This window comes from Rhinopithecus roxellana, chromosome 2 (assembly GCF_007565055.1).
Source record: "Rhinopithecus roxellana isolate Shanxi Qingling chromosome 2, ASM756505v1, whole genome shotgun sequence".
Taxonomy (NCBI): Eukaryota; Metazoa; Chordata; class Mammalia; order Primates; family Cercopithecidae; genus Rhinopithecus; species Rhinopithecus roxellana.
The window spans coordinates 40,661,965-40,806,143 of record NC_044550.1 but is presented as its reverse complement, the minus strand read 5'-3'; the positions used below and the strand labels follow the sequence as shown (position 1 = coordinate 40,806,143).

General features: G+C 36.4%; 2 protein-coding genes across 4 annotated transcripts in view; one reads left to right on the top strand and one right to left on the bottom strand.

Annotated features, from left to right (window-relative positions):
* The window catches only part of STAP1 (signal transducing adaptor family member 1), a 49,536-nt gene extending 3,626 nt beyond the window's left edge, over positions 1 to 45,910 (top strand). Inside the window, exons 2-9 of one of the 2 annotated variants that reach the window (XM_010365542.2) lie at positions 8,851 to 8,922; positions 15,749 to 15,862; positions 17,540 to 17,596; positions 21,634 to 21,800; positions 23,927 to 24,055; positions 31,501 to 31,570; positions 33,888 to 33,984; positions 44,864 to 45,910. In XM_010365542.2, the coding sequence (XP_010363844.1) occupies positions 8,851 to 8,922; positions 15,749 to 15,862; positions 17,540 to 17,596; positions 21,634 to 21,800; positions 23,927 to 24,055; positions 31,501 to 31,570; positions 33,888 to 33,984; positions 44,864 to 44,925 (768 nt within the window). In that variant the 3' untranslated portion in view covers positions 44,926 to 45,910. The remainder of the gene's footprint in view (positions 1 to 8,850; positions 8,923 to 15,748; positions 15,863 to 17,539; positions 17,597 to 21,633; positions 21,801 to 23,926; positions 24,056 to 31,500; positions 31,571 to 33,887; positions 33,985 to 44,863) is intronic. The other variant, XM_010365543.2, reaches the window with a different exon arrangement.
* Positions 45,911 to 56,146: 10,236 nt separating this feature from the next.
* UBA6 (ubiquitin like modifier activating enzyme 6) lies at positions 56,147 to 139,018 on the bottom strand. Of its 2 annotated transcripts, XR_748209.2 has the most exons (34): positions 138,888 to 139,018; positions 134,514 to 134,576; positions 126,789 to 126,883; positions 126,233 to 126,261; positions 123,859 to 123,953; positions 123,182 to 123,293; positions 117,685 to 117,765; positions 107,460 to 107,582; positions 105,542 to 105,665; positions 101,799 to 101,902; positions 100,511 to 100,573; positions 99,775 to 99,851; positions 98,506 to 98,572; positions 86,395 to 86,538; positions 84,100 to 84,167; positions 83,316 to 83,394; positions 82,066 to 82,146; positions 78,663 to 78,740; positions 75,261 to 75,442; positions 73,332 to 73,437; positions 72,309 to 72,398; positions 72,123 to 72,203; positions 71,225 to 71,353; positions 69,716 to 69,767; positions 69,567 to 69,630; positions 68,316 to 68,385; positions 66,917 to 66,988; positions 66,239 to 66,356; positions 64,892 to 65,085; positions 63,421 to 63,548; positions 62,540 to 62,627; positions 62,230 to 62,324; positions 59,379 to 59,502; positions 58,400 to 58,507 (listed from the first exon to the last, which is right to left on the bottom strand). XR_748209.2 is itself a non-coding variant. In XM_010365544.2 (33 exons), the coding sequence occupies exons 1-33, from the start codon at positions 138,956 to 138,958 to the stop codon at positions 58,372 to 58,374; spliced, it is 3,159 nt and encodes a 1,052-aa protein (XP_010363846.2). In that variant the 5' UTR covers positions 138,959 to 139,018; the 3' UTR covers positions 56,147 to 58,371. The 2 variants fall into 2 exon arrangements, 1 of the variants encoding a protein (XP_010363846.2); XM_010365544.2 differs by lacking the exon at positions 59,379 to 59,502 and having other exon boundaries at positions 56,147 to 58,507.
* Between the last annotated feature and the right edge of the window lie 5,161 nt (positions 139,019 to 144,179).

Genomic DNA, 144,179 nt, shown 5'->3' with positions numbered 1-144,179 from the left:
ACACGGTGAAACCCCATCTCTACTAAACATACAAAAAAATTAGCTGGGCGTGGTGGCGGGAGCCTGTAGTCCCAGCTGCTGGGGCGGCTGAGGCAGGAGAATGGCGTGAACTTGGAAGTCGGAGCTTGCAGTGAGCCAAGATCGCGCCACTGCACTCCAGCCTGGACTACAGAGCGAGACTTCGTCTCAAAACAACAACAAAAACAGTGTGTGTAATATGTCTTATTAACCTGAACATAAGCATGGGATCATCATAACTATATCAAAATCGTATTCCTCTGACTAATATTCTACTCACCTCTAATTCATTTAGTGAAACTCCATCTCTACTAAAAACACAAAAATTAACTGGGTGTGGTGGCACACGCCTGTATCCCAGCTATTGGGAAGGCTGAGGCAGGAGAATCGCTTGAACCCGGGAGGCAGAGGTTGCAGTGAGCCAAGATCGTGCCACCGCACTCCAGCCTGGGTGACAGAGCGAAACTCCGTCTCGAAAAAAAAAAAGGAAATTTTTTAGGGCTAAGTTGTACTCACACACAGTTCTCTATGGCAGTAATCTCCTAATTTTAAAATAACACACTCCTTTCAGGGAAACATTTTGAGCACAGATCCTTAATATAAGAATATTGATTCATTTAGAAATTATAAACATATATAGTCCCATACTATTACTCCATGTAAATTAAGATATATAAAAAATGAATTAAGAAACATAAAATATAATTAAATATTCTAAAATTTTCTCTCCCAATGGATCATCTTGCACACCTTTGGAATTTATGCATCCCATTTTGGAGACCACTATACAACGTTCTTCCTTAGGGAAATGTACTTTATTTGCTCACAAAAAAAGAAACAATGAGAGCTTTTTATTGGGGAGAGGGGAAGAGAAACTTAACCGGAGCTTGCATTGTAATTCATTTTTGATAGTTAATTCATTTTTGCTAGTTATATTAATAAGAGAAGAGCACTGGGGAGTCAAGAGATAAAAGTATCAGTCCAATTCTAGAATTTGGGCTATTCCTTCACATTTTTAAATCTGTTCCCTCCTTTCTGAAAAGAATAATTACTCTCTTGCATAGCTGAATAGGTTGCTCCAATGACTAAGTGGACTATAATAATGAGTACAACCTTTTGAGGTATAACATACAATGGATACTATTCTAGGCTCTTAGTGTTCTGTCTCTCTGATCCTTACAGTAACTCTTCTGGGTAGAAATTATTTTATTCATTTCACAAATGAGTGAGTAGGTGGGGCATGCTGGCTCATGCCTGTAATCCCAGCACTTATGGAGGCCAAGGCAGGAGGATTGCTTGAGGCCAGGAGCTGGAGATCAGTCTAGGCAACATAGCGAAACCCCATTTCTACAAAATCAAAAAATTAGCTGGGCGTGGTGGCACACCCTGTATTCTCAACTACTCGGGAGGCTGAAGTGGTAGGATCACTTGAGCCCTGGAGTTCGAGGCTGCAGTGAGCTATGATTGCACCACTGCACCCCAGCCTGAGCAAGAGCGAGACCCTGTATCTCTAAATCAACCCCAAATAAACAAATGAGTGAGCTCTGGCCACAGAGTTTATTCAAGGTTCCTGTTCCATTAAGGAGGCTAGCTTGGATTTTATTGTGATGCACTTGACTATGCTGCTTCTGAAACTCAAGTTCTAATTCCATTTGATTGTAGGTTTCCTAGTTAAGCTAGTGATAAATTCAGAAGTCTTATTTTAGTCTCTTTTCTTATGTCAGTAATTTAACACAAAACGATTGTTAAAAAAGAAGTTTGTGCTTCGTTCCAAAGATATGTCATTCCAAATTAATTTTTTTTAATTTTTAAGTATTCCTCTAGATATGAATAGGTACCTAGATGTTTTTTATTGAGACTGATATTTGTAAATGACTCAGCTTATACGTGTATTTATTACATCTTATCAGAAATGAAATCAAGACTGTGACCTGTAAGTCTCTGCATACTGAATACCAGTTTGGTCTGTCCTTAGGTTTGCAGCTGTATTTGCAGCTCACAGAGTCTAATGCTATTTGTAACCTTACTTTTCCTAAAGGGCTGTCTTTGCTTTCAACTCAGTGCCTTTATACTTGTTTTCCCCCCATTTAATAAATCCTTAATCCTTTCCACAACTATGTATGTTTGCTTACCCATAAAACTCCCATTTTTCCCTATTTAACTCTACCCAAATCATATCGTTCTTTTGAGATTGAACACTTCTATAATGTTTTTCAGTAGTACAATAGAGGTCTGCATGTACATACAGAGGGAATTCAATAAACCTTTACTGGTTATCAGTAATGCTAGTTTTTATACCTTATGGCAGGGTAATACTGTACTTATGAGGCTGATTAGGAAGATGAACAGAGTGGTACGCTTTGACTTCAGGGTTTTCTCTTATATTTTTTTCCTCCAGGAATCATACAGTCCTGGAGGTGGACTCTTAGAAGCCATACTTTAGTAAAATTACACAAATGACACTTTGGGAGGCTGAGGCGGGCAGATCATGTGAGGTCAGGAGTTCGAGACCAGCCTGGCCAACATGGTGAAATTGTCTCTATTAAAAACACAAAAATTAGCCAGGCATGGTGGTATGTGCCTGTAATCCCAGCTACTTGGGAGGCTGAGGTGGGAGAATGGCTTCAACCTGGGAGGCAGAGGTTTCAGTGAGCAGAGATCGAAATCACACCACTGCATTCCACCCTGGGCGACAGAAGACAGAAGGAGACTCTATCTCAAAACAAACAAACTACACAGATGATAAAGTTCTTGGAACAATATGCATTCTCTACATTCCCATCTCCTCCTGCACTCTTCCTCACCTGCTTCCTAGCTCCAAAAAACAGGATAGCCTTGATTTACTCCTTTCATTGCAGAGGTTTACCATTAACGCAGGGTGGGGAAGCCTTAAAAAGAGTTGGTCTGATAAGCAAAGAAACAAATCAACTTGCAAGACAAATTTTAATTGTTTTGTTATGTAATTATAAGTCAGATCTGAGAAAGTTCAACTATTTTCTAATAGAGTGAAACAAACTAGTCACTCCCATATGGTTTTTACAGAACACCTGTCTGATCATAGTGCCAGTATATATTAGCAACTTCTCAAGCCAGATTTCTCAATGGATTTTTAAATCTCTTTATTTGACAAAACACGAAAGGGTGATTTTACATAGGAATGACAACAGGTTTCATTATTCTGGTTTACAAAATATTTCCTCCTTCTCATACATATTGTCATTGAAAGAGACCTATGTTAGAAATTTTTAGATACTGCTATCACACCCACACATACAAAGCACCACATGGAAGAAGTATTATGTGACCAATAAAGAATGCAAAATTCTTGCCAATAATGTGAGTGTTGAGGCAATGCTCTTCTTTTTCTTTTCTTCTCTTTTTTTAAAGTGCCTAACATTTATTAAACACTTGCTATGTCCCAGGTCTTCGGTGCTTTACATACATACATTATTAGTCCATTCAATTATTTAACAACCCTATGGAGCAATAGCAGGAGGTGGGGTTGTGTTTATGGGGTACTCCTATTTTTGGTCCCTTAAAGTGAACTCTCATATAGGAGACACAATAATTATTATTATTATTCAGTGTCTTTTGATATATTTACAAACTTATACAACCATCACCAGTATCTAATTTTGCAACATTTTCATAATTTCAAAAAGCAGCTACATAGGCAGTCACACCCACTTCTCTTCCTCCAAACCCAACTGCTTTTTTATTCTTTTTTTTTTTTTTTTTTTTTTCTTTGAGACAGAGTCTTGCTCTGTCGCCCAGGCTAGAGTGCAGTGGTGCGATCTCTGCTCACTGCAACCTCCACCTCCTGGGTTCAAGAGAGCCTCCTGTCTCAGCCTCCCGAGTAGCTAGGATTACAGGTGTCTACCACTACTCCGGCTAATTTTCATACTTTTTATAGATACAGGGTTTCACCACATTGGCAAGGCTGGCCTCGAACTCCTGACCTCAGGTGATCTGCCCGCCTCAACCTCCCAAGGTGCTGGGATGACAGGCATGAGCCACCGCGCCTGGCTCTCTTCCCTCTCTTTCCATTTTTATATACTCTTTTATTAGAATTTTTCTTCTCCCAAGTTTGAAGCCAGCCAGACACAGAAATCACACAAATGAAGATCAGTTAGTTACTTTTATTATTGACAAATTATCAATGTGTAGTTTAGATTTAAGGCCAAAGCTATGCTAATATGTTACTCCAGATTTGGGTATCCTTGAGCTACATCAAGTCACTGACTCAGATTAAGAACCACAAGCCTGAACCTCTTGGAGGCCCTTTACCACATGGCAGGGAACACAGCAGTATACTCCCTCTCTCCTGGTAGACTGAGCTGAGAGAGAACAGGAAGGGGCTGGATTGAGCTTGCTGCTTCCCAAACATACCTATTACATATTCAGTCCTACTCTCTGCAAAGGAGATAATTCACCCTGGCCGCACTGAGCAGAATAGATTAGAAAGTAGGCTGGACATGGTGGCTCATGCCTGTAATCCCAGCACTTTGGGAGTTTGAAGTGGGCAGATCACTTGAGGTCAGGCGTTAGAGACCAGCCTGCCCAACATGGTGAAACTCCATCTCTACTAAAAATATAAAAATTAGCCGGGCATGATGGCACATGCCTATAGTCCTAGCTACTGGGGAGGCTGAGGTAGGAGAATCGCTTGAACCCAGAGGGGACCAGGCTGCAGTGAGCCAAGATCATGTCACTGCACTCTAGCCTGGGCAACAGAGTAAGTGAGACTTCCATCAAAAAATAAAATGAAATAAAAATAGAGTAGATTAATAGATTAGAAAGTATAAGAAGGTGGTAGAAAGACAGGTAAAGGGATACTGTTATAGCAATAACACTTTACATCCTATATAAAAAGAAGGAAAGAAAAGACTTTGGATGGGGTTGAAATTAAGATGTGTTTTCTTGTCCTATTCAACTTCTTGACTCGGAGATGTGTCAGGTATATATTGGGCATCTCAATTTCAGACAAGAGAGAGAATCCCTTTGCCTAGTTTTATAACTGCTTCTTTGAGGACCATTTATTGGCTGATCCTCCAATCATGTGCCCTTTTGAATTGTTCTTTTCTATGGCAATTTGTTCTTGGTTCAAGAGGCATCAGAAGGTTCATTACATGTTATAACCAGTTCTCAACCTGGGGAAGGACAGAGTGAAAACACAGCAGGGCTTGAACAAAGATACATTGTCCCAAATTCCAATGTGCCCCTGAGGTTTATTGCTGCAGTCACACTACCAATTTGTTCAAGTCTTACCATATGTACTTCTCTTTGAAATATGACTTTTCTGCTCATCCTACAAAGAGGCTGAATCTATTTCTCTAATCTTTATTTTATTTTTTAAAATTGAACTTACAGCAAACAATAAATTTCTACCTTTGAATCTGGATTGGGTTATGTGACATGTGTTGGTAAATGTGACACAAGCAGAGGCTTAGAATTAGCTTGCCCATTGGGTTTGCTCTCTTTTCCCTGGGAATCCTTTTGCCAGCCTGTGTCAAGTCTAGGCTAGCTGACTGGATAAGAGAGCAGATAGAGTGAGACTCCAGTTGTCCGTCTCTTCCCCGTCATTCCTGCCTTCCCAGCTAAGACCCTAGACAAGTAAGTGAGGCCACCTTAGACCATTCAGCCATAGCCAAGTAAGCCCAGATCAGAAAGGTCATCAGCCAACCATAGAATAGTGAGAAAGAGAAATCATTTGCTTATTTTAGTCCACTAAGTTACAGGGTGACTTGTTACATGGGAGAAGCTAACTGATATACTATCTCATTAGCCATGAAGACAAAGAAAGAAAAGAGTTCTACCAAAAACATAAGAAAAAAAAGGTGATTGTAGTTCAAAATGAATTTAATTGGCCGGGCGCGGTGGCTCAAGCCTGTAATCCCAGCACTTTGGGAGGCCGAGACAGGCGGATCACGAGGTCAGGAGATCGAGACCATCCTGGCTAACACTGTGAAACCCCGTCTCTACTAAAAAATACAAAAAAACTAGCTGGGCGAGGTGGACGGGCACCTGTAGTCCCAGGTACTCGGGAGGCTGAGGCAGGAGAATGGCGTGAACCCGGGAGGCGGAGCTTGCAGTGAGCTGAGATCCGGCCACTGCCCTCCAGCCCTGGCGACAGAGTGAGACTCCGTCTCAAAAAAAAAAAAAAAAAAAAAAATGAATTTAATCTTGAGCTTCCTGGTAGCCAGGGAATTAAAAGCAAGATTGAGTTACAGAGTTGTCACTATTTGAGAAAATAAGCATATAAATTCTGAAGAGCTGACAAACATTTTACTGGCTAAAAAACATAAAGGATATGTCAATATTGAAGAGACACAAAATACCATAAAACAAAGTATCTTCACATGCACAATAAAAGAGAACCCATTATATAACTTTCTTATATTAATCACCAATATATGTCATGATGGTTCAATAAGTTGTAAAACATCAGCTTATCAAACTATAAAGGAAGGAATGATTAACATGTTTATTAAAATAACTGGAATTTTTAAAAACACACTTTTGGAAAAAGCCGCATATGAAGGTAAATCTTTAGATGTGAAAGGATTTTATTTTTAAAACTTACTTGCCATTCTTTTGTAATATAGTCACTCTTCGTATTTATTTAAATAGACTCACTTGAATGAAATGGGAGTTTGACTAGGTTATTTATGTACTTTAAACTTCAAAAGTCATATTTCTGTAGAATCCAGAGTAATATGAATGTATTAATAATTAAATATTCACCATATGAATAAGATTTGGATTTTAAAATTCAGCTTTGATGGTGTTAAATTATCAATTTCTCACATTTTCTTGATCTGTCAATAATATGTACTATTTATTGAACCCCAACTATGAGCCATGTATTCTGCTAAGTGCTTTACATGTATTAATTCACTAAATTCATTCACCATATGAATAAGATTTGGATTTTAAAATTCAGCTTTGATGGTGTGATGGTGTTAAATTATCAATTTCTCACATTTTCTTGATCTGTCAATAATATGTACTATTTATTGAACCCCAACTATTGGGGACCGTGCCGGGGGTGGTGGAGAATGAACAGACACAAGAGACAAAGACAAACAGAGAACATGGCGGCCGCGCCTAGAGCCTCCGCCTCACTTTATTTATACTCCATAAATCCCACGTCAGCAAAAATAACACAATGCAAAACAAACTTTCTGCACCCAGATGTAACCTTCTACTTAGTTCCTTGTCTCTAAGCTCTTTCTTATTTGTCTGCCTTCTTGGCGCCTACTAGAGTTCATTAAAAGTTCAACTAGAGATACTGTCCTTGACTACTGGAGTTCATTGAAAGTGCAACTAGCTAGAGATACTGTCCTTGAGCCTTATCTATTCTTAGCATATTATTTTCAGTGGCCCCTGCACCAACTATGAGCCATGTACTCTGCTAAGTGCTTTACATGTATTAATTCACTAAATTCTCCTGCCTCAGTCTCCTGAGTAGTTGGGATTACAGGTGCACATCACAATGCCTGGCTAATTTTTGTATTTTTAGATACAGACGGGGTTTTGCCATGTTGTTCAGGCTGGTCTGGAACTCCTGGCGTCAAGGGAGTCGCCCACCTCAGCCTCCCAAAGTGTTGGGATTATGGCGTGAGCCACCATGCCCAGCCCCAGTGCATGGCCTTTGGGGTAATAACATGCATGGAGCTGTCATCTCTATAACAGCAATGTCCTCTTTAGGAATACCTCCTGAAGAATGCGCTTGAGGCTGCTTCACAGTTAGTTATGTTTTTTCAAAGTAGAAGTAGTACACTCTAAAACAATGATCAAAAGTATAGTGTAGTAAGTACCTAAACCGGTAATATAGTCATTTATTAATCATTAACAAGTATTATTTACTGTACACAATTATATGTACTATATTTTTGTTTGACTGGAAATGCAGTAGGTTTGTTTGCCATCATCACCACAAACACCTGAGTCATGCATTGCACTACAATATTATGACAGTTGACAGGAACTTTTCAGTGCCGTTGTATCTTATGGGACCACTGTCATATAGGCAATTTGTCATTGACCAAAAGATCTTTTTGTGGCACATGATTGTATATCCTTATCTGAAACTTTATACTAAAATAAATTTGATAATGATTTAATCAAGTGGTGGCATGGGCCTGTAGTCCTAGCTACTCTGGAGGCTGTAGTGGGAGGATTGCTTGAGCCCAGGAGTTCAAGGCTGCAGTGAGCCATGATTGTACCACTATACTCCAGCCTGGGTGACAGAGCCAGACTCAGAAGAAAGAAATAAAAGAAAAGAAAAAAAGAAAAGAAAAAGAGAGAAAAGAAAGAAAGAAAAGAAGGAAGGAAGGAAGGAAGGAAGGAAGGAAGGAAGGAAGGAAGGAAGGAAGGAAGAAAGGAAGGAAGAAAGAGAAAGAGGAAGGAAGGAAGGGGAAAAAGAGAAAAAGAAAGAAAGAAAAGGAAAGGAAAGAAAAGAAAAGAAAAGAAAAGAAAAGAAAAGAAAAGAGGGAGGGTGGAAGGAAGGAAATTAAATGTTAAGCCTAAGCCAGGCATGGTGGCATATGCCTGTAGTTCCAGCTACTTGGAGGGGAAGCTGAGACAGAAGAATTCCTTGAGCCCAGGAGTTGGACAGTCCAGCCTGGGTGACATATTGAGACCACAGAACCTATCTCAAAAAATGAAAATAATTAAATGTAAAATTAAGCTATAAAAATTAGAATTATCCAGGATAAAGAAGTATTCTTATATCACACAAGCAATTAAGAAAGTTACAAAGAGTAATATTATTAGAAAAATAGTTGAATATACACTAATGAAATAAGGCTTATGATTTCTTTCCCACAGGAGTATGAGCATTACTGGACAGAGTTGAGAGGAACTACACTTTTCTTTTATACCGACAAAAAGAGTACAATAGTAAGTAAACACGTTCAGCTGATTCCATTGTTTCCCAATACAACCTTGTCACATAGCATATTATTCATTTTGCATTTTCTGTTATCCAAGAATAAAGATGGTCTGGTAAAATTAATTCAAAAAAGAAAGTTTAAATCTGTGAAGGCCATCAATGATGACAGGAACAATGGCAAATTTTCCTGGGGAATTCAGAAGAAGATATTGACTCATGTTTTTTACTTTTCATTCTTTTCTTTCTGATTCTGATAACTAAACTTAGTTAAAAAGTGAAAAATTTTAACAAGACATCCGCACATATATTGCTTAATACCAAGTGACAGCTTCAATTTCTCCCATTTTTTATCTTGCTGTAGCATGCATTTATAATTGGAAAGGAAGAAAACGATCTCCAGAGCATGCAAAGCCACTATTTAAGTTTTCTGAAAAGACAAAAACATATTTCACAAAGCAGGACTTCTAAGGGCTTAAACATGAGAATAACAATAAAGGGATTCTGAGATTTATTTATTCATATTAATTTCAAATTCTGATTGTATGTTTCAGTTCTTCCAGGAATAAGATACAGTATTTTAGTGGTAAATGCTTACCTACCTTGGAACACTATATTTATAAGAGATTTTCTGAGCCAATAACTTGATTAAATATAAACATTCTGGATCTGGATATAGTAGCCCACACTTCTTAGAACATCATTATTAGAAACCAACATCTAATGAAAGAGACGAAAAATAACCCGTGTAATGTAGAATGTTTTCAAATGCCATAATACATTTTATAAATTAATTCCTCTTTTGTGCATTCCAATTTCCCACTGATGTCAGTAAATATAAAAAAGCTTTCATTCTAACCTTTTCTAATGCACAGTAAGTGAGAGAGCTAACAATTGTTGCTCACTTACTACATGGCAAGAGGCAGTAAAGCTTAGTAATCGAGAGCCTGGTCTCTTCCGACAGCCTGCCTGGGTGTTTGTCCTAGCCCTGCCACTGTTAACTGCAGAATCTTGGGCCAGTTACCGACCTCTCTGTCTCAGTGTTATCAGACAGGAAACTGGTAGGAAACAGAAGACATCTCAAATTGGGCAATTTGAAGAGAATTTAATAAAGTTTTAACAAATATGCAAAGCAGTGAACAGGGTGTAGGAAAATTACAAAGATAGTACAACAAAATCCTGAGGCTAGCAACAGTGTCCATTACCACATCTAGGATTGAGAGCAAAGAGTGGGAAAGTAGTGAGAATTGTATGGAGATGACTGCCTTGAGGAGAGTATGATCTTTGATTGAGGGAGAAACTGAGCAGGGTAATAAATATCCACCCTCACTCTTCTGATCTCCTGCCACTGTTCTCCAGTGGTCCAACCCAATAGGAACTCAAAGGGTACGGAGCTCCTTGATGTTGTCCATACAGGTCTCTCTCCAGATGCAGAGTGTTGGGTGGTGAAGGAATAAAAGTGAATCTAAAAGAGCAAACAAAAGATCTCCAACACAGTCTTCAAATCTCTAAAATTAGAATAAAAATAGTAGTCTATTTTATAAGGTTCTCAAAATAACTAAATGAGATAGCACATGTAAGGACCTAAGACAGTAGCTGGCACATAGTCAGCATTCAGGCATTTTACATGCACTGTCTAATTTAATTCTCACAACTCTGCAGAATGGGTGCTATTTTAATTTTGGCTTTATAGATGAGATTAGTGAAGTTTAAAGATTAAGAAATTGTACAAGGTCATACAGGTAATATGAAAGGTATAGTCCAGGTCTTCTCCTAAGCCAGCCTTCTTCATTACCATGCCATGAAGAGATTGTTATAATGAAATGACTCAGAATTGCCCATCTACCAATTTTTGTTACGAGTATACAGACCTTTTGGGAACTTCTTAAAGTGACAGTCTCAGAAGAAAGCACTGGGATAGACAAGGTGAGAAGTGTAGATTTTTATCTTACAAAAAGGAAGAATTTAAAGCTGCCTTTAAATATTTGAAAGGCTGTCAGGAAGTCATGTGAAAGGGTCACTGAATTTGTTTCATGTTATTCCAAAAAGAAGAGATTAGGAGCAATGGATGAAAATTGGAGGAAAGCTGTGGCTTTACAAGAAAAAACTGGCTAGTAGGCAGAGGTGCTCAGGAGGCATGAGTTCCATGTTAGAGATGTTTGAACACAGACTGGATGACTAATGAAAGGATACCCTGGCAGAGATGCCATCAGATGTCATTGAGGTTAGACAGATGACCTTTAAGCCTCTTCACAAGATACAAATAACAACAAAAAGATATGACTTCCTTTCCTCTAATCAATGGATCAGACTACTGCACTCCATCTAACTGCCTCCTCTTCCTCTGTTGCTTCCTCCTTCGTTGCAGCAAAACTCACTGAGCTTGATCTAGACAATCCCTCAGAAAAAATATTTCTGCTTAATTTTAGATTCTTTCTTCCCTTGTGCCTCTCCTTCCAAATTTTTAAAATTTATTTATTTTTAAAATTGTCATATAAAATTGTTTATTATGTACAACATGATGTTTTAAAGTATATATACATTGTGGAATGGTTAAACTGAAAATAACTAGGCCAATTCAAACCTACTCTCAACCTCATCAATATAGAAATAGCTTTGGAAAAAATTACGTATCTATTTTTATGTCCTACTTTACTCAGAAAAATAAGACTTACAAATATACAGTAAAATAAGTTATATTGGGCACAGTTGAAAGAAACATAAAAAGATAAAAAGAACTCAAGAATGAGGCTAATTTAGTAAATATATATATATATATCATAAAAACCCTACTATACTTACTACAGGTGGTTCTTTCTACTACTAGAAGGCAAGCCTGTTGCATATAGAGAGTGGAAATTGACCAGTTTCTCAGAACAAATATTTTTATTATCTTGGATAGGATAGGAATTTCTTAATAGGATTGCCATAATCAGTGGTGTGTAGTAAATGTTGAATAGCTTTCTGGAAAAAAGTATGAATATATATGTACATAAACTTGTTATAAATATTACTGATATGAACAATGTATAGTACACAATTAGAAAAATACACAATAGTCTTTTTATTATTATTATTATACTTTAAGTTCTAGGGTACATGTGCATAACGTGCAGGTTTGTTACATATGTATACTTGTGCCATGTTGGTGTGCTGCACCCATCAACTCGTCAGCACCCATCAATTAGTCATTTATATCAAGTATAACTCCCAATGCAATCCCTCCCCCCTCCCCCCTCCCCATGATAGGCCCCTTCCCGAGTCCAAGTGATCTCATTGTTCAGTTCCCACCTGTGAGTGAGAACATGCGGTGTTTGGTTTTCTGTTATTGTGATAGTTTGCTAAGAATGATGGTTTCCAGCTGCATCCATGTCCTTACAAAGGATGCAAACTCATCCTTTTTTATGGCTGCATAGTATTCCATGGTGTATATGTGCCACATTTTCTTAATCCAGTCTGTCACAGATGGACATTTGGGTTGATTCCGAGTCTTTGCTATTGTGAATAGTGCCGCAATAAACATACGTGTGCATGTGTCTTTATAGCAGCATGATTTATAATCCTTTGGGTATATACCCAGTAGTGGGATGGCTGGGTCATATGGTACATCTACTTCTAGATCCTTGAGGAATTGCCATACTGTTTTTTCCATAATGGTTGAACTAGTTTACAATCCCACCAACAGTGTAAAAGTGTTCCTATTTCTCCACATCCTCTCCAGCACCTGTTGTTTCCTGACTTTTTAATGACTGCCATTCTAACTGGTGTGAGATGGTATCTCATTGTGGTTTTGATTTGCATTTCTCTGATGGCGAGTGATTATCTCAATAGATGCAGAAAAGGCTTTTGACAAAATTCAACAGCCCTTCATGCTAAAAACGCTCAATAAATTCGGTATTGATGGAATGTACCTCAAAATAATAAGAGCTATTTATGACAAACCCACAGCCAATATCATACTGAATGGGCAAAAACTGGAAAAATTTCCTTTGAAAACTGGCACAAGACAGGGATGCCCTCTCTCACCGCTCCTATTCAACATAGTGTTGGAAGTTCTGGCTAGGGCAATCAGGCAAGAGAAAGAAATCAAGGGTATCCAGTTAGGAAAAGAAGAAGTCAAATTGTCCCCGTTTGCAGATGACATGATTGTATATTTAGAAAACCCCATTGTCTCAGCCCAAAATCTCCTTAAGCGGATAAGCAACTTCAGCAAAGTCTCAGGATACAAAATTAATGTGCAAAAATCACAAGCATTCTTATACACCAGTAACAGACAAACAGAGAGCCAAATCATGAATGAACTTCCATTCACAATTGCTTCAAAGAGAATAAAATACCTAGGAATCCAACTTACAAGGGATGTAAAGGACCTCTTCAAGGAGAACTACAAACCACTGCTCAGTGAAATCAAAGAGGACACAAACAAATGGAAGAACATACCATGCTCTTGAATAGGAAGAATCAATATCGTGAAAATGGCCATACTGCCCATGGTTATTTATAGATTCAATGCCATCCCCATCAAGCTACCAATGAGTTTCTTCACAGAATTGGAAAAAAAAACTGCTTTAAAGTTCATATGGGGCCGGGCGCGGTGGCTCAAGCCTGTAATCCCAGCACTTTGGGAGGCCGAGGCGGGCGGATCACAAGGTCAGGAGGTCGAGACCATCCTGGCTAACACAGTGAAACCCCGTCTCCACTTAAAAAATACAAAAAATTAGCCGGGCGAGATGGCGGCGCCTGTAGTCCCAGCTACTCGGGAGGCTGAGGCAGGAGAATGGCGTGGACCCGGGAGGCGGAGCTTGCAGTGAGCTGAGATCCGGCCACTGCACTCCAGCCTGGGCGACAGAGCGAGACTCCGTCTCAAAAAAAAAAAAAAAAAAAAAAAAAAAAAAAAAAAAAAGTTCATATGGAACCAAAAAAGAGCCCGCATTGCCAAGACAATCCTAAGTCAAAAGAACAAAGCTGGAGGCGTCACGCTACCTGACTTCAAACTATACTACAAGGCTACAGTAACCAAAACAGCATGGTACTGGTACCAAAACAGAGAAATAGACCAATGGAACAGAACAGAGTCCTCAGAAATAATACCACACATCTACAGCCATCTAATCTTTGACAAACCTGAGAGAAACAAGAAATGGGGAAAGGATTCCCTATTTAATAAATGGTGCTGGGAAAATTGGCTCGCCATAAGTAGAAAGCTGAAACTGGATCCTTTCCTTACTCCTTATATGAAAATTAATTCAAGATGGATTAGAGACTTAAATGTTAGACCTAATACCATAAAAACCCTAGAAGAAAACCTAGGTAGTACCATTCAGGACATAGGCATGGGCAAGGACTTCATGTCTAAAACACCAAAAGCAATGGCAGCAAAAGCCAAAATTGACAAATGGGATCTAATTAAACTAAAGAGCTTCTGCACAGCAAAAGAAACTACCATCAGAGTGAACAGGCAACCTCCAGAATGGGAGAAAATTTTTGCAATCTACTCATCTGACAAAGGGCTGATATCCAGAACCTACAAAGAACTCAAACAAATTTACAAGAAAAAAACAAACAACCCCATCAAAAAGTGGGCAAAGGATATGAACAGACATTTCTCAAAAGAAGACATTCATACAGCCAACAGGCACATGAAAAAATGTTCACAATAGTCTTTATTGTAATGTCCATACAGACAATTCATTCTCACAGAATGCTTTCCTTGATTTTTGCCTAACTTTTGCATTGGTAAGCAACTGTCAATGTAATTCAATCATAATTTGACAGATGGAGATTTAAATGGTATTTAAATCTATTTCCATAATAAATTTATTATCATTAAATATGATATTTGACATGAATATTGTCTAATATTTTCATTTACATTAAAGAGTAAAAAGAAAGTAAAACAATAATGTATGTCAAAACATCATGCATTTATTAAAATCAATAAATGTGAGCAATTTCTTTGCTGAATTGGAAGAATATTTTGTAATTTTTGTTCTATTTACAGTGAAACAGATTCAGACACAACAAACCTATCTCATCTGCGTATTAACATTTTTTCTTTTACTTTTGAAAGCCTACCTCAGGGGCCAATAATCTGGATGATGGGCCAATTCTGGCCTATGGTCTGATTTTGTTCAGTGTTTGAGCTAAGAATGTCTTTATATGTTTAAAGTGCTTCTAAAGAAAAAAACAAAAACAAAGAATGTGCAACAGGCTGTATGTGTGCCTGAAGTAGGTACTGTTTGGCCTTTTGCAGAAAAAAAGTGCTGCCCCTGGACATCAACAAAATAATAAATCAAGCTTGATTTGTAAGGTTTACCAATTTCCATGGTGTAAAATACTCCTACCATGGCTGATTGCAACCTATCACTATGACCTCACTGAACATGTACTTGGGAAGAAAAGCACAGTAGTACAGTATTATATGGTATTTTCACCATACAGAAATGAAGATGTAAATAACCTTAAGAACATAGAGAACAGTAAAATATAGAAATACAATTAGAATGTAACAAATTTGTTTTAATTACTTTTGCTTTGAATGTAATTTATTTACTGGTATGTTTATATAATTCGATTTTTTAAAATAATGGCTGTGTTTAACAACCTGCTTACAAAATTCCTGAAAATTTAACAATTGCCTTTTGCAAACCTATGTGAGCCAGGTTCAGCACACCACCACATAATACATTTTCACATGTCCTCTGGGATTAGGAAAACCAGGGTATCATACAAAGTACTAATCAGTTGAAAGGAAGCTATTACTTATTTTGCTTCCTGCTAGAACTAATACGTATTACCCATGAAATAATGTAATGTGATCTTCCTTTATCTTTGCAGTATATCGACAAATTAGACATAATAGACCTCACATGCCTTACTGAGCAGAATTCAACTGAAAAGAATTGTGCGAAATTCGCCCTTGTTTTGCCGAAAGAGGAAGTACAACTGAAGGTGAGTGAGGAGAAACGGTAGTCTGTAAAGGGTTGTGGTTATAAATAACATTCTTCACATTCAGTGGCTAAAGAGAAATTGTAAGACAGGCTAAGTCTTATACTTTATTAATATTTTTCGCTTGCGTCTGGGCAAGAGCTAGTTTTCTGAATTGGAATATAAAAAGACATGGTCACTTGTTTAGCATACAAGCACCACGAAACCAGATACTCCTGCGCTCTGACAAAGTCAGGGATCCCACCTGGTGTTTGTTAAGGTTGTTCTTGAATCAGCCAATAAAAGTCAACCAGTAACTACAGTAATAACATAAAGAGAACAACATGTATTAAATAAGATATACTCAGAGACTTTTCCTGGGAGATTACTGATTGACCTTGAAAAGCACTGGTCTAAACTTTAGTGTAACAGGAATCACCTGTACTAAGGAAATAGGCCAACCATTCCCCAACCCAAAACCTGTATTTTAAGCAAGCTCCCAGATGATTTGCAGATATGATGGTGAAGAGCACAGGATTGGTGTCGGATACTTGCGTCTGAATTTGGGCTGTTTTATTCATTCATTGTGATTATAGGCAAGTTACTTACCCTTTTTGTGTCTTTGTTTCTTCACTCAGAAGTAAGTCTTTGCTCAGATGAAACCCCCTCATCAAGGCCTACCTGGACCACTTTATTACAGTGGCAACCTTTTCCCCCTCTCCTACCCTCTAGTTGCACTCCTAATCTCTCTTACCCTGCTGTACCTTTAATTTTTCTAATTTCTTTCTTTTTGACACTATAAAATTTACTATTATGTTTATTATTTATCGTTCCTTGCTAGACCCTAAACTCCATGAGTACAAGGATTTTTGTTTCGTTCCCTGATATAAACCAGTGCGTAGAATAGGGCTTAGCACTTAAAGGTACTTAGTAAATATATGTTAAATGAATAAATCTGTAAAACCATCAAACAAGCAAAAATAATAGGACCTTTGCCAAGTTGTCTTGAAGGTTAAATCAAGTAATACCTGTGAAGTGCTTAGAACAGTAGCTACCACTAAAAGTGCTCAAAACATGTTGGCTGCAGTCTTGACCTTCCAGGTTCAAGCAACTTTCCTACCTTAGCCTCTCAAGTAGCTGACACCACCACACCAGGCTAATTTTTTGTATTTTTTGTAGAGACGGGGTTTCACCATGTTGCCCAGGCTGGTCTCAAATCCCTGAGCTCAAGTGGTCCTTCCACCTCAGCCTCCCAAATCGCTGAGACTACACACATGAGCTACCAACCCTGGCCTGGTATTGTTATTGGTAATAACAAGTAATAGTATTTACAGCTAAGAATTGGAAGTTTCTACTTCCAAATTTAGTTGTCCTGAATTTAAAGCCAGTCCATTTTAACTGCTAATGGAGAGAGTCACTGTGAACTGACATACTGCAAAAGTAAGTTTTCTAACATTTAATTTTTTTGAGTAAATTTGTACATGTTCATTTGTTTTAAGTAAGCAAAGAGATTACAGCTATACGTCTTCTGACAAAAGAAAATAGTATTGAAATATTTCATAAAAAATACACATTAGTAATTCTAAGCCAAAAAAAGAAAATGAATTATTTATTTTAGGCTCAGCCATAATTATTTATTTTATGCTCAGTCACTCATGTGTTTCCTTCTTTGGCTTTATCTGTTTTTGTCTTCAACTTTAGACAGAGAACACAGAAAGTGGGGAAGAATGGAGAGGCTTCATTCTTACGGTAACAGAGGTAGGAAGCTCACTGGTTTTGATTGATTCTTTTTTTTTTTTCAACAAATATCTGCTGAACACCCTATGAACCATGCAGAGTCAAAGTGGCTGAAGATATAGCAATTGAAAAAGATAGACCTAAACTCTTGCACTTACTTATGAACGTTATATTTTCATCAGGTGGTGGAGAGGGAGAAAGTAAATAGGGAGAAAGTAAACAAGTAAACAGATGATCATTTCACATTGTGATAATTGTTATGAAGAAAATAAGGCAATTCGTTAGGGAGTAACAGGTGGTAAAGGAGCTCTACTTTTTGGTCTTATCTGTTTGACTCAGTGGTCCTTTGTATATTCTGATATTTGTAGCTAATACAGCATGTTTGAAAATACTTTCCAACTTCTTTTTTTGTTGTTTTTTTTTTTTGAGATGGGGTCTCACTATGTCACCCAGGCTAGAGTGCAGTGGTGTAATTTGGCTCACTGCAACCTCCACCTCCAGAGTTCAAGTGATTCTCCTGCTTCAGCCTCTCAAGTAGCTGGGATTATAGGCATGCACCATCATACCCAGCCAATTTCTGTATTTTTAGTAGAGACGAGGTTTCATCATGTTGGCCAGGTTGGTTAGGAACTCCTGGCCTCAAGTGATCTGCCTGCCTCGGCCTCCCAAAGTACTGGGATTACAGGTGTGAGCCACTGCGCCTGGCCTCCAATTTCTTTTTTATTTATTTAATACATATTTATAGAATACTAGACAAGATGAATTTTATAAATAACATAGACAATGTAACAGGGAGAGACCACAAAAATGAAAACTCACCTTTAAACATTTCTTTAGTGAGTCTTAAAGCAACAGGATACTTACCTGTTCAATTCTGTGGTGTTTTATCAGAGGCAAATAGTAAGATCTACTGCTTAGAGTTAACTCTTGCAGTCAGATAATGTCTGTTATTTTAAATAAAGCCACTGTAGCAATTGCCTTGGAAATATGAGGTTCTTTGATAACCAGCCTCCCAAGGAGCACCACGTTCTCTAGTAATTTAAAAGGATATAAAAACTGTGTTTGTTAGAGTCAGTTAAACACAGATTCTATCCAAAGCTAGTTTCTAAGTAAGGCATTGCAGTCATCTGAAATAAGCACTGCACTTTACCAAGCTGATGGATGGAGGTTCTTTATTTCAGCCAGTAACAGGTAAAAGTTAGAGGTTCAACTACTGTGTAGGGAAGCTATATGAGGCTAGAAAAGTGGACCAGTTAAAGATGTGAAGAACATGTTGACTTCTGAGAGGGAGAGGAAGAAATCCTGGGGAATTGCACTCTTTCCCTCTGTTGTTGAAAGTATCACTGTGTGGTATGGTGCTTCCAATACCGGGTATAACTATCCCAAGGGCGTATGTGACTAAGTGTCAATGAGTACACTAAAAACACTGGCAAAAACTTGTTGCATCTTCCTGGTACACTAAGTACGTCTAAAGCTTTGGCTAAACATTTTGTTTTTAGTTTCTTTCCTGGAGGAAGAATAAAAAGCATTATTTTTATATTAAAACACACACATAAATAAGTAACTGAATATAAGATAAAATTTATGATAATTTTTTTTTTTTTTTTTTTTGAGATGGAGTCTCACTCTATCACCCAGGCTAGAGTGCAGTAGTGAAAGCTTGGCTCACCGTAACCTTCACCTCCTGAGTTCAAGCAATTCTCCTGCCTTAGCCTCCCAGGTAGCTGGGATTACAGGTACCTACCACCATGCCCGGCTAAGTTTTTTAAAAAATGTTTTTAGTAGAGATGGGGTTTCACCATGTTGGCCATGCTGGTCTCAAACTCCTGACCTCAAGTGATCCTCCTGCCTCGGCCTCCCAAAGTGCTGGGATTACAGGTGTGAGCCACCATGCCCAGCCTATGTGAATTTTTAAGAGAAGACAAGTTGCCTCAATTTTGTACTCTGTAAATGTTGTTTTATGTTATGATTCCAGATCATGGCATATGAACAATTTACAGTATGTTGTTATTAGGATAACTTTAGTAGAGAAGTGAGAGCAGCTCAGACTGTATGTAGTTGAAAGCATGGAGACATTGCTTTTGAATCAAATAAACCCCATTTTGGGTCCTGGTTCCACAACTTACTAGCTATGTGACTCTGGATTAGTTATTTAATCTTTCTGAGCTTGATTTTTTTTTTTTTTTTTCCATTTGTATTAGGCCATTCTTGCATTGTCATAAAGAAATACCTAAGACTGGGTAATTTATAAAGAAAAGAGGTTTAATTGGCTCATAGTTCTGCAGGCTGTACAGGAAGCATGGTGCCAGCATCTGCTCAGCTTCTGGGAAGGGCCTCAAGGAGCTTTTACTCATGGCACAAGGTGAAGGGGGAGCAGACATGTCACATGGCGAGAGTAGGAAAGACAGAGAGTGGGGAGGAGGTACCACACACTTTTAAAAGACTAGATCTCACAAGAATTCACTCACTAACATAAGAAAAGCACGAAGCCATGAGAGACTCATCCCCATGACCTAAACGCCTCCCACCAGGCCCCACCTCCAACACTGGGGCTAATTCAACATGAGCTTTGGTGGGAACACATATCCAAACTATATCACCATTTGTAAACTGGGGATAACAATACCATTTTTTTTTTTTGAGATGGAGTCTTGCTCTGTCACCCAGGTTGGAGTGCAGTGACTTGATCTCGGCTCACTGCAACCTCCGCCTCCCAGGTTCAAGCAGTCCTCCTGCCTCAGCCTCCCAAGTACCTGGGATTACAGGCACATGTCACCCAAAATTTTTGTATTTTTAGTAGAGACAGATTTCACAACGTTGGCCAGCTGATCTTGAACTCTTGACCTCAAGTGATCCACCTGCCTTGCCCTCCCAAAGTGTTGGGATTACAAGCATGAGCCACTACGCCCTCCCGTGTAACAGTACTTTGCAGCATTTCTGTGAGGAGTTGCAATACAACATGTACAATGCTTGAGCTATAATAGTCAATTAATAAAGATATGTGTTTCATTAGGTATTTTTCCCCATTATTTTATTTTTTCTGGTATATATGGAAATTGTTTTACTGGTTATTAGCTTAGTTATCTAAAAATGTCTCTAAGCCTTTTTTATTGTATATCCCTATTAGTAAATGTTTATGTAAATTTTATATATACTTGTACACATATTAAAACATATATAATAATACAAATTAGTGAAATAGTAACTTAATAGAAAGTGAAGTTATAATGTTTTCTTCCCATACTCTAATGAACTTTCTTGTATACCTCCTGGAAAGCATGCACCTTTCTCTGAAGATAAAGGTGATAATCACATAAGGCTGCCTCCAAATACAGACTTGCTAGTGTCACATACAAAAAATATCCTACCATTCAAACTACACCTTTCAAGAGCACAGAGCTGGTCATAATGAGGTCAAAATTGGAGGTATGAATATAAATCAGAAGGATATATATAGGTGAGTCAATATGAAATACATCTCTAGGAAAGGTAACAACTACCACAAAACCAACAAATAAGTAGAAATATCATAATTCTAACATGTGAATGAATGTTTGAAACACACCACAGACACAAAATAGAGACCTCTGACTGCCGCTCTTCAGTCATCTAATGAACCGTTCCATCTGAATCCCATGTTGCCACATAGCTGGAGGAAATCATTTCTGATTACTTATGAGAGAGTAAGGTACCTTGAAGGTGTTCTGGAACTTCCCTGGCATTGATGAACTAGTGAGCTCAGAATGAAAAATATGAGGTTTGTTGTTACTTGAATTAGCTTTTAGTGTAAGGTGGGGTATTCTTTGCTTTGGGGCCAAACCAAAAGGAAGATTCCTTGGAAGAAGGGTAGGCATTCTGTGCAGGTTGTAGTTGGTGCAGAGGCAGTTCTGAGACACCCACCCTAGACTAAAATCCTCTGTTTCTTATTACCTTATTCCCTACTCACTCACCTCTGTCAGGTAACTGCAGTCCTGTAGGATCAGAACAGGTTCATCTTTACTAAAGTTGTAAGTTATTAAGCTGTTCTCTTGCCTGCCTACTCTTTTAATTGGTTTCAGCTGTCAGTTCCCCAAAATGTGTCACTCCTACCTGGGCAAGTAATTAAACTACATGAAGTCCTAGAGAGAGAAAAGAAAAGGAGGATTGAGACAGAGCAGAGTACATCTGTGGAAAAAGAGAAGGAACCAACTGAAGATTATGTGGATGTACTGAACCCTATGCCAGCGTAAGTGCACAATGAACTGCAGTTTGTTCATTCAATTGTTAAAACTAATTTATAATTATCAAGGAGAGTTAGCCACTTGCTCTTGCTAAACCAGGGACAATATGCAGTCTTGGGGATAAACTGTATATCTCTGAGTACATGCCACATTTCCTCTTCTATGTCATGATGAACAAAATGCAGATTTGAACTAACCATCTTACCACACAGGAAATCCCCTCCACCCACATCTTTAGAACAAATAGATACTCTTTCCAGAGCTCACACCTAAATAAAAACTCCTATGAAGAAGGCAGGAAAAGATATTTTTTCACTATGCAAACTCCATGATTGACTGATTCTCTATGATAAAATTATACCAATAAATTTTCAATATCTAGAATGTTCTATTCAACTGACCAATTAGTGAGTAGTCATCGAGCTTGTACTTTGTCAAAGGCCTTGTATAAAATGTTTAAGGTATTGGAAAAATAAAGAGGTGCAGAAAATGCTAAATTCACCAACGTCCTACATTTATTTTTTATATTATTGAAAAGATTCTGAGCTCTTTCCTCCAGGAATCTTGGTGGTGTTGTCAATAAAACTTGTCCTGGTACCCTGTTTGACATCCGGTTCTGTTGCATACTATATCTGTGCTACAATCACTGAAACCTGACAACCATCATTTTTACCTGAAACCACCAGCAACTGATGGATTGATTAAAAGTCACATGGACTGCTAATTTTTCTCTTTTCTCAATAAAACAAGTAATATACGTTTATTACATATAAAAGATTAAAATTATTCCTTGTTCCACCACTCAGAGATATTTGCTATTAACATTTTTGGGTTTTTTTTTTTTTTTTTTTTTTTTTTTTTTTTTTTTTTTTTTTTTTTTTTTTTGAGACAGTGTCTCATTCTGTTATCCAGGCTGAAGTGCAGCAGCACGATCTCAGCTCACTGCAATCTCCACCTCTGGGTCTCAAGCGATTCCCATGCCTTGGCCTCCTGAGTAGCTGGGACCACAGGCACCTGCCACTGCACCTGGCTAATTTTTGTATTTTTGTAGAGACAGGGTTTTGCCATGTTGCTCAGGCTGGTCTTGAACTCTTGAGTTCACGTGATCCACCCGCCTTGGCCTACCAAAGTCCTGGGATTACAGGTGTGAGCCACCATGCCCAGCCTTCTACCAGATCTTTTCTATGAGTTTTTTTTTTTCTATGAATATAACTATATATTTTCTTGACTACGATGTACAGGTGGTCTGTATAAGTTGAACAATGGTTAAATGACTTTTTGACTTTAAGATGATGCAAATGCAATATGCATTCAGTATAAACTCTACTTTTCTAGTACCCATACACCATTCTGTTTTTCACTTTCAGTACAGTATTCAATAAATTGCATGACATTCAACATTTTATTATAAATAAGCTTTGTGTTAGATGATTTTGCTCATCGATAGGCTAATGTAAGTATTCTAAGCATTTTTAAGGTAGGCTAGGCTAAGCTATGATGTTCAGCAGGTTATGTGTATTAAATGCATTTTCAGCTTATGATATTTTCAACTTACAGTGGGTTTACCGGGATATAATCCTATCATAATTCAAGGAGCATGTGTATATTACAAAAATGAGAAGTGCTTTTTTTATTTTGCACATAAAAATAACAACAATGCCATAGAAAGACATATTACACCAAAAGAAATGAGTGCAAACATATTTAAATATCCGTTGTTTAAAACTTAGACCATACAAGAGAAACATTGACAGATGTTTTGTATCGCTGAAAGGAAACTCCCAATAAATATTTATCCAAGAACCTACTTATCAACTGAGACTGGGGATACATTGTTAATTCTTGTTGGTAATGATGATTATATACTGATCAGTAGATAACTTTTCAGGTTCTCTTTGTATAAAAAGGCTTTGGAAGAATTAAGGAAGGAAGACCTTAACATTAGCATACACAGAGTGACACAGGCTTGTAATAATAGATCATTGTAATTACATAATTGGAATAATCAAACCAGAAGTTTTAAGAAAAGTTAACAACTGTAGCTCTCAAAGTTATTTTGGTAGTATTTTTTTCAAGTAATTATCTTTGTCAGTTAAAAAAAAAAATTCTGTTTTTTATCTTACCTCTGTAGATGTTTTTATACAGTGTCCCGGAAAGAGGCAACTGAGATGCTCCAGAAGAACCCTTCTTTGGGAAATATGATCCTGAGGCCTGGTAGTGACAGTAGAAACTACTCCATCACTATCCGGCAGGAGATAGAGTATGTTTAATTTTTTTTTTTTAATGTATGGAATTTTTAAAAGCATGGTATCACTTAATACAAGTCCAGATCAGCACCTGCTATGTGTTTTGTTGGGGCTAAAAATATGAACATAAGGCCGGGCGCGGTGGCTCAAGCCTGTAATCCCAGCACTTTGGGAGGCCGAGACGGGCGGATCACGAGGTCAGGAGATCGAGACCATCCTGGCTAACACGGTGAAACCCCGTCTCTACTAAAAAACACAAAAAACTAGCCGGGCGAGGTGGTGGGCGCCTGTAGTCCCAGCTACTCGGAGGCTGAGGCAGGAGAATGGCATAAACCCGGGAGGCGGAGCTTGCAGTGAGCTGAGAACCGGCCACTGCACTCCAGCCCGGGCAACAGAGCGAGACTCCGTCTCAAAAAAAAAAAAAAAATATGAACATAAGTGGCCAGGCACAGTGGCTCACGCCTGTAATCCCAGCACTTTGGGAGGCTGAGGCAGATGGATCACGAGGTCAGCAGATCGAGACCATCCTGCGTAACACAGTGAAACCCCATCTCTACTAAAAATACAAAAAAGTAGCCAGGCGTGGTGGCACGTGCCTGTAGTCCTAGCTACTCGGGAGGCTGAGGCAGAAGAACTGCTTAAACCCAGGAGGCAGAGGTTGGTGAACCGAGATCACGCCACTGCACTCCAGCCTGGGCGACAGAGCAAGACTCTGTCTCAAAAAAAATAAAAGAACACAAGAATAGGAGGGAATGTCATAAAAGCAATGCTAAAGACTGAGCCAATGCTAACATTGGCAGGGAAGAAGAAAGAATAACACATTATTTTGGTCCTGGATATAGTTGTATTGTTCATTCATTCAACAAACATTTATTGAGCAACTGCTATATGCCAAGCAATACTCTAGGCACTGAGAATACAGCAGTGAAAAAAACAAACATCTCTCTTTCAGTTTGAGTTGTCTAGCAATAAAAATATAAAAAGGAAAACATCCCTGGCTTCAATCTTCCATGAGTTTACAATTTTGTAAGGAGATATAGACTTAAACACATAACTAAAAATACGTGGCAATAAGGTCCATAAAGTAAAATAAAGCAGGATGAGAGAGACGGGAACCCTCAGGGGTGATAAAGGGAGCCACATTTTTATGGTTGCAGTTGTTTTAATATAGAGTGGTCGAGGAAGACCTACTTTATTAACTGATTTAAGCAGAGAGCTGAAGGAAGTGAGAGAATAAATCTTAGCTATATCTGGGCCAAAAGTGCTCCAGGCAGCAAGTGCATATGCTTTGAGACAGAAGAATGTTTGACTTGTTCAAGAAAAGAAAAAGGCTGCTGTGACTGCAATGAAATGACCACAGAGAAAAGTGGTAGGAGACGAGATTCCAGAGGTGGGGGTAGGGACACATCACTCAGAGCCCTACAGATCATTGTAGGGACAAGGGTTTTACTTTGAATGACATGAGAGGCCACTGAACTGTTGTCATAATCTGACTTATTTATAAAAAAGGGCCACTTAGGAGCCTCTTTGTCAAGGTTACTAATTTTTTTCTGGTAAAATGGTCTAACTTTGATAAAGTCAGTAACACTTAAATGCAAGTTATTTTTCTGTGTAGTTAGGGTACTTAGATCTTTTAATAGACTCCAGCTTTCAAAGTCTATGAGAACTTGCACTTCACTGGGGACTCTGGCTTAGTTAATACTTCCACAACTGATAATATAATTTAAATATCGAGGTTTTGTCCTACATGAAAATATTCAATAAGCTGGGCGCGGTGGCTCACGCCTGTAATCCCAGCACTTTGGGAGGCCGAGGTGGGCGGCTCACGAGGTCAGGAGATCGAGCCCACCCTGGCTAACATGGTGAAACCCTGTCTCTACTAAAAATACAAAAAATTAGCCGGGCATGGTGGTGGGCGCCTGTAGTCCCAGCTACTTGGGAGGCTGAGGCAGGAGAATGGCATGAACCCAGGAGGCGGAGGTTGCAGTGAGTCAAAATTGCGCCACTGCACTCCAATCTGGGTGACAGAGCAAGAGTCCATCTCAAAAAAAGAAAAAAAAAAAAAAAAAGAAAATATTCAATAAATGACTTTCTTTAATATACATGCATAAACAGAAATTTGACTTTTGAATTTTCTATTTCTTATGGGGATAATATTATTTTATTAAATTTTATACCGTAACATATCTATCAAGGAATCTATCTACAAATCCACCCCATAAATATCTATAATTCTAAACATGAAGACACATATGGTGAATAACGACAGTTAAAAAGAAACAAGTTCCAGAGACAAATTTAAAACATGGCATTATGTCTACATTGCTAGTGTTAGCCACAGCCCAGTAAGATTTATTCACTTGCCAGTAAACAGATCCTTGTCTTACCCACTAGTCATGGGCACTTTAACAGATGGCAAGAATGTTAGATGGTAAATGAGATCATGGTTCTTTGTGTAAGGAAATGTGTGTGTGTATATCTCTGTGTGTATATTTCTACAATGAATGTCTGTCAACTTAAACTTGTGGTTTCATTATTTTTTGTTTATTATAAACTAACATTTTAAGTTAATGGATTTTTAACTCTATTGAAATATGGTAAAAAATAATATATTTTTTAGTTACAACCTGATTTGATTTATAATTTACTTGACTATCTTGATACAAATCCAAAAGAAATCATTTTTCTTATTGTCATGATTGCCATTAAATATCAGTGAACTGAGAATGATTTGTAGAAGAAAAGTGGATTTTTCTCTTTAGTGTATCCTGGTCAAGAAGTTTGTCCTTTTTCACGATTTAGGAAATTGTGTATCACATAAACTACAGCATATCCTTAACCGTTTACTTCCACTTTTAAAAATGAGAGGATGTAACATTGAATTAAAAATTGAGATAGCAGATTTTTAATAGAAACATAATCTAACTGCTTAAAAGTAAAATTAGATCACCAAAGAGAGTGATTTTTTTCTTTTCCTTAATGTCATTCCTTTCTTGGTCAGATCGAGTGGTTGATCCATTTACACGTGACCTCTGCTTTACTATTCTGCATGAAATGAACAAAATCTCAAGATCTGATAGCTCCTTAAAGACTGCATATTTCGGCCGGGCATGGTGGCTCACACTTGTAATCCCGGCACTTTGGGAGGCCGAGGCAGGCGGATCAAGAGGTCAGGAGTTTGAGACCAGCCTGACCAACATGGTGAAAACCGGTCTCTACTAAAAATACAGAAATTAGCTGGGCGTGGTGGCACGTGCCTGTAATCCCAGCTACTCAGGAGGCTGAGGCAGGAGAATCGCTTGCACTTGGGAGGTGGAGGTTGCAGTGAGCCAAATTACACCACTGCACCACTTGGGCAAGAGAGCAAGACTCTGTCTCAAAAACAAAACAAACAAACAAAAAAACTGCATATTTCTTGCACAATAGCAGCCTGATCCCTTTTAAGGTGGTCTAGATTAGTCCAACTCTTTCATTACATTTTCTATACAATTAACTATGAGAAATAACTGTTTTCTGCTACAGATGTGGTGTGTGACTAAACACAGTGATTTTCTGTACTTAGGATTTGAATATAGTGTCACAGTTTTTACTCACAATTGTATTTAAGTTATATGTTAAGCTCATAAGAGAGTACGGAAAAGGAGTTCATATCAAAGTTGCATAATTCTAAATGTAATAAGCTCACTTTCAGTTTGAATTCATACAGAAATTCATGCTTTTGTTAGCTGATGGTCATCAAAACTTACAACATTTTATAAAACTAATCACTCTCCCCCTATAAAAGTTCATATTTGGAAAGCAAGAAGTATGGTTAAACTAAAGCATTCTAACACTGGAGTCAGTATGCACTATTTAGGCTTTGAGAAATAGTTTATACCTGGAAGTGGATAAGAAAAAATCAACTGTATTGCACAAATTTTCCTTACATGCCAAATCCATCTATGATGTCAAAGTTTGTTAAATGTATTCTCTAATGCCTCAAAACAGGTGTTTCAGAGTACCTGAATTTAATATCTTCCATGTAACAGGTCACTTAATTTTAAAGGACAACAGTTGTGCAGAGTATTAGAATTTTAGCTTGTTATATGGTACAACTTAATGTAAAGAATTTGGTAGAAAACTCGGCTATTGGGAAGCACTTGTATTACTCACAAAACCAATTCATTCTCTTACAGGTTATGGGAGAAAGTTCAGTCATGCAAGTTAGATGACTGTGTCTGGTAAAACATTAGCTGAAAAGTACAAGTTGGTTTACAAAGCAGTACATGAAAATAAAATTATCTCCATCTGTTAACAGAGCAGCTGTGGGAGGGAAGACTTGTTCTCAGGAATAAACAAAAGCCATTCAATGCCAAATTACCAGATGACTCTTGTCTCAGTGTAGACTATCATCCACCTTTACCCAGCCCAGTGGTGCGTGAATTCATAAGACATAAAACTGTTCTTACAACAGAACTTCATGGCTTGGTTTGGTTTTCTTGAAAATGTTATGACTAGGTACCAAGCTAGTAGTATGGAAACTTTGGAAAGCCATTAGCTAACGAAGCAGTAGGAAACATTTACCCAAAATTTATTTATTTGCAAAAATTGAGGTCAGAAGCTAAGAACATTTAAGGGAACACCTTTTCTTAAAAAAAAAAAAAAAAAAAAAGACTTGCTACTTCTGTTTTGAGGTCAGCATAACAAAACCTTAATATAGCAAATTCTATCAATCTTGTTTTTTTTCATCTCTTTTTATTTCTTTGGAAAAGCAGAACAAAACAGAATAAGAAAGGAAAGCACAATGTCTAAAAAGAGAGTCAAAACCTAAGCAACTTCAATGGAGTTTTTTTCCCACCTCTTTCTGTTCCAGAATTTCATTGTATTAGTCAAAAGTTCCAAGATGCCTTGTTGACCTTTGCCTACTTTTCCTCCCATGGCTTCGCCATGGATGATGATGATGATGATGATGATGATAAGATGGCGTTTTTTTTTTTTTTTGAGACGGGGCCTCAGTCTGTCTCATAGGCTGGAGTGCAGTGGCACCATCTCGCCTCACTGCAAGCTCCGCCTCCCGGGTTCACTCCATTCTCCTGCCTCCGCCTCCCGAGTAGTTGGGACTACAGGTGCCCGCCATCACCCCCTGCTATTTTTTTGCATTTTTAGTAGAGACAGGGTTTCACCGTGTTAGCCAGGATTGTCGCGATCTCCTGACCTCGTGATCCACCCGCCTGGGTCTCCCAAAGTGCTGGAATTACAGGCTTGAGCCACCGCGCCCGGCTGATATGATGGCTTTTAATAACAACAACCGTTGTTCTCCTTATAGGTTACCATTTGTGGGTCCTATGCTGAGTACTAGCGAACATTTCCTTCAGGCAAAATAAGAACTTTGAGACAGACAATATTTTCCATGTTTTACAAATGAAGAGGATGAGACTCACAGAAACTACAACATTAAAACAATACATTTAAGAAGTAGTAAAAATGATTATAATTTACCAAGTGGTTAAATGTACCAGACACTGTACTAAGGGCTTTGCAAACATTAACTCACAGCAGCCCCGTGAGGCAAGGCACCATCTCCATTTTATAGATGAAGAAAATGGAGGATCAGAGAACCCACATGAGAGAATCGGAATTTGAACCAAGTTTTCTATCAGTCTTCCAACGAATAGCAATCCCTTATTTAATGGGAATACAGGAATTCTAATTGAAATTGTAGAGTTTTCAAAAGTAACTGTCTGATTAAGAAGATCTTATTATGATGTGATAAAGATAAAGCCAGATACAACCACTCTGAAAGGGTACTATATAATAACCTTCTGTGTCCAAAAATGCTTCCTTTACCAACTTGCAACTGATTCCTGAAATTTCAGCATTAAGGAATGCTGAATGCCTTTTAGGAAGGGAAAGGGTTGGTTGGGTTTTATCCCATGTTTTGAAAGTAGGTTATTGGAATTTATGAGCTGTTTTCCATTGTGATATCCAATTGAGAGGTGATTTGGATATAATGGTGGATGAGAAGAGTCCCCTTAATAGAAGACTTCAGTTTCAGTCCTAACTGAAAACGAAAGGAGAAGCGGTTTTAAAAAAGGTAGAAAGACCCTGTGCCTAGCTTAACCTGATGAACACTTTTGTTTTAGACAGCTTCTATACATAGGACAAATGCTTAATTAGTGTGTCATTCAAGCAAATGACAAAGTAATAAATTCTGTTAACCTGTCAACACTAGAAAAAGTTTTCATCCTAACATGCTTGTCATACAAATCAAGGGAATTCAAGACAAATATACTCTAGTTCAAAACTAACTGACAAGGATACTGACTTCTGATCTCAGTATAAATTTGCTTAGTTCTAGCAGATAACATTACGAGATAGGGGATCCTAATTTTTTTTTGTTTGTTTGTTTTTTTGAGACAGGGTCTCATTCTGTTGCCCAGGCTAGAGTGCAGTGGCGCAATCGTAGCTCACTGCAGCCTCAACCTCCTGGGCGCAAGTGTTTTGCCCACCTAACACCTGAGTAGCTGGGACCACATATGCATGCCACCATGCCTGGCTAATTTTTTGATTTTTTTTTTTCAGAGATGGGGTCTCACTATGTTGCCCAGTCTTTTTCTAACTCCTGGGCTCAGTGATCCTCCTGTCTTGGCCTTTCGAAAGTGCTGGGATTACAGGCATGAGCCATCCCACTCATCCAGCTCCTAATATTTTAAAAACTCAACTTTATAAATACCTATTCTGTGCCTAATGCTAGAATACAGAGATGCATAGGATATGCCTTTTGTTCATAAACATTTCATAATCAATAAAATACCCTGTATTTGAGTGGTAATAATTTTGAGTGCTATGTGACTATAGAAGAGGAAGACATTACAATTCATGTAATGTACTTACGTTATCATCTATATGTTCATATAGTGCCTAAGACCCAGTGTTTTCCATATCTCTAAGTCAGCCCCAAAGTTAGTGGATTTCCAGGGTGGTATATGAGCTAACATGAATAACAGCTATTGAGGGCTTTCTGGTTGGATTGGTGATAATGTAGAGTAGAAAGCAATGTACTTTTAATAATTCTACTTCTCTCTTAATATGGAGAATATATATTTGATTTTATATATCCACATAGAATTTTATTATGTTTTTTACTTTCTAGGTTACTGACATTAAAAAAATTATTTCTGCCTGAAAGATTTTTAATTCTTGATTTCTTTTTTCCCTGTTTATTCTTTCTAATTTACCCACTCAGTGACTCAGATTACCTATATCCCTAGTGAGTAGCCCCCATTAAAAAGACACTCTGCAAACCAGGTTAACAGAAAAACAAAAACCACCAAGGATTTTTTTTTTTTTTTTTTTTTTTTGGCCAAACTACAGTCATGACAACATAGGTTGATTATACAGGTGATATTTTATATTTACTTTAGTTTGCATTTACCCAATTGTATAATAAAATGGAGACTAACCATTTGTTTCATTGTAGCATGCCAAGAATCAAGCACTACAAAGTGATGAGTGTAGGACAAAACTACACTATTGAACTGGAAAAACCTGTAAGTAGCTATTTTTGTTGTTGTTGATGAACTTCCTCCCGATTCCTTATAGCCTCCTAGTGCTTGCAAAAAGCAGCCAAGTTAAGGAGCCCTGAATGTGGCAGATATACAAGGTGAAAGTGAGATTCAGGAACAGGTGGGTGAGGCAGAATAAAAGGTAATTTGCTTCTAAAAATTCTTTCCACTTTTCTTTCTCTGCAAGTCTCTCAAGGTTTGCAGGGAAAGAAAAGTGGAAAGAATTCAGGGAAAGAAAGATATTTTTGTTAAACATTTGCCAATTATACATCTTCAAATATGTTTATTTCTAATGGGAAGAAATCTATAAATGCCTAATCCTCTAATACCTGTAATGCTGAAGTTCAGAAATCCTCTCTTAATAGCAACATAGTAGTGAAGAAAAGATTTCTATTTGTCTTCAGCTTTTCTCCTACCCTAGCTGACTTATCATGGGGCTAATGATATAGCTAAGCACTTGACATATATTATCCAATGTAACTGTTATCGTTACCCTGAGGTAGATATTGTTATGCCTTTTATACAGGTGAGATAATTGGTATTTACACTCTTTTGAAACAATGAGAATGTGGTGATGTGGCCTACATTCCAGGATGCTGAAAAAGAGAATATAGCTCTGTGATTTTAGGCTGCAGTAGTGGGAATATTGAGTCAGGAAAGATGTCTCCGGATATCACTTAAATAGAACTGGTGGGTCTTGAAGATATTTATATTTACCTAGTTCCTTTGCTTCTCCAGGCCCATTGTGTTGATCAAATAGAAAAAGGAACAGTGTGGTTGAATTTCCTATACTTTGGTCATAATTCTTAGAGAGTAAGGTAGCTGCTGATTCCTAGAGCACACTTCCATCGTTGCCATAATTCCCTCCCAAAGCTTCTCAGTTATCAGATCCATTCCTGACTAGACTTTTAAAATAAAATTCAATAAAGAAGGCAGATAACTAGATTGCTAAAGGATAATCCAAATAACTAAGTGACTACAAGCAATGGACAAGGAAGAATAATGTGACATCTTTGTAACTGGGTGAACTGGGGCTCATTTTTGTCATTAGCTCATACAGTCTACAGTGTAAGGAAAACTAATAGCCTGGATTATTCTTTCATTTTTCACCATCCCCAACCCCTCAACTCCTCAATGAGGCTGTATTTTTGTGACTTTTTTTTTTTTTTTTTTTAAAGAGACAGGAGTCTTGCTATGTTGCCTAGGCTTGAGCACAGTGGCTGTTAACAGGCGCAATCATAGTGCCAGCCTGAAACTCCTGGGCTCAAGTGATCCTCCTACTTCAGCCTCCCGAGTAGCGGGAACTACAAGTGCATGCTACTGCTCCTGGCTCAGGAATTCTTTTTCCTCTTCAAGGTTATCTGGCATATTCTGGTATATTTATTCTGACTTCACTTGTATAAAAATATTAGTTTGGGGTAGAGACATATTTTATCTACTCCTAGACCAGCAAATTATCCTGTTACAATAAAATACTAAAATGCTTAAATTCTCTGGTTTTAAAGGTTATTTGCTTTAAAGCAGAAGAAACCAACTACAGCTAACTTAAGAAAAAATAAATTTATTATAAGAACATAGAATGACTGGAAGGGTAGCAAACCTTCGGGGACTAGGAAGCAGTTACTTGTGCTAAGAACTATCTGATTAGGAAACTGGGTATCCTTCTTTGTTCTTCAAGTTCAAATTTCAGAAAGAAAGCATTTTCTGCCTAACTTGAGTCACATTCTTTTGCTCCCATTTTTTAAGGGACAGGGTCTTACCCTGTCACTCAGGCTGGGGTACAGTAGGACTATCATAACTCATGCAGCCTCGAACTCCTGGACTCAAGGAATCCTCCTGCCTCAGCCTCCTGAGCAGCTGGCGCTACAGGTGTGAGCTACCACACCTAGCTAATTTTTTCAATTTGTGTAGAGACAGGATCTCACTACATTGCTCAGGCTGGTCTGAAACTCCTGGTCTCAAGTGATCCTCCCACCTGGACTTCCCAAAGTGCTGGGATTACAGGTGTGAGCCACCACACTTGGCTTACATTCTTATGCTTTAATTGAGGGAGAACAAGCCACCTGACTATTGTCTACCAGATTGTGTTCAATGGGAAAGGTGGTAATTCCTCAACAGGGAATGGACACATGGTCAATTAAAAAGGAGAAATAAGACACAGGGACAGGTAAAACTATGGTCATACAGTATACCATTGAAGTGAAGTAAAGACAGTAATCTCCATTAGATTCCAATTGAGCCTTCTCTTACTCTACCTTTATCCATGTGAGGCTGAGTTTTCTCTCACTCTCTATTAATATAGGTAACACTCCCAAACCTTTTCAGCGTCATTGATTATTTTGTGAAGGAGACTCGAGGAAATTTAAGACCATTTATATGTTCAACAGATGAAAACACCGGTATGTTTTTCACTTCATTGCTATGTTAAGGGAAACAAAACAAAACAAAACTCCCAAAACTCTGCATATGATTTATAGTACCAGCCAGGCAGGAACTGTAGTTCAGTCTTTAAATTTATCCATTTCGAAATCATTTTGTCACTGTCTGTGAAAATAGGAAAGTACCAATATGTATTATGAACAGAGTATGGGTGCATTCTAGGGAATGGAAAACCCTGAGGAAAGTATTATTACTATTAATTTCATTCTATCATTCTACTCGGCTTTATCTAACAAATTCAGAGGTAAGAGAAAACCATAATCATACAAGTTAATGGAAACCAAATGGAATTTAAAGGGATAGTTTGTCAACAATGTTAGATGCGTAATACAGGATAAAATGAATGAAGATTAAGAAGAGACGATGGGAACTGGTGATTAGCCAATACATGACTTGAGAGAGAGAAGTTTTATTCCACTATGAAGACAGAAGTCAGATTGCAAAATAACAAGGAGTGAGTGGGTGGTGAGGAATTACAGATAAAGATTGTAGCTAGGACCAGCTACGTAATTTGCCAGCCCCTTGTTCATAAATTAAGAATTTCAAAAACAGTTATAGCAAACAGTTTACACACCCCTGAAACTGGCTCTCTTTGCAGTCCAATTTCTGGCAGAGCAAGCCAGGCTGAATGTAATAGTAGTCTCTCTCTATCTTATGCAACAGTTCTTGGTACACATGGTCACTGGCAAACTGTAAGCAGGAGAGAGAAAGTATCTCCAGCTTGTTTGGATTTTAGTTATCAAAACAAGTCCCTTTTTCGACAGATTATGGGGGAAAGCAACCTTATTTGGCTACTGGCATCAGGGGCATATCTGGATAGTCTTATTAATTAAAAGGATAGCAAGTTTAAAAGTCCAAGTTCTTAAACATGATTATGAATCTTGTGATGCCAAATAATAACAGTAACCAAAACCACAGAATCTCAGGATTTGAAGGAACTTTAGAAAATTATAGTATCTTACATATTTAGAACTCACCTGCACATTCAGTACAGGAAATATCTCTAAGATATGATCCCTTCAGCTTGATTATAAATTGTGAATGTAAAGGGGCTTACATTTGATTTTTGAAGCAGCACAGTTCATTTCTGGACAGTTCTCGTATTAGAGAATTCTTCCTTGATATTGAATCTGAAGCATTCTCTCAACTTCTACATATTAATCCAATGTCTGGCTTTGAAACATTACGACTTATAAGCCCGTCAAATATTTAAAAATGTCTACAATGTTTCCCCTCAGTTTTTTACTCTGTCATCTAAATTATTGGTTCCTGAATTTCTCTCTCTCATCTTTGATATTCTTTTTACATTGTCTAATTTTTAAACTTGTCACTTAAAATATAACCCTACTGAATAATAATGTTGAGCATCTTTTTATGTGTTATTTGCCATTATATATTTTATTTGGGAAAGTATCTGTTTGAATCTTTTGCCCATATTTTTACTGGGTTGTTTTTTCTTTCATACTTGTTTTGAGAGCTCTTAACTGACACAAGCTTTTTTTTTTAATTTTTTATTTTTTTATTTTTTATTTTTTATTTTTTTTTTTTTTTATGATTGGGAAGTATTTTCTCAATCTGTGATTTGTCTTTTCATTCTTTTAACAGTGTCTTTGGGAGAGCAGAAGTTTTAAATTTTGCTTCTGTAGATTGTACTTTGGTGTTATACCTGAGAACTCTGCCTAACCTAAAATCACAAAGACTATTTTCCTGTTTTCTTTTAGAAGTGTTGTAAATTTATGTTTCACATTTAGACCTATGATACATTTTGGATTTTTAAACTGGGAGGGATGGGTCAAGATTCATTTAGTTGCATTTAGATGTATAATTGTTCCAGCCCCATTTGTTTAAAAAGATTATCCCACTGAACAGGGCAGCCCACACCCATAATCCCAGCACTTTGAGAGGACAAGGCAGGAGGATCACTTTGAGAGCATTGTGGGCAACACAGGGAGACTTCATCTCTACAAAAAAAAAAAAAAAAAAAAAAAAAAAAAAAAAAAAATGCTGGGTATGGTAGCCCATGCCTGTAGTCCCAGCTACTTTGGAGGGTGAGGCAGCCAGAAGTTCTAGGTTGCAGTGCACTGACTGTGCCAATGCACAATTTGAAAGGGCAAGAGTGAGACCCTTTCTCTAAAAAGTAAAAATAAAAATAAATACTTCTCCATTGAATTGTCTTTGCAACATCTGTAAAAATCTATTGACCACTTTTGTATGGATTAATTTCCAATGATATATATTCCTACCATTTTGCCACACTTACTATAACTTCATAGTAATTCTTGAAATCAGGAGGATTACTTTGTTCTTTGCTCTTTTCTTTTTCAAAATTGTTTGGACTAGTCTAGTTTCTTTGCCTTTCATTATAAATTTTAGAATCAGCTTGTTGCTATCCAGAGAACAATTTTCCTGAGACTTTGACTGGATTGTGTCAAATCTGTTGATCAGTTCAGGAAGAACTGACATCATAATACTGAGTCTTCCAGTCGAGGAATGCAATATATTGGTACATTTGGGCTGTCCTTGATTTCTTTCATAGAACTTTGTTTCAGCATACAGCATCAGCACATATTTTGTTTGACTTATAGGTATTTAAATTTTTGTTGCTCGGTAAATGATATTCTGTAAAATTTGAATTCCATTGTTCATTGGTAGTGATATGCTTTGGCTGTTTTCCCACCTGAATCTCATCTCAAATTGTAATCCCCAAATGTTGAGGTAGGGACCTGGTAGGAGGTGATTGGATCATGGAGTTGGTTTGCCCCCATGCTGTTCTCCTGATAGTGAGGGAGTTCTCATGAGATCTGATGGTTTAAAAGTGGCCATTTCCCCTGTGCTCTTTCCCGCCACCTTGTGAAGACGTGTCTTGCTTCCCCTTTGCCTTCTGTCATGATTGTAAGTGTCCTGAGGCTTCTGTAGCCATGCACAACTGTGATTCGGTTAAACCTCTTTCTCTGATAAATTACCTAGTCTCAGGTAGTATCTTTATAGCAGTGTGAAAATAGACTAATACGAGAATTGGTATTGGCAGAGTCGGGTCCTACTATAAAGCAACTTTGGAACTGGGTAACAGGCAGAGGATGGAACAGGTTGTAGGGCTCAGAAGAAGACAGAAAGATGTGGGTATAAGTTTGGAAGTTTCTAGAGACTTATTGAATAGTTTTGACCAAAATGCTGATAGTGATAAGGACAATGAAGTCCAGGCTGAGGTGGTCTCAGACAGAGATGAGGAACTTGTCGGGAACTGGAGTAAGAGTCATTCATGCTATGCTTTAGCAAAGAGACTTGTGGCATTTTGCCCCTACCCTAGAGATCTATGGAACTTTGAACTTGAGAGAGAGAATTTAAGGTATCTGGTAGAAGAAATTCCTTTTCTTTTTTTTTTTTTTTATTATACTTTAAGTTCTAGGATACATGTGCATAACGTGCAGGTTTGTTACATATGTATACCTGTGCCATGTTGGTGTGCTGCACCCATCAAAGAAATTTCTAAGTAGCAAAGTGTTCAAGATGTGTCCTGGCTTTTTCTAAAAGCATACAGTCATATGCATTCACAATGAGATGGTCTGAAATTGGAACTTACGTGTTAAAAGGAAGCAGACCACAGAGGTTTGGAAAATTTGCAGCCTGACCACGTGGTAGAAAAGAAAACCCATTTTCTAGGGACAAATTCAAGCTGGCTGCAGAAATTTGCATAAGAGACAAGAAGCCAAATGTTAGTCACCAAGACAATGGGGAAAATGTCTCCAGGGCATGTCAGAGATTTTCAAGGCAGCCCCTCTTATCACAGGTCTGGAGGTCTAAAAGCAAAAAATGGTTTCACGGGCTGGACCCAGGGCCCCACTGCTCTGTGCAGCCTCAAGATATGGCACATGTCCCAGCTGTGCCAGCTCCAGCCATGGCTAAAAGGGGTTGAGGTACAGTTCAGGTTGGTGCTTCGGAAGGTGCGAGCCCCAAGCCTTGGTGGCTTCCATGAGGTGCTGGGCCTGCAGGTTGTGCAGAAGACAAGAACTGAGGTTTGGGAACCTCTGCCTAGATTTTAGAGGATGTATGAAAATGCCTGGATGTCCAGCCAGAAGTCTGCTCTAGGGGTGGAGCCCTAATGGAGAACCTCAACTAGGGCAGTGCAGAGGGGAAATGTAGGGTTAAAGCCCCCACACAGAGTTCCCACTGGCACTGCCTATGTTAGCTGTGAGAAGAGAACCACTGTCCTCCAGAACCCAGAATGGTAGATCCACCCACAGCTTGCACCATGTGTCTGGAAATGCCACAGGCACTTAATGCCAGCCCATGAAAGCAGCTGCGGGGGCTGTACCCTGCAGAGCCACAGGGATGGAGCTGTGCATGGCCCTGGGAGCCCACCCCTTGCATCTACGTGCTCTGGATGTGAGACATGGAGTCAAAAGAGTATTTTGGAACTTTAAGATTTCATAACTGCCCTGTTGGCTTTCAAACTTGCATGGATCCTGTAGCCCCTTCGTTTTGGCCAATTTCTCCCATTTTGAATGGCTATATTTACCCAATGCCTGTACCCCCATTGTATCTTGGAAGTAACTAACTTGTCTTTGATTTTACGGGCTCACAGGCAGAAGGGACTTGCCTTGTCTCATATGAGACTTTGCACTTGGAGTTTTGGGTTAATGCTGAAATGAGTTAAGACTTTGAGGGACTGTTGGCAAGATGTGATAGGTTTTGAAATGTGTAATGGATGTGAGATTTGGGAGGGGCCAGGAATGGAATGATAGGTTTTGCTCTGTGTCCCCACCCAAATCTCAGCTCAAACTGTAATTCCCAGGTGTTGAGGGAGGGATCTGGTGAGAAGTGATTGGATCATGCAGACAGTTTCTCCCATGCTGTTCTCATGATAATGAGTTCTCACAAGATCTGATGGTTTTAAAGTGGCAGTTTCCCTTGCACTTTTTCTCTTGGCTATTATGAATAGTGTTGTTATAAACACGGGAGTGCAAACATCTCTTTAGTACACCGATTTCCTTTCTTTGGGGTATATACACCTAGCAATGGGATTGCTGGGTCATATGGTACTTCTATTTTTCTTTTTTTGAGGAGCCTTCATACTGTTCTCTGTAGTTGCTCTACTAGTTTACATTCCCACTAACAGTGTATGAAGGTTCCCTTTTCTCTACATCCTTGCCAGCTTGGTTACTGCCTGTCTTTTGAATATAAGCCATTTTAAATGGGGTGAGATATCACATTGTAGTTTTGATTTACATTTCTCTGATGATCAATGATGTTGAGCACATTTTCATATACCTGTTTGTCATTTGTATGTCTTCTTTTGAGCAATGTCTATTTGTATGTCTTCTTTTGAGTATTGCTTTTTGAGCAATGTCAGATATTTTGCCCCTTTTTAGTTGTTTTATTAGATATACTTCCTATTGAGTTATTGAACTCCTTATATATTCTGTCTATAAATTCCTTGTCAGGTGTGTAGTTTGCAAATATTTTCTCCCATTCTGTGCGTTGTCTCTTCACTTTAATGATTGTTTCCTTTGTTGTGCAGAAGCTTTTTAACTTAATGTGATCCTATTTGTTTATTTTTGCTTTGGTTGCCTGTGCTTGTCGTGTCTTATACTCAAAACATTTCTGTCTAGATCAACATCCTGGAGAGTTTTCCCAATGTTTTCTTGGAGAGTAGTTCCATAGTTTCATAGTTTCAGGTAATGAAGGGATGTTGAATTTTATCAAATGCTTTTTCAGAATCAATTGAAATGATCATATACTTTTTGTTCTTCATTCTGTTGATACAATGTATTACATTGATTGATTTATATATGTTGAGTCATCCTTGTATCCCAGGGATGACAAATTCCACCTGATCATGTTGGATAATCTTTTTAATGTGTTGTTGAATTTAGTTTACTAGTATTTTGTTGAGGAGTTTTACATCAATGTTCATCAGAGATATTGGCCTGTAGTTTTTAAAAATGTGTCTTTGTCTAGTTTTCTTATCAAGGTAATACTAGCACTGCAGAATGACTTTGGAAGTATTCCCTCCTCCTCTATTTTTTGAATCATCTTAGTAGGATTGGTGTTAGTCCTTCTTTAAACATTTGATGGAATTCAGCAGTGAAGCCATTGGGTCCCAGGCTCTTCTTTGCTGGGAGACTTTATTATGGCTTTGAACTCTTTATTATTGGCCTATTCAAGTTTTGGATTTTTCATCGTTTCATCTTGGTAGGTTGTATGTGTCTAGAAATTTATCTATTTCTTCTCAATTTTCTAATTTATTGGCATATAGTTGCTCATAGTAGTCTCTAATTATCCTTTTTAATTTCTGTGGTATCAGTTGTAATGTATCCTTTTTCATCTCTGATAGTATATATTTGGGTCTTCTTTTTTTCTTAGTCTGAGTAAAGGTTTCTTGATTTTCTTTTCTTTTTTTTTTTTTTTTTTGAGACAGGAGTCTCACTTTATCACCCAAGCTGGAGTGCAGTGGCACAATCTCGGCTCACTGCAACCTCTACCTCCTGGGTTCAAGTGATTCTGCCTCAGCCTCCCAAGTACCTAGGATTACAGGTGTGTGCCACCACAGCTGGCTCATTTTTGTATTTTTAGTAGAGATGGGGTTTCGCCATGTTGGCCAGGTTGGTCTTGAACTCCTGATCTCAAGTGATCCACCTGCTCTGGCCTCCCAAAATATTGGGATTACAGGTGTGAGCCACCATGCTCAGCTTATTTTTTCAAAAAACGTTTTGTTTCAATAATCTTTTGTATTTTTTAAAATTTAAATTTCATTTATTTCTGCTGTGACCTTTATTTCTTTTTTCTACTAATTTTGGGTTTGGTTTGTTCTTGCTTTTGTAGTTCTTTATGATGCATCATTAGGTTGTTTATTTAAAACTTTTCTACTTTTCTGATGTAGATGCTTATTGGTATAAACTTTCCTGTTAGTACTGCTTTTGCTGTATCTCATAAATTTTGGTCTGTTGAATTGCCATTTTGATTTGTTTCAAGAAATTTTTAAATTCCCTTTTAAATTTATTCATTGACCCACTGGTCATTCAGGAGCATTTTGTTTAATTTCCATATGTTCATATAGTTTCTAAAGTTCCTCTTGTTACTGATTTCTAGTTTTATTCCATTGTGGTTGGAGACAATGCTTGATATTACTTCAATTTTTTTTTTAATGTTTTAAAGAGTTGTTTTGTGGCCTTACATATGGTCTATTCTTGAAAATAATCCATGTTCTGAAGACAAAAATGTGTATTCTGTAGATGCTGAATGAAATGTTCTGTAAATTTCTTTTAGGTTCATTAGGTCTATAGTGCAGATTATGTCTGATGTTTGTTGATTTTTCTGTCTGGCTGAAAATGGGGTGTTGATGTTTCTAGCTATTATGGTACTGGGGTCTATTTCTCTCTTTAGCTGTAATAATATTTGCTTTACATATATGGGTGCCCCAGCATTGGGTGCATATATATGATACATATTTACAATTATATCTTCTTGCTGAATTGACCCTTTCATTATATAATGGTTTCTTTTTATAATATTTGACTTGAGATCTATTTTGTCTGACATAACTACTCCTGATTTTAGATTTCTATTTGCAGAATATCTGTTTCCATCTCTTTAGTTTCAGTCTGTGTGTGTCTTTATACGTGAAGTATGTTTCTTATAGGCAACAGATCGGTGAGTCTTGTTTTTTATCCTGTCAGCCACTCTGTATGTTTTGATTGATGAGTTTAGTCCATTTATATTCAATGTATTATTGATAAGGACTTACTACTGCCATTTTATTACTTGTTTTCTCATTGTTTTGTGGTTTCTCTTCCTTCTTATCTTATTTCTTGTCTTATTTTGTGAAGGTGATTTTCTGTGGTGGTATCTTTTAATTTCCTGCTTTTTATTTTTTGTGTATGTTGTAGGTTTTTAAAATTTTAAATGAAGTTTTCAAATAACATCTTATAATCCATTATCTTAAACTGATGACAACTCAACATTGACTGCAAAAACAAGCAAACAGAAACTAATAATAGTGCTATACTTTAACTTTGTACCCACACTTTTAAATTTGTTATTTCTATCTTCTTATACTATCTATGTCTTGAAAAGTTGTAGCTATTTTTGATTGGTTCATCTTTTAGTCTATTTAAGATATAAGTACTTTACACTTATTTTGTTTCGTCTGTGTATTATTACCAGTGAGTTTTGTCCCAAAGAAATAAGATGACTTCTTATAGCTCATTAATGTCCTTTTCTATCAGATTGAAGAACTCTCTTTAGCATTTCTTGTAGGACGGGTCTGGTATTGATGAAATCCCTCAGCTTTTGTTTGTCTAGGAAAAGAATGTCTCCTTCATGTTTGAAGGATATTTTCACGGGATATACTATTCTAGGAGGCAAGTTTTTTGCCTTCTGCACATCAAATATGTCATGCTATCCTGGCCTATAAGGTTTCCACTGAGAAGTCTGCTGGCAAATGTATTGGAGTTCCTTTGTATTTTATTTGTCGCTTTTCTCTTGCTGCTTTTAGGATGATTTCTTTATCCCATCCTTGGGAGTTAGAATATTAAGTGCCTTGAAGTAGTCTTCTTTGAGTTAAATCTGTGTGGTGTTCTATAACCTTTTGTACTTGAATATTTATATCTTTCTCTAGATTTGGAAAGTTCTCTGTTGTTCCTTTGAATAAACTTTCTACCTTGATATCTCTCTCTACCTTCTCTTTAAGATCAGTCACTCTTAGGTCTGCTCTTTGGAGGCTTTTTCTCAATATATATATATCTCTCTCTCTGCTGGGGAATTGGTCACATTCCTCTTTTTGTATATCAAGTAATTCCTGGGTTTTCATATATCAAGTAATTCTGTACTGTGTCTTGGACATTTTGAATATTATGTTATGAACCTCTGGGTCCTGTTAAAATTCTCTGGAGCATTTTTTAAAAGCAGGCAACCATCTTGATTAGATTGAACCAGTTCTCTCTCACTTTCTGTGGGAAGCCATTCCAATATTGGTTCAGTTTTCAAAGCTTCTGTTATGCTGTTTTGGGTCTGTATGTCTCAGGAATCAACAGCCTGGGACTTGGTCGTGGTTTATACCTTAGTTTAGTAGTCAAAGCCTTTGCCATCTCTTTTGTATCTGGTTCTGTGCATGCACAATTCAGAGGTGAGCCTGGAATTTGTGTCACTTCATACACAGAACTAGGAGATAACTCTTTTCCAGCTGTCACCTCTCTGGGATTTCTCCATACTCTTGAGCCGCCAAGGGTCCTTTTTTTTTTTTTTTTTTTTTTTTAATTTTTGTGAGACGGAGTCTCTCTCTGTTGCCCAGGCTGGAGTGCAGTGGTGCGATCTCAGCTCACTGCAAGCTCCGCCTCCCGGGTTTACGCCATTCTCCTGCCTCAGCCTCCCGAGTAGCTGGGACTACAGGCGCCCTCCACTTCGCCTGGCTAGTTTTTTGTATTTTTTAGTAGAGATTGGGTTTCATCGTGTTAGCCAGGATGGTCTCGATCTCCTGACCTCGTGATCCGCCCGTCTCGGACTCCCAAAGTGCTGGGATTACAGGCTTGAGCCACCGCACCTGGACCCAAGGGTCCTTTTTTTTTGGTGTTCTAACTAGAATGATGGTGCTTATTAATGACACCTGTGCTGTATTTGCAGTTCTGTGAGACTGCAGTTGACCAATCTCTCCGAGACAGAGACAAGAAAGAAAAAAATGTAATTCCAATTCTCCTCTCTGCCCACTTTTCCTGATTTCTCTGGCTGGAAGGATAAATTTTCTCTTGGGGTTTTAGGTGCCCACGCTGTAACTGCCAAAATGCTGCTGCACCTTGACTAGGGGCCCAGCCCTCAGGGCAGGGCCAGGGAAGCAAAAATAGACAATAGAAATACTGCAAAAAAACCAACAACAACAACAACAACAAAAACAAAACAAAACAAAAAAAAAGCACTATTGATGTAAAATGTTAGAAACAGACAACCAGATTGCTTTTGGTAACTTGTTCAGTTTGACTGAACTTGTTCAGTTTGCTTTGTGATCAGGAACAAACTACTCAGCCTCCCCCTGCATTTCAGATGCCTTTGTTATAGGCACTGGGGAATGACATAAGAATAGATGGAATTAGAGGGGCCTGTGAAGAAAGACTTTAAATAATTAGAATATTATCTGTAATGTATTTTCTTTCAAAAGCAGAAAAATGATGGAAAAATACATGACAATATGACAATGAAAATAAGACTTCCTAAGAAAAGCTACACAAAGATCAAAACTTATCTTGACAAATAATGCTGATGTTTTAAGAAAACTTTGTGGAACCCTAACATTGCTTCAGGAATTTGAACTCATAGCTGGCTGTGGCACAGTGAGACTGCTAGTACATCAAACTTCAATTTACCTTGAGTTGGGAAATGGGAGTTGTAGAGCAGGTAAGGGTTCCAATCTGGAGATTTGGAAAAAGTTAATATGTAATAAAATATTATCTAAAAGAAAATAAGATTTTCTTTGATCCCTGTTAACCCATGTCAGCATTTGGCTCTCTCTTACACCAGAAGGCAAGAGCAATAATGGAACAAGAATAGTCAAAGATATTTCCCAACTCCAGAAATTAGCAGTTTAAACTAAAAGCCGCTTCAAAATATAAGGCAGGTAACTCATACTAAGCTAAAGAGGAAGAAAAAAATTATTAGGAATGAAATTACAGGTCAGGATAAAATAAAATTTAAAAAAGCATCTGAATATTCAGTATTTATTTTCCTAACATTTACTAAACACACCAGCAATGTTCCACACAAGAGCAGGAAAATCAACTCACTGAAAATAAAGAACCACCGTTTTCTACAATATTGGTTCGCTAATTAAGTTTTTCTACCCACAATTTCTAGGTCAAGAACCCAATATGGAAGGGAGAAGTGAAAAGTTGAAGAAAAATCCACACATTGCATGAAACACAATGTGAAAGCTCCTTTGTGTATCTTGGTAATTTATATTTTCAAAACGAAGTTCTTACTTTTAAAGAGAATTATCTATATTCTACTGATCCTGTTTACTAAGTCATTCCACCTGAACACCAGAATTAGAATTAAACATTGTACCATACAATTTCATTATCTTATCAGAATGAAACCAATTCACAGGGAAACTAGAGACTACGGCTGTGGTGGTAACCTGCAGATATACACATTCCCATGCACTGACATAAGTTGAAAACACATACTACTTTCTAGATGGAATTTTTTTCTTTAGGCCTCAGTGAAATACATTTCCCCTATATAATTCCCACAGCAGTTTCTCTAGTTCTAAATCCTACCAATTCCCAGAAAACCTAAGTTTTGTTGAAATCTGATTTGACCAATTTATCAAATATGTCATTTTAATTACCTAGCTGGAAGTCAAGAGACATGAAATGTACTAGAGAAGCCCTTTTCCAATGGAAGTATTATATACCACATTTTTTGTTAATGGAAATAAATGTATCCATTCCCATGTTTTTCGTTGGTGTCATCTTTTTGCCACTCAAAATCAGCCCATTATTTCCTTACAAAGACGGTGAAAGGCTGTATCATCTTGTGTCATAAGTATGATGAGCCTGATTATAAGTACCCAGAGTTCTTATAAATATGGAACCATCAGCCCCAGACTACATCTACTGAAGCAAAATAACAGGGATATTTTTTCATAAATTTTTTCTTCAAAAGCAAACTTCTAAATTGATTTTGATGATTAAGTCAATTTGGGAATCACACAATCAACTAACAAGGAAAAGATATGGTCTATATTCTACAGAGGAAAGACTATTTAAGACAGAGGGAGAAAACAGCCATTGACAACTCAAGGAGAGAGGCCTCAGGGGGAAAAAAATAAACCTGACCAAAACCTTGAACATCTAGCTTCTTGAATGGTGAGAAAATAAATTTGTGTTCTTTAATCCACACCGTCTGTGGTATTTGTTACGACAATCCTAGCAAACTAATTCAGTGAGCTCCCTGGGATGCCTGAAAATATGCAGAGTTCTCTCAGACTTACTGAATTATAATTTCGGGGGTGTGGGGGTGGGGGCGGCGCTGAGGCTGGTCCAGAAATCTGCCTTTTAAGCATACACCACAGGTAATTGCTATACATAACAAATTTGAAAACCACTTCTTTAAGATTAAGACATAGACAATTTGAGAACCAGTTCTTTAAGATCTACTACAATATGAAAATAAATAATCTGTCTAGCAATATACGCAAAGTCAAGTAAGGTTTTCTTTTAAATGGAGAGGCAGTGACAATTAATAAGGAATCATAAATATGATAAGAGTTGGGACATAAAGCCTGAGCATTAATATAAGTATTTATTGGAATGTATTATTTATATAAATCAGTTAATTGATGTAAAAATTACAAAAAAAGCACATATGTATTATTCTCAAGGGTTTTACAATTGAGTTGGTCAAAATATAGGTAGACGAGACTAAAGAGCTCTAATTTCTTATCATTTCAAAGTGTTGAGTGAATTCTTGCATTCTATAAGAAATTAGGGTGCTTAATACGAAAAACTTTTAAAAAGTAAGATTCCTAAAGTTGGTGACTTATTGTAGTTGAATGCAATAAATGGAAAAGTAACTGACAAGGGAAACAGAAATCAAAGGCCAGGGGCTGACCAATGTGGAGAGTCTCACAGGAGACCAACAATGCATTTAGCTAGAAGAAACAACAGAAACAGGGTCACAGACATTTCAGAAACTGAAACCAGCAGACAAAGACCATACAACAGCCCTCATAGTTTAAAGAACAGACATATTAGAAAATATCTGTAGGGAATAAAAAACTATAAAAGTGATCTAGCAGGTTTAAAAAAGAGAACTAAACAGAACTTTTAGGACTGAAAAATAAAACCACCACCACCACAATAAAATAGATGGCTGTAAGTAGATAAGAAACACATCAAGAGGCAAGTAAACTGGAATATGGGTTAAAAGAAATTGTACAGAATAAAGCATGACAAGAAAGAACAATTGGAAAATACAGGAGAGAGTGTGTTAAAAAGTGAAGACAGAACACTGAAGGTCTATCATGTTTAATGAGAATCTCCATAGAAAAAAAGAGAATGAGGAAGAGGTTATATGTGAAGGAGTAGTATCTGAGAACTTCTCCAGAACTAATAATCAAAGACACAAATCCAGATTTAAAGATCTCAACAAATCTTAAGCAGAATTAGTAAAAATAAATCCATACTCAGAAACATATTAATTAAAATGCATAAAACCAAAGCAGATAAAAAAAGAGATTTTTTTTTTTTTTTTTTAAAGACGGAGTTTCGCTCTTGTTGCCCAGGCTGAAGTGCAATGGCATGATCTCGGCTCACTGCAACCTCTGCCCCCTGGGTTTAAGCGATTCTTCTGCCTTAGCCTTTCAAGTAGCTGGGATTACAGGTGCCCACCAAAATGCCCAGCTAATTTTGTATTTTTAGTAGGTACGGGGTTTCTCATGTTGGTCAGGCTGGTCACGAACTCCCGACCTCAAGTAATCAGCCCACCTCGGCCTCCCAAAGTGTTGGGATTACAGGCTTGAGCCACTGCTTCTGGCCAAAAATTAAATTTCTTTAAAGGTGGAAGTATTAGCCTGCCAGCTGACTCAAGAGCAACAGAGGAAGTCATAAGAAAATGAAAAAAATATCTCTAATGCCAGTGTGCTGAACGACAATAAAGGCCAAATTAGGCATCTGTATTCAGCAAAAATATCTTTGTAGAATGAGGGAAAAATACAGATATGTTCAGAAAACAAATCATGAGCAAGTATGCCATCAGCAGACTCTCACAAAATGAAATTCTAAAGCAAGTATTTCAGACAAAAATTTACCCCAGATGGTGTTTTAGTCCATTCAAGCTACAGTAACAAAACATGATAAACTGGCTTATAGGTGACAAAAATTTATTTCTAGGGATTGGGAAGTCCAAGATCAAGGCACTGGTTCATGCACAGTCTCGTGAGAGTCCACACGCTGGCTCAAAGATGACACCTTCTTGCTGTGTCCTCATATGGTAGGGGTGAGAGATCTCAGGCCTCTTTTATAAGGGCTCTGCCCCTATGACCTAATCACCCCTCAAAGGCCCCATCTCCAAATTACATCACCTTGAAGATTAGAAATTCAACATACAAATTTGGGGAAGACATAAACGTTCAGCCCATAGATAGCAGTAAGCCTTAGAAACAAAAAATACTGAAGAGCAAAGAAAGTTTTATATATATATGTTTATGTATAAACACAAGCACTGACTATATAAATAAAAGTCTTAGAATTAAAGAACATTAAAGTACATGACAACAGAATTAAAACACACAATACAGATAAAATATATGATAATAGTACATAACTTGGAAATTAAAGAGTTGTTCTAATTATTACATCTGCAAAATAAATAACTCTAAAACTTAGTTGCATAAACAATCCATGTTCATACATTCCGTGGGTTAGGGGTTTGGCATGGCACAGCACAGCACAGTAAGAATGGCTTGTTTACATATACACCATGGAATACTATGCAGCCATAAAAAAGGATGAGTTTGCGTCCTTTGTAGGGACATGGATGCAGCTGGAAACCATCATTCTTAGCAAACTATCACAAGAAGAGAAAACCAAACACCGCATGTTCTCACTCATAGGTGGGAACTGAACAATGAGATCACTTGGACTCGGGAAGGGGAACATCACACACTGGGGCCTATCATGGGGAGGGGGGAGGAGGGAGGGATTGCATTGGGGAGTTATACATGATATAAATGATGAATTGATGGGTGCTGACGAGTTTATAGGTGCAGCACACCAACATGGCATAAGTATACATATGTAACAAACCTGCACGTTATGCACATGTACCCTAGAACTTAAAGTATAATAAAAAAAAAAAAAGAATGGCTTGTTTCTGCTCTGTGAAGTCTAGGATCTGGAATCATTTGAAAGTCTGCCTACTCACATGTCTGACCACCTGATGCTCCCTGCAGGCTGGTAGCATGAGATTTTCTCCATGTGTGCTAGTTTCAGCTTCCTCACAACATGGTGTCTAGGTTCCAAAGATTAGCTTTCCAAGAGAGAGCAAGTAAAAGAGTGAGAGAGAGCCAAGAGGAAGCCAGCTATATATCCTTTTATGACCTGACCTCAGAGGTCTTAATGGGGACTAGAGTACAGTAAGCTTCTAGAAGAGTATGTGGGATTGAAAATATTGCTGTAGCCATTTTTGAAAACATACAATCTGCCAAAGGTAAAGGTAATGCTTATTTAATCTGAATATATATGATGGAATATAGAGTAATTATTAAAAGACAAACTAGTAAAGAGAAAAAAATGTGTATTGCTCAAGGAGAACAAACAGCATCATTTATTTTAAGAAAGAATTTAACAAGGAATTGGTAAACAGGTTTTGAGAAAACTGAAAATGTCTACTAGGGACACAATTATTAAAGGCAAAAAGATGGGATTAATAGAACCTAGAAGTCTTTAAGAGATACCCTCCAGAATGCCAGAGAAAAGTTGGAGTCTAGAAACCAACTACAGCTGCTAAAACAAGAACCATTGCTGAGGTGATGCTGACAATATTGGGAGGCTAATGGGAAGGGGAAAAGTCTCTTCTCCATATCTTCAGCATTCTAGTCTCTTAGTACTCTTTCTTTGTGGGACCTAAAAACAAGCCAGATGGCAAAGGAGAAGCACAGTTTGCAAAAAGTTCTAGGTACAAAGTCCCAGAATACAGATAAGTGAGTCTGCAGTTAAGAGACAATCAATTAATAACTAGCAAAAACAGAATAATATAGTAAGTCAATACTAATTTTAAAAGGCAAGAAAACAGAAAAAGAATCACAAAACAGATTAGACCAAAAAACCCAAAAACAAAAACCTTAAACTTTCCCAAAACAAACTAAAATGGCAGAAACAAATCTAAATATATTGGTAATTATATTAAATGTAAATGGCATATGTGTTCCAGTTTAAGACAAAGATTGTTCTATTAGATTAAAAATAATAATAATACTAAAGGCCAGGTGGGGTGGTGCACGTCTGCAGTCTCAGCTACTTAGGGAGCTGAGGCAGGAGGACCACTTGAGCCACTGCACTTTGATCTGGGTAACATAAGAGGGACTCTGGATCTAAAAATAAACAAAACAAAAAACTTTACTAAAATCCTAAATCTATTTTGTTTACTAGATACACATTTAAAACATAAGGATACAGAAATACTAAAATTCAATAGATGAAAAAAGTTACTCTGTGAAAATACTGACTAAAGGAAAGCTAGTATAGCTACAGAGAAAATAGGCTTTAAGGCAAAACATATTACAGATACACTGCATAGTGATAAGTATAATTCATCAGAAAAATGTAACATGTTAAACTACATGCAGTTAATAATCATCCTCAAAATATATAAACCAGAAACATTTACAAGGAGAAAGGGACAAATCAAGATCATAGTGGGCGATTTTTAAACATATATCTTTCAGTAATTGACATAATAGGTATATTAAAAATCAGTAAGGATACAGTAGATTTAAATAACATAATTAACAACCCTAAAAGACACATTAGATGGCTTATTTTTAGGCCCCACAAATAACGAGTACTAGGAGACTAGAATGCTGAAGATATGGAGAAGAGACTTCTCCCCTTCCCACTATCCCTAACTACTACAGAATATACTGTTTTCAAATGCATAAAAATTATTAAAAATTTAACGTATTCTCGGCCATAAAGCAAGTCTCAAGTAATTTCAAATAATTAAAATCAGAAAGATTTTTTTTATGACAAAAATTCAATTAAACTGCAAATCAAAAAACATAATTAGAAAAGCCCATGTTTGGAAAAAAAGAAACTCTCCTAAAAAAGGGTTGAAGAGAAAATTCTAGTGAAAATTAGGAAAATATTTTAACTAAATATGAGCATTATGTATCAAAGTTTGTGGAATATGACAATAGTTGAGTATAATGTAACTGTATTACAATAGTATAGAGATAACTTTTAAATGTATATGTTGAAAAGGAAGACACGTTAAAAATGAAAGAAGTAACCCATCTCAACAAGTTAGAAACAGAAGTAGTAAAAAAATCCCTAATAAAATAGAAATAATATTGATAAAGGCAGAAATTAATGGAATAGGAAACAAACATACTATAGAAAGGATCAACAAAACCAAAATTTGGATCTTAGAAAAGATTAAACTATTTTTGTTTGGAGCTAAGGTTATGTAGAAAATTTTTTAAAATGGGCCAGGTGTGGTGGCTCACGCCTGTAATCCCAGTACTTTGGGAGGCTGAGGTGGACAGATCATGAGGTCAGGAGTTCAAAACCAGCCTGGCCAACATAGTGAAACCCCATCTCCACTAAAACTATAAAAATTAGCTGAGTGTTGTGGTGGGCGCCTGTAGTGCCAGCTACTTGGGAGGCTGAGGCAGAAGAATTGCTTGAACCCAGGAATTGGAGGTTGCAGTGAGCCAAGATCATGCCACTGCACCAGCGTGGGCGACACAGTGAGACTCTGTCTCAAAAAAAAAAAAAAAAAGAAAATTAAAAAAAATGTGCAAATAATTTAGAGAATCACTAGAGAGTTTATTGTTTCCAGGTACAAAAACAATACAAATAAACCAACTGTATTTTACACATAATCAACAGGAAATAATGTGGGCTAAGTAATTTGGATTAACATTCTCAATTGAAAACATTTAGAAAAGCTGGATAAAATATACTTTTCAAAGATGTGGGAAGGCAGCAGAGATCTGGTAAGTTGGTGAGTAATTACCATGCCAATAATATCTGGAAAAAGACATAAATTCAGAAAAATGAACCCTTAATTTGGGATCACTATGTTAGGAGTATTTATAGATTGCAAAAGGCCCTGAATGGTTGAACCCTAGAAATAAGGATGAACAGAAGAGCACTACCAAAGTCTGTGGCTCAGCTTTCAGTCACCTAGGTGACCTGGAAAATCTCAGTCTCTGAAATTGGATCAAAATAATCCTAAATTACTAATGCCCAGGTACCTGTCAGAAGCAAATGAAAAAACTCTGTGGAGGATAAAATATCATTCTGAGCATCAAGTTATTTCTAGTTTTTTCAAATACAATATTGGTAAATAATTAAAGATAATCAGGCACACAAGGAGACAAGACAGTAAGAATGAAGACTAAAAGAAACAAAATAAAAACAGACCCACAGGCGGGTTTTGATTCTGGAATTATTAGACACAGACTAGAAGATAATTATGCTTTTCATTTTGAAGCAGATAAGAGACTGAAAATTTCAGCAATACAATTAGAAACTGCAGGAGTGACAAATTTACATGCTTTCAATGAGAAATTTGAGAACTGAAAATACAAGCGGCTAAGAATAACCAAGACACTCTAAACCAAGACACTCTAAAAGAACAATAAGTTGGGAGGATTTGTTTGGCCAGATATCAAGAATATATCAGCTACAATGATGAGGATGGTATACTAGCACAGGGATAGAAAAAGGGGGGAAAAAGTTAGAAAGAGATGTAAGGACTAAGTTCTGATATTTTTTTATCTTGCCCAAATTCCTAAGAGGTCTGGGGAATCATGCTCTACAAACTATAAATTTTCATCAGATGAGTTTTATTTAACCCTGTATATTGTGACTAAACTTTCCAATCTGACTCTGGCATAACAAGAAAGAAAATCAAAATATTTTACCCCAAAACATGTTTCTCTGCTATATCTTGAAATGGTCCTGCAAAGTCATCCCTTGTGGGAAAAATCTACCTTCTATAAAGAATCCCCTTTCCTCCCTGCATTTTTTTTTTTTTTTTTTTTTGCCCGCCCTTCCTTTCCAAACAGGAGATAATCAACTAAGAGCCAGGCATCCTTTTAGGTCCAATAAGAAACATTTTACAACCTGTTCTCTTTGAAGTCTGCTGAGAGCTCCCTCTGCACAATAAAACTTGTTCTCCACAATCTCTTATTTAAGCTGAATATTTCCTTTCTATTGATCCCAGGTCTTCAGATAAACTCAACCAATTGGTCAACCAGAAAAAGTTTTATGTTTTAAATCTACCCATACTCTGGAAGCCCCTGCTTTGAGTTGTCCTACCTTTCTGAACCAAACCAATGTATTTCTTAAATGTATTTGATTGATGTCTCATGCCTTCCTAAAATATGTAAAACCAAGATGTACTCTGACCAACTGGGGCACATGTTCTCAGGACCTCCTGAGGGCTGGGTCACAGGCCGTGGTCACTCATATTTGGTTCAGAATAATCTCTGAAAATATTTACAGAGTTTGACTCTTTTCATCAACAGATGTATTCACATACGGATATAATACACGACTTTGGTGGCACTATAGAAATGAGGAATAAAACCCAGACTTTTCAATAAATGGTGGTGAGGCATCTCCTAGCATACACCAAATTAATTCCTCACGAAAAAAATTTAAATTTGAAAGGCAAAACTAAAGCTTTTAGAAGACAATATAGAAGACATGACTCCAGGGTAGGGAATGGTTTTTTTAAAACAACTCACACTCTAATTTTAAAACACTCATACTTCCTAGTACTTAACAATTAATAAATTGTTTTTATCAAAGAACATCATAAGGGAAGGAAAGGCAAGCCACAAAATGGGAGAAGATATTTGCAACAATATAGCCAACAAAGAACAAGATTTATAAAGATCGTTTATCAATCAATGAGAAAAAATAGCAACACAACAAAAACATTTGTGGACAGTCCTAACAAGATACTTTACAAAAACAGAAAGTCAAACTGGCCAATAAACTTACGGAAAAATACTCAATTTCACAGGTAATTAGCGAAATGCAGAGTGAAACTTCAATGAGATACAATTGCATATCCACCAGATTGGCAAAATAAAAACAAAAACTGTTAACACCAGCACTGACCAAGATATGGAGAAATACGGTTTGGATATTCGTCCCCTTCAAATATCATGTTGAAATGTGATCCCCAGTGTTGGAGGTGCGGACTGGTGGGAGGTGTTTGGGTTATGGGGATGGATCCCTGGATCCCTCATAAATGGCTTGGTGTCCTCGTTGAGATAATGAGTTCTTGCTCCATGAGTTAATGTGAGATCTAATTCTTAAAAATAATCTGGGACTTCCCCTATTTCTCTCTTGCTCCTCTCGCCATGTGATATGCCAGTTCCTCCTTTGCCTTCTGCCATGATTGCAAGGATGCTGGTGTAATGTTTGTACAACCTGCTGAACCATGAGCTAAATAAACCCTTTTTCTTTATGAATTACCAAGTCTCAGGTATTCTTTTATAGCAACACAAAACCAACCAACATACTAATGCTTAGGAAAAAATTTGTAACCATCTAATAGAATGTAAGATATGAATACCCTATGACCAAAAAATTCTACTCCTAGATATATACTCTTTGTACTAGGAGTTGCGTAAAATAATGTTCATTGTGAAACTATAGTTGCCTGAAACTAAAAACATCCCAATTGTCTACAGTAAATAAATTGTGGTATATTAATACAAAAGTAAATTACACAGACATAATGAAGAATAAAGTACAGCTACAACCAACATGAATAAATCCCATCTTGAACAAAAGAAATGCCAGGCCTCTGAGCCCAAGGCAAACCATTGCATCCCCTGTGACTTGCACGTATACGCCCAGATGGCCTGAAGTAACTGAAGAATCACAAACGAAGTGCAAATGCCCTGCCTCACCTTAACCGATGACATTCCACCACAAGAAGTGAAAATGGCCGATGACATTCCACCACAAGAGGTGAAAATGGCCGATGATATTCCACCACAAGAAGTGAAAATGGCCGGTCCTTACCTTAAGTGATGATATTACCTTGTGAAATTCCTTTTCCTGGCTCATCCTGGCTCAAAAAGCTCCCCCACTGAGCACCTTGAGACCCCCACTCCTGCCCTCCAGAGAACAACCCCCCTTTGCCTGTAATTTTCCTTTACCTACCCAAGTCCTATAAAATGGCCCCACCCTTATTTCCCTTTGCTGACTCTCTTTTCAGACTCAGCCCGCCTGCACCCAGGTGACTTAAAAAGCTTTATTGCTCACACAAAGCCTGTTTGGTGATCTCTTCACACGGATGCGCATGACAAGCAGCAGCTACAAAAGAATGTATGATTTTAAATAAAACTCAAAAACAAGCAAACTGTATTGTTTAAGTTTACACACATAGGTGGTAACACTATAAAAACAAAGAGACAATTATCATAAAAGGTAGGATAGTGGTAATTACCAAAGGGTATGTGGCAGGGAGCTAGCTGGTTGTGACTGGGAAGGAACTACATGGGTAGTTTCTGAACTGCTGTCAATATATTCTATTAAGCTGAGTGCTAGTTATATAGTTACTTTAAAATTATTCCTTGAACTGCATATTTATATTTTATGTACTTTTGAATATATATGTATTTTTGAATATATATTTCTCAATAAAAAACAAAGTTATGACATAGAAAGAGCAAAATGAACACATATTACCAATGGATAATTACTCTGATCCTCAAGAGCTCAACTCTCTGATTTTTGTTTCAGAGAAAGCATTCAGATTATATGTTTTTGAATCTGTGAAAAGTAAAATCACTAAATTCATACACAGTGATTATATAAAATTAGATATGTGCAATCACAATAAATTTGATTATATTATATTCATTATAGTGGAAAGATTTAGGTCACAAGATTTTTTTTCCCCCAAAATTTCAAAAGAATAATTTTCTGTCTTCATTTTACTAATTATAAAATAATTATAAACATAGTTGCTTTTGTAATGTTCCATGAATTCACCAGAGTGTGACATAGAAGATTAAAAAATAAAGATATACATTTATTTCCATATCCTACCTTTGGGACAATTTATGAGGAACTTACAGACAAGTAATAGAACTGCTTTGAACTCTAAAAAGAAATAGACTTTACAAATCCCTAACCAGTAGTATGGTATTTAGCAGATCTTCTAGGTTTTACATGGTCACGACTATTTCTCTCCAACTGTTTTAAAATAATTTCCTGGAGCCATTTGAGGACATTTGAGGAGGACAATGTCCCTCCACACCTAATAACTGCTGTATCTCCATGATTGCAAACTTGAAAATTAGGAAACACCAAAGCAACATTACTCACAAAATAAATAGCAAAATCAGAATCTCTGGAGTCAACTTATGAAACATGATTTACAAAGATATGCTTACATTTCTTAATTTATTTTTAATAAGTAAAAAATTAGTGAAACTGTACAAAAATCAAATCATTAATTTTTGCACCTGTTATTTCAGTCATCAACAGTGATTTCATGGTACAGAAATAAAATAATGGGAATTATCATTAACTTCATCCTGCCTTTCTAGCTCAGTACAACCAAACAGAAGAAATTATGGCAATAACCATTAACTATAGAAAAAAAGTAATGGAAAAATGGTTGCAGATTTAATCACAAAATGAACTTAATTTTTGTTGATTTTGTTTTATATGCTAAAACACTACTATCTATAAATATGCACTGACAGCATCGTTCTAAATTTACTTCTGAAGAGATGTCGAGACTTCAATAAAATATAAGCAAGTTACTGGATCATATTTATGGATTGCTGAATGACTACCCGGAAAATATCAGTTACTTTCAAAGAGCACAAAACAAAGTGAATATGGAAAAAAGTCTTCTTTGCAAAAGTCCTTTTATTAGTCCTATCCTCTAAAATTCCAAGCCACAGAGCCTTGATATTCCTGGATTCTATTTTAAGTAACCTTAATTTTAAATATGACACTTGGGATATGCACAATGGGAAAGGGTAGGCTATGTGAACAAAATTTATTTTTTCCAAAGGTAGTCATTTTCTTTAAATTCATCCTATCCACTTTTGCCCACTTCCCAATGTACAGATAATCCTTTAATCATTCAAATTCACTCTCCACTTCCACATACAGTTTCCTCACTTTGGTACTTTTACAAAAGAGGGAAACAATACAGCTGGTTGATAAAGTAATTTAAAGTATTTGTAAATGAAATAAAAAGAAAGAAAGTATAATACATAGTGTAAAAAGATACCAAATTGGAGTAACACTGATGTTAACCTAGTTTTTTATTTAACAAAGTACCTACTAATGGTCTGAGAAGGAGAGTAGAAGGAAAGGAGCTAGAGGGAAATGACTTCCTATGGTTAAAAAAAAGCCACTTGCTTCAGAATGCATGATAGTCTTAGTAATAAAAGAATCATTTACTATTTTCACTGAGTTTACAGTGTTGGGTACTACTATTTATATCATTTTAATGAAAGTACTTATAAAAACATCTGCAATAGTTCATACCAGAAAACAGAAAGTTTCTCTCAATAAAGACCTTAAAAAATAAATTTTTATCTTCATTAACTCCCTTTCTGGGAATGAGAATGAAATAACATGCTTCTCTTTAAAAAAAAAAAAAAAAAACAACAACAAAATTTAATACCCTAATTAGGTTTCTGGAAAAAAAAAAAAAAAAAAAAAAAGACTACCCTAGCAATAATGTTTAACATTCTACTTTTCATCTATTTCTAAAGACACTCCCTTTACAAAATCTTTTAGTTTTATATATTAGAACAATCAGGTTTAGAGTCTCACATAAATAAAATATCCACATTAGAAGGCATACTGAAGAATCAAATGATTAGCCACATTTGTCTGTTCACATTCACGGATTCTCTAAGAGCGTTGTGTGAGTCCATATAATACTGTTCACATTTAGTCTAAGTTATTATGTCTCATCTGACCTACTGCTCCTACAACACTGATGCTATCAACAAAAATTCTGATTTTTGGGATACAGTGATATAACAAACTCTGGTAAAACCAGTAGAGGTAACAGGACGGTAAACTGTAACTGCACAATTTAAAATGTCCACCCTTCATCCACCACTACCATACCTCTTCCTCCCAGTGGTATTGAATTCTCAAAGCCTAATCATATGAGAGGTGCAGGGTGCCAAACACTATTTGTATAGAAAATCAGTCTTCAATACTAAACAAAAAAGAAATTCATAAAATAAAATAAAACTTTCTGGATAGTTGCATTTGTTGCTTTCAATTTCTTCATCCATATCTGTTCTGGTCATACATATTTTTTCCTTCTTTTTATCCAGAGAGATTAATACACAGATTGATACACAAAACTTTTGTAAATGGCATTCCAGTTCAAAGTTGCTTGTGATCATAGCCATGTGTGAACCGTTAGACAAAGTGTATACTATGCCCCAAAATGTTTTATAATTCTTCAGTGCAGTTTCTTACTGATGTTTCCCTTAAAATTAAGGCTTAATGAAAGAGAAATCCATAGTATCATGAGCTGATTTTTTTTTAGCTTCTGAATTAAATGCACTCTTTCCAAAATTAACTGGTCCTGGAGTAACATTAAGACAACCTGTATTAATCAGTGTCATGACTGAAGTAGTATCTTACTGGAGGTCCAGGCAAATCTTCATCTCCATCAATGTCTGGAGCAAATGACACAGTAAGATCCACATATTTCTTTTCAGTAGAAGGTTTTACAAGTTTATGCATTCTAAGAAAAATAAGCAAAAATGAATACTTCGGTAAATTCTATAAAATGAAAAAATGATTTGCTGACTAATGCCATCCAGAGAACCTGGACTTGTATCTAGACTTTAACATCTAATAATAATCTGCTTTCATATATTCATTTTCCTTTACTAAAAGGTCTGAACTCAAGACACTCATTTACCTAACAGTGAATAAATTTGGACACATTGGTCATGATAAAGAATACAAACCATTTATTAAAAGACAAAAAGGCTCAGCGTGGCGGCTCATGCCTGTAATCCCAGCACTTTGGGAGGCAGAGGCAGGCAGATCACCTCAGGAAAGGAGTTTGAGACCAGCCTGGCCCACATGGCGAAACCCCATCTCTACTAAAAATATAAAAACGAGATGGGAGCAGTGGCACATGCCTGCAATCCCAGCTACTCGGGAGGCTGAGGCAAGATAATTGCTTGAACCTGGGAGACGGAGGTTGCAACGATTTTAAAAAATTGATTCTCCTCCTAAACTTCCTCTTAAGTTTGGAGGCATCATAAATTCAAACATTTCTCTGTAAACAGTAAAAAAGCAAGCTAGAATTTAAACCTTAAAATGCAAGCTAGAAATATGAAATAAAAGACATTCTCAGCTTTTTCCCTTATATCCAATCTTTATCCTGTCTATTTACTGAAAAAAATCACTCTTTGCTATAGTCACTACTGCCTTAAATGAAGTCATCATCTATACATCCCTTAGATAACTGTATTATCTTCTAGCTAGCTTTCTCTAGTCTCTTTTCTACCTCCAATCTACACTGCTCCTAGAATTCTCTTAAAATATAAATTTGTTGTATTCTCCTGCCTAATAATGTTATTTATTATACACTGTGTACCTACTTCATGCCAGGCTCTGAACTATGTAATCAATTTAATCCTCAGTAGCTCTTTCCATTTCACAAAGATATTTTGTCCGGTACATAAACTTTTCATTCTTTCCACCATTCATGATCACCATCTCATGCTTGAGTCATTCCAAAAAAAAAAAAAAAAAAATGTGAATTCTAAATTCCCAAATTTAGAATTTAGTAGGAGTTCTAAATACTACTCTTAATTTATCCAAAAGATACTTAGGCATCCTAATGAAGATCAATATAAGGCAAATTAATGTCTTAGCTAATATAACAGTAGTTTTACTTTTGTATGTATGCTCTTTCTAGCTGCAAAGACTGTTGATTTTACCTGGAATAATCCTTCTTCAAAGGTAGTTCAAATGAAATCTACCCTGAACTAGAGGTCTGAGTTAGCACAATACTCTGTAAAAATTTTCATTATCACAGTTATTCAATTATACTTTAATGATTAACATGACCAGAGGTGAGACCTAGCCAGGTCACTGTCTCAAGAGTTACAAGCAGAGGGAACAACTAAAGCAAAGGTCCCACAATGGAGCATCATTAGAGTGAGTATTCAAGAATAAGGAGGCCAGTGTAGCTGGAATATTGTGAGGGCAAAGTAGGGAAGGAATTTAGCAGGATAATTAGGAATCAATTTCCTTTAATAGACTGTGAACTGTTTGAGGGCAGTGCTTGATGAACATGTATGATAACAAAATATTAACAGGAGTAACAATGGTGGAATACTTCTTACATGCCATTACACTATTAGCCCTATTATTTTAGTGTTCAACTATGGGCACAATCATCCCTATTTGTGGACTTGCAGCTTTTTGAAACTAAGTTTCAAAAGCTACTCCAGGTAACAAAATTAAGTAGCTGGGCAAGAATGTGAACCCAGGTCTTTCTAAAGTCAACCTCATGCTATTAATCACAATCCCACTGACTGACCTAATGTGTTCAGTACTTAACAGGTACTCAATAAATACTTGCTAAAAGGACAATCTAATAAAATGAAAAATATTACTATGCTGGAAGTTTCAAATATTGGCCAAATCTTAAAAGCATTTTTAAATAATTTGCCACAAATTTTAAACTCCACTAGTCAATACACTTTATGACCACATACATAAAAAGTGGACACATATGACCACTGCAGCATGAAATAAAGGAATTCTAAACACTACTCTTGCTTTATCCAAAAGATACTGAGGGATCCTAATGGAAAACAATATAAGGCAAATTAATGCCTTAGCTAATAAAACAGTAGTTTTACTTTTTAAGGTATAGATAATTCAGACCGGATTATAATTTCAGAATGATTAACCTCAACTGATTATCATAGTTAAAGCCAATAGATACGTTAAACACAACCATCATGCAGAGATTCATTTACTCGTCTAACAAATATTTGTTGATAACCTTTTATGTGCCAGGTATTTATCTATGTGCTTGAGATACAACAGTGACAAGATCAAATAAAGATTCCCACTCTTGTGAAATACATGTTTTAGTTGCAGGTAAATAGCTAATATACAGTACATGGGCCAGGTGCGGTGGCTCATGTCTGTAATCTCAGCATTTTGGGAGGCTGAGGCGGGAGAAATCACCTTAGGTCAGGAGTTCAAGACCAGCCTGGCCAACATGGTGAAACCCGTCTTAACTAAAATTACAAAAATTAGCCAGGTGTGGTGTTGGGCGCCTGTCATCCCAGCTATACTCAGGAGGCTGAGGCGGGAGAGTCGCTTGAACTCAGGAGGCAGAGGTTGCAGTGAGCTGAGATCGCGCCACTGCAATCCAGCCTAGGCAACACAGTGAGACTCTGCCTCAAAAACAAAAACAAAAACAAACAATAAATATAAGCAAAATACACAGCAGCACAGCAGTCATATGACAGTAATAAGTGCTCTGAAAAGAAAAAGTAGAGAAGAGTAAAGGGGACTAGGCATACTAGACTGGGGCCAGGGACAGGTTGCAATATTAAATGAGGCCTCTTTAGGAAGTGCAAAGACCAGAGGTGAGACTTGCCCAGGTCACTGTCTCAGAGTTACAAGCAGAGAGAACAACTAAAGCAAAGGTCCCAAGCTGGAGCATGATTAGAGTGAGTATTCAAGGACAAATAAGAAGGCCAGTGTAGCTGGAATATTGTGAGGGGAAAGGAAGGAAGGAACTTAGAAGGATAACTAGGAATCATTTAGAGCCTTGCAGACCACTATAAAGACTTTAGTTTTCTTTGGTTCTTTCCTCCTTTCAGTCTCTGCTCAAATGCCACCTTAACAGGTGAGACTACGACAGGCAGAGGGAAAACCCAGACTACTCAGTATAATATAGCAACTCAACACCCTCAACTCCCCATATTTCCCATATTTCCTTTTCCCTTTATTCTTCTTTAATTTCTCCATAATACTTACTACCACCTAACATACTTGTCTTATTGTTATGCAAACTCCTTAAGTAGGAAAGAACTGTAGTTTGCTAACTGCTATCTCCCTAATGACTAGAATAGTACCTGGCACACAGCTGGCACCTTAAACAATAATTTGTTGAATAAATGTGATTTGGCAGTTTGATTCCTCATAAGCCTGGTCATTAAGTGTTTCAACATAAGAAACGGATCCACTTTTACTTAAGTGTACTGACCAAATCAGGTTTCTAAACCTATTAACTGAAGAGCTGAATCTCTCGAGAAGTAGTCTGTTGGCCTTCACCTGGCAGATTCACTGTCTTTATTAACGTCATTAGACAAGACTAATGCTTTTATCTGAATTATAGTAACCTCTATATTTAATTTTTTAGTGTGCAACAACTTATTTTTAAATTCTTGTTATTTGCTGCATAAAACGTTGAATACTTACGTTAACTTCAATCTTTTTGCATGACCAGGCATTACAGGAACATAAAGCATTTTGACTCCCTGTACCACCATTGTTGGCTCAATTCCATACTTCTCCTAAAAGTGAATATCCAAAAAAAAAAAAAAACGATGAAAGCCTCGCTCAAACATAAAATGCTTATTTAACATTGTTCCTAAACAATGTTTTATGACCAGTAAAAAAAAGCAAATTCATGCTAAATAATTATAACTTCCAATAAAATTATAAATAAAAACAAAACAGAAACCAGACATAAAGCTACTAACGAACCAAACGAATAAAGGTATCTCACTTTGACTGCATTTATGAAATCCAAGAGGGTGAAATCTTCTTTTCCATGTACAGTCCATCGATCCCAAATTGTAAACGATATTTCATTTCTGTTATAGAAAAATATTCAGAACAGAAACATTGAAATTTTCTTCCCTTTAGTGATGATACAAGAAAAAAAAAAAAACAAAAAACACCACTTCCAGAAGTCCATTATTTGTGATTGGACTAGAAATTAATGTGGGGAAATAAAGGATAATATACCTTCTAAAATATTCCAATCTTATTTCCCCATCACATCATACAGATAATCACTTTTAATCAGTACCTTGCTGATCCTTCCAGTGTCTCATATTAAATCTGTACGTTTTAGCAAGAGAGTGTTGTCTCTCTCTTTTTAAAATGCATGGGTTTCACTGTGTGGAGGTTCCAGTCCCCTGTTACTGGACAATTTTGTACTCTCATTAGTAATGTACGAGAGTGCCTCCTTTCTCACACCCTTGCTAAGATAGCTTTTTTTCAAGTTTTTGGTTGTTGCCAATCTGAAAACTAAAAAGTACAGGCCCTAGGAATTGTTCTGCTTTGTCACAAGCTTATGGAGTTCTTCTAAATCTCATGACCTACACATTCGGACACCAGGGTACCTTCTAATTCATCTAGCAGACACAGATGAAACCATAATGCCAAATAATGTGGTAGATAAAGTATTGTAAGGGTTCTTTGGCTACTTTAGTCAGAAATATTTAATGAAGATGAGGTCTGAGTTGATCTTGAAGTGACGGCAAGAATTTACACATACACAATAGAAGAAAAAAAGAGGTGAAGCTAGTATTTTTCCCTTTTAAAAGGTAAAGTATTTTATTTCATTCTCACTATACAAGAGAAATAGACCTTCATACATACCTGATTTTAGTTTTCCTTACTTCAGATGTCTCTGTAAATACTATAATTGGAATGGCTAAGTTAAGAAAACAATTTTTGTAAGCTTCAAATGGATAGCCACCAGTTACTTTGATCATCTCCAAGGCAACCTAGATAAGAGAAGGTGATATGATAATATAAATAGCCTAAAACTATCTGTGATTTTAATTGGATCTATTCAATTTTCACAAGTTTTTAAGAATTTCTCTGTAGATAGTAAAAGCAGCTATAAGACTAATGTAAATTTCTTATTATAGGTCTCTATACTTTTAGTATATTTTATACTTTCTTTTTTTTTTTGAGACGGAGTCTCCCACTGTCGCCCAGGCTGGAGTGCAGTGGCCGGATCTCAGCTCACTGCAAGCTCCGCCTCCCGGGTTTACGCCATTCTCCTGCCTCAGCCTCCTGAGTAGCTGGGACTACAGGCGCCCGCCACCTCACCCGGCTAGTTTTTTTGTATTTTTTAGTAGAGACGGGGTTTCACCGTGTTAGCCAGGATGGTCTCGATCTCCGCCCACCTTGGCCTCCCAAAGTGCTGGGATTACAGGCGTGAGCCACCGCGCCCGGCCTATATTTTATACTTTCAAATCTTTAACCTACTCTATACATAGTAACAGTTATTTAAAAAAAATATTAATTCAACCATATAGTCTCCCTACTTTGAAAGCACATGCTAGAACTCAAAAAACACAATGGTCTAAAATCACTTAATACAGGGGTAAATAACTACATAGCTTCATAGATAATTATATAGAGTAATGATGTAATATGGCATAATAACTAGGGCCGCACTTAAAGATTCTGAATCATTATGAATACAGATCAGGGAAGTTTATTTTATTCAAGAAAAACAGAGTACCTGCTTTGTATGAAAGATGTAAAGATCAGTGAAAAGATTATTGCCTATAAGAAAAATTATAATCTATCTTGAGCTTATTTTTTATTTTAAAAATGTATATTTAGGGCCAGGAGTGGTGGCTCATGCCTGTAATCCCAGCACTTTGGGAGGCTGAGACGGGTGGATCATGAGGTCAGGAGATCGAGACCATCCTGGCTAATATGGTGAAACCCCGTCTCTACTAAAAATACAAAAAAAAATTAGCCGGGCATGGTTGCGGGCGCCAGTAGTCCCACCTACTGGGGAGGCTGAGGCAGGAGAATGGTGTGAACCTAGGAGGCAGAGCTAGCAGTGAGCCGAGATCGCGCCACGGCACTCCAGCTTGGGCGATAAAGCTAGACTCCACCTCAAAAAAAAAAAAAAATGTATATTTAGGTAAAACTTCAAAATACAGATGACTGCATTTTCAGAAAGTATTTTGAAATTTTAAATTCTGTGATCCAGTATCTATCCTTCCCTTTCTAATATCTCTGAGTGACTGGGTTGGTATGATGGGGAAGTTAGGGAAGAGGCAATGAAAAAGGAGCATTTTTATTTAAGGAATAATAAACTTACCAAGCCAGAAACTGTAGCAGTGGTTGTTGCGATAGCGGGTATAATTTTACCAGCTACGCGCTTTGTTTTGAAACGGTCAGCTGGTTCAATGCTGTACATTTTGGCACGAAGATTTGATGCAGCTGTGATGAAATCTATGTGTCCATTATGATCATCATCTTTTTCAAACGAAAGCACTGCCATCTGAAGGTCACCTGATTACACCAACCAGAAAAACAAAGTTCCATAGCAGCAGTAAAGATTTTAATAGGTAAAAAGCAATGTGGGTTTACTAACTTTTAAATATTCCTTTTTATATTTTTACATGACTGAGAAACATAAGAATCCAGGCAACTAATACTGAAGGCCATGAAAACAGCTCTTCCCATGATTAAAGAGAGCCAATTTTTTCAAATTAAAAAATAAAAAGAAAGAAAATGATGGTTTTAATGCCACTAAACTAGAGACGTTTCTGTATTTAAAAAAAATTTTAATAAATAGCAAAATAAGGAAGTTGTGTATGGCACATCTGCTATCAAGAGGTTTACAAAAAAAAGCCAACATTAGGTATAGTTCAAAAATTTATTCCACAAATCCTACTCTGCAACATTTTCCTTCTGGTAACTAAGAATAGGGTCAGTTGGTCAAATTAAAACAAGTAATTTCTGAAATCTTTGTAGATCAGTGGTTCCCAAGATCCTTCTAATTATTGTTATTCTGGGTTATTTTTCCTGAAATTCTAGTGGTCCATGCTTAAAATCCCAAAAGTTTGGGAACCACTAATTTATAAAACTAAAAGACGGTGAGCAGCTCAAAACAGATGAGTGTATGGGTGTTTTTAAGGAATTAAAAATTCAGTTTTCCTGTATTTTTATATTTAAGTCCATCTAGCAAGGAAGTATATATAGGTCATTCTGTATTCCCTGTCAGTAATTATGCAGACTAAGAACCTAAGAAGAGTTCTGTTTATAGTTCTTTATCCTAACGTGATTTAAATGGGTCTGTCCAAAGATTAGTTTCCACAAGGACCCCATTAAACTGAATTTTTAATTCCTTAAAAACAGAGCTATTCATTCATGGTTTTAGACCTGCTCACCATCTAAAGAACTAAAACAATCAGAAAAACAACAACAAAGCAGTTAATGTGATTTGGAGAATTAGACTTCAATCTTTGAGGGTAATAGTGGGGAAAATGATGAATTTAGTCACAGTTAAAGATGAACACTGACTTTAATATGATCATGAAATCAATCAATACTATCATCATTATTGTTGCTGTGATTAAATTCCACAAATTCTTAGGTGTAGAGCTTGGTGTAAATAAAAACTCACCCAGTTTAAAACATTTTTATAAAGATTTTCCCTTACTTTTGGTGGCTTCATTAGATAAAATAGCCTTTTCTAGTTGGAAAATTGCATTCCTCTCATCTTCACTGCTAATAGGAACGTGGTCTGGTTTCCTTGCAGTTTCATCGGTTTGAACAACCTTTGAATACATGAATATAATTTTATTAATGTTATTTCCTGCATCTAAGTTTGGTTAGCATTTAACTGTTTCGTCAAATTACAAACAGAAAATATTTTCTCTCTATATTTTCATCAGATTATTAATCATTGGTCCAATGTATTTTATACATTCCTTTAGAAGGCATTATGATGTTATTCATGTATGTATTTTATTATCTATCTTCTCACACAGGCATGTAAGCTCTATAACAACAGGGATCTTTATGTATCTTGTTCACTGACAGAACTCCAGTATATCTAATGTTTAATACCCACGATGATATAGTGGGCATAAAAAATATTTACTGAGTAACTCATACAATCTAAGTCCATACTGATCTTTTTAAAAATTCCACACTAGAATAAAATTAGTATTAATCAACAGTTTGTGATTCTGACAAATCTACTTTAAACTCAAGTTGCACTAACAAGAGCAAGAGCAAGAACCATTCGTTGTGATATTCTCCAGGTTTAGAATGGGACTTGACATAAGTCCAAATTCCCAAACTATTTGCTGAATGAATGAATTTTTAAACATACCTTATTGGAAGGTTTGAATTCCTGAATCTTTACTTCTGAAAGAATATTCAAGAGGGCATCTGCTGATAAGTCCTGTTTTTAAAAAAGTAATTTTACCAACAAACATTTTCTTCTATTTCTAAATTCTAAAGCTAAAAAAAAATCCTACAAAAGGTCCTTAATCATATTACAATATGTGAATACTTCATTATCTGAATATGTAGACATCCATTTGAGACATTTACCTTTATTTCTATAAAAATATCCCCCCATAAAGGTTATGGGGGAGGAGAAGATAAGGGGTAAAAAAGTACTTATTAGTCAACAAACTTGAAATTTTAGTTCTTCTGCAAATTTTTTAAAAGGCAGTTTTAGGACTGGTTGTAAATATAAAACTGAGTGACATGATCAGTCAGTTTTAATTCCCTTAGCTTTATGTTTTATGTTTTTAATGTTTTACAAAGTTCCCTGAAGTAAGTTATACTCAGTAAGTAAAATAAGTAAATGGAATTCATACCTTAAAAAGGAGGGAAATATTTAAATGGTTAAAGATGAACTTACATGAATTTAAAGCTATGTGTTGCATTTACATTTATCATTAAGAAGCTGTTTGGCAAAAGCTGAGACATAGTGCTTTTGAGGTCAATTACCACACTCACCACGAAATTACCACTGATTTTCCCAAAAAGAATATCAGACTGAATGCCACTATTTTTACCAAATATTTACAGTTTATTTGTATGAATTCCAAAAAAGGATTAATCTAAAACATTGTTATCTGAATACAAAATAGCCGATATTAATTATGGGATCTGATTCATATTTCTCTGTTCAGTGCACCTAAAAGTACAGCAATTTACTTAGCTAGAATATGCATTTGTGAAGAAAAGAGACAGATGCCTCTCAAATAAAACCGTATTAGGCTCTTTAGATGTTAGTCAATGAAGATGATGTTTAAGACAATGAGTATGATGCTAAAGTAAGAAATGTCACTATAAGGGAGCATTTTCAGATTTCCTGAAAAGCACATAAGTTATTACAAAATAAATCAAGCAAATGTTAACAAAGAAAATATCTTTGAAATATTTCAAAATTGCGATGAAATGGTTTGCCATGGCTTTTTAGAATAACTAGGATAACTGAAGCTGATAAGCAAGTTATAAATATTTTTAAAACAAAGTTTAACTGCTTTTAACAAATTGTGCTGTTTTTCACTGCTTCAAAATCCGACTTCTACTTAGCAATACTGCAATGAGCTTTTAGCTTCCATTATGTTAGTATGGGTAAAAATACAATAAAAGTTCTACATCAAAAGAATGATTCTTATAACAAATAAATATGTTTTGATGAAATCAATGCATCAGTCATCTAATTCTAATTTGGTTTTGCATCACTTGCTAAGGCTTAAAGAATATCTTACCTCTTCTGTAAATGGAATACAATATACTGTAGCATATAGTTTTGCAGCATTCTGAAGGAAACTGAGGTGCCTTTTGAAATTAAAAAATAAAGCAAAATTTGAATGCACAGTTTTAAAGATAATATTTACCTCATTATGAACCATAGCCTTTAAATGTAGTTTGAAGAAATATAACCACAGAATTATTATTTCAGGATTTTTTTTTAAGTTAGACAAAAATATTCTGGTCTACACCAAAACACTACAGAAGTTATAAAACACAAAATATCAAACAGTTATTCTCGAAAACACTTAACATTCAGGTAGTGATAATGACTACCTTGGGAAAAGTGAGTGGACAGAAGCAGAAAACTCAGACCAGTGAACAATAATTCATTTTAAGTCATAAGAAATAGTATATATTTGGTCTTAATGAGTATATATCAAGTTCAAACTAAGTAAATGTGTTTATTTAAAAACAAAAAAAGAAAGTCTTATAGAAGAAGCAGTCCAGCATAAGGTGACTGGAAGCCTAAAACCACCACCAGATGAGAAAATTAAACATAGAGTTATCTGCTGAAAGGAAGGTTAGTGAAGGCAAGCTAAGTGTTTAAAAATATATATATACATAAGTTTGGGTGTGGTGGGATGCACATGTAATCCCAGCTACTTGGGAAGCTGAGATGGGAGGATTGCTTGAGCCTAGGAATTCAAGACCAGGTTGGGCCACCTTGTGGCCTTGTCTTTTTCAAAAAAAATAGTGAGACCTTGTCTTTTTCAAAAAAAAAAAAAAGAAATAGAAAAAATACATACACACACAAGTATGAATCTAATGTGTATCTAATATAGTGCTTCAAGGTATTCACACAAAGACCAACTCCTTTGAAAATAATTTGAGATTTAGGGAGTTATTCAGTAGTAATTATTTCTTCCTCCATATAACTGAAGATTCTTATATTTGATTTCATTAAATGTAAAAACAAATTTACTAATTTATGGATAAAGTAAAAAAGGTGATTTTGGTTTCACTTTAGATATTTATTATAAATAATGAGGTTATTTACCATGTAAATGAATGGATTCACATTTGTGTGGGAAGGATTGTGGCTGGCTTTCTTGGTCAGAATGACTTGTTAACTCTTAAATGAACAGGGATGAAATAATTTAACATTAAAGAGCCTAAGGGTTTCACTCTGCAATGTACAGTTAAGGAATTTACAGTGAAGAAATATATAATAAAGGATACATATCAAACTAAATATAAATACTTACAAAGGTTCGTTTAAATCAAATTTTATTGGAGAGGGTGGCCTCTTTGGTGATTGCCAAAACAAACCTGGCAAAAATATACAAATGTTATTTTCAACATATGTAGTCAGTAATAAATGTCATTAAAACTTATTCTCAACATTTATACTTACTACCATCTTTTAATCGTATGTCCAGAGGGAAACAGTGAAGAAGCTGAAGAGCCTAAAGAAAAAAGAATGAATTAAAGACACCCACTACTTAATATTATCTGAGAAAAAAATTTTAAAAAAATTAAAAAATGTGTGTAGTAAATATACGCACATGCTTCAAAAATCAAAACACATTAAAAGATACACAGTGAAGTCTCCCTACCACCCTTGTATTCCATCTGTCCATTCTCCCGTCACTGCCCCTCATAAATGAAAAATCTAAAATATCATTTTCTATCACTATTTGTAGGTTTATTGGGAGGTGGTATCTATAGCAAACAAATGTAGATTACTTCACTCCTTTTTATATAAATGGTGGCATATTTTACATGTCATTCTGTTCTTTTTAAAGAGCTAATACTTAAATAACAAAACCAGAAAAAACACACAGTACTTTGTAGTTTTGAAATGATAACATGTTTGAGATTTGCTTCAAAATCACCTGGGGGAAGGTAAAAATGAATGGGGATGGTGATGAAACAAGATTTATCTATGAATTGATAACTGCTAAACCTGGGTGATAGGTAAATGACAATTACATTAGGGTTCATTATACTATTTCCTCTACATTTCTATGGCTGAATATTTTTCATTATAAAAAAAGTTTTAAAAAAAATCATAGAAGATAAGAACTAAAGAGTTCCTTAGATTTTTGAAAAAGGAGTCACTGATAACCATGTTAAGAACAATTTGAAGAGTAATGAGCAAAGAAGTCAAATTTACTGGGTGAGGAAGTGGTAACATTGAGTAGTACAGACCATTTTTCCAAGAAGTAGAGCTCTGACGAAAGTAAAAAGACAGAAGAAGTATTAATGAAATATTTTTAAGTGGGGTGTGGTGGCGTGCACATGCAGTCTCAGCTACTTAAGGGTTGAGGCAGGGATCACTTGAGCCCAGGAGTTCCAGGCCAGCCTGGAAAATATAGGGAAACCCCGTTTTTGTTTGTTTGTTTGTTTTTTCCAAGTTGCTTTTAAGGAAGATGAACTAAAGAGCCTAAAGAGAGGGAAAGACTAAAGAGAATGCAACACACATTTCAGCAACTGTATTTAACTGGAGGTAAGAATAACAGCTAATATTTAGTAATTTTTTATGTGCCAGGCTCTGTTCTAAATGCTTTATAAGTCTTACCTCCTTTTATCCTCACCACTACCTTATGTATTAGGTACAAATTTATTATTTCTATTTTACAGATGGGGAAACAGACATAAAGTGTGATTATCGAATATGGGTGGAAATGGCAAAATCCCAGCAAAATTTCTGACTGAATACGTCTATTTTCTCAGTTTCTTGCTTCTTCTATTCTGAACAAGCTTCTTTTAGATTAGCATGTGCTCTCATTTAACTTACTACTAACTTCTGAAAAGCTTGCCAAAAGAAAAAATATACATTTCAGGTCAATGAAATTAATTTGTTAATAACTAAATAAGTCAAGGTCAGACTTTTTCTTAATGTCTCACAATGCATACTTACCTTATGGTTAAAATATTTTTCAAACTTTATTCTTGCTAATTCTACACACTGGGACCAATTTCTAGGTCTTCTGCTAAGTAACTTTATAACTTGAAAACAGCCTTCTAAACTGTGTCCACTCTGTATCTTCTAGAATGGGAGAGAAAAAAAAAAATCAACATACTTCCAATTACAAATATATATACATCCCCCACCAAAAGTTAGCCTAAGTTTGAAGTGTCAACTCATGTGTTTTATGCTTTTCTTTTTTCACCTCAAGCTCCTTTTCCCTTCCTTCTTCTTTAAGCTCTTTCTTTTCTGTTTGAGGAGGGGAAAGGTAAGAAATAGCACACAAAATTTTAACTCTGATTTGTTATCTTACAAGTTATCCTCATATTTTCCCTAGCTGTTAAGTTATTAGTACTATAATATATGTACTTACTAAAAGTGCTATGAATATTTGATACTAAAAAGTGGGCCTTGTTAGCATAAGATTAAAAGAAAGTGAGAAAACATCTTTAAAGTTGCCTTCACTGTAAGAGTAATAAGTCTTGGAGATAATTGTTCCCCCATGAAATTTTAACTAGAACTTACCTCAATTTTTTCTTTCCAAAGGGCTTAATAAAAGCCCTTTTATTATTTGTAGCCCTTACATCATAATTATCACATCTTTAGTAGCTTGAACCATATGAATTGCTGTTTTGTGAGTCAAACATGGTCAAATATTGACAATTGTGTATAGTTCAACCAAACCAAAAGGATAATTTGTGACCTAATTTCAAGATTCCTTATGTATCATTTCACTTTCTATATACAATCACTCTTTATGGAGGTAAAACAAATCACTTATAGATGACTTGAAAATAAGATTACACTGACACAAAGTGTTAAGTGTGTATTAAAATGTACTGATTATTACCTGTAAGACTTCTTCTGCAGATGAATAGGTTTGCCAAAATTTGTTAAACAATGAAGGTTTGTGGGAAAAGGAACTTTCAAACTGTAACAGAGAAAAGGAAAAAAAATTACAAATAGAAGGCTGTTTAAAGTCAGAAATATCTTCTTTCTCACTTCAAAGAAAATAAATTTAAAAAGGAACCTTTACCTTATCTCTTGCCCACTGTATGGTATGTTCAATAGCAGCTGGAAAGGATTTTAGAGTACAAAATGGTATTTCCTCTTCTGGGGGATCCCGCTAATTTATAAAATATGACAACAGATACTTAAGGAGCAGCAATGACCAATTTTTATTGGTTTAATTTACTTTTGAGCTTTAAGGCTATTAAAAATCCAAAGATAAATAAAATCCAACCATACATTTTTATATCTTCGCTCTCTTAGGCAATAAGAGAAGTTAATTCTTTTGACATTTAACCTATTTGTTAACAGCAATGTAATGTCAAACATGAATCTTATTTATTATTTGTTTACTCATTTAAAGCACCATGTAGTACTCATGACACACCATCATCTATAAATCATTCTTTTCTTCATGAATCAAGGTGAAATTTAAAGTTTTATAACACTCCCTGCTTTGAAAAGTAATTCAGGAATACCCAGTATAGTGCTCGAAAAGCATGAGTTTTTCCATAGAGAAAAACGTCGGGGAGCAGAAATATGTCCTCAATGCCTGATACAGGTTTCTTGCAGAAAGCATGTATTAAATAAATGGCAAATACCTAAGTCGTTTTTTTGTGGATAAAGTACCACTGAAGAAATCCACATTCTATTATAGAGTACATTTTGCCTAGGTTTATTGGTTTACCTAATCTAAAATGACTCACTTCATCTCAGCAAGTGAATAAAATTTTATGTCTTTGTTGACAGTTCTAGCCTCAATCTAATGGTTTGTTCTTATCAAACAATCTTAAACTCAAAGAATATTAGAAAACTAAGCAGCTCTGAGAAATAAATAGTAACCAGAAGAATAATGCTTCAGAGACACCAGACACAAAATTCTGATAATTTAAAAAAAGTTCAATTATATTTTTAAAAATGTGCATGCACATATGTATGAACATCATTGGCACAGCAAAATCAGAAGGATTAGGAAAGCTAAATCAAATTGTTAAGACAAAAATTATAAGATATAAAAAAGACATTTATTTCAAAATACCGATTCACTTACATGACTATTGTAAGATTCAGTCAAATGCGGTACAATAACTTCAGTGTGTCCCTTAGTGCCCATTGTTCCAGAATCTAAGAGAGGCCTTAGATTTGCTAAGCAACGACTATTTGAAAAGATAACAAGTAAAAAACAAAAAAGTGAACAATAACAATGTAACTAAAGGACATCCTACTACTTTCTATTGACCGTTTCACATACTGATCACTTCTTGAATGCAGTATTTTAGGAAAACAGATATAGTACTATCAAACAAACAGTGGATCAATCCTGTTCCCCTATTCTGCACTATATATACAAATTTTGTTGTTCAATCTAGTAATTTCTCTCTTTCCTACTACTAGTACCCTAAATCTGGGACTTTCTTAACCTTTATCTCTCGGTTAATTCCTAACAGTATTACTCCTTTTCCCTTGCTTTGTATTTCTTCTTTGGTTATTTTCTAACTACAAGTTGTATCACACTATCTCTTTTCAATATTTTCTTTATCCCAAATAATATTAATCTTCTTTCTCAATACTTACAATACTTATATTCTACAAATTTTTATTTCTTAAAGTTTTATTTTCTTCCCCTCTTTGGCCCAAGATTATATACTTTTCATATTTTTCAACTGATAAATTATCCTCTGATAATATATCTGGCTCTATACCCTAACACTGAGGAGTCATATAAACATGTAAGGTGAACACATTTAAAGTCATTCATTCATCTACTTATTTAAGGAATATTTAATAAATGACATCATGTGTTCAGCACTGAGGATACAATGACGGAAAGTAAATGGTCCCTGGATGAATGATTTAGTGAGGACACAAACATTAAATAAATATGTATACCAGTAAAAGTAAGTGCCAGGAAGGAAAAAGTACATAGTGCTATGAAAATCACCATAGGAGGATCTAATTTAGAATTTGGGGGAAAAGAAAGTCTGTTTGGATAAAGAAATTTAGGCTGAAACTGAAAGGATGAAGAAAAAAAGCTAAACTAGATGAAGAGTAGATATGTAGATTGGAGATCAGGAATGTTAAAGCAAGAAAAACAGAACTTTCTGAGGCCGAAGAATATTGTGTGTAAGTCCCCTAGGTAAAAAAGTGCTGAAGGCCTGGTAAGAACTTAAAGGCACAGACAGAAGGAGCAGGGGCAGGTCAGAGCTGCTGCGGGTAACCAGCATGAGCTAGCCTGGTAGAAGAATATGAAAAAACAGAAGAATACACAAACAGTTAAGGGAAAGTGCCAAGACGAGGGATTTTCTCCTGCTGCCCACAAGCAGAGGGACTTGGAGACCATGCAGGTGAAGCAGAAAAGGGAAAACAAGAAGGAGGAGGAACCTAAGTAGCTGTATGGTTTGGTGTCCACCCCCGTGCCCTTCGTGCCCTTTGCCTATGGGCCTGAAGCCAGTCCCACCACACTCATGTTTCCTCCTCTAGTGCTCAGAGGACCCAGTACTGATGGCATTTCCTTTGCCCTGAGTTTGCAGTGGGTGTATTTTGTGCTTCCTTCTCAGGTAGCCTCTCTCCCCTGGGCCATTCCTGGGGGTGAAGGAGTTACCCCTTCTGTGTTTTCTATTGCAATGGGACTTCACCCAAAGTATTAAAAATAGCTGTATAATTCAGAAAAAACAAAAGACAGCCAAAAAACTGAAAGACACATACAGCTAGAATAAGGGAGCCAAGGAAGACTGGTAAATGTTACACTGGCGTGGTGAACAGGGAAAAGCACTCCATGAAAAACATTTAGGTTATGTTACAGATTTTGAATTTCATTCTAAGTATAACGGGAAATCATCAAAGGGTTTGTGTTTGAGGAGTACTACAATAGGAACATAAAGAATAATCAGATAATTCCGTAACTTTTCAATAAGTAATGTGGGAAACAGAAGTGAAAACTAAAGATAATACTGTAGGAACATGAATTTCAATAACATACCTGTCTACATATCTCCTGGCTTCCACATTATCTAATGCTGTAATAATTATATCTTGTTTAGTATAGAACTCATCATTGTAAATGGTCTCAGTGGCTGGACATACTTTGTTCAGGTGTGCATCTATCTTTATCTGAGAATTTATTTTCAGAGTAGCATCAGCAGCAGTATAGCTTTTAGGTTTCTAAACAAATAATATAAGCAGAAGGAATATGTTAAACAACAACAAAAAAAAGGACTATGATTTTTCTATATACTCCAGAGTGATAAGAATGTGTTAAGTTCAATCGTAGTCCATATATATATATATATATATACATATATATAGTGAGAGTAATGAGACCAGTTTTCATTTTTGGCTTGTAGAAATTACATTCATTGCAATCACACTACATTAATAATGCACATTAGTTCAAATAATTTACAAATTATTAATAAAAATCTAAACACCTTCTATCTCATAGTTAAGTACTTTACAGTTCTTAAAAAAAGTTAAAAGTCCAATCACAACTTTTCCCTAGTAATAATGTTTGACTTGGTAAGTGCCTAGAAAAAAATGATAACACACTCAGTAAAACATCGGAAATCAACTCTGCAGAAGATAAGTTCTTAGAGATATGAGAGTTTAATACTTTGGTACTAACATTTTAAAATTATTATTATTTCTGGATGGATATATTTTCAGAAATTATTTGTATTTCAGTTTTATAAAAAAGAGTACAGTGGTTCCTCATCTGCCTTCCACAACCCCCCAAAATGCCTAAAACTACAGACAGTAACAAACCCTATATATACTATGTATTTTCATATACACACGTCTATGATAAAGTTTAATTTATAAATTAGGCATAGTAAGAGATTAATAACAATAAAATAAAACAATCAGAACAATATACGTTAATAAAAGTCATATGAGTATGGTCTCTTCCTCTCGAAATACAGAATCTTATTGTACCACACTGTACTCATCTATTTTCAGATCCTGGTTGACCATGGCTAACTGAAACTGTGGCAAGAAAAACTGTGGATACCATTGCTAAGGGGTACTACTGCACTCTAAATATAATTTATTCTTTATTTTCTTAAAATGATTTAGTGACTATTTTTAAATCGTGATCGTTATTTCAGGTGCTGTCACTGTTCATTTGCATTTGCTTTGGCACTAAATATGTTCAGGCCATTCTGTTTAAATTCACACATCTAGTTTTAACGGTATTTCTGTTTCTTCTCACATTCTTAGGCTGACATATTTCACTTATCAGTGTTCTAAGTGTACAAACAAATGAAAACTTTGTTAGAACTCAGTAAAATAAGAATGAACAGGACTTTATAGCTCTTCTCTAAGTAAAATGAACCAAGTTAAGAAAAGACACTTTGCAACATATTTAAGTTCACAACGGACCCTGTTACTTTCTCTATTATATTTGGATAAGGGAGGCAATTAGATTAACTATGACATCTGTTTTAGTTACTTTCTGTTCATGACATTACTAAGCTTAGTTTACTAAGACTTGCAATGAGTTGTTGAACAATAAATAAAAACCTTTTTTGTTTTAATTTTTCAAAAACTTTTTTTAGGGTAGAACTGGTTTTTCCCTAGGTTGCCCAGGCTGGTCTTGAACTCCGAACCTCAAGCAATTCTCCTGTGTTGGCCTCCCAAAGTGCTGGGATTATAGGCGTGAGCTATTGCGCCTGGCTGAAACATTTCTAAAGTAAAAGGAAATTTGCTTGACTAAAAATGCTTTTTTTGCAATGGCAACAAAAGCCAAAATTGACAAACAGGATCTAATTAAACTAAAGAGCTTCTGCACAGCAAAAGAAACTACCATCACAGTGAACAGGCAACCTACAGAATGGGAGAAAATTTTTGCAATCTACTCCTCTGACAAAGGGCTAATATCCAGAATCTACAAAGAACTCAACCAAATTTACAAGAAAAAAACAAACAACCCCATCAAAAAGTGGGCAAAGGATATGAACAGACACTTCTCAAAAGAAGACATTCATACAGTCAACAGACACATGAAAAAGTGCTCACCATCACTGGCCATCAGAGAAATGCAAATCAAAACCACAATGAGACACCATTTCACACCAGTTAGAAAGGCAATCATTAAAAAGTCAGGAAACAACAGGTGCTGGAGAGGATGTGGAGAAATAGGAACACTTTTACACTGTTGGTGGGACTGTAAACTAGTTCAACCATTGTGGAAGACAGTGTGACGATTCCTTAGGGATCTAGAACTAGAAATACCATTTGACCCAGTCATCCCATTACTGGGTATATACCCAAAGGATTATAAATCATGCTGCTATAAAGACACATGCACATGTATGTTTATTGTGGCACTATTCACAATAGCAAAGACTTGGAACCAACCCAAACGTCCATCAGTGACAGACTGGATTAAGAAAATGTGGCACATATACACCATGGAATATTATGCAGCCATAAAAAAGGATGAGTTTATGTCCTTTGTAGGGACATGGATGCAGCTGGAAACCATCATTCTCAGCAAACTATCGCAAGGACAAAAAAACAACCACCACACGTTCTCACTCATAGGTGGGAACTGAACAATGAGAACACTTGGACACAGGAAGGGGAACATCACACACCAGGGCCTGTTGTGGGGTGGGGGAGAGGGGGGAGGGACAGCATTAGGAGATATACCTAATGTAAATGACGAGTTAATGGGTGCAGCACACCAACATGGCACATATATACATATGTAACAAACCCGAACGTTGTGCACATGTACCCTAGAACTTAAAATATAATAATAAACAAACAAACAAACAAAAAAATAAGTGCTGACAAGGATGTGGAGTCACTGGAATTCTCATATATTGCTGGGAGAAAGGTATATAATAAAATGGTAACAGTTAAAAAAAAAAATGTTTTTTATTCCTGACTTAAATATTTTGATCTCTATAAAAAAGGAGAAAATTGAGAACAAGCTTTATTTTACAATAAAAAGGGATGTTGGTCAAACGATCAAAAGAGCACAAAAATTCTAAGTGCTAAACTTTTATCTGATTTATGACAAAGATAAAAAAAGACAGTGCCAAATTTGCTAACTACCAAAACCTCAAATTAGAAACATATTTCTATATACTAACTTTCTAAAATTAAATGTCAGCATACCCTGGTGATTACAAAATGAAAAAAATACTGCCTGTTTCACAACTCAGGTTTCAATTCCAAAATCAATGCAAAGATCAATATTGTGCATTAGATAATTTAATATCTTCCCTTTTGTCATACCCATTCATTGATAATTTGAAAGATTCTAATAAAATAACACATGATTATTCAATCACTGTTTGCTATTTATTAAAAGGAAATTCTACTCTTTTTTGTATAATACACAATTTAAATTTGAAACAGAATAGCAACATACCTGTATGTGATGAGGACGAAATAGGAACTGTCTATTTAAGTTGGATTTCTCTATCAAGTCAGGATCTGTAACTGTAATCTAATATCAAGAAAATACGGCTGAAATTACATAATGGATAAATTTTAATTTATTTTTCTTTTCTCAGTATGACTAAAAAAGTCCTGACAAATTATTCTAAATTAGTCTGGCTGGTAAAGGTTATAATGATACAAACACTCCCAAATAGCTACCAATACTACTCTTTTATATTTTATTTAATTGTAATTAATGTTTTACATAGCACATCAAACAAAATAGCTGAGGCCAATTGCAATTCCTGTTCAAATTTTTCTATTATTCATAACAAAACAAAACTTTTTAGAACTATGAAATGGATTACCTGCAGAGGAGCTAGTTCTTCTTTCTAAACTGATACCTATTCTTAATCTCAATTAATTTGGGAAGAATGCTTATATGTATCAATTTGAAAGGAACTCTGGCTAAAGCAGAGGCCTAAAAACTCTGGTCTTGAACTCCTAATCTCCTAATTAGGCAGGCTCCCTATTTTTGTAAATAAAGTTTTATTGAAACACTGTCATACCATTTAAAAATTGTCTACTGCTGTTTTCATGATCCTAGGGGCAGACCTGGTAAGTTGTGACAGAGATCTTTGGTCTGCAAACCTGAAATATTTGCAATCTTGTCCTTTAAGAAAAAGTCTGCAGACTGTCATTCTAAAAGATGCAAGAAGAAAGCAAACTCAAGATAATCTGAAGAGTATTCAAAATGCATTTGCCACTTTAGCATTTTAAACAAAATTTGCCTAGATGTAGAATGTCTCAGACTATATTCCACATTCATTTTCTTTTAGTTGTTATTTCCCTGATATTTTTAATATTTCTGTGTAATTATGTTAGGGAGTGTCTCTTTCAATGGAAAAAAAGTCAAACAGAAAATATCTTTTAACAAAAAAGCTTAATCAATTCATTGTTCACTGATATTAAGGCTTTTTCTTTCCACTTCCTCCAATTCTGTTTTTCATTCTCCTCTATTTTTGCCTTGTACTGCACTGACCAAGTTTTCTTGATTCCTACCGCCCCCAGCTCCGCAAACTGGAAGCTATGTGGTTATGCTCAAAATTTTAACATGCTTATGTGACTTAAGATATAAAATTAATTAAAAATTCTATCCTCCTGAAAACCGAGACTATCTAAATCATTTAATTTGGAACTCTACAGTCTGCTTTCCATGAGATGAGTTACACTTAAACGTTTAACTATGTCACTCTAAGGTTTTAAAAAATCAATACTCATGTAAATCAAAGAATGCCGACAAATGCCTCTACATATCTTTTACACACTGCCCACACAACCTAACATCTTCCAGTAAGAACCAGTAAGTGTTTGTAATCTTTCATCATTTTATTTGTCGGCTATCTTTGCTCTCCCTCTTGAACTGAGTATGGAAATCTAGGTTAACAGTAATTTTCCCTTACACTAAGATATGCTTCCATTATCTTCTATCTATTGCTGATGAAAAGTCTATTATGCAATCTCTTTTTTTAATCTTTGCTTTTGTTCTGTTTGGTACTAGTTTATCTTTCCAATTTGAAAACACTTGTCTTTCTTTAACTCTGGGAACTTTTGTCATTATCTTTGGAATATATTGCTTCTTCTCCTTTATCTGTATCTCTGGAAATTCTACTAGACCTATGTTGGACCTTGCAAACGCACTCTCTTTCATTAAAAAAAGGATATCTTTCTGCACTACATTCTGGGTATTTATATTCATCTTTGATTTGTCCATTCTCACCTCAGTTATATTTAAATTTTAATATTAGTGATTATACAGAAATTCTTATTTGGCTTTCTGTAAAAATCTCAGCACCTTTTTTCTCGTTTCTAGTCCTCTTAATCTCTGATCATTTTTAACTTTAAAGTTTGTTATATTTTCTGTAAAATATTCTATTATTGGTAGCACTTCTATTATCTATAATTCTTAGGAGACTAAGTCTTTTATTTGCCATGGCTGATTCTTGCAGTGGTTCCCTTTCTAGTGAACAGTCATTTTTTAATCTGAATTGTCTTTAATGAAGGCTGACTTTTCTGCATAGTCCTGAGTGTGTTATTATCATCATGATGCAGTTTTACATTTGTTTTAAAGGCTGTAAGTTTTAGTGGTCTTATATTTGTTATACTCCTTTTTCTGCTTAAAGTTTTTACATGATATAATTTTGGACCCCTTACTCCAGTGTGGTACATGCTCTGAGTCTCAATTTCTCATTAGTGACTTCTGTTTTTACTTAAAGTTTTGGACGGACATTCAAGATAGAAACACTTGTAAGTTCCCATAGCTTTCAACTGAGGACTTTTTCTTCTCTCTTGGTTCCTAGGACCTGGGAATTTCTCTTTTCAGCTTGGTTACATTACACTTTAAAAAAATGTGTACAGTAAGTCTGTGTGTTTCCAGTAGTACAGAAGCATGTCCACATTAACTTACCTTGTTTTGTTATCTGAAGTCAGTAGGTTTCTTCATTCCAGTTATTTTCCTGACCTTTATATGCTAATGTGCATCACGAATTTCCAAGGAGTTAAAGTATTTAGGTGATTCCTAAACTGATGTAACCAAAGACTTTTTTCTTTTTAAAATCACCACAAGTAATAATGGTTTGTGGAGCAGTATTTAGGAAATGTTAATATAAACATAGAATATTTGCCTGTAACTATGATAGTAATGTATGCTCTTTTGAATTGGAATAAGCTAAGTTTAATAAACTGTTACAAAAGGTGAACTATCATATAAATTTTAGCCATTTAATTAATCCTCTGTTAGTCACCTTGATATATCTATGAAATCACCAATGGAAGATAGTTTATCTTAAAGGGCAAACAGCACCAGTGAAATAAACTTCTGTTTAAATATATGACATGGCTTGCAATTAACTCACATTTAGAGTCTTAAGAATTTAAATTGTACACTGAGATTTATGTTTTTCCCACTACTTTTAATACTAATTGAAACTACATCTGAGTACTCTGCAACTTTGTAATGTTAGCTTCAGTTATCTTAAACATTTAACAATAAACACTATCTGACAGAAATAACAACATATTTTATAGTTTGCAAAGCCCTTTCACATTTGATCATCACAATAACGTTACGAGATAGGTAGTACAAATGTCAGTTTCACAGTAGTAGAGAAGGAAACTGAGAAAATAATTTGCTACAAGGGAAAGAGAAGTAATTTGCTACAAGGTAACATCAGTTTCGAAAAGTAGTCAGAAGGGCATGAGAATCTTCCAATTTTTAGTTTAATGCTCTATTTTCAAAAAATTGATACTTCAGATTTATTCAGTCAAATATAGCTGAAAAAAGGGCAACAACAGAAATACAAACTTTTAACTCTCAAGGATTGATATCTTACCATTCCTTTCTCTTTGCTTGTGCCAACACCAAGTAAAGCAAAATTTTTTAACATTTCACAGCCTATGGCTCCACATCCTACCTATGGAGGAGAAAAACGGTACCTATCAGATTAAAATAATCTGACCATTTGTGAATCATTTTACTTTGAAATATTTACCAGGTTTATTTTACCACTGTGTTTCAAAGAAAAAAAAAGTATAAATCAAATAAGCAAAAGCATAATTTTACAATTTCTTTAAACAGAAGACATTTAAAAATTCCAAATAAAATTTAAACGTTGAACTGCTTATGTAATATAGAAATAAATGCAATATAATATTAGTAACATTAAAAAAAAAAGATTCCTCCCTTTTAGACATTTCTCAAAACTCATTTGTCGAATAAAACTATTCTAAGACTTCTATTATTATCTAAAATTGATAATACTAGATTCCATATGCATGTAAAAAGCTCAATAACAGTTGATTTTCAAAACATTATTTTAAAGATGATTAATGAGAATATGCAGTAATTTTCAGGGCTAATTATAATAATTAAAACAATAAATGGCAGGGAGTTGTTTTATGTTATTGGAGAAAATTTCCCTGCAAATGCACTAAGACAATTAAGAAATACAGAATAGTCTGGGTGAGGTGGCTCACGCCTGTAATCCCAGCACTTTGGGAAGGTGAGGAGGGCGGATCATGAGGTCAGGATTTCGAGACCAGCCTAGCCAATATGGTGAAACTCCGTCTCTTTGGAAAATACAAAAAGTACCTGGGCGTGGTGGCACGCCCCTGTAGTCCCAGCTACTCGGGAGGTTGAGGCAAGAGAATCACTTGAACCAGAGGCAGAGGTTGCAGTGAGCTGAGATCATGTCACTGCATTCCAGTCTGAGTGACAGAGCAAGATTTTGTCTCAAAAAAAAAAAAAAAAAAAAAAGGATACAGAATACACTTACATATTCTTTCATTTAGTGAGAGAAAATTTAAAACCCACCAATTTTCAAACATATTTCTAGAAAATAATTTAATTTTTGAAATTATCATACTCATATTTTTACTTTAAATATATTAATTAGACCAGAGGATGGAAAACTTTTTCTGTAAAGGGCCAGACAGTAAACAATTTCAGCTTTACAGGCCACATGGTCTCGGATGCAACTACTCACTTGTACTCTACACACTTATACTCAAATTTGTTTTAATGAATTCAGTTGATATACGATAGCAGTTTGAGCATACTATTCCCATGATTATTCATACTTACTAAGAAGATGTTTAAATTTTGCAGTTTCTGGCACAAAGTGTCTCCAATGCAGGCTCTTAAGGCATCATATCTATCTCCCCTGCAAAAAATAACACATACCAAAAAGCAGAAATATAAAACATTAAAATTAGTTTCACTGTCATTAATACCAACTTAATGTTGTACTTTAAAAGGAAATATTCTTTAAAAGTTTCCCCTAACCAATCTTAATTGAAAAAGAAAAGCCCCCATAAAGAAATCCATTTTTCCTTTTTCCACTTGGCTTACTAGTCTAAATACAAATGACTTAAATGAAGGTGACTTTGGTTTATCTAGAAAAAAAATTTTCCTAAGCCAGAGATTTTTAAGAGAAGTTCTTAGAGGAATCTATGGATGGGCTTTGGAGCTGATAATCCACTTAAATCAAAGGCAGAAATTTGGGTTATGTGCATTTTAGGGAGAATAATTCTAAACTTTTCATTCTCAAAAAGATTTATGACCAAAAAGGTGAAGAATGACTCATATAAATAAAGACTGCAGATAGCAGTTTTTTCCATCTAACATCATTACGGTATTTTAAATGCTAACCCTTCTCATGGCATACAATTTAAAACTCTGCATTCACTATTTATCAAGTAGTAAAGCGATATGACATTATTATGACACTTAAAATGATTACTAAGTAGAGAAAAAACAACTACAAAAGTGATTTAGGAGAAAAGACATATAAAACAAAGGTTTGTTTAGACAAAACTTTTAAAATCTATTTCCCTGTTAATAAAAGCAAGAGAAATTTCATTATTACCGTGGCAGAAATTCTTCACATTCAGGTTTGCCTAGTGATTCAACAATATCTGCTGCTTCAAGATATAACTTAAAGTAGAAGATTAAAAATACAATTATTATGTATAAAACTTAAATTACTATAAAAAGAAGCTCCCTTATAGTTATTTAATAGTCATGAAGGAAAAAATGATTTTAAAAAAGGCACTTCAGAGTAAAATATTTAAAAATATAATTAAAAATATGTAATATACATATTGATATTCTCTCATTAAAATAATGGTAAAAACTGAAGGAACTGTTAACAGATACAATTGGATTCATGTCACTTAGCCATCCTAAACATGATGTATCCTAATTTTAAACCAAAGGAAATTTCACCTCCAAATCTATTTTTCATAGCCACACAAAAGTTTTAGAAGCCCCCATTCAATTTTAGCTACATTTGAATAAGTAATTTGATTACTTTTTGTTTTTTGTTTTTGATTTTTTGAGACAGAGTCTTTCTGTTGCCCAGGTTGGAGTGCAGTGGCGTGATCTCTGCCTTCTGAGTTCAAGTGATTCTCCTGCCTCAGCCTCTCGAGTAGCCAGGACTATAGGTGCGCGCCACCACACCCGGCTAATTTTTTTATATTTTTAGTAGAGATGAGGTTTCACCATGTTGGCCAGGCTGGTCTTGAACTCCCGACCTCAGGCGATCCGCCCATCTCAGCCTCAAAAGTGCTGGGATTACAGGAATGAGCCACTGTGCCCAGCCATAATTTGATTACTTTTTGGGAAGAAAGTACCTACTCTGTATTTATTTTTCAGCTTGGATATATAATCTATAATTATACATACTATGTGTATGTGTATGTCATCTATAATTGCACACACTATAGAAAAATAATCTAGGAAACCAAAATTTCAGCTTTTTAAAAATACCAAAGATAATTAAAATTAATGAAGAAAAGAACTGAGTCTTACTCTCATTTTCATTTAAGTAACTTGTGTGGCTAAATTTGAACATGAACAACTGGTTACTTATTGTATTATAACACAGAATCTATATTAACAATTAACTCAGGCTGGAGTGCAGTAGAACAATCGCAGCTCACTACAACCTCTGCCTCCCAGGTTCAAGTGATTCTCCTGCCTCAGCCTCCCGAGTAGCTGGAACTACAACGGTGTGTCACCATGCCCAGCTAATATTTTGTATTTTTAGTACAGATGGGGTTTCACAACGTTAGCCAGGATGGTCTCGATCTCCTGACCTCATGAGCTGCCCGCCTCGGTCTCTCAAAGTGCTGTGATTACAGGCATGAGCCACCGCGCCTGCCCTAATGGTTATCTTTAAACCAGATTTTTACTAATGTACTTGTATTCTATGTTAAAATAAAGAATTCAGCAGCAAAATAGCATTATGTGAGTACCTTTTAAAATACAAAAAAATGAGCGGGTGCAGTGGCTCACGCCTGTAATCCCAGCACTTTGGGAGGCCGAGGCGGGTGGATCACGAGGTCAGGAGTTTGAGACTAGTCTGACAACATAGTGAAATCCCATCTCTACTAAAAACACAAAAAATTAGCCAGGTGTGGTGCTGCGTGTCTGTAACCCCATCTACTTGGGAGGCTGAGGCAGGAGAATCGCATGAACCTGGGAGGCAGAAGTTGCAGTGAGCTGAGATCGCACGATTGCACTCCAGCCTGGGTGACAGTGCGAGACTCTGTCTCAAAAAAATAAAAATAGAAATAGAAAATAAAATGATAAATGTTATATTCAAAATGTTTATGGTGTTTCAACAGAGAGAGAGCCTGGAGGCAGCATCCTTTCATACCTTGTGCCAATTATTCCTGCTGGTAAAAAAAATGGGGATTTTTATTCCATCTTGTGATGTTCATACCCCATACAACTCTAAAACCTGTACCACTCCCATGTTCTCCACTTTTCTAAGTTTACACATAGAAAGGGAACCTGAAGGTTCATGATAGTAAAATATTCCATGGAACAAATTCAAGAGTCCTGAGAGCCCAAGAATGCTAAGCTTATGGTACTGGAGAACAATTACCTATAAGGATAGAACATTCATTCCCTTACTATCACAACTAAGGGAAATACATTTGAGAAGGCAACTTTGGGTTATATCTCAATAGCCCTAAAATATCATCTTGCTAATTTCAATCACAGAATCAAGTGTTGGAGGCATACTGCTTGCATCTCTTTCATGCATCAAAATGTATTTTAAGGTCGTTTTTCTAATATATTAATACTACATTATAATACGTAACACATTCCATTTCATGAGTAAAGAATTCAACCTTAAAAACTCAGAACTAACCCACTGGCACAAAGGAGAAAATTTTCCTGTTACAGCTTTCAATACTTCTTGGCTGGCAACACCTCCTACTGCTGCAGCAAGTGGAGATAAAAAGCCTTGAGCAGTCCAAGACAGCCAATGCACAATGTCAGCATTTACATCAGGCTAAAACAAAAGCCATAAAAGACAATAATATTAACAGCATTTAAATGGTATACTTAAAATTTCAATGACTAAATGTTAGAATTAGAACTTAACTTCTTGAAAAGCTATTCAATTCCCCTACTAAATAACTCTAAAAATGTCCCGATTTCATGATAACAGACCCATATGCGTGTTACCTTAAGTAGTGTCTCCCTTTACTAGTACCTGCCCATTTTTGTTTTTGGACTCTATATGTCACTCTAGGACATCATTTATAATTAACTCGAGTATCTACCATTATAGTTTTTGTCAAAGAACAGTTCTGTGATGCCAGTCAGACATATTTACAAATAAATAGATTTTTTTTAAAGTTTGTTAATGAAAACTACTATGAAAAAACCCTGAACTATGATAAATGAAAATCAAATGATCTTAAAAATGATAAGCTATCAGTTTGTGCTGAAAGTTGTAAATAAAAACTGCAATGAATAATGACACAATACATTGTTAGAGATAATGTTTTCAATCACGCTTAAAAGTTATGTATCTCAAAATAGGCCGGGCGCAGTGGCTCAAGCCTGTAATCCCGGCACTTTGGGAGGCCGAGATGGGCAGATCACAAGGTCAGGAGATCGAGACCATCCTGGCTAATAACGGTGAAACCCCGTCTCTACTAAAAAAATACAAAAAACTAGCCGGGCGAGGTGGCGGGCGCCTGTAGTCCCAGCTACTCGGGAGGCTGAGGCAGGAGAATAGCATAAACCCGGGAGGCGGAGCTTGCAGTGAGCTGAGATCCGGTCACTGCACTCCAGCCCGGGCGACAGAGTGAGACTCCATCTCAAAAAAAAAAAAAAAAAAAAAAAAAAAAGTTATGTATCTCAAAATAGAACATTTTAAAGGAAATACTGGAAAACTGAATTTTAGATCTATTATTTTAGTACAATGTCTTATATGTGACAAAGATGTTTTCATGAGCTTATTTTCTTTCTCTTCCTATTTAAACATCAGTAATCTTAATTTTATCACTAAACTTCAAGTGTGCCTAATTAATCTTCTGAAATCCTATGTAAAAGAAGAGTTCTTGTACATTTAGGAGCGGAAAGAGAAGAGTTTTTATTACATTCTAAAAAATATTTGTGACACAAAATGGTTACTACTTACTATTCCACCCCTCCATTTCAACTTTCTATATCTCATTATTTACAACTATTGAGCACTAACCTCAACCAAGATCAATTACAATTTAAATTCTGCAATTTTTGAATGCAGATATTGTTGGTGGTGATATTAAAAACAATGATGAGAATAATAACAACAGTATAAGTGGACACTTACCATGCCAGGTTATATATTAAGTCCTTACATAACGTTCAAAATAATCCTTATAGATACAATTTCTATTATACAAGAAAACCAAAACATTGAAAAATTAAGTAACTTATTCAAGATTTTATAGCTAGTAAATGCTGAAGCCAGGATCTAGACCCAAAAAGTCATAGGTTTATTCTCAGCAATAGGTTATGCAACCTCCCAGGATTCATTTTTTAGTAAACAAACATCTAAATTTTGGGAATTTTTGGTTACCATAGGATCAAGACAGCAGCCTATACCTGTTTCCCTACATAATCTCCAAAACATATGCATAATCACAAGAAGAGAAATAAAACAGTGACAGGGCTTCAGTATTACTAGAAAACAGAATATTATAAATTTTTGCAAACTCCATCAGCACTCTCACTGGATTTCACATTGCTACAATCTTGGACAGAGAGCAGAAGATATGAAGAAATCACAGAAGAAAGTGAACGGCCTAATGGTAACAAAACACGTCCTAAGAAAAAGAAATTCCCACACCAAGTGCAGAAACTATTGATGAGAGGTATAAAACTGGTGGCAGATCTCAGCCGTCAAAGAATGCCAATCTGGGAGAGAAAGATGTTAACAAAAGAGGGGAGACATTCTTTGAGAGAGAAAGCTAGAGAGATGTTAAGAATTTGGTAAAAATCAAAGAGACCTACAAAACACACCAGTACCTCTCCACCACAAAAAGGTCATCCATTAAAAGCTCCTTTTCAGTATCCTAAGAGAAGAGAGTACTACAAAAGTAGGAATCTAAAAAGCACCTAAAACCCTTACCCTGTCCAAAAAGTAAGCACAAAAATCACTCTACTATACAAAGCTAATGTAAGAAGAAAACAGAAACCAGAATCAAAACATTTCAGCTAATGAAAATCCACACCCCCACAACTAATCAAAAGTCAGAAGATACTTAAGTGAATTATATATTCTTAACAAGCACTTGGCAACGTGGGGGGAAAAAACATCACAAAAAACCTTGAATCAGGAATTTAAAAACTAAGAACAGAAATGATCCATTCTACCCTTCCAGAAAAGAATTAAACAATATTTGACTCTGCATATCAAAATGGGCTTATGGTGTACATGGGAAACTTTACTGAATAATCAACTCTGAGATATAATCTGGTAAAACTATTAGATGAAGACAAAGATTAAACACATAGGTCCTTAAAGCAAAAAGACCACATTACTTCTAAGAGTATGAAAATTGAGCTGGCATCTTATTTTTCAACAGCAAAAAATAAAGCAACATACCAGTGAACAAAGTAACAGCCCAGAATTTTACATCTAGCCAAGCTTAAAACTATGAAAGCTACAGAAAAAATATGAAACATATAAAAACTCAGGAAATACCGTAATTCTGAGCCCTTTTTCAGAAATAGACTAAACCTGATTTCAAGACTTAATATAAAAGCCACAATAAGCAAGACAAGATGGAGCTGGCAAAAGGACAGAAACAATGTGAAGACAGTAGAGTACAGAAATAGACCTATACATATACGGCAAAAAAACTGTTGACAAAGATGCCAAGACATTTCAATCAAGAATAGCCTTTTCCACAAATAGGCTAGAATAACTGGGCATTCATATACAAAATAATTAACTTTCATCTATACTTTGTGCAGTATATAAAGACAAACTCATAAAACTACAAAAGAGTGCACAAAATTAGTGTAAAGTCATGCACACTGATCTCTACTTTGTATGATCACATCTTTATCAATACTTTGCACCATATGCAAAAATGAACTTATAAAATTATAAAAACATAAACTGTCTACAAGAAAACAGCGTTTTGACCCTGTGTTAAAAAAGCTCTTAAGATAAAAAAGCACAAACCACAAAAAAGTATTCTTTTTGTGGTTTGAAAAATTGAATTTCAGAGACTATTGTAAAACATGTATCTGATAAAGAACTCATATCCAAATATATAAAGACATAAAAACTCTCTCAATCAATAATTAAAAACTATTTTAAAAACAGGTAGAGATTTTAAAAGACAGTTTATTAAAGAAGATATATGAATGGCAAATAATCATATTAAAAGACACTCAAATTCATGGCCAGTGATATGAAAATGAAAACCAAAATGATACACTACCACACACACATAAAAATGTTTAAAATCATATAAACAGACAACACAGAGTATAAGGAAGCTGCAGCACAACTGAAATTCTCATACACTTCTGGTGAGAATGCAAAATGGTACAGCTACTTTGCAAAACAGTTTGGCTGTTTCTTATGAAATTAAACATGGTCTTGGTCCTCCAAGATGGCCAAATAGGTACAGCTCCAGTTTGCAGCTCCCAGCGAGATTGACGTGGAAGACGGGTGATTTCAGCATTTCCAACATGAGGTACCTGGGTCATCCCACTGGAACTGATTGGAGTAGTGAGTGCAGCCCAAGAAGGGCGAGTTGAAGCACAGTGGTATGTCACCTCACCTGGGAAGCACAAGCGGTCAGGGGATTTCCCTTTCGTAGCCAAGGGAAGCCATCACAGACTGTACTTGGAAAAATGGTACACTTCCACCCAAATACTCTGCTTTTCCCACCATCTTAGCAACCAGCAGACCAGGAGATTCATTCCTGTGCCTGGCTTGGCAGATCCTATTCCCATGGAGCCTTGCTCACTGCTAGCGCAGCTGTCTGAGATCCACCTGCAAGGCTGCTGCCTGGCGAGGGAACAGGTGTTCGCCATTGCTGAGGCTTGAGTAAGTAAACAAAGCAGCTGGGAAGTTTGAACTGGGTGGAGCCTACCCCAGCTCAGCAAGACCTACTGCCTCTATAGACTCAACCTCTGTGGGGAGGGCTTAGCTAAACAAAAGGCAGCAGACAACTTCTGCAGACTTAAATGTCCCTGTCTGACGGCACTGAAGACAGCGCTGGTTCTCCCAGCATGGCGTTCAAGCTCTGAGAACAGACAGACTGCCTCCTCCCCATGTATCCTGACTGGGAGACACCTTCCAGTAGGGGCGGGCAAGACACCTCATACAGGTTGGTGCCCCTCTGGGACGAAGCTTCCAGAGGAAGGATCAGGCAGCAATATTTACTGTTCCTTTGTAGTCCTTAGAGACCTACAAAGAGACTTAGTCTCCCACACAATAATAATGGGAGACTGTAACACTCCACTACCAATATTAGACAGATCAACGAGACAGAAGGTTAACAAGGATATCCAGGACTTGAACTCAGCTCTGCACCAAGAGGACCTAATAGACATCTACAGAACTCTCCACCCCAAATCAACAGAGTATACATTATTCTCAGCACTACATCGCACTTATTCTAAAACTGACCACATAATTGGAAGTAAAACACTCCTCAGCAAATGTAAAAGAACAAATCACAATGAACTGTCTCTCAGACCACACAGTACAATCAAATTAGAACTCAGGATTAATAAACTCAAAACCACACAACTACGTGGAAACTGAACAACCTGCTCCTCAATGACTACTGCGTAAATAACTAAATGAAGGCAGAAATAAAGATGTTCTTTGAAACCAATGAGAACAAAGACACAACATACCAGAATCTCTGGGAAGCATTCAAAGCAGTGCGTACAGGAAATTTATAGCAGTAAATGCCCACAAGAGAAAGGAGGAAAGATCTAAAATTGACACCCTAACATCACAATTAAAAGAACTAGAGAAGCAATAGCAAACACATTCAAAAGCTAGCAGAAGGCAATAAATAACTAAGATCAGAGCAGAACTGAGGGAGCTAGAGACACAAAAAACCCTTAAAAAAATCCATGAATCTAGGAGCTGGTTTTTGGAAAAGATCAACAAAATTGATAGACCACTAGCAAGACTAATAAAGAAGAAAAGAGAGAAGAATGAAACAGATGCAATAAAAAAACGATAAAGGGGATATCACCACCGATCCCACAGAAATACAAACTACCACCAGAGAATACTATAAGCCCCTCTATGCAAATAAACCAGAAAATCTAGAAGAAATGGATAAATTCCTGGACACATACACCTTCCCAAGACTAAACCAGCAAAAAGTTGAATCTCTGAATAGAACAATAACAGGTTCTGAAATTGGGGCAATAATTAATAGCCTACCAACCAAAAAGAGTCCACGACCAGACGGATTCACAGCCAAATTCTATCAAAGTTACATGGAGGAGCTGGTACCTTTCCTTCTGAAACTATTCCAATCAACAGAAAAAAAGGGAATCTTCCCTAACTCATGTTATGAGACCAGCATCATCCTGATACCAAAGTCTGGCAGAAATACAAAAAAAAAAAAAAAAGAGAATTTTAGACCAATATCCCTGATGAACATCGATGCAAAAATCCTCAATAAAATATTGGCAAACCGAATCCAGCAGCACATCAAAAAGCTTATTGAACATGATCAAGTCGGCTTCATCCCTGGGATGCAAGGCTGATTCAACATACACACATCAATAAACGTAATCCATCACATAAACAGAACCAATGACAAAAACCACATGATTATCTCAATAGGTACAGAAAAGGCCTTCAACAAAATTCAACAGCCTTTCATGCTAAAAACTCCCAATGACTTAGGTATTGATAGAACGTTATCTCAAAATAATAAGAGCTATTTATGACAAACCCACAGCCATCATACTGAATGGGCAAAAACTGGATGCATTCCCTTGGAAAACTGGTACAAGGCAAGGATGCCCTCTCTCACCACTCCTATTCAACATAGTGTTGAAAGTTCTGGCCAGAGTAATCAGGCACGAGAAAGAAATAAAGGGTATTCAATTAAGAAAAGAGGAAGTCAAATGGTCTCTGTTTGCAGATGACCTGATTGTATATTTAGAAAATCCCATCTTCTCAGCCCAAAATCTCCTTAAGCTGATAAGCAACTTCAGCAAAGTCTCAGGATACAAAATCAACGTGCAAAAATCACAATCATTCCTACACACCAATTATAGACAAAGAGATAGCCAAATTGTGAGTGAACTTTCATTCACAATTGCTACAAAGAGAATAAAATACCTAGGAATTCAACTTGCAAGGAATGTGAAGAACCTCTTCAAGAAGTAGTACAAACCACTACTCAAGGAAATGAAAGAGGACACAAACAAATGGAAGAACATTCCAAGCTCATGGAAAGGAAGAATCAATGTCATTAAAACGCCCATATTGCCCAAAAAGGTAATTTATAGATTCAATGCCATCCCCATCAAGCTACCAAGGACTTTCTTCACAGAATTGGAAAAAACTACTTTAAAGTTCATGTGGAACCAAAAAAGACCCCACATTGCCAAGACAATCCTAAGTCAAAAGAACAAAGCTGGAAGCATCACGCTACCTGACCTCAAATAATACTTCAAGGCTACAGTAACCAAAACAGCATGGTACTGGTACCAAAACAGACATATAGACCAATAGAACAGAACAGGGGCCTCAGAAAAAACACCACACATCTCCACCGATCTGATCTTTGATAAACCTGACAAAAACAAGCAATGGGGAAAGGACTCCTTGTTTAATAAATGGTGCTGGGAAAACTGGATAGCCATATGTAGAAAGCTGAAACTGGATCCCTTCCTTACACCTTATACAAAAATTAACTCAAGATGAATTAAAAAATTAAATGTAAGATCTAAAACCATAAAAACTCTAGAAGAAACCTAGGCAATAACCATTCAGAACCTAGGCATGGGCAAAGACTTCATGACTAAAACACCAAAAGCAATGGCAACAAAAGCCAAAACAGACAAATGGGACCTAATTAAACCAAAGAGCTTCTGCACAGCAAAAGAAACTAACATCAGAGTGAACAGCAACCTACAGAATGGGAGAAAATATTTGCAATCTATCCATCTGACAAAGGGCTAATATCCAGAATCTACAAAGAACTTAAAACAAATTTACAAAAAAAAAAAACACAAAAAACAAACAACCCCATCAAAAAGTGGGCAAAGGATATGAATAGACACTTCTCAAAAGAAGATACTTATTCAGCCCCCAGACACATGCAAAAATGCTCATCATCACTGGTCATCAGAGAAATGCAAATCAAAACCACAATGAGATACCATCTCACACCAATTAGAATAGCAATCATTAAAAAGTCAGGAAACAACAGGTGCTGGAGAGGATGTGGAGAAATAGGAACACTTTTACACTGTTGGTGGGATTGTAAACTGGTTCACCATTGTGGAAAACAGTATGGCGATTCCTCAAGGATGTAGAAATAGAAATACCATATGACCCAGCCATCCCACTACTGGGTATACACCCAAAGGATTATAAATCATGCTGCTATAAAGACACATGCACACATATGTTTATTGCAGCACTATTCGCAATAGCAAAGACTTAGAATCAACACAAATCTCCATCAGTGACAGACTGGATTAAGAAAATGTGGCACATATACACCATGGAATACTATGCAGCCATAAAAAGGATGAGTTTGTGTCTTTTGTAGGGACATAGATGCAGCTGGAAACCATCATTCTCAGCAAACTATCACAAGAACAGAAAACAAAACACCGCATGTTCTCACTCATAGGTGGGACCTGAACAATGAGAACACATGGACATAGGGCAGGGAACATCACAGGGGATGGTGGCTGGGGGAGTGAAATCATTAAGAGAAATACCTAATGTAAACGACAAGTTGATGGGTGCAGCAAACCAACATGGCACATGTATACCTACGTAAGAAACCTGCACGTTGTGCACATATACCCTAGAACTTAAAGTATAAAAGAAAATAAATAAAATAAACATACACCTATCATAAGACTCTGTAACACACTTTAGGGTAGTTATATAAGAGAAGCAAAGACATATGTCCACATCAAAATCTATATGCAAGTAGTTGTAATAACTGTATTCATAATTGCTCAGACCGGAAACAGCCCATATTTGCCATCAAGTGATATAAAAACAAACTGTAGTACACAATGAAACAAAAAAACAAATACCACATGTTCTCACTTACAAGTGGGAGCTAAATGATGAGAACACATGGATACACAGAGGGGAACAACACACACTGGGGCCTACTGGAGGGTGGGAAGGGCGGGGAAAATAACTAACAGGTACTAGGCTTAATACCTGGGTGATGACATAATATGTATGACAAACCTCCATGATGCAAATTTACCTATATAACAAACTTGCACATGTACCCCTAAACTTAAAAGAAAAAACAAAAATGAAATGAACATGCAACAAAATGGATAAAACTCAAGTTAATTATAATTAGTGATAGAAACCAGATTCAAAAGGCTACACATACTATATGATTCCATTTATATGACATTCTGGAAAAGAAAAAATCTATAGTGGATGCTAAGGTTTGGTTATGGGCTGGGGAGGTAATTATAAAGAGGCATGAGGGAACTGTTTTGCATTACGGAATGTTTTATATTTTCATTGTGGTGGTAGACCCATTACTGTACACTTTGACCTAATTGCATACATCTGAATTGATAGTGTACAAAATTTTTTATAACTACACACCTAAAAAGAGTGAAAAATTTGCTTTATGTAAATTTCACATCAATAAACTTGATAAATACCTAATCACATCCTTCTGTTTAATCACAGACTTCTACAATCTATTTCTAGCTTTTCATACATTTTATTTTCTCAAAGCACTATATATGCAATACAAGGTCTTTCACTATGGCTAGTCAGTCACTGTTTTCAGTACATTTATTATTTATTTCTTTGTGTAATTATAGAACATATGATGTTAAAGCTTTTACCACTGATGTTAAGATTCTCACTTCCTGAGATGGTTTGGCTGTGCCCCCACCCAAAATCTCATCTTGAATTGTAATCCCCATAATCACCACGTCAACGTGGGACCAGGCAGAGGTTACTGGAAGGTGGAGGTGGTTCTCCCATGCTATTCTGATGATAGTGAGTTTCACGAGATCTGACAGTTTTATAAGCATCTGGCAGTTCCCCTGCTTGCACTCACTCTGTCTTCCCACACTGCAAAGAAGCTGCCTGCTTCTCCTGTGCTTCTGCCATGATGGTAAAGTTTCCTGAGGCTTCCCCAGTCATGTGGAACTGTGAGTCAATTACCTCTTTCCTATATAAATTACCCAGTTTTGGGTATTTCCTTATAGCAGTGTGAGAACAGACTAATATAGTAAATTGGTACAGCAGAGAGTGGGGTGCTGCGAAAAAGATACCCAAAAGTGTGGAAGTGACTTTGGAACTGGAAAAGGCAGAGGTTAAAATAGTTTGGAGGGCTCAGTAGACGATAGGAAGATGTGGGAAAGTCTGGTACTTATCAGTTTTGACCAAAATACTGATAGTGATATGGACAATGAAGTCAAGGCTGAGGTGGTCTCAGATGGAGACAAGGATCCTGTTGGGAACTAGAATAAAGGTGACTCTTATTATGATTTAGTAAAGAGACTGGCGGCATTTTGGCCCTGCCCTAGAGATCTGTAGAACGTTGCTTGAGAGAGATGATTTAGGGTATCTGGCAGAGAAATGTCTAAGTAGTAAAGCGTTCAAGGTGTGACTGAGGTGCTCTTAAAAGCATTAAGTTTTATGCATTCACAAAAAGATGGTTTGGAATTGGAACTTATGTTTAAAAGAGAAGCAGAGCATTGAAGTTTGGAAAAAATGCAGCCTGATGATACAATAGAAAAGAAAAATCCATTTTCAGAGGAGAAATTCAAGTCAGCTGCAGAAATTTCCATAAATAACAAGCAGGCAAATGTTAATTGCCAAGACAATGGGAAAATGTCTCCAGGCATGTCAGAGGTCTTCAAGACAGCTGCTCCCATCACAAGTCTGGAGGCCTAATAGGAAAAAAATGGTTTTATGGGGTGGGCCCAGGGCCCTGCTGCTTTGTACAGTCTCAGGACATGGTGCCCTGTGTCCCATTCATGGCTAAAAGGGGCCAATGTACAGCTCAGGCTGTTGCTTCAGAGGTTACAAGCCCTAAGCCTTGGTGGCTTACACATGGCGTTGGGCCTGCGGGTGCACAGAAGTCAAGAATCGAGGTTTGGGAACCTCTGCCTAGATTTCAGAGGATGTTAAGAAAACACCTGGATGTCCAGACAGCAGTTTACTGCGGGGTGGGGGGAGCCCTCATGGAGAACCTCTTGCTAAGGCAGTGCAGAAGGAAAATGTGGGGTTGGAGGCCCCACAGAAAGTCCCCATTGGCACTGCCTAGTAGAGCTGTGAGAAGAGTGCCACAGTCCTCCAGATCCTGGAATGGTAGATCCAACGAAAGCTTGGACCATGAATCTGGAAAAGCTGCAACACTCAATGCCAACTCATAAAAGCAGTTGGAAGTGGGGGCTGTACCTTGTATAGCCACAGGGTGAAGATGCCCAAGACCATGGGAACCCACCTCTTGCATCAGTGTCACCTGGATGTGAGACATGGAGTCAAAGAAGATCATTTTGGAACCTTAAGGATTAATGACTGCCCTACTGGATTTTACAGTGTGTGGGGCCTGTAGCCCCTTTGTTTTGCCCAATTTCTCCCATTTGGAATGGGAGCATTTATCTAATGTCTGTACCCTCACTGCATCTAGGAAGTAACTAACTTGCTTCTGATTTTACAGGTTCATAAGTGGAAAGGACTTGACTTGCTCAGATAGGACTTTGGACTTGGACTTCTGGATTAATGCTGGAATGGGCTAACACTTTTGGGGATTGTTGGAAAGGCGCGATTGTGTTTTGAAATGTGAGTACATGAGATTCAGGAGGGACCAGGGATGAAATGATACATTTTGGCTGTGTCTCCATCCAAAATCTCATCTTGAATTGTTATCCCCATAATCCCCACAGGTCAAGGGCAGGACCACGTGGAGGTAATCAGTGAGTGATAGTGAGTGAGTCTCATGAGAGCTGATGGTTTTATAAGAACCTGGCAGTTCCCCTGCTTGTACTCACTCTGTCCTGCCACCCTGTGAAGAGGTTCCTGTTTCTCCTTTGTCTCGTGCCATGATTGTAAGTTTCCTGAGGCCTCCCCAGCCATGAGGAACTGTGAGTCAATTAAACTTCTTTCCTTTATAAATAACCCATCTCAGGATTTCTTCATAGCAGTATGAGAATGGACTAATACACTTCCCTCTCATTTTTATAAAATAAGAACAAAAATAATAGACTCTTCAAATAATTGCACAAACACCACCATGTTTATAGCTGCTTAAATAAAACTGTTGACAAGCAGGCACTGGCATCATAACACACAAAAAAATCATTTTCTAAGTGACATGTTTAAATCTAAATCTGATGTGCAAAATGTGATAAAGAGATGTGAATGTATAATGTATATAACAGGTGACTTAGAAGAAAGCTAACACATATAAGTTTAAGTGGGTTAACAAATCAAGTAAATCATAACAGAATAATAAAGAATAATAGTAAAAAATAGCAGCAGCAAATAGTAATTACTATATGTCACATGACATTTCTAAGTACTTTACAAAATTAAATCATTTAATGTTCACAATAACCCTATGAAGGTAGGTTAATTCTATTTTATAGATTTATAAATTAAAACAGAAAAAAGTGAAATAAAGTTGTCTAATGCCACAGAGTAGCAAAGCTGGATGTGAAGGAAAAGAGAATACTAATATACAGAACACTTATGTATTAACAAACAGATATTCGGACAGCCATAAATTTCAATAGTCACCTTCTCTTCCAAGGTTTCACTTATAGATGTTGCTAGTTTCAACAGTTCTTCTGAATCTTGTTGGCATCTACAACTCAAAACAGAAAACCCTAACTTTAGTTTTCTCAACTGCCATAAACAGTAGGACATACTCAAAATTAAAATTTAGGAAATATATAAAAGAATGTGGGATTTTGCCAACAGGTAGCACAAAATGTTTTACTGATTTAAAGATGATTGGCTTATAAATACATTACTTCAAAATCCCACTTAGTATATAAATAAGCTTAGTCTTTTTTTTTTTTTTTTTTTTTTTTTTTGAGACAGTCTCTCACTCTGTCACCCAGGCTGGAGTGCATTGGTGCAATCTTGGCTCACTGCACCCTCTGCCTCCTGGTTCAAGCGATTCTCATGCCTCAGCCTCCCAAGGAGCTGGGATTAACAGCATGCACCACCATGCCTGGTAACTTCTGTATTTTTAGCAGAGACAGGGTTTCGCCATGTTGGCCAGGCTGGTCTCGAACTCCTGGCCTCAAATGATCCACCTGCCTCAGCCTCCCAAAGTCCTGGGATCATAGGCGTGGGCCACCACACCCAACCCCAAGATTTAATCCAAAATATAAAAAGTAAAAACCTTCTGCAACAGTACTCTGACTTAACAGGGTATAAAGTTAAAAAAAAATTACTATGGATCAATAATTCAGTAATTCTCAGAATTTTTGTTTGTTTGTTTTAAAAAGCTTTAATTTTTAAAGGCTTCAAAGTGGGAAAATTCACATTTAGTATGATTCCACTTTTTTTTTTTTTTTTTTTTTTGAGACGGAGTCTTGCTCTGTCGCCCGGGCTGGAGTGCAGTGGCCGGATCTCAGCTCACTGCAAGCTCCGCCTCCCGGGTTCACACCATTCTCCTGCCTCAGCCTCCCGAGTAGCTGGGACTACAGGCGCCCGCCAGGTCGCCCGGCTAGTTTTTTGTATTTTTAGTAGAGATGGGGTTTCACCATGTTAGCCAGGATGGTCTTGATCTCCTGACCTCGTGATCCGCCCGTCTCGGCCTCCCAAAGTGCTGGGATTACAGGCTTGAGCCACTGCACCCGGCCTGATTCCACTTTTAAAACCAATTTCTCCACTCCCACCAGGAAAAGGACTAGAAGGTCATAATAAATCTTTACACAGCTTGGCATATCTATTGGTATTGTAATTACAAAGGGCATAGTTACTTTTTAAATTATAATTTCTGAACTACTACTTTTATAAAAAGGAAAATACTTATTTTTAAACTTAAAACATTACCCAACATTTGGCTTGCGACTGTATTTCTCCTGAAACTGGTCCAAGGCAAGCATAGCTGTGTGAATCTCTAAAGGTGCCTATTAAGAACATTAAAAATTGGCCAACATTTACTTGTATGTCCCAGGCACTGGGCTAAATGCTTTTAAAACACTATTTAACCATCACAATAAACACATTAGCTTAATACAATTATTAACTCTATTTAACAAATAAGAAAACTGAAGGTTAGAAGTTAAATGACTTAACCTCAAGGCCATGAAGGTAAATGATTTAATCCCCTTTCCTTATTAAAATTTACAAATTTGGAAACTTTTAGTTCCTTCCTTATCACATTTCCTGCTATAAAATTACATCCATTAAAAAGAAAAATAGAATACATACTCAAGGCTTTTTTGGTAAGAAATATGCATTATATAAAAATGGTACGATTCAGAAAATCTTTTAATAAGATCATTTGTACAAGTTATTGAAATCGTCTTTTAATTATCAAAGTTGGCAAATCGTTATAAAAGTGAAACTTTTTCCTTTTACTTTCACATTTTTTCTATGACACAAATTCCTATTTTTAATCCTCGGAAGTCAACTCTCAATATGTGAGTATAACCTTTATTATACTCACATTATAAGGCCCAACAGTAAGATATCTACATGGTTATTCCATTTTAACTTTATAATCACTCGCTAATTCTCATCTCTGATTCTGCTGCCTCTCTCAAACCTGTAAGTGTTTATTTACCTCAGGTTTGCTAAAATCCACAATAAGGCACTTTGGATGTTTTATCTGCCTCTCCAGTGGTTCCTGATATGGAAAAAAAAAAAAAAATCATTACTTCAGAGTAAGTGAGCGATTATTGGACAAAATATACTGTTATATATCAGCGCACTAAAAACTAGGGAACTCTCCCAAGGGTCTGAAATAAGTAGGGTTGGGCTGATATGTTTTAACTGAAATAGAAACTAGCTACCACTCTTATGACCATACTTAAAAAAAAAAAGTTAAATGCAATAAAACAACCCACTCCACACAGTAAATTTGGGAACAATTAGTAAAAACATTTGCATACCTAAAAAAATTTATTATTTTAATCTAAAAGCTACCATATTTTTCTAATACCAGGTTATCAAGACTTATTCAATTCTGTATGAAGAACACAAAGGCAAAACAAACAAAAAAAAACCCAAAACATCCAACCAATCTAAAACTGAGACATATCCAATTAAAACTTGGAGACAAAGCACAAGGAGATATGCAGGAGCACATGTGACTAGATATATTATTTATTTTTTTTGTATTCTAACTTTGGGTTGAACAAAGTCTTGTAAACACCTGGAGTTGTTAATAGTTCTGGAAAAGAAAAGGCAATTACATTAAAACCTTGAGAACTTGTAAGAAAAAACAGAGATGTGTTAGCTTATCCTGAGAAGGAGCCCAAGGATTTTAGTAGCACAAGATCCCTTAGTTCCCTGACACTACATTCTCTATATTCAGCTATTTACATTTTCCTTTCAATGCCAGTTGTTTTTAGAAATTATTTTACATTTCCAACATACATACTGTTTTCTGAAATTTATAAAATTAAATTAAATTTTAAAAACCAGGATTAACAAGTATAATTTGAATATCTTCATTTTAGAAACTTAAATAATAATAAAGTAAAACAACTCTTGCTAAATCTTGAAAATACATTAGTTTTATTTCTTGTCTTAGAAAGTAAGTTGTAATACGTATGATAAACTCTTTGATAATTCACAAAGGTATAGTTCCTTTTGGGTATACCCATTTAGCTCAACTATATGTATATGGTATTCTGGCTATAAAAGATGTGTAAATTTTTTGTTAATATCCATTTTATTCATTTATTTCATTAGATTAATTCCATTTCCCTCAAAGCAGGTATAAAAGAAAAAAAAAATTCTGTTTCACATTTAATCTGTTTGGTTAACTGAGTAGTTACTTCATTGTCTCTTCTGCCTTTCTTTTTCTGTAAAGAAATATTTTTTAAGCAGAAAAAAAAAATACTTACAAAGAAAACTGTTTTAGGAGTCTTAACTTGGACAGCTATGCCTCCATGTAAATATGGTTCCAGTTCCGTAGTGTCACCAATACTAAAAGAAAATGGCGATATCACTAGAAGAAAAAAATTGAAAAGTTACACAGGGAAACAGATATTTAAATTTCAACTCTTATTGTCATAAAATTTTAATTATTCCCAATTTACAAAATTAAAAAATTCCAGCATAGTGGTTTTTTTGTTCGTTTGTTTGTTTTTTAATGAAGAGCTGGGAGGAGTGTGGGGACCTAGACAGTGTTTTTTCCAATGTGAAACTCCAGGACTTAAAAATAACGAAGGAGACTTATAGAAAAAGAGTAATGAGGGCTACTCATTATTAGATATTAAAATATATCATAACATACTAATAACATACTAATAACTACCTATCATAATAATATAATATGGTACTGGTTAATAAACAGACAACTGGAAAAGATTAGAGAATTCAGAAACAGTCTCAAGTACACAAAGGACAAAATTAAGGTGGCACCTCAATCAGTAAGGAAAAGATAAGATTGATTATTCAGTAAATCTGATAGAGAAAAAAGACATCTGGGAAAACACCTATTGCAAATGGACAGAAGTTTTAAGTGTCAAAAAAGACGCTAACAATTTCTTAGACAAAAGCATGAGAGAAAAATTCCTTTAAAACCATGTAGTAAGGAAGGCTTTTCTAAGTAACACTCTAAATAAAAACCATAAAAGAAAATAATTAAAATTTGATTATGAAAACATAAAAAAGAAAATCTCATGACAAAAACCCATCATAAGCAACATCAAAAGATAAATGGCAAACCAGAAAAATATTATGCTCTGTCTGGGCATGGTGGCATGTGCCTGTAGTCCCATCTAATCAGGAGGCCAAGGCAGCAGGATCACTTGAACCCAGGAGACTGTAGTGTGCTAAACTGTATCTGTGAATAGCCACTGTACTCCAGCCTGGATAACAAAGTGAGACCCTCATTTCTTGAAAAGAAAAAACATGGTCCAATAACATTTTCATCTATATTATGACATATTAGGTAGCTTTAAAAGAAAATTTAAAGGAAAAAAAAAAGGAGGTTCTCCAATTACTAATGAGAAAAGATCACAAATATATTTTATTTAATAAAAAGATAAAGGACAGCACTGTATAATGTGCTTCCTTCTGTGTTAAAAACAATCAAACAAACAAATACACAATAAACTAAGACTAACAGTTACCTGTGGTAGTGGATGAGAACTGTGAGGGTGAAATCAAGTTTGGGCAGAACACTTTTCATTGTAAATATTTACTGTTTCTCATTTCTGAACTATTTGCTTATTCAAAAAATTAAGTTAAAAAAACCAAGTAAGCCCTCCCCTTTACTTAATATATTATACAATACAGGCATCTATACTATATAATATGTAATATACACTATATATGTGTATATATAATAAATATATGAAGTAGACAGAATGGTCAGCAGAGTGAACACCAAACTTAGCTGCTGTTACCTCTGGAGAGGAAAGGAAGTCTGAAGTAGGATTCATTTTTAACCCTATTTAAACATATACACATACATATATATCTAGAATAAGTTTGTATTATTTTAGCTATTTAACATTGTTTTTTGGCTGGTCATGAGGTTTTTTTGATCTTCATGCCTGTAATTACAGCACTTTGGGCAGCCAAGGGGAAAGGCTGACTTGAGCCCTGGGGTTTGAGACCAGCCTGAGCAACATAGAGAGATCTTGTCTCTACAAAAATAAAAAAAGTTAGCCAGGTGTGGTGGCACACGCCTGTGGTTCCCAGCTACTTGGGAGGCTGAGGTGGGAGGATCACTTGGGCCCAGGAGGCTGAGGGTACAGTGAGACACGATCATGTCACTGCACTTCAGCCTGAGCAACAGAGCAAGATGCTATCTCAAAAAAAAAAAAAAACAAAACAAAAAAACAACAGACAAAAAAACAAAACATCTTTTCATGCTAGCAGAATATTACTTTAGATCAGTAAGTAGCAATTTATAAATGTTAAGGGAAAAAAAAGCTTCCTAACAGCCACTCTAAACTTATTCATCTCTCCCTCCAAAGAATTATTGGCACAAAATGTGAGTTTTCTTTCTCTTTGTTTCTTGACATGCAGTGGCTCCTCTTTATATAAGCAGCCTCATAATCTGAACCTTCACCACAATTCACCACAACATGGACCCCAAAATTACAAATAATAATCCTAAATGATTAATTTTAATAAAAATAGACATTCTTTAATATATATGATCTGAACCTGTATTTAAAATACTTAGACATAATCAGGAAACAAAATCAAACAGTTTTGTTATACAACATGCATGCTAAAATTACAAATAATAAACCTAAATGATTAATTTTAATAAAAATAGACATTAATATATATGATCTGAATCTGTATTTAAAATAATTAGATGTAATCAGGAAACAAAATCAAACAGTTTTGTTATACAACATGCACGCTAAAATTACAAATAATAATCCTAAATGATTAATTTTAATAAAAAGACATATTCTTTAATATCTATGATCTGAACCTGTATTTAAAATAATTAGATGTAGCTGGCAAAAAAAAATCAAATAGTTTTGTTATCAAAAATACTTATAGATTCAAAGTTGTTTATCTATAAACAGTTTGTAATAAGAATTGATTTTTCCCTCTTCTGAGGATATATTTTGCCGTCATTAAAAAAAAGTAATTCCATTTACTGTCTATAAATTAAATACATAGTTATATTTTCAAATGCCCTAAAGATAAAACTGCATCAATTTTCCCTAAATAGGTGTACGCATGCCATATAGTTATGGGTTGTCCAGTACTGTCTTTGACTCTTTTCAACGTGGCTGAAGGGAAAACACAAACTACATAGATTAACTCTGCTATAAATTCATTATATTAAACTTCAAATGGGCCCTATATGATGCCTGACATCTTTCCATTTTCAAGAATGTCTACTTTCCTCCTGGTTTTGGTACTTTTCATTGCCTTTTGGCAATGACTTCACATTAGTCCAATGAAAAAACAGACTCCTTCAACTGCTTGCCAACAAACCTACAAACTTGCCTGCAGACATGACATTCACCCCTTTTATTCAAGCCACTGAACAAGAACATATATCCCAACCAACATCTAGACATCTTCCTTTAAATACTTCATTGCTACCTCATTTTACAAAGCTAAACTATACTCTTTATCTACAAAACCTACTCCCTTTCTTGCATTCCTTCAGTGAATATGTTGACTGACCATGTAGAAATCTTCACTCACCTATAGTATGTGATCAAGTTTCTTCCTAAATATCTTAAGATTAAGACTTGTGAGTTCAATTCTCCCTGCCAGCCCTGCTGTATTAATTTCTTGTAGTTCCTTTAGTACTGTTTTGCATCTGAGCCTTTTCTGTTCGTCTCTGCATAAATAATCTTTTTTCAATACCTTCCTAAGCCAATGCAACCTTCACATTTTAATCAAGACACCCTGTCCCACTGCTGCTGTCCCAAAACTGGGTAGGTTTCCTTGCTAAGTTTGGTGTCCCCAAAATGGGTATATTCTCTTAATATCATCAGTGTTTAACAACATCTTCACTTGGATTGAATATTTTGAGGCCAAGGGCTTTAGATCATGTCTCTCTGAGTTGACGTTCTGTTCCCAATACTAAGTAAAGTGTCTGAACTATAAATTTGCTGAATAAGTATAAATGAATTAAGAAAACACATTGACTTACCCGTTATTTGTTGTATAGATCCATTTAAACCTGTCATTCCATTAATTTCTCGAAATGTTAGGAATTGTCCTGTCTCCAGTTTGTGAGGATGATTTTCAAGGCAAGTAACAATGCCAGGATTTGCCTAAAAATAAGAGTGATCTATTGAAAAAGAAGTTCACATATTCTTGGTGTACAAATTGAAATCTTAAGCAAAAATGGCAAAGTTATCATAAAATTCTCAAAACCAAAATTCTACGCTATTCTTCTGTTAGTAAAAGCAGGCCTTTAAAAAGCTATCACAAAATAATGATCAAATTATTACTACTTTTTAAATGAATGCTGAAAATATAATTTCTATGTTTGGTAGGAGATGTTCAAAGATTCCATAGAAAGGATCAAATATTTAATAGATTCAAAAACTCTTGTAACTTGTAAAAAACATTCCAAGTTATCTAATAGTTTTAAATGTGAGAAAAAACCATGGGCATAAATGATAAAAGCCTGACACTGAAGATCAAAGAATAGTAAAGAAGGAGGATAGAAATTTTAAAGATGGGAATCTGTTAGTTTACAGCTTGCTCAACGCTTTAAAGAAATATTGTGTAGCTTATCAGCTATATTTCCTATAGTATTCAATAAAAGATAACACGAATGCAATAAGAATCCACACATTTTGGAATTTATTCTCTGTGTTTTTTTCAGGGACAAACTAAAATCAACTAGAGAAAGTAAAAGGTTAAGTAGTAATATGCCTGAAAGAGTAACTCAAGTAGAATAACAAATCACTCCGTAAGCAGAAAGATATACAGAATGACTTTTTGATAAATTTTTCTTAAAAAGGCATGAGAGAGAGAGTACTGGGTCTCTATCACCATGAGATTACACTAGGTTTAAAAATAAAGTATAAAAACAAGAAATACGAATTACAAATACTAGTATGTTAAAGTATACTATCATTCCCTTATTTTGTCTTCTTTTGGACTTCAACGTAAGTTGATTACAAAGAATACAAATAAAGTAAATTATTTGGGTAAAAGGATAGTAAAAGGGGATCATAATGATTTCTCCAGTTCTTTTATGGAATAAAAAATTGAGCTTATGCATGATCAAGAGTATGGTTAGAAAATTTTGAATTTGAAGGTTAATCAAAACTTTCTACACCTTCTAAATAATGCTTTAGAAATATAATAAATTAGAAATGCTTTTCTCTAATATGATTTAAGTGTGCCTTTTTAGAGTATTAGGCTAGGTGACTTACAACATACTTAGTGCATCCACTATCTAACACAATCAACAATTCAGTAAACACTGAATCACAATTCATGACCCATAGGAGGTAACATAGAATAAAATTAAAATTTATGACAAGCAAATGTTGCGCTATCAAGTATTATTATTTTTTTTTTTCTTTCTTTATTTTTGAGATGTGGTCTCACTCTGTCACCCAGGCTGCAGTGCAGTAGTGTGATCTTGGCTCACTGCAACTTCCACCTCCCAGGTTCAAGTTATCCTCCCATCTCAGCCTCCTGAGTAGCTGGGACCACACACCACCATACCTGGTTAATTTTTTGTATTTTTGGTAGACACGGAGTTTCACCATGTTGCCCAGGCTGGTCTCAAACTCCTGAGCTAAAGTGATCCACCCCTGTCAGCCTCCAAAAGTGCTCGGATTGTAGGTATGAGCCTCCGTGCTTGGCCCTATCAAGTATTATTTGTTAGAGGAAATCCAGAATATTTTTAACAATTAATATTCCAGATTTAATTTAGTTTTAATATAATGAAGTCAAGAAATTAGCTACATATTCCCTCATTATCTTAAAACACTATAAAACAAATTTTACATACTGTAATACTTTGCTGACACCGCCTTTTTGAAAATAGCATTCACATCAACTTTAACAAAATTTATTTCAAAAGTTCATTAATATAATCATACTTGCGTTATGTTTGAAATGAAAATTTCTTTTGGTTCTTCTCCTGTTGTATCTAAAACTTCAAATTCATCACCGAAATCACAAAATAACCTTGACCAAATTCCATGTACATCTGCACTGATAAACTGTAAAATGGCAAAAACAAGTTCAAGCTTATTTATATAAAGAAAAAAAAAAACACTCTACTATCCTAGCCCATTTCATGATAATTTCATTTATAATTAAGTATACCCTGTAGAACCTATAGAATACAAAGTAAATAATAAACAGGATAAACTGATGTAGACTGGTTTAGGAATCAAAGATTTTCAGTACTTTTAGTAAATGGATGTCCAGTACAACAAAATTAGAATATCAGCATACCATCTTTAAAAATTCTACGACTTTGAAATAACAAAAATTCTGTGATTTTAAAATTTTGTGCTTGTCACAAAATTCAGGCACAACATAAAAGAAAGAGATACTTTGGCTTAATGGTCCAGCACTGAATTCTTACTTGTTATTTTAGGAAAGAGGAATGAAGTGCTCATTTACCAAAAGCAGCAGAGTTAATGGAAAATAGAATAGAGCTAAAAGCTGAGAGCAGAGTCTACAGAAAAAAAGGCTGAAAAACTGATATCACAAATCAAAGCCATGAAATACAAAACATTAAGTTTTTAAATCATAAATGTTTTATTAAAAGCAGTTTTTCTGACACATGCATTGTCTCCATTCTGAGAATTTGTAAATAAATTATGTTTGGGCTTAAAGCTATTTTTAGAGCTACTGCTAATAAAGAGAGATCCTTATTCTGTAATGCACCCAATCTTGCATAAAATAATGTTTTTCTAACATAATTAAGTATATTGATATTATGGTATAAGAACATATTAAAATAATTTATAATCCCAATTACATGAAATAGTGATATGGATAACAGAAGACCATCTCCCACTTGATCATATATTGACTTTACTGATCAAAATGGGTACATATAGCATTTTTTTTTACAAGACATAAAACTGGACAGAAACCTAGAAGCTTTTTTTTAAAGTTTAACGCTAAAGAATATATCAATTATGTAAACAAATATTTTAATTTATAAACTTGCATAGTTATTTTGTAACATTTCTGTGCCCTATTGTAAGTTTACTGGCTATTCTGTCTTAATCACATGCTTAAATTGTAAACCACAGCACAAATGCTCTACAGAGCATAAATATGCTATGTAAATATCACAATTCAAAAATTTTCAACACACCTACATCATAAATTATGATTTTTGACTTAGTGCCTAACTCAAAGAAACAAGTAGCTTTTTCCTTTTTCCAATGAAACAATCCCCAAAACAAAAGAGATGAGGTTAGTAATGAATTCAATCACATGTGAAGAACTGTGATTTTTCCCATCTAAACCTCTTCCCAAAGTCACTGTGCACCTAATTATGCTGGAGATTTAAAAATCTATGAGTCGGAGGCGTGACAAGATGGCCGAATAGGAACAGCTCCACTCTCCAACTCCCAGCGCGAGCGACACAGAAGACCGGTGATTTCTGCATTTTCAACTGAGGTACTGGGGTCATCTCACTAGGGAGTGCCGGACAATCCGTGCTGGTCAGCTGCTGCAGCCCGACCAGCGAGAGCTGAAGCAGGGCGAGGCATCGCCTCACCTGGGAAGCGCAAGGGGGAAGGGAGTCCCTTTTCCTAGCCAGGGGAACTGAGACACACAACACCTGTAAAATCGGGTGACTCCCACCCCAATACTGTGCTTTGAGCAAACGGGCACACCAGGAGATTGTATCTCACACCTGGCCGGGAGGGTCCCATGGCCACAGAGCCTCCCTCATTGCTAGCACAGCAGTCTGAGATCTAACCGCGAGGCAGCAGCGAGGCTGGGGGAGGGGCGTCCGCCATTGCTGAGGCTTAAGTAGGTAAACAAAGCCGCTGGGAAGCTTGAACTGGGTGGAGCTCACAGCAGCTCAAGGAAACCTGCCTGTCTCTGTAGACTCCACCTCTGGGGACAGGGCACAGCTAAACAACAACAACAACAAAAGCAGCAGGAACCTTTGCAGACGCAAACGACTCTGTCTGATAGCTTTGAAGAGAGCAGTGGATCTCCCCACACGGAGGTTGAGATCTGAGAAGGGACAGACTACCTGCTCAAGTGGGTCCCTGACCCCTGAGTAGCCTAACTGGGAGACATCCCCCACTAGGGGCAGTCTGATACCCCATACCTCACAGGGTGCAGTACACCCCTGAGAGGAAGCTTCCAAAGTAAGTATCAGACAGCTACACTCGCTGTTCAGCGATATTCTATCTTCTGCAACCCCTGCTGCTGATACCCAGGCAAACAGGGTCTGGAGTGGACCTCAAGCAATCTCCAACAGACCTACAGCTGAGGGTCCTGACTATTAGAAGGAAAACTATCAAACAGGAAGAACACCTATACCAAAACCCCATCAGTACGTCACCATCATCAAAGACCAAAGGCAGATAAAACCACAAACATGGGGAAGAAGCAGGGCAGAAAAGCTGGAAATTCAAAAAATAAGAGCGCATCTCCCCCGGCAAAGGAGCGCAGCTCATCGCCAGCAATGGATTGAAGCTGGTCAGAGAATGACTTTGACGAGATGAGAGAAGAAGGCTTCAGTCCATCAAACTTCTCAGAGCTAAAGGAGGAATTATGTACCCAGAGCAAAGAAACTAAAAATCTTGAAAAAAAAGTGGAAGAATTGACAGCTAGAATAATTAATGCAGAGAAAGTCATATACGAAATGACAGAGATAAAAACCATGACACGAGAAATACGTCACAAATGCACAAGCTTCAGTAACCGACTCGATCAACTGGAAGAAAGAGTATCAGTGATTAAGGATCAAATGAATGAAACGAAGCGAGAAGAGAAACCAAAAGAAAAAAGAAGAAAAAGAAATGAACAAAGCCTGAAAGAAGTATGGGATTATGTAAAAAGACCAAATCTACATCTGATTGGGGTGCCTGAAAGTGAGGGGGAAAATGGAACCAAGCTGGAAAACACTCTTCAGAATATCAGCCAGGAGAACTTCCCCAACCTAGTAGGGCAGGCCAACATTCAAATTCAGGAAATACAGAGAACACCACAAAGATACTCCTCGAGAAGAGCAACTCCAAGACACATAATTGCCAGATTCACCAAAGTTGAAATGAAGAAAAAAATCTTAAGGGCAGACAGAGAGAAAGGTCGGGTTACCCACAAAGAGAAGCCCATCAGACTAACAGCAGATCTCTCGGCAGAAACTCTACAAGCCAGAAGAGAGTGGGGGCCAATATTCAACATTCTTAAAGAAAAGAATTTTCAACCCAGAATTTCATATCCAGCCAAACTAAGTTTCATAAGTGAAGGAGAAATAAAATCCTTTACAGATAAGCAAATGCTTAGAGATTTTGTCACCACCAGGCCTGCCTTACAAGAGACCCTGAAGGAAGCCCTAAACATGGAAAGGAACAAACGGCACCAGCCATTGCAAAAACATGCCAAAATGTAAAGACCATCGAGGCTAGGAAGAAACTGCATCAACTAACGAACAAAATAACCACTTAATATCATAATGGCAGGATCAAGTTCACACATAACAATATTAACCTTAAATGTAAATGGACTAAATGCTCCAATTAAAAGACACAGACTGGCAAACTGGATAAAGAGTCAAGACCCATCAGTCTGCTGTATTCAGGAGACCCATCTCACATGCAGAGACATACATAGGCTCAAAATAAAGGGATGGAAGAAGATCTACCAAGCAAATGGAGAACAAAAAAAAGCAGGGGTTGCAATCCTAGTCTCTGATAAAACAGACTTTAAACCACCAAAGATCAAAAGAGACAAAGAAGGCCATTACATAATGGTAAACGGATCAATTCAACAGGAAGAGCTAACTCTCCTAAATATATACACACCCAATACAGGAGCACCCACATTCATAAAGCAAGTCCTTAGAAACTTACAAAGAGACTTAGACTCCCATACAATAATAATGGGAGACTTCAACACTGCACTGTCAACATTAGACAGATCAATGAGACAGAAAGTTAACAAGGATATCCAGGAATTGAACTCATCTCTGCACCAAGCGGACCTAATAGACATCTATAGAACTCTCCACCCCAAATCAACAGAATATACATTCTTCTCAACACCACATCGCACTTATTCCAAAATTGACCACATAATTGGAAGTAAAGCACTCCTTAGCAAATGTAAAAGAACAGAAATTATAACAAACCGTCTCTCAGACCACAGTGCAATCAAACTAGAACTCAGGACTAAGAAACTCAATCTAAACCGCTCAACTACATGGAAACTGAACAACCTGCTCCTGAATGACTACTGAGTACATAATGAAATGAAGGCAGAAATAAAGATGTTCTTTGAAACCAATGAGAACAAAGATACAACATACCAGAATCTCTGGGACACATTTAAAGCAGTGTGTAGAGGGAAATTTATAGCACTAAATGCCCACAAGAGAAAGCTGGAAATATCTAAAATTGACACTCTAACATCACAATTAAAAGAACTAGAGAGGCAAGAGCAAACACAGTCAAAAGCTAGCAGAAGGCAAGAAATAACTAAGATCAGAGCAGAACTGAAGGAGTTAGAGACACAAAAAACCCTCCAAAAAATCAATGAATCCAGGAGTTGGTCTTTTGAAAATATCAACAAAATTGACAGACCGCTAGCAAGACTAATAAAGAAGAAAAGAGAGGGGCCGGGCGCGGTGGCTCAAGCCTGTAATCCCAGCACTTTGGGAGGCCGAGACGGGCGGATCACAAGGTCAGGAGATCGAGACCATCCTGGCTAACACAGTGAAACCCCCTCTCTACTAAAAATACAAAAACTAGCCGGGCGAGGTGGCGGGCGCCTGTAGTCCCAGCTACTCGGGAGGCTGAGGCAGGAGAATGGCGTAAACCCGGGAGGCGGAGCTTGCAGTGAGCTGAGATCCGGCCACTGCACTCCAGTCCGGGCGACAGAGCGAGACTCCGCCTCAAAAAAAAAAAAAAAAAAAAAAAAAAAAAAAAAAAAAAAGAAAAGAGAGAAGAATCAAATAGACGCAATAAAAAATGATAAAGGGGATATCACCACCGACCCCATGGAAATACAAACTACCATCAGAGAATACTATAAACACCTCTACGCAAATAAACTAGAAAATCTAGAAGAAATAGATAATTTCCTGGACACTTACACTCTTCCAAGACTAAACCAGGAAGAAGTTGAATCCCTAAATAGACTAATAGCAGGCTCTGAAATTGAGGCAATAATTAATAGCCTAGCAACCAAAAAAAGTCCCAGGACCACATGGATTCACAGCTGAATTCTACCAGAGGTACAAGGAGGAGCTGGGACCATTCCTTCTGAAACTACTCCAATCAATAGAAAAAGAGGGAATCCTCCCTAACTCAATTTATGAGGCCAACATCATCCTGATACCAAAGCCTGGCAGAGACACAACAAAAAAAGAAAATTTTAGACCAATATCCCTGATGAACATCGATGCAAAAATCCTCAATAAAATACTGGCAAAACGGATTCAGCAGCACTATCAAAAAGCTTATCCACCATGATCAAGTGGGCTTCATCCCTGGGATGCAAGGCTGGGTCAACATTCGCAAATCAATAAACGTAATCCAGCATATAAACAGAACCAAAGACAAGAACCACATGATTATCTCAATAGACGCAGAAAAGGCTTTTGACAAAATTCAACAGCCTTTCATGCTAAAAACGCTCAATAAATTCGGTATTGATGGAACGTACCACAAAATAATAAGAGCTATTTATGACAAACCCACAGCCAATATCATACTGAATGGGTAAAAACTGGAAAAATTTCCCTTTGAAAACTGGCACAAGACAGGGATGCCCTCTCTCACCGCTCCTATTCAACATAGTGTTGGAAGTTCTGGCTAGGGCAATCAGGCAAGAGAAAGAAATCAAGGGTATTCAGTCAGGAAAAGAAGAAGTCAAATTGTCCCTGTTTGCAGATGACATGATTGTATATTTAGAAAACCCCACTGTCTCAGCCCAAAATCTCCTTAAGCTGATAAGCAACTTCAGCAAAGTCTCAGGATACAAAATTAATGTGCAGAAATCACAAGCATTCTTATACACCAGTAACAGACAAGCAGAGAGCCAAATCATGAATGAACTTCCATTCACAATTGCTTCAAAGAGAATAAAATACCTAGGAATCCAACTTAGAAGGGATGTCAAGGACCTCTTCAAGGAGAACTACAAACCACTGCTCAGTGAAATCAAAGAGGACACAAACAAATGGAAGAACATACCATGCTCATGGATAGGAAGAATCAATATCGTGAAAATGGCCATACTGCCCAAGGTTATTTATAGATTCAATGCCATCCCCATCAAGCTACCAATGAGTTTCTTCACAGAATTGGAAAAAACTGCTTTAAAGTTCATATGGAACCAAAAAAGAGCCCACATTGCCAAGCAATCCTAAGTCAAAAGAACGAAGCTGGAGGCATCACCCTACCTGACTTCAAACTATACTATAAGGCTACAGTAACCAAAACAGCATGGTACTGGTACCAAAACAGAGATATAGACCAATGGAACAGAACAGAGTCCTCAGAAATAATACCACACATCTACAGCCATCTGATCTTTGACAAACCTGAGAGAAACAAGAAATGGGGAAAGGATTCCCTATTTAATAAATGGTGCTGGGAAAATTGGCTAGCCATAAGTAGAAAGCTGAAACTGGATCCTTTCCTTACTCCTTATACGAAAATTAATTCAAGATGGAATAGAGACTTAAATGTTAGACCTAATACCATAAAAACCCTAGAAGAAAACCTAGGTAGTACCATTCAGGACATAGGCATGGGCAAGGACTTCATGTCTAAAACACCAAAAGCAACAGCAACAAAAGCCAAAATTGACAAATGGGATCTAATTAAACTAAAGAGCTTCTGCACAGCAAAAGAAACTACCATCAGAGTGAACAGGCAACCTACAGAATGGGAGAAAATTTTTGCAATCTACTCATCTGACAAAGGGCTGGTATCCAGAACCTACAAAGAACTCAAACAAATTTACAAGAAAAAAACAAACAACCCCATCAAAAAGTGGGCAAAGGATATGAACAGACATTTCTCAAAAGAAGACATTCATACAGCCAACAGACACATGAAAAAATGCTCATCATCACTTGCCATCAGAGAAATGCAAATCAAAATCATAATGAGATACCATCTCACACCAGTTAGAATGGCAATCATTAAAAAGTCAGGAAACAACAGGTGTTGGAGAGGATGTGGAGAAATAGGAACACTTTTACACTGTTGGTGGGATTGTAAACTAGTTCAACCATTATGGAAAACAGTATGGCGATTCCTCAAGGATCTAGAACTAGATGTACCATATGACCCAGCCATCCCACTACTGGGTATATATCCAAAGGATTATAAATCATGCTGCTATAAAGACACATGCACACGTATGTTTATTGCAGCACTATTCACAATAGCAAAGACTTGGAATCAACCCAAATGTCCATCTGTGACAGACTGGATTAAGAAAATGTGGCACATATACACCATGGAATACTATGCAGCCATAAAAAAGGATGAGTTTGCGTCCTTTGTAGGGACATGGATGCAGCTGCAAACCATCATTCTTAGCAAACTATCACAAGAACAGAAAACCAAACACCGCATGTTCTCACTCATAGGTGGGAACTGAACAATGAGATCACTTGGACTCGGGAAGGGGAACATCATGCACTGGGGCCTATCATGGGGAGGGGGGAGGGGGAGGAGGGAGGGATTGCATTGGGGAGTTATACATGATATAAATGATGAATTGATGGGTGCTGACGAGTTGATGGGTGCAGCACACCAACATGGCACAAGTATACATATGTAACAAACCTGCACGTTATGCACATGTACCCTAGAACTTAAAGTATAATAATAAAAAAATTAAAAATATTAAAAAAAAATTAAAAATTAATAAAAAATAAAAATAAAAAAAAGAGCTGAAAGGCAAGTAATGAATCATTTTCTAATCAAACCAGAAGTGTTATAAGATCGTGGAACGTTCCCTGAGAATACCTGCCAAAGGAAACTTGAGAAACAGTATTATCAACTACAGAGTCAAAGAAGCAGAAACTCTACTTACAAAGCTAAGCCTTTCAATTTCATTGGCTTTCAGCAAGAGTAGCGATTGCATCTAAACTCAAATAGGAAGCAATCTGAAACCTTCTTCTCAGAACGTGCAGAACATGTGTGTGTGATGCCAAGTATAAAAGAAAAAGGAAGTAAGTAACTTCTTTTTACTAGTGTTTTTACTAACACTGAATTAAAAATGTAAGATTAATATGCAAAAAAAAAAATCTATGAGTCATTCTTGATCACTCACTCTTTCCTTCACAACTCATTCATCTATCTACAAGTTCTGTTAGGCCCCCACTCCACCCCGCCCTTTTTCTTAAACAAAAGACACCTCAAATTCAATGACTTCTGTCTATCTCTATTCCCAAGTCTTCTAAGATACCAGCATCTCTCAGCTGAACTACTGCAGTAACTACTAACTAGTCTAGCTGCCTCTACTTTACTCTTATAATCCAACAGTTCTATTTCTTTTGGTTATCTTTCATGACCCCTTCATACTCTTAAAAATTACTGAGGACCCAAAGAGCTTTTGTTTATGTGAGTTACACTTATCAATATTTACTGTGTTAGAAATTAAAACTGAGAGAAATTTAAATCACAAGAATATACACATTCCATTGTCAGAGCAACGATATCACCACACATCATATAGACTCTGGAAAACTCCACTCTGCCTCCTAAGATAATCAGAATGAAAAAGGCAAATAACATCTTAGTAATATGAAATTAAAAAGTTTGACTGTGCAGAACCACCGAAAGGGTCTGAGGGATTCTTAGTGTCCCTGGACCACACTTTGGAAACTACAATTATAGTCTTCTCTCCATACAGCAAGCCATAGTGATCCTTTAAAAATATAAAACAGATTAAAACTCACAGGCCTAAAAACTCAAATGTCTTCAAAGATCTTATAATGTATGGCCCCAACCTACTTCTCCCAAACTAATCTTCTGGTATATTTTACTCCTACTATCTTCTCCTCTTTACCACTCTGTTTTGGTCCTGCTTGCCTCTTATTGTTCCTCAAAACCACCAACCTAATTTTTACACTTGCAAATGTTTACATTTGCTGATTCCCCTGCTTTGAATGCTTTCCCCTAGATCTTTATATAGCCTGTTCTTTCTCACTATTCAGGGCTCTATTCAAACGTCATCTCCTTAGTGAAGACTTCTCTAACCTTCTAATCTAAGAGAACCAGAACTGGCCCTTCTCCCTACATCATGCAGATATCATTCTCTATTTTTCTTTTTTTTTTTTTTTTGAGACGGAGTCTCACTGTGTCGCCCAGGCTGGAGTGCAGTGGCATGATCTCTATTTTTCTTTATTCAGATTTCTTTTCTTCATAGGACTTGAAACTATTTAAAAACACATGATGTATTTATTTTCTTGTTTATTGTACATCTTCCCTAGCAGAAGGTAATTTTCATGAGTAAGAAAATTTGTCTCTATTCACTAATGTATTTCTAGTGGCTATAACTATCCTGCAGTACATAGATAGTCAATGAATATTCATTGAATGAACCACTGGACTTCTAGAAAATCACCATCATAACGACATTTCAAAATAGAGGCTGGGAGCAGTGGCTCACCTGAGGTCAGGAGTTCGAGACCAGCCTGGCCAACATGGTGAAATCCTGTCTCTACTAAAAATACAAAAAATTAGCCGCGCATGGTGGCGGGCACGTGGAATCCCAGCTACTTGGGGGGCTGAGACAGGAGAACAGCTTAAACCTGGGAGGCAGAGGTTGGGGTGAGCCAAGATAGTGTCACTGCACCCCAGCCTGGGCGACAGAATGAGATTCTGTCTTGAAAAAAAAAAAAAAAATTAGATGATGATTTCAATGTTTATCATCCTTTCCATTCCTAACATTAATTCTTCCTTAGTTTTGGCAATCTGTCTATAAACCAAACTTAGATCCTAGTTTTAAAAACAGGAAATGAATATATCAAAATTAATGAAAAAAATCTTATTGTGATTATTATGTAAAAAGTTTCTTATACAACCCATCAATAAGTTAAAAATTCTAGTAGTGAAAGTGGTTAACTACGTCATTACTTAATGATGCAATTACCTTAATTGGAGGGCACTGAGAACGGCAAAAGTCATTGATCTTCTTCTGCAACGGAAGTTTCATCTCAGTCAATACTACACACTGTTGAGAAAACAACAAATTAAAAACTAGAAAATACATAATTATTTTTGTAATATACAATAATCAGAAGCATGTCAGTTTGCACTGTGCTAAAGACACATCACTAATCTCACTGAAAAGTTACAATCCTTTGGAATTCCATTCCAAGGTTAATACCTTCACAAAGTACAGATAACAAAAATAAAAATAACATATACAGGGGAAAACCTGCACACATAAAACTTGATAACCATCACAGGCTTTAAGATTAGAAGCAAACCTTAATATTCTATGTGGTATTTATGGACTCTAAGTGATTAGATTTGCTTCATGTATTACTATCACACAAATACTAACCTAGCTACCAGAGTATTACTTTCATGCTAGCTTAAAAACCTGACAACATTTTTAAGAGACACATTAGTTGGCTACTAGAACAAGTCCATCTGTGGATTTAGTTTTTTTAAATCTAGCTTGCAATATGGTTTGCTTCCTGTAGGGAGACATTCCTCCATAGGTCTCTCGTCTATACAGTCTCACAACGTATGCCATGAATGCAAGGTCCTTACCACTCTTTACTTGAGGTCATTTCTCAGAATTGTATTTGCTGTGTAAAAACTTAAGGGATGAGGTAAGGTCTTCCTCAGGGACAAAGAGATGTCTTAGCTTACTTTAAAACAGCCAATTCCCCAAGCTCAGCATTCTTCTCTAAAGCAACCTACTACATGTGCAGGCATTCACTGAGCCCTCTGCCTTGAAATAGAGGGACTTGGGGGACAGGGGGCGAGGAAGAAAATGCAATATAATGCTCATGTTTTTTATTATGCACTGAGTAATAAACTTCTTAGTCTCTGACCCAGGAATCTCATATTTCCTGCATCTGTGAAACAGTAACAGGCTACGTTGCAAATAATAAAAAAATCAAAGACTAGACCCAACACATATTGAAACTGATTTGAGTTTTATCAATGTTAGAAAATTCTCAGTCATACTTTCTTTGAATATTGCCCTTTTCTATTGCTATCTAGAAATCCAATCTCATAAATTGGACCTTTTCATTCAAGCTCTCATTTATTTTAATTTGTCCATAGTATTTTCTCTTATTTCTTTTTTGGGGTTTTTTTTTTTTTTTTCTTTTTTGTTTTTTTTTTTTTTTTTGAGACACAGTCTCACTCTGTTGCCCAGGCTGGATTGCAGCGGTGCGATCTGGTCTCACTGCAAAACCACCTCTGTCTTCTAGGTTCAAGCAATTCTTCTGCCTCAGCCTCCCCAGTAGTTGGGATTACAGGCACATGCCACCATGCCCAGCTAATTTTTGTATTTTCAGTAGAGACAGGGTTTTGCCATGCTGGCCAGGCTGTTCTCAAACTCCTGACCTCAGGTTTTCTGCCCGCCTTGGCCTCCAAAGTGCTAGGATATTTTCTTTATTTCTATGTGCTATAGTTTTGGTAATTTCCTCAGGTCTATCTTTCAATTCACTAATGTTTATTCCAGCTATTATCTATTTACTGTTTAATCTATCCAACGAATTTTAATTTTTAAGACTTCATGTTCATTTCCATAAGTTGTACCTCATTCTTTATCACGTGTCTGGTCTTTTTCAATATTATATATTTAATAACTTCTTTTGAGATTTAGTAGTTTTGAACATCTGTATTTTATAATCTTTCTCAAACAATTCTATTGTCCTAAATTCTTGGAGGTTTAGCCTGGGCATGGTGGCTCACACCTGTAATGACAGCACTTTGGGAGGCCAAGGCAGGAGGATCACCTGAGGTCAGGAGGTCAAGAGCAGCCTGGCTTACATGGTGAAACTCCATCTCTACTAAAAATACAAAAATTAAACAAGAAATGGGGAAAGGATTCCCTATTTAATAAATGGTGCTGGGAAAATTGGCTAGCCATAAGTAGAAAGCTGAAACGGGATCCTTTGATCCTTTCCTTACTCCTTACACGAAGATTAATTCAAGATGGATTAGAGACTTAAATGTTAGACCTAATACCATAAAAACCCTAGAAGAAAACCTAGGTAGTACCATTCAGGACATAGGTATGGGCAAGGACTTCATGTCTAAAACACCAAAAGCAATGGCAACAAAAGCCAAAATTGACAAATGGGATCTCATTAAACTAAAGAGCTTCTGCACAGCAAAAGAAACTACCATCAGAGTGAACAGGCAACCTACAGAATGGGAGAAAATTTTTGCAATCTACTCATCTGACAAAGGGCTAATATCCAGAATCTACAAAGAACTCAAACAAATATACAAGAAAAAAACAAACCCCATCAAAAACTGGGCAAAGGATATGAACAGACATTTCTCAAAAGAAGACATTCATACAGCCAACAGACACATGAAAAAATGCTCATCATCACTCACCATCAGAGAAATGCAAATCAAAACCATAATGAGATACCATCTCACACCAGTTAGAATGGCAATCATTAAAAAGTCAGGAAACAACAGGTGTTGGAGAGGATGTGGAGAAATAGGAACACTTTTACACTGTTGGTGGGATTGTAAACTAGTTCAACCATTATGGAAAACAGTATGGCGATTCCTCAAGGATCTAGAACTAGATGTACCATATGACCCAGCCATCCCACTACTGGGTATACACCCAAAGGATTATAAATCATGCTGCTATAAAGACACATGCACACGTATGTTTATTGCGGCACTATTCACAATATCAAAGACTTGGAATCAACCCAAATGTCCATCTGTGACAGACTGGATTAAGAAAATGTGGCACAGATACACCATGGAATACTATGCAGCCACAAAAAAGGATGAGTTTGCATCCTTTGTAGGGACATGGATGCAGCTGGAAACCATCATTCTTAGCAAACTATCACAAGAACAGAAAACCAAACACCGCATGTTCTCACTCATAGGTGGGAACTGAACAATGAGATCAATAGGACTCGGGAAGGGGAACATCACACACTGGGGCCTATCATGGGGAGGGGGGAGGGGGGAGGGATTGCACTGGGAGTTACACCTGATATAAATGATGAATTGATGGGTGCTGACGAGTTGATGGGTGCAGCACACCAACACGGCACAAGTATACATATGTAACAAACCTGCACGTTATGCACATGTACCCTAGAACTTAAAGTATAATAAAAAATAAATAAATAAATAAATAAATAAATAAAAATACAAAAATTAGCAGGGAATGGTGGCACGTGCCTGTGATCCCAGCTACTCGGGAGGCTGAAGTAGGAGAATCGCTTGAACCCAGGAGGCAGAGGTTGCAGTAAGCCCAGACTGTGCCACTGCACTCCAGCCTGGGAGACAGAGCAAGACTCCAAAAGAAAAGAGGGGAGGGGAGGGGAAGGGAGGGGAAGGGAGGGGAGGGGAGGGGAGGGGAGGAGACGGGAGTGGAGGGGAGGGGAGGAAAGGAAAAGAAAGGAAAGGAAAAAAGAAAAGAAAAAGAAAGAAAGGAAAAGAAAAGAAAAGAGAAAACAAAGGAAAAGAAAAAAGAAAAGAAAGAAAGAAAAATAAATAAATAAAAATTATTTGAAGTTTAATAGTTTGTTGACTCTTGGTCATATTGAGCTGCTTTTTTTCCCATCTTGTCATTTTGTACTGTGAACTCAAAGGGACTTTATATACTGCAGTACCCTGTAAGTTAGTTGAGGGTATACTTCTCAAGATTTGTTTAGTTTTGTTTTTGTCTGGCACATTAGGGCATGGCCATTATAGTACTACCTTTTTATCATTTTTTTTTTTTTTTTTTGAGATGGAGTTTTGTTCTTGTTGCCCAGGCTGGACTGCAGTGGCACAATCTTGGCTTAATGCAACCTCTACCTCCCGGGTTCATGCGATTCTCCTGCCTCAGCCTCCCAAGTAGCCGGGATTACAGGCATTCACCACCACACCTGGCTAAATTTTGTATCATTAGTAGAAACAGGATTTCTCCTTATTGGTCAGGCTGGTCTCAAACTCCTGACCTCAGGTGATCCGCCCACCTTGGCCTCCCAAAGTGCTGGGATTATAGGTGTGAGCCACTGCGCCCAGCCTACTAGTACTACTTTTTACATTAAGTTCTCAGTTTAGGAATTTCCAGATCACAAAAGATTATAAAGTTTAATCTCTAAACCTATGTGACAGCAGCCCTGTGGTTATGAATTCCCCAGGAAAACCTTTACTTTTCATCCAGAGCTCAAGAGAAAACAGACAAGCTTCTTGTTCTGATTGGTAAAGATTGTTCTTGTCCACCCTTTCACTGAGGGCATAGCTCTCTGAGGCTCCAGCTTTATGAAGAAGGGGAGGTCTCAATTCCATTTCTCTAGTTTATGTAGTTCTAGGTCTGAATCTTCTGTCTCTATGTGAACATCAATTCCCAAGAACTTTGGTTACTGTGACAGACAACTCCTGTCGCTAAGAGTAACTACAGATAATAGTTCACTAGTCTTTTAGCTAACTGTTCATTTGTGGCCTCTGAGCATTTTCCTAACATTATTTTGAGCTTGGATAGTCATTTAAAAGAAAGTCTGTTTAGAAATTCTAGAAAGTCTGTTTAGAAAGTCTGTTTAGAAACACATAAACAGATTTTCCTAACATTATTTTGAGCTTGGATAGTCATTTAAAAGAAAATCTGTTTAGAAATTCTAGGTGCTTTGTACCAGGATGAATTTTAAGTTATCTAGTCCAGAATAGAAGTCTATATTCATTTTTTAATGGGTAACAGCATAATTTACTCACAGCAAAAAAAAAAAAAAAAAAAAAAATCAGGGTCAACCTACTCACTTTTACAATATACAATGTCTTAGGAATTTTGTTGTTGTTATTTAAGGAATTGTTACCTATAATAGATTGAACTACCGATCCATGTATTTTTACTCCCCTGTAATTGTACCGCTTGCCCATGGCTTTAGGAAGAGTACTTTTCTGCTTCTTGACTTTAGGCTTGATAACGTTGACTTGCTTTGGCTGACAGGATGTTAATGGACATAACAAAAACAGAGGCTTGAAATGTGCATGTGTGTCTGGACTTGACCTTCTGTTTCTGCTACTACCATGAGAACATGGCCTAGGTAGCCTCCTGGTCCCAGAAGAGAGACACATGGAGGAGAACCAAACTCTGGAGTTTAATCCAGGCTGAGTTCAGCCTAGAAACCACAACTGACATTCAGTTACATAGGAGAGAAATAAATGCATGTTGCTATAAATCAAAGTTTTGAGTAGTTTTTAATGGATATTACTGAGAAAAAAGTCAATTGATAAAACTACTTTGTCAGTAGTTCTTAGGTCCCTTCCTTAAAATGGAGAATTTGAAAGGTTTTATTCTGATATGTCTTCTACCTTGAAATTTTTTTGTTCTGTTCCTCAATACACTAGGTTAAATTAGTTAAACATATTAATACTTAACAATTTCGCCCTGGAATCTGTCAATAACATTTAATACAAAATGGAGTACTAACCTGGTATTTGTCTAAAAAGGAGAGATCTGTGGTCTCATTGAAAGGAACAGAAGATGATGTGACATGAACATAAGGATTTAGTTCTGCAATATGTTTAAGTACAGCTTCAGCCCTAAAAAAACAAAATGAACTTTTACTGTCCTTTCATTCAATATACTCAAATCTCTTCAAGCTGGACACTGTAATGACATCAGAGGAACCTGACACGTTACAAAATTTCAATGGAAACTTACCTTGTAGAAGAAAGAAACCAAGACTTACTTGTCTTTACAGATAACTATACAATCTTGAAATAATATACTATCATATTCCACAGTACACCACACAATCTCAAAGTGTACCCTAATAGTTCTAAGCTTCAGGCTCCTTAGCTTTCTTATTAATTTAGCAACACTAAAGTCTTTCTTTAATAAATTCAAGGAAATACATTTCTAGGTAGCAGTGTAATATATATAAAATATGTATTTATATATAATATATATTATATAACACATACTATGTAAATATATAAAAAAATTGACAAATACAAAAAATTAAGTATATACCAATATTTATTTAGCCATAGTAGTATGAATTTATGGTGATCAATTAAACAACTATGACTGGCGTTCTAGATAAAGGAAATATTCTAAGTAAATGAGTAAAAAAAACCTCATAATACATCAAAATATCTTTACCTGTTTTGCTTATTAACAACATCATCTTCACTGAGAAAGAAGTTGGTTCCTAGATCCCATGCTCGGCATTTTTCTGTATCATGAATTGTAAGTGCCTTCAAAAAAGAAAAAAGTATTGGTTGAAGTCAGGAGTTCAAGGATATTCAGTCTCTCCAGTACTATCAACAATGTACTAGAACTATTATTTTGTGTAATTAGATAATGAAAATTAAGCAAAGGCATAAGAATTAGAAAGGATATAAAATTAGATCTATATACATCTGGAGACCCCAATAAATTGATGGAAAAATTTCTTTAAACATGAAGATAATTTAAATTTATAAAAGTATCATGTTATAAAAATCAACACAAAAATCCAGAAAATGCATATAAACAAACACTTCAAAATATTCCATGTTTCAAGTAAGAAAGACAATTAACAAAGAAAAAAATACTTGTAAATTATATTACAGGCCACAAACCTCGTAGAAAGAGGAACATGAACAAGGATCATACTGAAAAAAGAAATGCACATGGTCCTTGAAAATATGTAAAGACGGTCAACCTTGCCAAGAAACGAAACAACTTTTCTCACTTGTTAGACTGGCATAAATTCACAGTTTGACAACACGGTCTATTGGTGAGGGTGAGGTGAATCAGCGACTCTCATACATTACTGATAACAGTGTGAAGTGGCTCAACCTCAAAGGAAAGGAATTTGGCAATCTCTAGCAAAAAGATATCTGCATGTATTCTGTGATGCAGCAATCCTACTTTTAGGACTCTATCTCAAAGACACACTGGGAGAAATACAAAAAGATATATATACAAGAGTATTAAACGTAGCACACCATTTGTAAGAGCAAAAGACTGGAAATAATCAAAAAGCCCACCAATGGGGAACTGGCTATAAGATGATACATCCATACAATGCATAATCATGCAACTATTTTAAAAAAAATGAAAGACGTATTTATAAATATGGAGTAATCTCTAGGATATGCTGTAAAGAGATAGCAAGGTAAAGAAGAGCACTTTAAATGAGAAAGGTGGGAGGAGATAAACATATATACCCACACATAACAGATACACATGTATGTGTGTATGCATTTACCTATCTACAAAAACAAATGAAGAATAAACCAAATATAAAAAGACAGTAACCTAATAAGTGAAGGAGGAAACAAAGTAGCAAGAAGCTAGACTTATCTGAAAATACTTTGTTTAAAAAATCTGACTTTGAATCATAAATCTCACATAATAGTAAAACTAAACTTTTAAAAAAGCAATCTCTAAAAATCCAAAGCAAAACGAATACATGGACTAAACTGTTTATGGAGTCTGCTATATACAGAGATTTATTTAAAGTGACTTTTAAAAGCAGTTAATTTGCCTGCCAAATCCAGGTAGGATCAAAAAACTATTTTTTTTTTAAATAATACATTATTATTAACAATATTGGAATTGGCATTCTGAAACTATGCCATAAGGGTAAAATATAATAGGATAAAGAATATACAGGATATATAGGATAAAGCATCTAATGGATCATTAGAAACCAAAATCCTAATAAGACACAAATATAAAATCACAGAAATAAATATGCTATAATCCAAAGTAAAACTTAGAAAGTTTAGTAATACTTTACAAGCCTAAACCTGAAAATCAGAAATTTCAGTGTTTACTCATTATGAACGTTTCAGCTCTGCCCACTGAAAAGACTTTGTAAACAGTGACAAAGACTACTGGGGGCTGTGTCCAAAAGCCTCAAAAAACATGAAGAGAACCACAATAACCAAAGATGGAACAATCTGAGCATCAATGAAAACAACTATAATAGATGAAAACACATCAAACTATGTTTAAATTCATGAGTTTATCATAATGACCAGAGTCATGCCCGAATCCTGACTCACAGAAACTATGAGACAATAAAATATTGCTTAAGCTACAAATTTTGGGGTAAACTGTTTTACAGCAACAGGTAAACTGATACAATGGTATTAAGAGCTTGTTACATTTTAGGTGTGAAAATAGTATTGCTGCTTCAAAAGATATTCTTACCTTTTAAAGATACTACTAAAATATTTAAGGATGATATAATACAATGTCTGAAATTTATATCAAAATAATTTGGCAGTTGGGGGCAATAAGGAATGAGAAGGAGATATATGAAACAAATGTCCCCAAGAGTTGGTAACTGAAGCCTTCTGATGTGTATGTGGGGTTTTGTCAAACAATTCTTTCTACTTTTGTATATTTCTGAAATTTCTGTGATTTTTTAAAAGTAGAGCATTAAAGACAATAATTAAAACAAAGTATAAACAATATTACCACAACAAATGAGCCAATAAAAGGCTCATAACAATTTTTCTCACAGAGGACATTTACTTACCTTAATCCCTGCAAGAACAAGATTCTTTGCTAGAAAGGCAAAAGAAAAAGGAATAGCTCAATATTGGGAATACATACTGGATATGTCTTCACAGAGCTTAGTCACATATCTGATTGGACACTTTTGACTTCTTTTTTTTCTACTTAAGTTCCTTGTCTTTAAAAAGTTACAAAATACAGGTTAAAAGTGAAAAAATTAAAATGTGCATAATCACAACACCCAGGGATAATCACTCCTAAAATTTCAATGTATTCTTCCAGACATGTTTTTATGAATACAGTACATGTATGTGTGCTACTTATAATGAATTAATGGATATAGAGAACGATAATTAATGGCTATTAAAATCACAAAAAGAAGCAATGAGTCATTACTGGTTATTTGTGGAAGAACATAACAACATCATGAAATAGTCTTGACAAAGATTAAAAACTGAATCTGATCAACATTTTGGATCTAACTTCTGTTATAGGAAATATAAGGGGATGAAGTTATTTAAACTATCTTACATTGCTCAAAGGTGTCATACAAAATTAGGAATATAAATATTGCTTACCAATTTCCAAACCAAGACCACCCATTCCACTTAAGAAAACACGGGACTTGGCCATCTTCTGCATTGCTGTGTCTCCAAGAACATACCTCTGTCGACTACATGGAAAACACAACAAAAAACAAAAAATTATTTCACTAAAATTATAACATCTCTTAAAGTTGTTTGCAAACAAAAAGCCTAGGAACTCAATCCTGCCCACAGACTTGTTCTGAATGATTTGCATAGTGTTTAAACATTTCTGAATTAAATGCCAAATATATGACATATTTTGAAAAATCAGATAATTTGGCACCACAATCTATATTCCCTCAAGGCAATAGACAGATGGAGTTGAGTAGGAGTTGTCCTGTTTAGGCAGAAGTATTATGTGCTCCAGATTTGCCACAATCAACTCCTTCCTGTTCCTCTCATTTATTACCTCAGTGGTCACTATAAGCATTTGAGTTTGCCATCTCCACCTTAAAACTTTCACTATCAACAGGATTTCTGAGACCCCCATCTCTACATAAAAATGTGAAAATCAGCAAGGTGTGGTGGCACACACCTGTGGTCCTACCTATTTAGGAGGCTGAGGTGGGAGGATTGCTTGAGCCTAATGGTTTGAGGTTACAGTGAGCTATGATCACGCCACTGCACCCAAGCTTGGGCAACAGCAAGATCCTGTCTATATCCAGATATAAAGGATGATCTTATCGTAGCAGCTTCATGTCAGAATTCAGAAGTCAGGGAATGTTGTACCTGGCCAGTAATACTGGTTTTTGCCTAAATATGGAATGTATAAGTGCCTTCTTAGTATCATCACTTCTTCTATTGTTAGTACCATCTGCACCTTTTTCAGACTTTTTTGTCATATCCTTAGTTTTGGTTCCTGCCCAGCCACTGAACTGCCACTACGTAGGCAACGTACCTAGTCTTAGGTTCTGGACTACAAGCCAATCTGAACCCACTGTCTTCCCTAGTCATTCAATAATCATTTAATGAGTATCTTCTAAGACTTAGACAGTGTGTCATAGTCTATGACTTAGAAAAGCTCATGGTCTGACAGAGTTGACATACATGTGAACAAATACTATGTGATAATGTGTTTATTTAATAGCAATAAAAATAAGATGCTTTAGGGCTGAGCAGAAAGGATGAGAAGTAACTCAGGCAAGATATCACACAGCAGATATAGGAGTGAGTTCTTAAAGGATCATTGGAAGGTATTTTTGAAGCACAAAAGAGCATTACAGGAAAAGACAGTTGAGATAAAAAGGTATAAACTGCAATTACCTATCTTATCTTCGATAAAAGAAGTAGTCTAGTATGGCCAGGGTATTCAGAGGAAAAGATGGTTGAGGCCTTCAATAAATGGTGCTGGGAAAACTAGATTTCCAAATGCAAAAGAATGAAAATGGACCCTTATACTACACAAAATAATCAAATCAAAATGAATCAAAGACTTAAATGTAAGATCTGCAATTATAAAACTCCTAGAAGAAAACAGGAAAGAGGCCTCATAACACTGGTGTTGGCACAGATTTTCTGGATAACACCAAAGGCACACACAACAAAAGCAAAAATTGACAAGTAGGACTACATGAAACTAAAAACCAGTAAAGGAAACAATCAACAAAATGAAAACGCAACCTACAGAATGAGAGAAAGTATTTGTAAACCATGTATGTGATAAGGGGTTAATAATATCCTAACGAATGCCTATAACTCAATACCAAAAAACCCCTGAATTGACCCAATTTTTAAAAATGGACAAAGAGTTTGAATAGACGTTTCTCCAGAAACATGCACATAGCCAACAAGTATATGGAAAGGTGTTCAACACTCACTAATCATCAAGGAAATACAAGGGAAAACCACAATGAGAGATCACCTCACACCTGTATGGATGACCATTATAAAAGAAAAGAAAAGAAAAGAAAACAAAACATAACAAGTATTGGCAACAATGTGGAGAAACTGGAACTTTTGTGCACTGTTGGAAATGTAGAATGGTGCAGTTGCTATGGAAAACAGTAAGAAGCTTCCTTAAAAATTAAAAAATAGAATTACCATATAATCCAGCAATTCCATTTTGGGTATTTATCCAAAAGAATTAGAAACAAGATCTTGAAGAAATATTTGCTACATAGATCTGCTATACGACAATGTACACAGTGTTAATAATATAGTTGACCCTTGAACAACATGGGTTTCAAACGCACAGGTTCATTTATTTGCAGATTTTTTTCAATAAATATACTGAAAATTTTTTGGACATTTGTGACAACTTGAAAAAATTCACAGATGAACTTTGTAGCCTAGAGATATGCAAAAATTAAGAAAAAGTATGTCATGAATGCATGAAATCTATGTACATATTAGTCTATTTTATCATTTACTACCATGAAATAAACACAAATTATAAAAAGTTAAAATTGATCAAAACTTATACATACACTTACAGACCACAGATGTCGCCATTTGCAGTTAAGAGGCATGTAAACAGATGTAAAGATGCAGTATTCAGTCATGAGTGCATAGAAGTCACTGTAGTACATACTGCACTACTGTAATAATTTTGTAGCTACTTTCAGTTGTTATTGTGATGAGCTTAAGTGATGTATCTGGTTAAAGCGCATGTGACTCTATTCATCTTTGCCTGAGTAGTTCCTCTCTCCAGTAAATTGAATATTGCAGGAAAAAGTGATGTCTTGAGGTTCTTGCATATTTTTCCATCATGTTTAATGTGCAATACTGTAAATCTTGAATGACATATATGGGACCCATACAAAGTGCCACCAGTAATGTTGCAAGTGCTCCCAAGAAGCTGAGAAAAGTCATGACATTACAACAAAAAGTTGAATTGCTTGATATGCACTGTAGACTGAGGTCTGCAGCTGTGGTTGCCTGCCATTTCAAAATAAAATGAATCCAGTGGAAGGACCATTGTAAAAAAAAAGGAAAGCCATCATTGTAACTACACCAGCAAGTATGAAAACCTTGCACTTTTTGTGAAAGACCTTTTTATCTTGTATTGAAAATGCAGCACTGATATGGGTGCAGGATTGCTGAAACAAAGGCATATTTATAGACTCTAACATGATTTGAGAAAAAGCGAAGTCATTATAAGACCACTTAAAGCAAAAAGAAGGTAAAGGATATAAAGCTGTAGAATTCTTTTTTTTTCACAGGTTACTGGGGTACAGGTGATGTTTGGTTACATAAGTTCTTTAGTGGTGATTTGTGTGATTTTGGAGCACCAATCACCCAAGCAGTAAAGCTGTAGAATTTAACGCTAGCAAAGGATAGTTTGATAATTTTAGAAAGAGGTTTGGCTTAAAAAAAAGTCAGACACAACATGAGAAGCAGTTTCTGCCAATCAAGAGGCAGCAATGAGTTTCTAGACACCATAAGGAAAATCACTGAAGAGAAAGGATATCTACCTGAATAGGTTTTTAATGTAGAAGAAAGTGCTCTATTCCGAAAAAAATTGCCACAAAGGACATTTATTAGCAAGGAAGAGAAGCAAGCACCAGGATTTAACGCAGAAATGGATAGTTAACTCTACTGTTTTGTGCAAATGCATTCAGGTTTATGATCAGGACTGCCCTTACATATAAAGCTGCTAACTCCTTAGCATTGGAGGGAAAAGATAAACACCAGCTGCCAGTCCTCCGGCTACATAACAAGCAGGCCTGGACAATAACCCTTTTTCTGGATTGGTTTTGTTGACGCTTTGATTTTGAGATCAGGAAGTGTCTTGCCAATAAGAACTTTTAAAGTTCTTTTGCTATTGGACAATACACCTGGCCACGCAGAACCCCATAAGTTCAACAAGGAAGGTGCTGAAGTGGTCTACTTGCTTCAAAACACAACATCTCAAATTCAGCTTCTAGATCAGGGCATCATAAAGGACCTTTAAGGCTCATTACACACAGCACTCTATGGAAAGGATTGTCAATGCTATGGAAGAGAACCCCAAGAGAGAGAACATTATTAAAGTCTGGAAGATTATACCATTGAAGATGCTATCATTGTTACTGATATCAGCCAATCGGGCAGAAGGGTTCTGATGATTCAAGATTGCATTGATTTCTTTAAAGATATGGACCCTTCTACAACAGGGGCACCAAAAAGAAACTAAAGAAAGTGACAGGAGGATCAGTACTGTATAGAAACATTTTTCCAGAAATGAGAAAGCAAAAAAGTCACACAGTAGTTATATATTTCCATAAAGTTACAGTGTGTGCTTGCCTCTCCTTCCCTACCCTTCTGCCTCCACCTCTTTTGATTCTGCCACCCCTAAGACAAAACCAACTCCCTCCATTCCTCCTCCTCAGCCTACTCAACATGAAGACAACAAAGATGAAGACCTTTATGATAATCCAGTTCCACCTAATGAACAATAGATATGTTTTCTCTTCCTTATGATTTTCTTAACATTTTATTTTCTCTAGCTTACTTTATTGTAAGAATGCCGTGTATATATACAGTATATAATACATACAATATTTAAAATGTGTGTTATTTACATTATCAGTAAAATTTTCAGTCAATAGTAGGCTATTAGTACTTAAGCTTTAGGAGAGTCAAAAGTCATATGTGGATTTTCGACTGCACAAGAGGTAGGGTGCTGGGGAGTTGGCATTCCTAACTTCTTCCTTGTTCAAGTGTCAACTATACTATACTACACACTTAAAAACTTGTTAGTAGGGTAGAATTCATGTTATGTGTTTTTACTACAATAATAACTTTTTAATAGGTAAGTTGGAGTTATGTTCAAAATGACTCAGTAAGCTATAGTATTTGGACGTGTACTATGAGACAAAATGGTCAGAACTGTGGCTGTGTTAAAGAGAATGGAGAGAAAAGAGAACTTCTGGAATTTATCTTTATCTTATCCTACCTTCAGCAAGTTCACTACTGACATCTATCTCCCCGAGATGTTAAGAGGCTAAGGATCCTCATTTCATGCCTCGTCCCTAAAATATATTAATCATTGTCCAAAGTCCTTATTAGTCCCCATAAGCAACAGATACAGATTTAAAAAAAGAAAAAATACAGCTGGGCATGGTGGCTCACGCCTGTAGTCTCAGCACGTTGGGAAGCCGAGGTGGGCAGATCACAAGGTCAAGAGATTGAGATCATCCTGGCCAACATGGTGAAACCCCATCTCTACCGAAAAAAAAAAAACCTACAAAAATTAGCTGGGTGTGGTGGTGCATGCCTGTAGTCCCAGCTACTCATGAGGCTGAGGCAGGAGAATCACTTGAACTTAGGAGGCATAGGATGCAGTGAACCGAGATCGTGCCACTGCACTCCAGCCTGGATGACAAAGCAAGACTCCGTCTCAAAAAAGCAAAAATATAAACTCCCAAATCTTCAGATTCAGCCACTATAACAAAAGGAAAAAAAAAAAAAAAAAAAAAAAAACACCAAACCCTCAAACATATAAGTTAATTTTTAAAATCTAAGAAAATAAGACCTAGTTTTTGTGTGAAAATCTCACATTTTGGCTTTTGTAATATACACATCTTTGTATTCCTTTTTTTTTTTCTTTGACACAGAGTCTCGCCCTGTTGCCCAGGCTGGAGCGCAGTGGCGCCATCTCAGCTCACTGCAAGCTCCGCCTCCCGGGTTCCTGCCATTCTCCTGCCTCAGCCTCCCAAGTAGTGGGAATTACAGGTGCCTGCCACCACGCCCGGCTAATTTTTTGTATTTTTAGTAAAGACGGGGTTTCACCATGTTAGCCAGAATGGTCTCGATCTCCTGACCTCATGATCCACCTGCCTTGGCCTCCCAAAGGGCTGGCATTACAGGCGTGAGCCACCGCACCAGGCCACATCTTTGTACTTCTACTAAGAAAACTTGTATGTAGTCAGTAACTCTTTTAGTATTCCCTAATAATTCACTCTTTTAGTACCCACATAAATTCCCGGCTTTATCATTTATTAATGATTCCTGCCCTCACTATGACAAATTCTTAAGGAAGATATTAAAACTCAAATATGCACACTGGTAAAAAACTAGATGTTTGCAATACGACATGCACACAAAGTGCAAACAACTACACCAAAAGATACTCTCCGTCAAACAAAAGAAAATGGCTTACCTCGAATAATAACAGCTAAACTGCTATATTCTATAACTCTCAGTAAAGCAAACTGCAGCCTACTCACATAGCATTGTAAATGGAAAGTTTAGTCACTGAGCTACTGAAAATTACGTTTATTTATCAGCATTACAGGGTTGGAGGGACATAAAAAAAGTTTCACAAGGATTAAACTAAAAAAATGAATAAAATTAGTCAATACTATCTCAAAGAGGTGCCATTTGTTATATCAAAAAAAAAAAGACCAAAAGGACATTAAGAATATAATTATAGATTAAGAATCCCAATTTAAGAGTCCACTCTCCCTTTGTGCTTACTGTCTTCAAGCCACACTGACCTGCTTGCTGTTTTGCAAGAAGACAAGCTTGCTTTCATTTCAGAGTTTTTATACTATTTCTTCTGCTTAGAATGTCCTTTCTTAAAAATCTTGGAATAGTTGACTTCTTATCACTTAAGCCTCTATTAAAATATTGTATTACAAATGTCACACACATTATTCCTGATTACCCTATCAATAAAATGGCTACTCTTATCCTTAGGTCACTGCCTAACTCATTAACCTATCATAGTTTCTTCAAATCACTTACCATTAACTGTTTGTCTGCCACTCCTACCAAAAACTCTATGGTCTGTTAAAAACTCACTAATGTAATCCAAATACGTAAAACAGTACCAGGCATTTAATAATAGATATCCCTGTGCTAAACACTGTTTTAAGTGCTTTAGACATACTAATTCAGTTAACCCTTATACAACAACTTGAGGTGACTTCTAAACCATATTTTATAATCAGGAAACCATCTGTAAAATAATTTTCACATGAACAAGATTGTTAGTCTTTTGAGCAAGATTGTTAGTCTTTTATCTCTTTTCCCAAGCATATAGTACAAAACAGGATTTGGACTCAACATGCCAGATGGTATGTATTAGCTCCTAATAAAGTGCCCATTATTGACTCTGCATCTTTTTCTTTAATTACTTTAAAAAGTATTCAAATTTCATGAAAAAGTATAGTTTAAAAAGTCTCATCAAATTCCATTCAAAACACAACTATTCAATCATACAATACTTTCTTTAATTACTAAAAAAGCATTCCAATTTACTGAAAAAGCATAGTTTTAAAAGTCCCATCAAATTCCATTCAAATTACAACTCTTCAATCACATAGTATTTCTCCACCGTCTATACATTACAGAACAGGAAATATTTTAATGAGATTACAATGAAGTAATCATATTCTCTAGATGCTATTGTATGACTAAAGTGAAATATTATTCTTCATGAATTCCTGCACTATCAAGAACTTAAATATGAATTATTGTCCAAAAATGAAAGGTTTATTTTGCAGAAGGTGGCAAAATCCTTCTTAGTCCTATCACCTAAACCTAAAACAACTGAGATTTAAATATTATCCGAATGTAGTTAAAAAAAAATCACAGAAACCCTAATTTTAACTTCAGAGAAACTCTTTATACATATATATAGTGTATGTATATATATATATACGTATAACATATATATATTTTATATATATATAATTCCGCATAGGCCGAATGGTATCTTCAAAGAGACTACTTGATTATTTGAGAACAATTAATGAGGAAAATAAGTTTCAGTTTCCATGAGATTCTCACCTGTATAATGCATCATCGATCTCCACAGATGCTGTTGACATAACGGGCAAATTTTTATTTGTGCTGGAAAAAAAAACATGGTTATTAAATATTCACATTTTATAATATAATATTTGATTACTTGTGTGATCAGATTCAACAGTTACTAAAGGTTTTCACAAACCAAACATATATTTTATTATCTACCACTTTACTTATATTTTTTAAATGGCCTAAAATTATCAGATTGCTTGTTCTCTCCTGTGTAGATTTTAAGATTACAGAGCTCATAATCTTTTATTCTCAGATCTCAGGTGTTGTTTTATCACTGATATAAATATATATATATATATAAAATTTTTTTCCCCCTTTTTTGAGATGGAGTCTCACTCTGTCACCTAGACTGGAGTGCAGTGGCATGATCTCAGCTTACTGCAATGTCCACCTCTTGGATTCAAACAATTCTCGTGCCTCAGCCTCCCAAGTGGCTGGGACTACAAGTGCATACCACCACGTCCAATTAATTTTGTAATTTTAGTAGAGATGGGGTTTCACAATGTTGGCCAGGCTGGTCTTGAACTCCTGACCTCAAGAGATCCACCTGCTTTGGCCTCCCAAAGTGCTGGGATTACAGGCATGAGCCACTGTGCCCCGCTGTTTGGTACATATACTCTAATGGATCTGTATTTCAGCAATTCTGTACCATCAACTTTCTCGATATATATACTCTTCCTAGATAAACTCATTCAATCCTATGGATGAATATATATTGATTATATTGAAACTTATTTCTCCATGTGTGATCTTTCCTCTGACCTCCAGATTGTATACAACTGCCAAAACAATAACTATTCTGATGTCTTAACTGGTATCACAAACATAACAAACTCCAAAGAGAATTCAATTACCCCTGCTTAATGTATTCTTCCTGTTTTTCCTAACTCATTTTCTGCTACCATCATTTACTGGGTAGTCCTGAAATCTAGGGATCTTCTTGCTTAAATCATTCCCCAACTTTCTCCATTTGAGACCTGTTAGTTCTACCTTCATAGAAGATCTCAAATTTGATCACTTCTTACTATTTCAATCAGTACAATCTCAAGCCAAACCATCATCACATTTCACCTGAGCTATTTCAAAGACCTCCTAGCTAGTCTTCTTATTTCCACCATTGTCCTTCCCCTTTATTCTCCATAAAACAGTCTAAATATCTTAAAATGCAGTCAGAAATTATCCCCCGAATTTGGACTCCCCTTCAGTGGATTTCCTTTACTCTTAAAATTCAAACACCTCACCATGCTTGAAAGGGCCAATGTGTTCTGTCTCCCAATTACCTCTCCAGTTTCAACTCCCACCACTCTCCATTTTTGCTTACTATCTTCAAGCCACACCGACCTGCTTGCTGTTTCACAGGAAGACAAGCTTGCTCTTATTTCAGAGTTTTTACACTATTTCTTTTGCTTAGAATGTTCTTTCTTAAAATCTCGGAATAGTTGACTTCTCAGTTAAGCCTCTATTAAAATATTGTGTTACAAATACCACACACATCATTCCTGATCACCCTATCAATAAAATGGTTACTCTTATCCTTAGGTCACTGCCTAACTCATTAACCTGTCAGTTTTTTCAAATCACTTACCATTAACTGTTTGTCTGCCACTCCTACCAAAAAATGTATGGTCTGTTAAAAACTCACTACTGTATTTCAAATAACTAAAACAGTACCAGGCATTTAATAATAATAGATAACCCTGTGCTAAATACTGTTTTAAGTGCTTTAGATGTACTAATTCAGTTAACCCTTACAACAACCTTGTCCAAACAGTAGGCAGGCACTATTGCTATCTCCAATGAACAGATGGAAAAAAGAGACTGAGGCAGGTTAACTTAAAATTTGCCCAAAGTCACAGAGCAGGCAAATGGCACTGCCAGGATATGAACCCAGGCAATCTAGCTCTTGACTACCACCCATACTGCGTACTGTCTCTAATAGTAGACATAAAGGAAGCACTTTAAAAATCTGTTAAATGGTCCAGGCATGGTGGCTCATGCCTGCAATCCCAGCACTTTGGGAGGCCAAGGCGGGCAGATCACCTGAAGTCAGGAGTTCGAGACCAGCCTGACCAACATGGTGACACCCTGTCTTTACCAAAAATACAAAAATTAGCCAGGCGTGGTGGCAGGCGCCTGTAATCCCAGCTACTTGGGAGGCTGAGGTGGGACAATGGCTTGAACCCGGGAGGAGGAGGTTGCAGTGAGCCAAGATCCCACCGCTGTACTCCAGCCTGGGTGACAAGAGCAAGACTCTGACTTAAAAAAAAAAAAAAAAAAAAAAAACTGTTAAATTAATAAATTTTAAAGGAAGAAAAACGAATCTAAATATACAAATCTGACAAAGTATACTTATTATAGTAGCATATTATTTATAGCAGTGCTTGTCTCAATTTTTTCACAGCATGGCCTTCAAAAAACGTATCTGTAGGAAACACTGGGAAGCAGAGATAATTTCCAGGTACAGGGAACCAGTCTGGAGCATTTGGAGCTGAACCACTGTGAGAGCTGAGATCAATATACTAGCAGAAGTGCAGGCCATTCCTAGTTCAGAGAAGCTCTGATCGTCAAAGGATTCTAAAAACAGTGCGATGGCGTCAAATTCAGGTTTGGAATCCAACTTTCTAGTCCTAGCATTGATAAATAAGCCAAAGAATTTGTAAACAAAGGTAATTAAAATGTTATCATTTATCTCACCAAACACTGACACATACCAAATGATACCAGCTTCTAGTTAATTAAATGGATAGCTATTAAAAAAACTGATTCCAATTACCAAAGCAAATCAGAAGACAGCTGTGTTCTAAGAGATCACCTATCTAATAAAAAACACACACACATACACAACATACTCTGTTTGGGCATTGTAACAAAATATAAAAATAAACAAAATTTGTTTCTTTTCTTTCTTTTGAGACAGGGTCTCTCTCTCTGTCACCCAGACCGGAGTGCAGTGGCACGATCTCGGCTCACGGCAGCCTCGACCTCTCCAGACTCAAGCGATCTTCCCATCTTAGCCTCCCGAGTAGCTGGGACTACAGGCGTGCACCACCACACCCAGCTAATTTTTTTGTATTTTGTAGAGACGCGGTTTCGCCGTGTTGCCCAGGGTCATCTAAGAACTCCTGAGCTCAAGTGACCCGCCCGCTTCGACCTCCCAAAGTGCTGGGACTGCAAGCGTTTGAGTCACTGCACCCAGCCAACAAAATTTTTTATTATCTATTTTCCTATCACCTTATCCCTAGTACACTTTTACTTGCTGCTCTCCTTGCATGGCGGGGGCAATAGCCCTAGTGGGTAAATCTGAATAAAAACGAGAAGAGCTACATTCTAACTAGCTCTGCCGCTTAATGGCATTACTGGCACTTTTAAGAAAGTTGTACCTCACTGGAATGTGTCAAGAATATGCAAAAATAATATGATCTATAAGACAATCAAAAACGCTTCGAATAAAGCGCGCGTTATGTTACATAATATCCCTCAAGTCTGGCAGTGTCTTCAATGGCAGACAACACCATAAAACTGAAAGCATCCCTTCAGTCTGAAACTGGCGAAAAGGCTACAGGTTTACAAAGTGTCGCATCAGCTGAAAATAATACATCCATCACTTCTATCTTTGGCATGCTGTATTCTGACAGTGGTGGACAGAATATAACTACCTGCTTTATTAATTATGAGATGATTGAAAGAGGAACTACTAACCAAGAAACTGGTAAAGGCCTAGCACAAATATTTCCCCCCTAATTTTACAGGGGCGGGAAAGATCTAAAGAATTTCAAAACCAAGTGGGAAATAAGAATGGGTAACTTGTGTATTTTTTTTTTTCCTGGCTTTTTTTTTTTTTTTCTTCCATAGTCAACAGAGGCCTCAGGGTGTCCAGATTGCTACTGATTCATTCTTACCAAGTTCCTTCTGGTAACAGTTTTCAAAAGAGGATCTCAGTGGAGGTGCACAGTGGCGCTCCTCGCTTTCTTTTAACGGAAAGGAGGAAAGGTGCTTGGCACCAGTGGGGAAGTTCACGCCAAGTGACCGGGACCAGAACTCGCTCTCGGCCGGAGCCCCCCAAGTCTGGTGACTCGGAGGAAGGAGGATCCCGAATCCCAGCAAACTGAGAAAGCGCTCAAAGGTGCGGAAAGGGGACTTTTCCTCAGGAAAGCCGGGAACAGCAGAGGCCCTAGCCCACGTCGCCACACCCACTCCGCGCGCCCCTCTCCTCCCAGGGCCGGCTCTGCTCGGCCCCACGGCCTCTCGGGCGCCCCCAGCCCGCCGGAAAGAAAGAAGCAGAAACACGGAGCCTGGGTCCCACCCGCGACCCCCTCACCTTCACCCGCCTCGTCCTCTCACCTGCCAGTCCCCCAGGAAGAACAGGACGCCTCTTCCCCCTGAGGGGCGGCCACAGGCTTGGATCCTTCCATTGCCGCCTGAGACACCGCCGCCGGCTACTGGGAGGTAGGAAAGAGGCGGGACCGCGGGGGTCAAGGGGCGGGCGGAGACGTCATCAGAGGGGCGGGCCTGGGGAAGCTAGGAGCCCGGCAGCGCCTTCCCGTCAACCCTAGGGGCGTCCTGGTTTCCGGTTTGGGTGTGGCCGCATAGCGTGCTGTGGTGCAGGTGGCCGAAGGGGGCGTTACTGTTGCGACTGGCATCCGCATCCGGCAGATGTGGATGGAACCAAAGTCCAGAAGTTACGCGTCACCCTTGCTCTACAGCCAAACATGCAGGACTCTAGTAACCCGCGAAATGATGGGATTGCGTTGCATATCCTTAAAAGAGTCTTATAGTAAGAAGAAGAAACAGCTTTATTTTATAAATAAACTGAAGGCTGCTAATAGCTCCAGATTGTCAGTGAGGGGATTCCACTTAAAGATGTTATACATTTAATAAATAATTTTGGGAGTCCACTACATGTGAGGCACTGCCTCAGATTTAATAGAATCATGTGATTTTTAGTGCCATAGATGACGTTAGATCATCCAGTTTGGTCCCTCAAATTTGTGGGTAAGGGAAAGGAGCTTCCGGTCAGTGCTAGTGACTTGGTCAAGGTCATAGAGCTAATAACTGTTAGGTTATCAGAACACATGTGTAAGGAGTTCTCATATAATTCTTTTCATTTACTTCGTGTCACCTTAGAAAGCAACAATGGGTTGGACACAATAACATTAGGATTTGTCTTTCACTCTAACACTGTATATTTGAATAAACATCTGCAGGATTTTTAAAATTAGCATATGCTTTGACTTTGAGTATTACATAATTTTCAGTGATGTATCATATTTTTAATTAGAAACTTTTCCTCTCTCATGTGGAGATGAGGGTCCAGGCAAAACTGTATTATCCTTTGTGCCCCTCTACTCTCTTCAAAATTGCACATCTTAAAATACCTGGAAACTTTATGTTGCTCACCTATAGCATTATCCGTGTTCCTCAATCCGGTTGTGAACCTTTTCCACATTAAAATTTACTTGATCTGTGTTGTATTCTTTCAAGGCTCTGCTCTAGCACTAAGTTTATTCCCTGTCTTTTCTCTTTATTCTAAAGTTAATAAGTAAAATATATTTGGCTAGCCCACCCTACAGATACTGTCAGTTTCTTTGTTTCCCTCCTTCTGCTTTCCCTTCCATACTAATTTTCTTCCTAAGTATTTGTTGAATGCCTATTAAACATTAAGAACCTAATGACTAAACAATAAGCAGACAATAGAGATAACATTGCTCACCAGTTTTATCAGGTTCATCGTGGGAAGCCAAAAATAGAAAGTAAATGAAAATTTAAGAAAGTGACTTTTGTATGAAATAGAATGAGTGTTCCAATGAGCTGAACAGAGAACATTGGCTTTATAGGCAGAAAAGGACTGAAGAAAGCAGAAACAGAACAAAAATCAGATTATTTCAACATTTCTTTCTTTGTAAATGTTAAAACAGAGCATACTTCCTTATTATTCCCACTAGGTTCACTAGAATCTCCTGGGTTTTTTTTTTTTTTTTTGGTTTTTGTTTTGTTTTGTTTTGTTTTGTTTGTTTGTTTTTTAAAACTGGCTCAGTTTTTCAAAATCCACTTTAATTACATAGTGCTTAGCACAAGCAACTCCATTCTGGTTTGATCTGATGGAGCCTGGTGTAGAAGGCTAGTCCAAAACAATGGCCTGCCATTGCCCACACTTCTTCATATTTTAAGATCCGTGAATAGATGACGTATTTTTTAAAAATAAATACAGAAAATAATGGTGCATCTTAAACTTGAGGGCATGTTAGGTTTGATAAAATGTGTTGTGAATTATTTCAGGCATGTAACAAGCAAGCAGATTTAACAGATTTTAATGTTTTGTCACATATGTAAAATGGGAAAAAAAACTAGGCTATCATAACTTTTTGACAGTGAGGCTTTATGTCATGAGAAAGTAGAATGACATATTGAGGAAACTTAGGGGGAAAATGTATAGGCCAAGGATTTTTACATTCAGCAAAACTAACTCATATACGAAAGGTACAAACTGTTTTCAACAATTGATACACCAACATTTGATGAGACTAGTATTATCATGAGCCCCTCCTGAATAATTAATTGGAGAAAGAGTGTCTGACAGTCAGAATTATTACAGAAACATTGATCTTAAGTATTGACTCAGGTTCTTTACAGCAAATCATAATCTGTTGTATTTATTAGCTTTTGTGTTTCTTCTAGTTTATTCTTTATTACTAATTCTCCTGAGTTCTGTCACCTCATTTCTGAGGTTTTTCTAATTCAGAATCAAGTTGTTCTTCTGTATTTTGCATCATTTCTCTAATGTCATTTAGCTAGTTTCAAAATAATAAACTGTTTTGTAGTGCATCTTTCAGGTATGTTTTTGTTATCTGTGATGATGATGTTATATTCCTTATTCTCTCTTTTCACATAATAACTTTGCATGGGATTTGAAGTTGATGCTTTTCTTGTTGCTCATTTTTTTTTTTCTTTTAGATGGAGTCTCGCTCTGTCACCTAGATTGGAGTGCAGTGGCGCGATCTCAGCTCACTGCAAGCTCTGCCTCCCGGATTCACGCTGTTCTCATGCCTCAGCCTCCCAAGTAGCTGGGACTACAGGTGCCCGCCACCACGCCTGGCTAATTTTTTGTAGTTTTAGTAGAGATGGGGTTTCACCATGTTAGCCAGGATGGTCTTGGTCTCCTGACCTCGTGATCCACCCGCCTCGGCCTCCCAAAGTGCTGGGATTACAGGCATGAGTTGTTTCTCATTTTTATGTGAAATTGATGTTCCTGCACTAATATGAGACAGGCTTCTTAGCCCAATAAGCCTAAGTTTATCAGGAACAAAACTGTATTCTAGAAAGTCAGGTGTATTAGTCTGTTTTCACACTGTTATAAAGAAATACCCGAGACTGGGTAATTTATAAAGGAAAGAGATTTAGTTGACTCACAGTTCTGCATGGCTGGAGAGTCCTCAGGAAACTTAATCATGGCAGAAGGTGAAGGAGAAGCAAGACATATCTTACATGGTGGCAGGAGAGAAATGAGAGTGCAGGAAAAACTGCCACTTTTAAAACCATCAGACCTCAGGAGAACTCCCTCATTACCACAAAAACAGCATGGGGGGACCGCCCCCATGACCTAATCACCTCCCACCAGCTCTCTCCCAGGACACATGGGAATTACAATTTGAGGTGAGATTTGGGTGGGGACACAAAGCAAACCATATTATCAGGTTTACTGGCTCATTGCAAGGAGGGAGCCCACATTCCGGAAGAACCATGGGGTGCCTCACCAACAGAGGAAGAGATAGATTTATTGTGGGAATTTGGGGAAGTATGGAGTTTAGAAGGAATTAAAATGAAGTAGTGCTTTGATAGACTCAAAAGAAAGCAAGGCTGTTTATAAAGAAGTCTACACTACACCTAAACTATTAGTAATGGCAAAAACCGCAATTACTTTTGCACCAACTTAATACCAGATGGACCCAGGGTTCTGTTTTTCGGAAAGTGCAAAGTTCTGCCTCTCAGAAGTAGAAGCTATTTATCTGTGTCAATATGACTTTAGATATTCTAGCCAAGAGTGAGATAGTTCAACCTTAATAATAGGATTTACACAGTAGAGTTTTTGACAATCTTTTGATGTTGTCATAAATTCTCTATGATTTTAGAGAAAAGGGCATTGTGTGAGTAAAAAATCAGTAGTTCCTCTAAGGGTATGTGTGTATGTGTATGTGTGACATTTTAAAACATTTTCCAGAGAGAAATATTATTTTCTGTTAATTTCACAGCTGGCTTTATTTATGCCTGTTATCTCATACCTGATGAATGGCAAAGCAGATTTTTACTTTCTTATTCTGTGCTTATTTACTTTCTCTCAGGTTTGGGGAAAACTTTTCTAATTTCAGAGAATTCCCTTCTCTGTTGCTTTTATGTAATGTTCAACAATATTATGGTTTTATTTCTTTTTAAAATTAATACATACATAATAAGCATATGTTTATAGGGTAGTTTGATATTTATGTACAATGTATAATGATAAAATCAGGGTAATGGGGATATCCATCACCTCAAATATTGTTCATTTCTTTGTGTCAGGAGCATTTCACATCTTTCCTTCTAGCTATTATGAAATACACAATAAATTATTGTTAACTATAGTCACCCTCTAGTGCTATCGAACACTAGAAATTGTTACCTCTATCTAATTGTGTTTTTGTGCCCATTACCCAACCATTTTCATCCTCCTTACCCCCAACCTTCCCAGCCTGTAGTAACCATCATTCTACTCTCTACTGCCATGGGATCCACTTTTTTAGTTCTCACTTTTGAGTGAGAATATGCGCTATTTGTCTTTCTATGCCTGACATTTCACTTAACAATGACCTCCAGTTCCATCTATGTTGCTTCATACTACATGATTTTGTGTTTTTGTATAGATGACACATTTTTAAAATCCATTCATCTGTTGATGGATACTTATATTCATTCCATATCTTGGCTATTGTGAATAGTACTGTAATAAACATGGGCATGCAGATACCTTTTAAATGTATTGAATTCCATTTTTGTATGTATACTCAGGAATGGGATTGTTGGATCATGTGGTAGATCTATTTTTAGATTTTTGAGAAACTTCCATATTGGTTTTCATAGTTTCTGCACTAATTTACATTCCCACCAGCAATGCGCTAGTGTTCTCCTTTTGCCACATCCTCACCAGCGTCTCTTATTTTCTGTCTTTTTGGTAATAGTAATCTTAACTGAGGTGAGATGATATCTTATTGTGGTTTTGATTTGCATTTTTCTGGTGATTGGTGATGTTGAGCATTTTTTCATATGTCTGTTGGCCATATATATGCCTTCTTTTGATAAATGCCTATTTAAATCATTTGCCCATTTTAAAATTGGATTATTTGGGGATTTTTGCTATTGAGTTGTTTGAGTTACTTATATAAGCTGATTATTAATCTCTTGTATGAGTAGTTTTCAAATACGTTCTTCCATTCAATGCGTTGTCTCTTCACTGTATTGATTGTTTACTTTGCTATGCAGAAGAATTTTAGCTAGATGTAATTCCATTTGTCAATTTTTGCTTTGATTGCTTATAGTTTTGAGGTCTTACTCCAAAATTTTTTGCCCAGACCAATGTCCTAAAGTATGTCCTTAATGTTTTCT

Coding starts and splice junctions, on each gene's coding strand:
- UBA6 (XM_010365544.2), bottom strand. CDS start 138,958: ATGGAAGGATCCAAGCCTGTGGCCGCCCCTCAGGGGGAAGAGGCGTCC. Junction 84,168..86,394: donor TTTCTCCTTTGTGCCAGTGG/GTTAGTTCTGAG, acceptor TTCTACTTTAAG/TTATATCTTGAAGCAGCAGA. Junction 72,204..72,308: donor TACAGTGGGCAAGAGATAAG/GTAAAGGTTCCT, acceptor TCTCTGTTACAG/TTTGAAAGTTCCTTTTCCCA.